General features: G+C 40.2%; 1 protein-coding gene and 2 pseudogenes across 2 annotated transcripts; 1 reads left to right on the top strand and 2 right to left on the bottom strand.

The window, feature by feature from the left end:
- Positions 1–7,699: 7,699 nt before the first annotated feature.
- On the bottom strand, positions 7,700–64,843 carry LOC115832862 (annotated as a pseudogene).
- Positions 64,844–65,062: 219 nt separating this feature from the next.
- LOC100584911 (protein ZNF738) lies at positions 65,063–91,745 on the bottom strand. Of its 2 annotated transcripts, XM_030809427.1 has the most exons (5): positions 91,535–91,745; positions 88,818–88,910; positions 74,679–74,805; positions 74,078–74,173; positions 70,407–72,689 (listed from the first exon to the last, which is right to left on the bottom strand). In XM_030809427.1, exons 1-5 carry the CDS (start codon positions 91,535–91,537, stop codon positions 72,595–72,597), a joined length of 414 nt encoding a protein of 137 aa, XP_030665287.1. In that variant the 5' UTR covers positions 91,538–91,745; the 3' UTR covers positions 70,407–72,594. The 2 variants fall into 2 exon arrangements, with proteins under 2 accessions (XP_030665286.1, XP_030665287.1); XM_030809426.1 differs by lacking the exons at positions 70,407–72,689; positions 88,818–88,910; positions 91,535–91,745 and adding exons at positions 65,063–67,231; positions 74,911–75,575 and having other exon boundaries at positions 74,078–74,176.
- On the top strand, positions 68,056–69,885 carry LOC105740327 (annotated as a pseudogene).
- Positions 91,746–123,834: the final 32,089 nt, after the last annotated feature.

Raw genomic sequence — 123,834 nt, 5'->3', positions numbered from 1 at the left:
AAACCAAACAGAACAGTTCCCGTGACCACCTTTTAGTGCAAAGGTGAAACTTAACTCTGATGAATCTATCTTGAACCCTACAAACTTGATTCTGTCCTTGCCTTAAGAGTCACATGAGGCCGGGCGCGGTGGCTCACACTTGTAATCCCAGCACTTTGGGAGGCCGAGGTGGGCGGATCACGAGGTCAGGAGATCGAGACCACGGTGAAACCCCGTCTCTACTAAAAATACAAAAAATTAGCCGGGCGTGGTGGTGGGCGCCTGTAGTCCCAGCTACTAGGAGAGGCTGAGGCAGGAGAATGGCGTGAACCCGGGAGGCGGAGCTTGCAGTGAGCCGAGACTGTGCCACTGCACTCCAGTCTGGGCGAAGAGCAAGACTCCGTCTCAAAAAAAAAAAAAAAAAAAAAAAGAGTCACATGAGACACAATTAAAACAACATGAATACTTTCACCTAGAACAATACACAGAACCTGTAGAGAGGGCACAAGTAAAGAGATTTCTGCAAATTGGCCATGTAATCCTGACACAATTTTGTCCCTGACATCCTCAAATGTCTTAAAGACACCTAGGTGATTGTGAGAGGGTTCTCAGTGACCCAAGGCTGATGGCTCAATGATAAGCCAGGCTGGAGAAACTCAGGCTGATTCTAAATAGAAAATGGAACTGCTTTGGTGGAGCCCCAGAACCTGGATCACCTATCCTGAGAAGCCTGGGCTGATAGTCACTTAGCTAAGCCTTGCCTCTCAAGCTTTAATGAGCTCAAAAATCACTTAGTAATGTTGGTCCCACTTTATGTAATGTGATTCTGCAGGTTTAGAAAGGGTCCATGAATGGGTGTTCCAAACAAGTCCCCTGTCAAAGCCAATGTTGCTACGTTGCTCCACCGGGGCTCATCATTAGCATTATAAGCAGGCACAGCAAAGAGCCCCTTACATTCAGCACTCTTGTGCAGGTACTATGTGCTCAAGAGTATGATACAGAGCAAGGTGCTGGGAATAACACATTATGTGATTAAATCCTAATAAGAACTTCAAAGTTCATACTAAGTGTTCAAAAATTCTCAGGATTTAGATAAAGGGCCCAGAATTAGTATTTCTTCCTCTGTTTCTCTGTCATTGATTTTCTTAAAAACATATAAACTAAAAGCTAAATATAGACAGATGAAGATATATAAAGAAATACAGACATAGAAAGAGTTTAATGTAGTTTAGAGAATTTTTTTCTGTTTATATTTACTTGCTTGTGACTTGTGTAGCAGCTACTGGATCTGCAGGAATAGAAAACAAGTTGCTAAATGGAATGTTTCTGTAAGCACTGGTTTTACTACAAAATTTAAAAATTAAGATCTTAAAATGTGTAGTTTATTTTTCTTATGTATATCTACTTTTGGGTTGCAGGATATTGTGAGCACCAGCTCTAGAAAGTCAGCAGGATTTACCAGCCAAAACATGCATCTCCATAAATCAGTTTTATAAGGAAAGACTCTGGAGTGGGGCCAGAGCTAAAAAGGCCTCCAAAAAAAGTGAATCTGATCAGAACTGGGGCAGAGAGAAGACCCTAGGTAGAATTTGTTCTCTGTGCCACTGGGGTATTTCCAGTTCTGTTTTTCCTAAGCTTACTTAATAAAAACTTAAATCCCAGAGTTTATGTAACTTTAATCTATTTTTGCCACTGCTCTCTCAATTTTATAACATATACTAATAAGCAATTTAAATGAATCTTTTAAAGTTTTCTAGGATAATTTTATTAGAAATATGTATTCTTAGAAAAGTAAAACAAACACAAATAATAACAACTCTTCAGTCCATAAATATCCCTTCAGGTGATAACATCAGAAGTCACAGCAATATTAAAAAAAAGTGGGCCAATTTTTTTTTTTTTTTTTTTGCAAACATCTATTCATTGTACCAACCATATAACGCTTAATTCAACCACGTATTCAGTTGCTAGTCTAGACTAAAAGTTCCTAGATGGTAGGGACCATGACTGCTTCATCTATTTTTTGAATAACCATATGAAATTGAAGCAATTAGTTTATTTGTCTGAGTCGCCAGACCTCCTCTGTCTTTCACCCAAGTACCAGAAAACTTGATAAGCTTTAATTTGGGCACCAACCAAAGTTATCTCTTGTATGAGGGAGAAAAGAACACAGGATGACTCCTTTCTCTGACACTGAGACACAAGCAGAATTAATCACTCTTGCCAGTCTGACACAATTCTGTCCCTGACATCCTCAAATGTCTTAAAGACACCTAGGTGATTGTGAGAGGGTTCTCAGTGACCCAAGGCTGATGGCCCAATGATAAGCCAGGCTGGAGAAACTCAGGCTGATTCTAAATAGAAAATGGAACTGCTTAGGTGGAGCTCCAGAACCTGGATCACCTATCCTGATTTGCTAGCTTTTGGGTAAGAAGGACAAGAATACTCTACTCCATTATTACAATTTACAGGTAGGTATAGTTGTGGTTATGGCTCTGGATACTTTGTGGCCTTGATCTCTCACTCTGAAGATGCTTGTTTACACTTACAGATTTTATCATCAGATTCTATTTATACCTGGAGCCTCTCATGTAACTGTAGCAGGTCACTAAACAAAATCTGAAAAGCTTAAAAAGCCACACTCTCCAAGGGGGGCTTTAAGATGTCTATGTTTGACATCTCACAATGCAGAAAATGCATTTTGTTGGTTTTCATTACATTCACAATTGAAAGTCTGGCCCTGTCTTGTAAATCCCAGGCAGAGGCCTGACCCTATGTGCAGATTCTAGGTGGGGTTAGCCTGACTCTGCATTCTTGGGTGTTACAGCAAGCAGAGTACTATCGAAGGAGAGATCCCTTCATAGAGGCTCCTCTAGCACATTCTATGTCTACCTAAAAGGAAAAAACTGAGGAAACATGAATATAATTAGAGAGTTCATCGGGGCCAAGCTTGAGGATTGTAACCTTGGAGCAGTGATACATCCTCCAAAGACAGAACAAATATGAAATTGAATCCCTGGATAGACCAATAACAAGCTCCAAAATTGAATCAGTAATAAACAGCTGGCCAGGGCCGGGCTTGGTGGCTCAAGCCTGTAACCCCAGCACTTTGGGAGGCCAAGGTGGGCAGATCATGAGGTCAGGAGATCGAGACCAGCCTGGCTAACACGGTGAAACCCCATCTCTACTAAAAATACAAAAAATTAGCCAGTCGTGATGGCGGGTGCCTGTAGTCCCAGCTACTTGGGAGGCTGAGGCAGGAGAATGGCCCATGAGGCGGAGGTTGCAGTGAGCCGAGATTGTGCCATTGCACTCCAGCCTGGGTGACAGAGTGAGACTCCATCTCAAAATAAATAAATAAATAAAAATAAATAAATAAATAGCTGACCAGGCATGGTGGCTCACTCCTGTAATCCTAGCACTTTGGGAGGCCGAGGCGAGTGGATCACGAGGTCAGAAGTTCAAGAACAGTGAACAGCCTGGCCAACATTGTGAAACCCCATCTCTACTAAAAATACAAAAATTAGCTGGGTGTGGTGGTGCATGCTTGTAATTCAAGCTACTCAGGTGGCTGAAGCACAGAATTGCTTGAACTCAGGAGGTGGAGGTTGCAGTGAGCTGAGATTGTGCCACTGCACTCCAGCCTAGGTGACAGAGTGAGACTCTGTCTCAAAAAATAAAATAAAATAAATAAATAGCCTGCCCACCAAAAATAAAACAAAGAATCAGACAAATTTACAGCTGAATTCTACCAGATGTAAAATAAGAGCTGGTACCACTTCTACTAAGATTATTTGAAAATACTGAGAAAAAGGGACTTCTTTCCAACCCATTATATAAAAATAGCATTATCCTGATATGAAAATTTGGCAAATATAAAACAAAAAAATAGAAAACTTGAGGCCAATATTTTTAATGAACATTGATGAAAGTATCCTCAACAAAATACTGGAAAACCAAATCCAGGAGAACATCAAAAAGCTAATCCACTATGATCAACCTGGCTGTATCTCTGAAATAAAAGGTTGGTTCAACATACAATTAATAAATGTTACTCCACAAGTAAACAGAACTAAAGACAAAAACCATAGGGTTATTTCAGTAGATGTTAAAAAAGCTTGCAATAAAATTTACCATCCTTCATGTTTAAAACTTTCAAAAAACTAGGCATTGGAGGTACATACATCAAAATAATGAGTCATCTAAGTATGACAAACTTACAGCCAACATACAAAATGAACACAAGCTGGAAGCATTCCTTCATGAAAACTGGCACAAGATAAGAATGCTTTTCTTCAAAACTCTTGTTCAACATAGAATTGAAAGTCTTGGACAGAACAATCAGGGAAGAGATAGAAATAAAAGGCATTCAGACAGGAAGAGAGGAAGTCAAACTATTGCTGTGTGCAGATGACAAGATTCTGTGTCTTCAAAACCCTACAGTCTCAGCAGAAAAGCTCTTTAAACTAATAAACAACTTCAGCAAAGTTTCAGGATACTAAATCAGTAGCATCCCTGACGTACAATAACAACTACATGGTCAGTATGACCCTCCCTGTGCCCTTTTCTCTTAACCTTAACTGCATCTGCCTGTAGCTTTCCAGGACTCTCTAGCTTCTGTCAGCAGAAAGGTTTCTTCCATGGCTGGAGTGAGCAGGCTTGAACATCTGCAGGAGAGACTCTCCAGAAAAAAAACTAACTAGGCCTTTAATAAACTCCTTTTGCAGGCTCAATATTAACCTTAGCTCTGAGTTACTGGGCTCAACCTTTAATTTTCATGTTAGAGTTACTCATTTGGTTTTTGAAATTAAGTATTTAAAAAATTCAGCAAAATTACTGAAACACAGTGTTCATACATGGGAAAAAAAATTTTAAGGTGCTTACATTTTTTTTTTTTTTTGAGACGCAGTCTCTCTCTGTCACCAGGCTGGAGTGCAGTGGTATGATCTTGGCTCACTACAACCTCAACCTCTTAGGTTTAAGCCATTCTCCTTCCTCAGCCTCCTGAGTAGCTGGGACTACAGGTGCGTGCCACCATGCCCAGCTAATTTTTCTATTTTTAGTAGAGAGGGGGTTTCACCATGTTGGTCAGGATGGTCTTGATCTCTTGACCTCGGGATCTACCCGCCTCGGACTCCCAAAGTGCTGGGATTACAGGCATGAGCCACCACGCCTGGCCAAGGTGCTTATATTGTATACTTTAATAAGAAAAGCAAAAGTATCTATTTCTTTCAGAAAATCAATGTCTTGTTCTATTAATTCCACTAAAAATCATGCAGTAAACAATGAGTCATATGAAAACACTTCTAGGCAGTACCAAGTTTCATCTCATAAAATTTAGCATGAAACTCACAAATCAAGATAACAGAATTTGAACAGAGATATTCACTGTCACAAATTTACCTTGCAAAAAAAGGAACTGATGTTTTTATGAATCTATGTAACTCACCAATTATCTACCACATTTTCTCATGGAAATGTATTCATTTTCTACAGCAAAAATGAAATAGAGATTTTTTCTCTTCTTTTTCTTGGCAGCATTCTAAAAGCTAAGCCTTGAAATTCTGTTTGAAATCACCCAGCTATAAAAAACACACCTGGGAAAATTCGTAAACTCACTCTGGGAAAGAAAAAGGTATGTGAGAATTTTTAACAAATGACATATATGATTAGATATTAATTTTTTTGAAACCCACATCTTTTATGCCCTTTGTAAATATTTTTCTACTTTTTCAAGCCCTACTAATATAATGCAATTTACAGCTAAAAAATTGAGGTCAAAATAAGTGAACAAATCTCTTCAAGGTGACAAATCCAGGAGTGGCAGTGCTGGTAAAATAACAGATGTGGGCCGGGCGCGGTGGCTCATGCCTGTAATCCCAGCACTTTGGGAGGCTGAGGCGGATGGATCACGAGGTCAGGAGATTGAGACCAGCCTGGCAAACATGGTGAAACCCTGTCTCTACTAAAAATATAAAAAATTAGCCGGGTATGGTGTCGGGCGCCTGTAGTCCCTGCTACTTGGGAGGCTGAGACAGGAGAATGGCATGAACCCAGGAGGCAGAGCTTGCAGTGAGCTGAGATCAGGCCATAGCACTCCAGCCTGGGCGACAGTGCGAGACTACATCTCAAAAAAATAAAAATAAAAAATAAAAAATAAATAACAGATGTGTGTGACTCATGTTTCAAGTCAGGCCATTCAATCACTTGAGAGATTCTTCCATCCACTCCTGCTCACTTGCGTGCTCAAGAACCACCCATTGAGGAGACACCGCACTATTTCTCGGTAACTGTCCCAGTTGCATTTTACTTTGCAAGATCTTACACCATCTCACTGGAGTCAGTTTTGTTTTTGTTCTTGTTGTTTGTCTTTTGGGATACTATTTTTTTGGCCACAAATTTTTCACTTTTTTTTTTTTTTACTCTTTTTCTTTTACTATATTTATTTCACTATTTTTCTGCCCCCTTAGAGAATCCAGGGGGGCAGAAATTATTTCTGTGTTTTCCCCTCATTACCAGCATCTGATTGGCTGATCAGCAATTTGTCTCCAAGAAATGGAAGCCTGGTTGAGTGAAGGCAATTTTAACATTTCAAAGGGTTACCGTTTCAAAATAAGAGTACACCGGAAGATGCCCCTCAGCCCCAGAATATCCACTTGCTCCCTTCAGAGGATACACTCCATACCTCAGGTCATCTTATGGGAGAAAATAAACCAGAAGCTGAGATCCAATGGACACTCTAGCTAACATAACCACGGCAGTTATCTTGGTTTATCCCCAGATAGTACTGAAACCCAAGACCAGGAAAAAACCAAAGGGTGGCTGAGGACACATCACCCCATAAATTTACCAAAGGAGAACTCTGATCCAAAAACATTCTGGTAACATCTCTGTGCCTAGACAAAAGCAAAAGAGACACAGAGATTTACTACAATACAATGTCAGGGTATTATTATTTGCTTTCTTTTCATGGGAAATATTTACAAACAGATAACAAATCTCCTTAAATGCACCATTTAACCATTTAATGCTTTGCCAAAAAAGTTAGTTAAAATATGGTATAAAAAAGTAAACTAAAAGACAAATAAGCGATAATGTGAATTAGGGAGGAAAAGCTGGCATTTGGGAAGGTCAGAAGAAACTGGAATTATCTTACTGCAAGCCAGAGTGAGGCTGGAGAAATGCGGGATGGGTTCCAAGACGCTGCTTGGGACCCAGGTGAAAAATGCAGCAGAAAATCAGTTCCCTGTGGAGTGTGAAAATAATTAAGTGGCAGGCAATTAGACTGAGGTATTTCTAGTCCCTGGATTCTCACTTTAAAAAAAAAAAATCTGACTCAGGTGCATTATTTTTAATTACTACATTCAGAGAAACAAAATTCAGGCTTCAGCAACTATGAACTGCCAATTAAACTCTGATTACATAACCAGGAAATTTTCACCTTTGATGCACAAATTAAGAAACCACGTAACTGTGCCTAACCAATTACTAAATTTGGTTTCTTCTCCATGCATTTTATAAAAGACTTTCCTTCAAGCCTTTCCCACAGACCACAAACTACAAACCATAGCTGGGTGCTCTACATACAATTCTAGAACCACTCTTTGATTACATTCTTTAATATTTTTGCAGTGACTCCCATAAATTTTTAATAGGAGAAAACAGGAACTGGGAACTCCAAGGACCAAAGCTCTTCTCATTCATGAACCCGCATCCCAAGTCAGGATTCTCCCCTGATGACCCTCCGGTGGTCCCTGCACAATCTGAGAGAGACGCTGCGCTGCGGGTGCAGAACTGCCAGAGACGGCTCCAGGCAGGGCACAGTCACAGTGCAGGGAAGAGACAGGACGCCCAGAGCCCCGGCTGTCAGTGCAGCCGCCAACTTACGGCTGAAGGGGACTGAGGCCGAGCTGGGCAAGGAGAACTTAGGGCGCAGATTGTGGAGCTGACTGCGGGGAGGCCTGAGCCCCGCCACAGCCACTTCCCACCTGTTCCAAGCAACCCCTTCCCCTCTGGTGATGTGGGACCCAGCACTCTCACCATTTCTAGGCTTTCAGGGAGCCCTGGCGTCTTAGCTATGGATTTCCCAATATCTTCAGGTCACGAAGCCACATACGCTGAGGACACAGAGCAGTGAAGGGGAGACCTGGAGCTCCAGCAGCAGCGAGAAACAATGGCCCAGCCACATCCCGGAAGCCGTCCTTGCCGCTCCAGCTGTGTCCCTGATTGGACGGTTCCCAGCTCTGCGTCTCTGATTGGATAAGGTTTAAGGGCCCGCCCCTTCAGGGCCTGAGTGACAGAAGATATGACCAAATGCTGGTCGAAGTGAAGAAAGTGACAGCCTAGGCTGCAGCCTTATCAGGCAGGGCTTCTTCCCTGGGCTGAGCCAGGCCCACCTTAGAGGGTATTTTCTCTTAACCTTGTGTATAAGGTCATAAGCACTTATAAATAATACATGGCTATTCACAAATTTAAAAAAAGAATTATTTTAAAATTTCAGCTCTTATGACCTTCCTGGCTCCTAGTCCTTTGAACTAGCAGCCTGAGATTTTTAAAAGGAGCCAGTCTTCTGAAATAAGATGTGAGCCACATGTGAACTTTAAATTTTCCAGTAGCCAGACTTTAAAAATAAAGAAGGACCGGGCACAGTGGCTCACGCTTGTAATCCCAGCACTTTGGGAGGCCGAGGCGGGTGGATCACCTGAGGTCAGGAGTTTGAGACCAGCCTGGCCAACATGATGAAACCCTGTCTCTACTAAAAACACAAAAAATTAGCCAGGCGTGGTGGTGGACGCCTGTTATCCCAGCTACTCGGGAGGCTGAGGCAAGAGAATCGCTTGAACCCGGGAGGTGGAGGGAGGCGGAGGTTGCAGTGAGCCAAGATCGCCCCACTGCACACTCCAGCCTGGTCAACAAGCGTGAAACTCCCATCTCAAGAAAAAAAGAAGAGAGAAAGAGAGAGAGAGAAAGAAAGAGTGAAAGAGAGAGAGAAAGAGAGAAGGAAAGAGGGAAGGAAGGAAAGAAGGAAGGAAGGAAGAAGAAGAAAGAAAAGTGAAGAGAAGAAAGAAAATAAAAGTGAAAGAAAAGAAAGCCGGGTGCAGTGTCTCATGCCTGTTATCTCAGCACTTTGGGAGGCCGAGGCAGGCGGATCACCCAAGGTCAGGAGTGCAAGACCAGCGTAGCCAGCATGGTGAAACCCTGTCTCTACAAAAATACAAAAATTAGCTGGGTATAATGGCAGGTGCCTGTAATCCTAGCTACTAGAGAGGCTGAGGCAGAAGAATCACTTAAACCCAGGAGGCAGAGGTTGAGGTGAGCCAAGATCACGCCATTGCACTCCAGTCTGGGCGACAGAGCAAGACTCCATCTCAAAAATAACAAAATTTAAAAAAGAAGAAGAGGCCAGGCGCGGTGGCTCACGCTAGTAATCCCAGCACTTTGGGAGGCCGAGGCAGGCAGATCACGAGGTCAGGAGATCGAGACCACGGTGAAATTCCGTCTCTACTAAAAATACAAAGATTAGCCGGGCGTGGTGGCGGGCACCTGTAGTCCCAGCTACTCAGAGAGGCTGAGGCAGGAGAATGGCGTGAACCCAGGAGGCGGAGCTTGCAGCGAGCCGAGATCACGCCACTGCACTCCAGCCTGGGTGACCCAGCGAGACTCCTCAAAAAAAAAAAAAAAAAAAAGAAGAAGAAGAAACAGGTGAAATTCGTTGTAACAATTTAATTAACCCAATATATCCAAAATATTATCATTGTAATATATGAGCAATATGTAATGATTAATGAAATATGTATATATTTGGAACTATATCTTTGAAACTGTGTATTTTACCTTTCTAGCAAATTGCAATTTAGTTTCTAGCAAATTGCAGCGACATTCCAGGCACCCAGCAGCCGACCACACATGGCCAATAGCTGTTGTATTGAACGTGTCAGCTCTGACGTCAGGAAGGTGAAGGGTCTGAACATCCATTTTCTGCCAGTGGTGAGGGGACAGCCTCTCTCTACAAATGTCTCTTTGCTTTTCCGAGAGTGGAACAGATAGTGGCCATAGGAAGACCAGAAGGCATCAAGAATAAAATCACCACAGGTAGACCACTGCTGGCCACCTGTTGCCCACCTTTCTTCTAAAGATCGTACAGTGAACAAAGAATGATAGGGCCACCAGGCACGGTGGCTCAAGCCTGTAATCCCAGCACTTTGGGAGGCTGAGGCGGGTGGAACACAAGGTCAGGAGTTCGAGACCAGCCTGGCCAATATGGTGAAACCCTGTCTCTACTAAAAACACAAAAATTAGCCATGAGTGGTGGTGGGTGACTTTAATCCCAAGCTACTCAGGAGGCTGAGGCAGGAGAATCGCCAGAATCTGGGAGGCAGAGGTTGCAGTCAGCCAAGATAATGCTACTACACTCCAGCCTGGGCAACAGAGCAAGACTCTGTCTTAAAACAAAACAAAACAAAACAAAAGAATGATAGGGCTACATTAGAAGAAAACTCCATGTCTTCAAATCTGTCCACAGTCTTGACCTTTAATGTTTAGACACGAAGAAAATAGATTAAAGGCAAACTTTTGTTTTTTGTTTCTTTTTTTTTTTTTTTTTGAGATGGAGTCTCACTCTGTGCCCAGGCTGGAGTTCAGTGGTGTGATCTTGGATCACTGCAAGCTCCACCTCCTGTGTTCATGCCATTCTCCTGCCTCAGCCTCCCAAGTAGCTGGGACTACTGGCACCCGCCACCATGCCTGGCTACTTTTTGTAATTTCTTTTTAGTAGAGGCAGAGTTTCACCATGTTAGCCAGGATGGTCTCAATCTCCTGACCTCGTGGTCCACCTTCCTTGGCCTCCCAAAGTGCTGGGATTACAGGCATGAGCCACCGTGCCTGGCTAAAGACAAACTTACTTTGCTATTTGGTGTTGGCCCTAATTTTCAGGCTGTGGTCATCGGTTTTTTCCTGTGGTGTGGGGGCTGTGTGAGTATAAGGACCAATTACATGCATACATGTCTACATGTATTTCTGCATTACTGAACATTCTGTTGCAAGTCATACTACTTAAAATCTGGGGAAAAAAATCAATACCTTTTGGGTTCCCACTATTAGACTGTAACTAGTAATCAACCTGTCATTGAATACTGGAATCTTATCTGCACTGAGTGCATGTATTAGTTAGCTATTGCAGCATAACAAACTATCCAAAACTTATTAGCTCAAAATTGGAATGGTCAGCAATTTAGGCTGGGCTGTGGGGCCATTCTTCTGGTCTCAGTAGTGTTCCTTCAGACATGTATAATCAGCTACTTGAGGACTAGGCAGCTGTGCTTATGATGGTGAGCTTCTGCTTCTGGGGATGTCAGGATGTCAACAGGAGCGCCTTGCTTCTCCTCCTCATGGTATCTTATCCTCCAGCAGGCTAACATGGGTTTTATTCAGGGAGATGGCAGCATTACAAAATAAAAACAAAAACATTCAAGTGGCTGGGCTGAGACTCAGGATCAATTCTAACTCCAAAGTTCAAGTACCTTCATAGATTAAACTATTGGCTGCCACAGATCATTGAAATCCTGGAGAAAGAATAGAAGCCAGATTTCTTTTAGATTTGTGCCCATAAAACACGTGGGAATAATCCTCTCAAGAAATTGCAGAGGCACACAGTGGCTTACAACTGTAATCCTACCACTTTAAGAGGCCGAGATGAAAAATCACTTGAGTTTAAGAGTTCAAGTGCAGCCTGGGCTGCCGAGACCAGCTCAGTGGTGGAGACTCTAACCCAGCAGTGCTAGAGGAATTAAAGACACACACACACAGAAATACAGAGCATGTGGAGTAGGAAATCAGGGGCCTCACAGCCTTCAGAGCCAAGAGCCTCAAACAGAGATTTACCCACATATTTATTGACAGCAAGCTAGTGATAAGCATTGTTTCTATAGATTATAGATTAACAAAATATTCCTTACAGGAAATAAAGGGATGGGCCAAAATAGAGGGATGAGTTGGGCTAGTTATCTGCAGCAGGAGCGTGTCCTTAAGGCACAAATCGCTCATGCTATTGTTTGTGGTTTAAGAATGCCTTTACACGGTTTTCCACCCTGGGTGGGCCAGGTGTTCCTTGCCCTCATTCTGGTAAACCCACAATCTTGCATCATGGGCATCATGGCCATCATAAACATGTCACAGTGCTGCAGAGATTTTGCTTAGGGCCAGTTTTGTGGCCAGTTTATGGCCAGATTTGGGGGCCTGTTCTGCAACACTGGACAACACAGTATTATCCTGTGACCATGAAAATAAAATTTAAAAATTAGCCAGGCATGGTATTGCATGCCTGTAGTCCCATCTACTCAGGTGGTTGAGGCAGGAGGATTGCTTGAGCCTGGAAGGTTAAGGCAACAGTGAGCAATGATTGGTTACACCACTACATTACAGCTGGCATGACAGAATAAGACACTGTAAAAACAAAACAAAGCAAAAACTTACAGAAGCATTTTGACTGAACATGGAATAATTTAGGAAAATAGCTGAAGGATGAGCTTAGAAAATCAAAGTCCAGGCCAGGTGCGGTAGTTCATGCCTGTAATCCCAGCGTTTTTGGAGGCCAAGGCGGGCAGATCATCTGAGGTTAGGAGTTTGAGACCAGCCTTGTCAACATGGTGAAGCCCCACCTCTACAAAAATACAAAAATTATCCAGGCATGATGGCAGGTGCCTGTAATCCCAGCTACTTGGAGGCTAAGGTGGAAGAATCGCTTGAACCTAGGAGGTGGAGACTGCAGGGAGCCGAGATCATGCCATTGCACTCCAGCCCAGGCAATGGACCGAGACTCCATCTCAAAAAAAAAAAAAAGAAAAAAGAAAAGAAAGAAAATCAAAGCCCCAAAACACATAATTTATTTTTGATCACAGAAAAAATTTGAAAACTTTTAAAAGAAAAAAACTTAAGAGAAATTAAATTTAACAGAGTTTAATTGAGCAAAGTGTAATGTGCAAATTGGGCAGCCTGTGGATCCAGAGTAGGGTCAGAGAGACTCCAGCATAGCCACATAGTGGTAAAAGATTTATGGACAGAAAAAGCAAAACAACATACAGAAAATGGAAGTAAGGTACAGAAACAGCTAGATTGTTATAGCTTGAGATTTGCCTTATTTGAACATGGTTTCAACAGTTGTTATTGGCCAAAACACAGTGGTTAGTATAAGAATAGGTACAGTCTACTAATATGTTCAGTTTGTTTTCAGTTTAGTATTTCAGAAAAATACCTATTGACCAAAATTAAATGTGAAAGGGTGCAGCTTGATGGTATAATTAATTCAACAATTTCTTTCTTTTCATCATCTTCTCAATTTTGAGAGATAGACCAAAATTTTAGACATTGATATCACTCTGTCACCATCAAAAATGTACTTATTTAGTGTCAAATCTTACTGTGAAATAGCAGAACTGTGGGATTTGTAAAGTGGAAACTCAGAATTCAAAACAGATGTATAGACCAATGGAACAGAAGAGAGGCCTCAGAAATAACACCACACATTTACAACCATCTGATCTTTGACAAACCTGATACAAGCAATGGGAAAAGGATTCCCTATGTAATAAATGGTGTTGGAGGCTGGACGCAGTGGCTCATGCTTGTAATCTGAGCACTTTGGCAGGCCAAGGCAGGCAGATCACCTGAGGTCAGGAGTTCGAGACCAGCCTGACCAACATGGAGAAACCCCATGTCTACTAAAAATACAAAATTAGCCAGGTGTGGTGGCACATGCCTGTAATCCCAGCTAGTTGGGAGGCTGAGGCAGGAGAATCACTTGAAACTGGGAGGTGGAGGTTGCAGTGAGCCAAGATCATGCCATTGCACTCCAGCCTGGGCAACAAGAGTGAAACTCCATCTGAGGGCTGGGCGCGGTGGCTCACGCCTGTAATCCCAGCACTTTGGGAGGCCGAGGGGGGTGGATCACAAGGTCAGGAGATCGAGACCATCCTGGCTAACACGGTGAAACCCCATCTCTACTAAAAATACTAAAAATTAGCCGGGCATGGTGGTGGGCACCTGTAGTCCCAGCTACTTGGGAGGCTGAGGCAGGAGAATGGCGTGAACCTGGGAGATGGAGCTTGCAGTGAGCCCAGATCACACCACTGCACTCCAGCCTGAGCAACAGAGCGAGACTCCATCTCAAAAAAAAAAAAAAAAAAAAAGAGTGAAACTCCATCTGAAAAATTAAAAAAAAATAAATAAATAAATAAATAAATAAATAAATAAATAAATAAATAAAATAAATGGTGTTGGAAAAGCTGGCTAGCCATATGCAGAAAACTGAAACTGGTTCTCTTCCTAACACCTTATACAAAAGTTAACTGAAGACCAGGCGCGGTGGCTCACGCTTGTAATCCCAGCACTTTGGGAGGCCGAGGCGGGTGGATCACAAGGTCAGGAGATCGAGACCACGGTGAAACCCCGTCTCTACTAAAAATACAAAAAATTAGCCGGGCGTGGTGGCGGGCGCCTGTGGTCCCAGCTACTCGGAGAGGCTGAGGCAGGAGAATGGTGTGAACCCAGGAGGCGGAGCTTGCAGCGAGCCGAGATCGCGCCACTGCACTCCAGCCTGGGTGACAGAGCGAGACTCCGTCTCAAAAAAAAAAAAAAAAAAAAAAAAAAAAAAAAAAAAGTTAACTGAAGATAGACTAAAGACTTAAAGTAAGACCTAAAACCATAAAAATCCTAGAAGAAAACCTAGGCAATACCATTCAGGACACAGGCATGGGCAAATACTTCATGTCTAAAACACCAAAAGCAGCGGCCACAAAAGTCAAAATTGACAAATGGGATCTAATTAAACTAAAGAATTTCTGCACAGCAAAATAAACTCTCATCAGAGTGAACAGGCAACCTACAGAATGGGAAAAAATTTTTGCATTCTATCCATCTGACAAAGGGCTAATATCTAGAATCTACAAATAATTTAAACAAATTTAGAAGAAAAAAACAAACAACCCCATCAAAAAGTGGGCAAAGGATGTGAATAGACACTTGTCAAAAGAAGACATTTATGCAGCCAACAAACATGAAAAAATGCTCATCATCACTGGTCATTAGAGAAATGCAAATCAAAACCCCCATAAGATACCATGTTACTCCAGTTAGAATGGTGATCATTAAAAAGTTAGGAAACAACAGATGCTGGAGTAGATATGGAGAAATAGGAATACTTTTACACTGTTGGTGGGAGTGTAAATTAGTTCAACCATTGTGGATGACAGTGTGGCAATTCCTCAAAAATCTAGAACTAGTAATACCATTTGACCAAGCAATCCCATTACTGGGTATATACCCGAAGGATTATAAATCATTCTACTACAAATGCACACATATGTTTATTGCAGCACTATCACAATAGCAGACTTGGAACCAACCCAAATGTACATCAGTGATAGACTGGATAAAGAAAATTTGGTACATATATTCATGGAATACTATGCAGCCATAAAAAAGGATGAGTTCCTGTCCTTTGCAGGGACATGGATGAAGTTGAAACCATTATTCTCAGTAAACTAACACAAGAACAGAAAGCCAAACACCGCATGTTCTCACTCATAAGCAGGAGTTGAACAATGAGAACACATGGACACAGGGAGGGAAACATCACACACCTGGGCCTGTTGGGGGGAGGGGGGCAAGGGGAGGGATAGCATTAAGATAAATACCTAATGTGGGTGACGGGTTGACCACCATGGCATGCGTATACCTATATAACAAAACTGCACATTCTGCACATATACCCCAGAACTTAAAGTATAATTTTTAAAAAATCAGAAAAAAACACCACTAATAATCACTCCATAGAAAATGAAATATTTTGGTATAAATTAAACAAAATATATATTGTACCTTTGTGCTGAAAATTACAAAATACTGATGAAACAAAGAAAATAATACTGAAATAATTGAAGATATATGGTTTCTTGATGGATTGAAGGGACTCAACATAGTAAATATGTTAGTTCTCATCGGAGTGATTTATAGGTTTATTGGCATTCCTGTCAAAATCCCAATGAGGTGTTTTAGTCCTAAATAACCTTATTTCAAAATTTGAATAAACAGGCAAAGGAACTAGACATATCTGAAAAAATTTTAAAAGAAAGTATAGTATGAGGACTCTTCATATGGTGTAAGCCAATGTGAAGGCTTATAACAGGTCGTTCCTTACATGAGGCTTTGCTTTCCACAGTTTCAGTTACCTAAGGTTGACTGCAGTTCAAAACTATTAAATAGGAAATTCCAGAAATAAAAAAAACATAAGTTTTAAATGGGATGCTATTCTGAGTAGTATGGTGACATGGCACAGTCCTACGCCATCCCTACAGGGACATGAATCACCCTGTGTCCACCATACCCAGGCTGTATATGCTACCCACCTGCTAGTCACTTAGTAGCTGTCTTGGCTATCAGATCCACTGTCACGGTTTTGCAGTGTTTGTGTTCAAGTACCCTTTGTTTTACTTCATGATGGCCCTAAAGTGCAAGTGTAGTGATGCCGGCATATTGTTATAATTTTGTTATATAATTGTATAAATTTTCTGTTTTCTGATGAGTTATTGCTGTTAATCTGTTACCATGCCTAATTCATAAATTAAACTTTATCATATATATGTATGTGTATATATATATATATACACACACACACACACACACACACATACAGTATTTACAGGGCTCAATATTATCTGAGGTTTCAGGCATCCACTGGGGGTCTTGGAATGCATCTCCTTTGGATAAGGGTGGACTACTGTATAAAATTACAATAAGAGAACAGTGTGGAGGTCTATCCCACAGACCCTGACCCAACAATGGATGAAAAAAGTACAATGACACACAGATATTCTGCTTTGCCAGTCCAGCTGAGTATTTGGGCCACTTGGTAGCAGCCACAGCTTCACTCGGTTAGCGAGACTTGCATTTATTCAGTAAATATTAATTGACAAAAGTCATGAGTAAACACCACTAGGGGGTAATTGATATTGTGGACTTCCCGAGTAGAAAGCAATTAAGCTCGTGCAGTAAAACAAAGGTTAGTCTTAAGACCACATGAGTAAACAAGTTAGATAACTACATTCCTTTGTATTTGTGCCTTAAGCTCTCTGGCTCCTGCAGAGAGACTCTGGCTGCCTTCAGACAGACTTATTACTGGAGCTTATGCAAACTCTCAGGCCTTCCAAGAGGGTCTGTGGCTATTATAACTAAAATTTTTCCCACCAGCCTGACTGAACCCCCACAAAACAGGGTATTAATGAAATACACACATTGATGGAATCCACACATAGAAAAATGAAAAAGAATAGAAAATCTAGAAATTGACTCAGAAATATGCTGTTATAGACTGTATGTTTGTGTCTCCCCCAAATTTACATGTTGGAGCCTGTGTCCTCAATATGGTGGTGTTTGGAGATGGAGCCTTTTGGAGGTAGTTAGGGTTAGATTAGTTCATGAGAGTTGGGCTCTTAAGATAAGTTTAATGCCTTATAGGAAAAGGAAATGAGAGCTTGCTCTTCTCCACATGCATGCACAGAAGAAAGGCCATGTGAACACACAGTGGCCATCTGCAAGACAGAAAGAGGCCCTCACTTGGACCTGGCCATACTGGTATCCTGACACCAGACTCTCAGCCCCTAGACCCATGAGAAAATAACTGTTGTTTAAGCCACACAGTATGTGGTATTTTGTTATGGCAACTGGAAGTAAGACATATGCCAAATGGATTGTAGATAAAAATGCAAAAGATATTTTATGCAGGGCCAGGCCTGGTGGTTCACACCTGTAATCCCAGCATTTGGGGAGGCTGAGGTGGGCAGATAGCTTGAGATCATGGTGAAACCCCATCTCTACTAAAAGATACAAAAAATTAGCTGGGTGTGGTGGTGTGTGCCTATGGTCCCAGCTACTTGGGAGGCTGAGGTGGGAGGATCACTTGAACACAGGAGGTGGAGGTTACAGTGAGCCAAAATCATGCCACTGCCCTTCAGTCTGAGTGACAGAGTGAGACTCCAGCTCAAAAAAATAAAAAGAAAAAAACAGAAGTTAATTGCAGGAATTCAACAAATTATGCTGAAACATTTTGACAATATCTTTTTTTCTATTGTGGTAAAATACACATAACATGAAATTTACTATTTTAACCACTTTTATGTGGGCAATTCAGTGGCATTAATTGCACTCACAATGTTGTGCAACCATCTTCACTTTCTATTTCCAAAATGTTTTTATAACTCCAAACAGAAAGTCTAAAACCATTAAGCAATAACTATTCATTTCCCCCTTTCACCATCCTGTGGTAATCTCTGATTTACTTTTTCTCTATGAATATGACTTTTGTAAGTATTTCATGTCAGTAGCATTATGACAATATTTGTTCTTTTGCATCTGCTTTATTTTACTTAGCATAGTGCTTTCAAGTTTCACCAATATGTAGGAAGTGTCAGAAGTTTTTCTTTCCTGACTAATATTTCATTGTAGTGTGTACTGCATTTTGTTTATTCATTCATCTGTTCATGTATATCTGTTGGCCATCATGAATAATGCTTTGGTGAACATTAGCATATTATTATATGTTCCATTCCCTATTTTCAATTCTTTTGGATATATACATATGAGTTGAATTGTTGCATCAAGGGGTAATATTTTTTAGGTTTTTGGTGTGCCACTGAACTATTTTTAATTTATTTTTTCTTCTGTTGCTCATGCATTTCACATCATATCTGAGAATCCAGCACCAAATCAAAGGTTTACCTTATGTTTTCTTCTGAACAGTTGATTGTTTTAGCTCTTATATTTAGGTTTGTTCAGGGCTCAGTCCTTTGGATGTTAATCCGACTGGTTTGGTGCACCTAAATAATAAATATCCTCCTCAATCCCGTTGGTCTCTCTGATTTCTTATCAATCCTGCAACATTTCAGCCATTTTGAATTAATGTTTGTATGTGGTTTAAGGTAGTCTATAAATTCATTTTTTTAATGTGGAAATTCAGTTGACCCAGCATCATTTGTTGGAGACTTTTCTTTCTCCTAGTGAATGGATTTGACATCTTTGTCAAAAATCAGTTGGCCATAGATAGTTTATTTTAGGGATGTCAGTTGTATTCCATTTGTTTATATGTCTATATGTATGCTATGACCACATTGTTTTGATAACTGTAGCTTTCTGCCGGGCGCTGTGGCTCACGCCTGTAATCCCAGCACTTTGGGAGGCCGAGGTGGGCGGATCATGAGGTCAGGAGATCGAGACCATCCTGGTTAACACAATGAAACTCCGTCTCTACTAAAAATACAAAAAAAAATTAGCCGGGCGTGGGGGCGGGGCCTGGGGGGGGGGGGGGGGGGGGGGGGGGGGCGGATCGCAGGCTCCAGCTGGGACGAGCGGACTCTATCTCAAAAAAAAAAAAAATGTTTTTTTTTTTTTTTTAATTTTTTTTTTTTTTTTTTTTTTTTTGCAGCCAGGGCTCATGCTTGTATCCAGCTTGGGGCGGGGGTGGATCACGGTCAGAATCGAGACACGGTGAACCCGTCTACTAAAAAAAAAAAATTAGCCGGGCGTGGTGGCGGGTGCCTGTAGTCCCAGCTACTCGGAGAGGCTGAGGCAGGAGAATGGTGTGAACTCGGGAGGCAGAGCTTGCAGTGAGCCGAGATTGCGCCACTGCACTCCAGCCTGGGCGACAGAGCGAGACTCCGTCTCAAAAAAAAAAAAAAAATATCTTGGCTACCCAGGGCCCTTATAATTCCATGTGACTTTGAGGACCAGCTTTTTATTTCTGCAAAAATGTTGATGAGTTTTTGTAGGAATTGTGTTGAATCTGTAGGTGATTTTGAATGGTATTGTCATCTTAACAATCTGAAATCTTCCAAACCATGAGCATGAGATGCTATTTCATTTATTTATGCCTTCTTTAGTATCTTTCAGCAATGTTTTGCAGTTTTCAGTATGCAAGTGTTACACCTTCTTGGTTAAATTTATTTCTCGGTATTTTATTGTTTTAGATGCTACCATAAATAGAATTGTTTTCTTAACTTCCTCTTCAGATTGTCTTTGCAAGTGTGAAACACAAATGATTTTTGTGTGTTGAGCTTATACCTGGAAACTTTACTGAATGTTTATTAGCTATAGTATCTTTCTTGTTGATTCTTTATGATATTCTATCTTTAGGACTATATCACCTGTAAGTAGATATAGTTTTACTTCTTCCTTTACAATGGATGTCTTTATTTCTGCTTCTTGTTTAATTGCCTGGGTAGAATGTCCAATACAATGTTAAATAGCACTGGTGATAGTGGGTATCTTTGTCTTCTTCCTGATGTTCAGAGGAAAGCTTTCTTTCATAAGAGACTATAATGTAAGCTGTGGATTCTTCACTAATGCTCTTTTCATGTTGAGGAAACTGTATTCCCTGTTTTCTTCTTTATCATAAATGGAAGTTAGGTTTTTCAAATGCCTTTTCTGAAGCAATTTAGATTATAATGTGTTTTTTCCCTTTACTTTAGTAATGTGGTATATTAATTGATTTTCTTATGTTGACCCACACTAGAATTTCTAAGATAAGTCCCATTTGGTCATGACGTACAATCCTTCTAACATACTCTTAGATACATCTTGCTTGTATTTTTGTTTGCATGTGTGTATCCACATGTGTAGTTTTGTATCTCTATTCTTAGGGGATACTGCTATGTAAATTTTTCTTGTTATGTCTTTATCTGGATAATATAATCAGGATAATAATGCTGGCTTATTAGAATACAATAGAAAATATTTCCTCCTTTTCTATTTTTTGGAAGAATTTGAGAAGTATTTATTTCAATTCTTCTTTAAATTCTAGGTAGAATTCACCTATGAAGGTCTGTCTTCACTGATTTTTTCTGTTGGAAGTTTTTGATGAATGATTCAATCTCTTACTTGTTATACATATTTTGAGATTTTCCAGTTCTTCCTGAGTCACTGTAGACAATTTTTTTATTATTTAAAACTAGTTTTAAATTATTTATTATTATTATTATTATACTTTAAGTTTTAGGGTACATGTGCACAATGTGCAGGTTTGTTACATATGTATCCATGTGCCATGTTGGTGTGCTGCACCCATTAACTCATCATTTAGCATTAGGTATATCTCCTAATGCTGTCCCTGCCCCCTCCCCCCACCCCACAACAGTCCCCAGAGTGTGATGTTCCCCTTCCTGTGTCCATGTGTTCTCATTGTTCAATTCCCACCTATGAGTGAGAACATACGGTGTTTGGTTTTTTGTCCTTGCGATAGTTTACTGAGAATGATGGTTTCCAGTTTCATCCATGTCCTTACAAAGGACATGAACTCATCATTTTTTATGACTGCATAGTATTCCATGGTGTATATGTGCCACATTTTCTTAATCCAGTCTATCGTTGTTGGACATTTGGGTTGGTTTCAAGTCTTTGCTATTGTGAATAGTGCCACAATAAACATACATGTGCATGTGTCTTTATAGCAGCAGGATTTATAGTCCTTTGGGTATACACCCAGTAATGGGATGGCTGGGTCAAATGGTATTTCTAGTTCTAGATCCCCGAGGAATCACCACACTGACTTCCACAATGGTTGAACTAGTTTACAGTCTGACCAACAGTGTAAAAGTGTTCCTATTTCTCCACATCCTCTCCAGCACCTGTTGTTTCCTGACTTTTTAATGATCGCCATTCTAACTGGTGTGAGATGGTATCTCATTGTGGTTTTGATTTGCATTTCTCTGATGGCCAGTGATGATGAGCATTTTTTCATGTGTTTTTTGGCTACATAAATGTCTTCTTTTGAGAAGTGTCTGTTCATGTCCTTTGCCCACTTTTTGATGGGGTTGTTTGTTTTTTTCTTGTAAATTTGTTTGAGTTAATTGTAGATTCTGGATATTAGACCTTTGTCAGATGAGTAGGTTGTGAAAATTTTCTCCCATTTTGTAGGTTGCCTGTTCACTCTGATGGTAGTTTCTTTTTCTGTGCAGATGCTCTTTAGTTTAATTAGATCCTATTTGTCAGTTTTGGCTTTTGTTGCCATTGCTTTTGTTGTTTTAGATATGAAGTCCTTGCCCACGCCTATGTCCTGAATAGTATTGCCTAGGTTTTCTTCTAGGGTTTTTATGGCTTTAGGTCTAACATGTAAGTCTTTAATCCATCTTGAATTGATTTTTGTATAAGGTGTAAGGAAGGGATCCAGTTTCAGCTTTCCACATATGGCTAGCCAGTTTTCCCAGCACCATTTATTAAATAGGGAATCCTTATCCCATTGCTTGTTTTTGTCAGGTTTGTCAAAGATCAGATAGTTGTAGATATGCAGCATTATTTCTGAGGGCTCTGTTCTGTTCCATTGATCTATGTCTCTGTTTTGGTACCAGTACCATGCTGTTTTGGTTACTGTAGCCTTGTAGTATAGTTTGAAGTCAGGTAGCGTGATGCCTCCAGCTTTGTTCTTTTGGCTTAGGATTGACTTGGCGATGCGGGCTCTTTTTTGGTTCCATATGAACTTGAAAGTAGTTTTTTCCAATTCTGTGAAGAAAGTCATTGGTAGCTTGATGGGGATGGCATTGAATCTATAAATTACCTTGGGCAGTATGGCCATTTTCACAATATTGGTTCTTCCAACCCATGGGCATGGAATGTTCTTCCATTTGTTTGTATCCTCTTTTATTTCATTGAGCAGTGGTTTGTAGTTCTCCTGGAAGAGGTCCTTCATGTCCCTTGTAAGTTGGATTTCTAGGTATTTTATTCTTTTTGAAGCAATTGTGAATGGGAGTTCACTCATGATTTGGCTCTCTGTTTGTCTCTTATTGGTGTAGAAGAATGCTTGTGATTTTTGTACATTGATTTTGTATCCTGAGACTTTGCTGAAGTTGCTTATCAGCTTAAGGAGATTTTGGGCTGAGACAATGGGGTTTTCTAAATATACAATCATGTCATCTGCAAACAAGGACAATTTCACTTCCTCTTTTCCTAATTGAATACCCTTTATTTCCTTCTCCTGCCTGATTGCCCTGGCCAGAACTTCCAACACTATGTTCAATAGGAGTGGTGAGAGAGGGCATCCCTGTCTTGTGCCAGTTTTCAAAGGGAATGCTTCCAGTTTTTGCCCATTCAATATGATACTGGCTGTGGGTTTGTCATAGATAGCTCTTATTATTTTGAGATATGTCCCATCAATACCTAATTTATTGAGAATTTTTAGCATGAAGGGTTGTTGAATTTTGTCAAAGGCCTTTTCTGCATCTATTGAGATAATCATGTGGTTTTTGTCTTTGGTTCTGTTTATATGTTGGATTACATTTATTGATTTGCGTCTGTTGAACCAGCCTTGCATCCCGGAGATGAAGCCCACTTGATCATGGTGGATAAGCTTTTTGATGTGCTGCTGGATTCGGTTTGCCAGTATTTTATTGAGGATTTTTGCATCAATGTTCATCAAGGATATTGGTCTGAAATTCTCTTTTTTGGTTGTGTCTCTGCCAGGCTTTGGTATCAGGACGATGCTGACCTCATAAAATGTGTTAGGGAGGATTCCCTCTTTTTCTATTGATTGGAATAGTTTCAGAAGGAATGGTACTAGTTCCTCCTTGTACCTCTGGTAGAATTTGGCTGTGAATCCATTAGGTACTGGAATCTTTTTGGTTGGTAAGCTATTGATTATTGCCATAATTTCAGAGACTGTTATTGGTCTATTCAGAGATTCAACTTCTTCCTGGTTTAGTCTTGGGAGGGTGTATTTGTTGAGAAATTTATCCATTTCTTCTAGATTTTCTAGTTTATTTGTGTAGAGGTGTTTGTAGTATTCTCTGATGGTAGATTGTATTTCTGTGGGATTGGTGGTGATAACCCCTTTTTCATTTTTTATTGCATCTATTTGATTCTTCTCTCTTTTCTTCTTTATTAATCTTGCTAGTGGTCTATCAATTTTGTTGATCATTTCAAAAAACCAGCTCCTGGATTCATTAATTTTTTGAAGGGTTTTTTGTGTCTCTATTTCCTTCAGTTCTGCTCTGATTTTAGTTATTTCTTGCCTTCTGCTAGCTTTTGAATGTGTTTGCTCTTGCTTTTCTAGTTCTTTTAATTGTGATGTTAGGGTGTCAATTTTGGATCTTTCCTGCTTTCTCTTGTGGGCATTTAGTGCTATAAATTTCCCTCTACGCACTGCTTTGAATGTGTCCCAGAGATTCTGGTATGTTGTGTCTTTGTTCTCATTGGTTTCAAAGAACATCTTTATTTCTGCCTTCATTTCATTATGTACCCAATAGTCATTCAGGAGCAGGTTGTTCAGTTTCCATGTAGTTAAGCGGTTTTGAGTGAGTTTCTTAACCCTGAGTTCTAGTTTGATTGCACTGTGGTCTGAGAGACAGTTTGTTATAATTTCTGTCCTTTTACATTTGCTGAGGAGTGCTTTACTTCCAACTATGAGGTCAATTTTGGAATAGGTGTGGTGTCGTGCTGAAAAAAATGTATATTCTGTTGATTTGGGGTGGAGAGTTCTGTAGGTGTCTATTAGGTCCGCTTGGTGCAGAGCTGAGTTCAATTCCTGGGTATCCTTCTTAACTTTCTGTCTCATTGATTTGTCTAATGTTGACAGTGGGGTGTTAAAATCTCCCATTATTATTGTGCGAGAGTCTAAGTCTCTTTGCAGGTCACTCAGGACTTGCTTTATGAATCTGGGTGCTCCTGTATTGGGTGCATATATATTTAGGATAGTTAGCTCTTCTTGTTGAATTGATCCCTTTACCATTATGTAATGGCCTTCTTTGTCTCTTTTGATCTTTGTTGGTTTAAAGACTATTTTATCAGAGACTAGGATTGCAACCGCTGCCTTTTTTTGTTTTCCATTTGCTTGATAGATCTTCCTCCATCCCTTTATTTTGAGTCTATGTGTGTCTCTGCATGTGAGATGGGTTTCCTGAATACAGCACACTGATGGATCTTGACTCCTTATCCAATTTGCCAGTCTGTGTCTTTTAATTGGAGCATTTAGCCCATTTACATTTAGAGTTAATATTGTTATGTGTGAATTTGATCCTGTCATTATGATGTTAGCTGGTTATTTTGCTCGTTAGTTGATGCAGTTTCTTCCTAGCCTCGATGGTCTTTACAATTTGGCATGTTTTTGCAGTGGCTGGTACCGGTTGTTCCTTTCCATGTTTAGTGCTTCCTTCAGGAGCTCTTTTAGGGCAGGCCTGGTGGTGACAAAATCTCTCAGCATTTGCTTGTCTGTAAAGTATTTTACTTCTCCTTCACTTATGAAGCTTAGTTTGGCAGATATGAAATTCTGCGTTGAAAATTCTTTTCTTTAAGAATGTTGAATATTGGCCCCCGCTCTCTTCTGGCTTGTAGAGTTTCTGCCGAGAGATCAGCTGTTAGTCTGATGGGCTTCCCTTTGTGGGTAACCCAACCTTTCTCTCTGGCCGCCCTTAACATTTTTTCCTTCATTTCAACTTTGGTGAATCTGACAGTTATGTGTCTTGGGGTTGCTCTTCTCGAGGAGTATCTTTGTGGCATTCTCTGTATTTCCTGAATCTGAATGTTGGCCTGCCTTGCTAGATTGGGGAAGTTCTCCTGGATAATATCTTGCAGAGTGTTTTCCAACTTGGTTCCGTTCTCCTCGTCACTTTCAGGTACACCAATCAGATGTAAGTTTGTTCTTTTCACATAGTCCCATATTTCTTGGAGGCTTTGTTCATTTCTTTTTATTGTTTTTTCTCTAAACTTCCCTTCTTGCTTCATTTCTTTCATTTCATCTTCCATCACTGATACCCTTTCTTCCAGTTGATCGCATCGGCTACTGAGGCTTCTGTATTCTTCACGTAGTTCTCGAAACTTGGCTTTCAGCTCCATCAGCTCCTTTAAGCATTTCTCTGCATTGGTCATTTTAGTTATACATTCGTCTAATTTTTTTTCCAAGTTTTTAACTTCTTTGCCATTGGTTTGAATTTCCTCCTGTAGCTTGGAGTAGTTTGATCGTCTGAAGCCTTCTTCTCTCAACTCGTCAAAGTCATTCTCTGTCCAGGTTTGTTCCATTGCTGGTGAGGAACTGCGTTCCATTGGAGGAGGAGAGGTGCTCTGCTTTTTAGAGTTTCCAGTTTTTCTGCTCTGTTTTCTCCCCATCTTTGTAGTTTTTTCTACTTTTGGTCTTTGATGATGGTGATGTACAGATGGGTTTTTGGTATGGGTGTCCTTTCTGTTCATTAGTTTTCCTTCTAACAGACAGGACCCTCGGCTGCAGGTCTGTTGGAGTTTTCTAGAGGTCCACTCCAAACCCTGTTTGCCTGGGTGTCAGCAGCGGTGGCTAAGATGGAAATGCAGAAATCACTCATCTTCTGCGTCACTTACGCTGGGAGCTGTAGACCGGAGCTGTTCCAACAATTTTTATGTTTCTGGAAATTTGTTTGTTTCATCAGGTTTATCTAATTTGTTGACTTATAATTGTTAATAGTATTCTCTTTTAATTCTTTTTGTTTCTTAAAGGATTGTAAGTCATATCTGCCCTTTTATTTCTCTTTAGTTATTTCTGTCATCTCATTTTTTGTTTTTGTCAGTGTGGCTAAAGATTTGTCAATTATTCCAATTTTTTTCAATGAGTCAACATTTGGTTTTTTAATTCTCTCTATTGTTTTTCTATTCTCTCCTTTATTTTAGTCTTCATTATTTTATTTCTATCTGTATTTTATTTCTATTCTTATTACATCCTTTCTTCTACTAACTTTTGGTCTAGTTACTCTTTTTCTAATTACTCCAGTTATAAAGTTAGGTTATTGACTGGAGGTCTTTCTTTTTTTTTTTTTTTTTTTACTGTAGGCATTTAAAGGAAGTGTGTTGTTTAGTTTCCACCATATTTGTGAATCTTCAAGTATGGACTAGATTGAAACAGCCCCTTCCCCTATCCCAATCATGTCTATTAATGTACTAATTAATTTATTTAACTAGCTAGTATTTTGATTTATGAGAATATTGGGAGTTTTATGTGTACATAATATGTATAATTATTTGTCAATCAAATGTATTTATTGGGCAGTTACTTTGTGCCTACATGGTACTAGAGCTGTAACTTTGAGTAAAATAAAATACTGTTGTTCATGGAGCAAACATACTAGTTGGAGATTCACTCCCAAGTATTTATTGAGCACATGTAAGTACCTAGAACCAAGCAAGTGATAAAGAAGCACCTCTTTACTTTTATTTGTTGAATGGTAGAGATAAGTGTAGAGGAGGGCACTCAATCCAGGCTGGGGAGGAGGGAGGCTAGGTTGGCAGGATGTGGAGTGGGAAAGGCCTTATAAAGGAAGTGATTAACTGAGTGGGAAAGTTAGTGTATAGGAAAGAAAGAGTTTAGGGCAGGCCTTCAGAGACCTGACACTGAGAAAGACAGCAGAAGGTACATTTCAGAAGCGAGCACGGCACTGAGTATGTAGCAAATACACCACTCCTTTCACCTGGAAAGGTAGAGAGGAGGCAATACATTTCTGGCTGGTGGGGTCTGACAGAGACAGAAAACATGCTTCACCCACTTTTCTGAGTTGCAAGCAACATGGACTATAATTAAGATTTGAGATGCATAAACACAATGTTTTCCAGATGTTCTATAAATGCAAGTTGCTTGGATATTAATAAATCGCACTAAGTTAGCCCCAAGGTCACATTGTTTCAGAAAATGCAAATGTCCATTGTGTTATTGTGAAGAGGATGAGAAGTCACAGTTTTCAGGAGCTTTCAGGGTAGCGTTTCATTTGAGCATCTTGGGAAATTCATGCTCAGAAAACACCTTGAAAACTGCCATGTTGGTGCTCATTTGGCATGAATGCTTCCTGGTTGGTAGAACAGACCTGAGTCTTCCTGAATGTCCTCTGCTCTCCTGAGAACACCCCTTGACTTCCAAATGATTAACAGCCCCAACTCCTTCCTCTGTGTCCACTTCCCAGTAGGTGTGAGTGGGGTGGGCTGAGCTCAGAGTAAGGAAATTTAGCCCTGGACACCTGAGAACAGTGGCAGGGCTGTCCTCCCCCATTTCCTCTATATGAACACCATGGTTGTTTCTTTTCCCTTGCCTAAGAGAAATTTATCTTCCAAAACATAAATCCATTGGAACACAAATATTTAACATTAAAAGCCCTCAATGTCAGAGATGGGAGAATCACTTCTAGAAAATTTAGAAGGGCATCTTTGGAAATAATCTTTAAGAGAGAAAGGGGTGAAGCAACTTGCAAAATGCGACTGTCCAGTGACCATCTTCCCATAGAAACATCAAGTTTTGCAAGGATCCATATGCAAAAGTACGTTTGCAAGCACTAAGAAATCCAGGAATTCATCTAAGAGATGGAAAGATGGTCCCCAGTATGCAAGCCAATAAAAGAGATTCATCATGTAAACAGAATGAAGGATGAAAACATATGATCATCTCGATAGATGCAGAAAAAATAATTGATAAAATTTAACGTATCAACTTTCCTCAACAAACTGGTATAGAAGGAACACATTTCAACATAGTAACAACAAATTAGGCATAGAAAGAGCATATTTCAACACAATAAAGAACATATATAACAAAACCACAGCTAACTAATTAATTAAACACCAAATTAGGTATAGGTAGAACATATCTCAACATAATAAAGAACATATTCACATCCACAAATTCAGAGCATCCAAATTGATTTAAAAAAAAGAGGTCAACATTGTTCTTTTCTGCAGACACCATCATCTTATATAAAGAAACCCCAAGGACTCCACAAAAACTCTATTAGTTCTCCTAGAATACAGGAGTATTTCAATTAATTTATAATTCTCAGCAACAGAATTTGAAGGCTAATTTTTGCTGATCAGTGTGTGTTTCAGAAGAAGGATGGTCCAGTGTTTCCATCTCTGCCATCTTGTAGATATTACTCAGATAGTAAGCAGTTCCAGCACTAGAATATCTCCTCTTGTCCTGTTATAACCAAACCCACTCCCCTGTTGCCTACCACACTTACTTTAGACCTAATATTTTGCCACCACTAATTTCTTCTCTATTTTCATAAATTTACCTTCCCAGGAAAATATAGAAAGTTTTGTGACTGACTTTTTTTTCCACTCAGCATAATTCCTTGAAGATTTTTCCAAGTTTTTTTTGTGTATCAAATACATGTCTCTTTATTGCTGAATAGTATTTATCTAATTCTCCTTTCAGTACTATCACTTTTTCACTTTCCTAATTTTGCTGCTGTGTTGTTGGTGCATAAATATTTTAGATTATGTCTTCTAGATAGATTGATTCTTTTATCATTATATCATATTCGTTTAAGTCTCCGGTAACTTTCTTTGCTTTGAAGTCTACATCGTATGATCTTAGGTTAGCCACTTCTGCTTTCCTTTGATTAATACTTGAATAATATACCTGAGTTTTCTGATGTGAGATCTACAAGAAGGCTTTTCTACATTGACTCTGGGCCAGGGTGTTGTGGGAAGTCAGGGACCCTGAATGGAGGGATCGGCTGAAGCCATGGCAGAAGAACATAAATTGTGAAGATTTCATGGGCATTTATTAGTTCCCCAAATTAATACTTTTATAATTTCTTACACCTGTCTTTCCTGCAGTCTCTGAATATAAATTGTGAAGATTTCATCGACATTTATCACTTCCCCAATCAATTCTCTTATAATTTCCTAAGCCTGTCTTTACTTTAATCTCTTAATCCCATCATCTACATAAGCTGAGGATGTATGTCACCTCAGGACCCTGTGATGATTGTGTTATCTGTACAAATTGTTTGTAAAGCATGTGTGTTTGAACAATGTGAAATCTGGGCATCCTAAAAGAACAGGATAACAATGATTTTCAGGAAACAAGGGAGATAACCATAAGGCCTGACTACCTGCGGGGCCGGGCAGAACAGAGTCATATTTCTTTTCTTGCAAAAGTGAATAGGAGAAATATCACTGAATTCTTTTTCTCAACAGCCCTGGGAAAAGAATGCATTCCCAGGGGGAGGCCTCTAAAATGGCCACTCTGGGAGTGTCTGTCTTATGCAGTTGAAGATAACGGATAAGATACACCCTGGTCTCCTACAGTGCCCCCAGGCTTGCTAAGATTAGGAAATTCCAGCCTGGCAAATTCTAGTCAGACGAGTTCTCTGCTCTTGAACCCTGTTTCCTGTTAAGATATTTATCAATGACAATGCATGCACAGTGGGACATGGAACCTCATTAGTAATTCTAATTTCACCCCAACCTTGTGATCTTGCTCTGCTCCCATTTGCCTTGTGATATTTTATTGCCTTTAAAGCATGTGATCTCTGTGACCCACACCCTATTCGTACACTCTCTCCCCTTTGAAAATTGCTAATAAAAGCTGGCTGGCTTTGCAGCTCAGGTGGGCATCACAGAAACTGCTGACATGTGATGTCACCCCTGGAGACCCAGCTGTAAAATTTATTTCTTTTGTACTCTTTCTCTTTATTTCTCAGACTGGCTGACACTTAGGGAAAATAGAAAAGAACCTACATTGAAATATTGGGGGCCAGTTCCCCTGATACCAGGGGATCTCCTCATTGTGAGAATGTTAATGTCAACTAGGTAATGAGATGTTTTGGAAGTCTTTCTTTCATGTATTTCTCTTAGAGTTATTTATAAAGAGTAAACTCTTTTGTGTTCTAGAAATTCAGTAAAATTGCATGATAAAAAATCAATATGCAGAAATCAAGAGTGTTTCTACACATCAATAGCAAATTTTCTGAAAAAACAAAACATTGTCATTTACAACAGCTCCAAAAAATAAAACACCTAGAAATAAATTTAACCAAAGAAGTGAAACATTTCTATAATCAAAACTGCAAAGTACTGATTAAAGAAATAAACATGCATAAATAGAAAGAAACCTCATGTTCATGGATTAGAAAAACTAATATTGCTAAAATGTTCATACTACTCAAGGCAAACTACAGATTCAAAGTCATCCTTATCAAAATGGCAATGACATTCTCCACAGAAATAGAAAAAAAATTCTAAAATTTGTATAGAACCACAAATGACCACACATAGACAATCATAAAAAAAAAGCTGATGGCATCACACTAACTGACTTCAAAACATACTGCAAAACTTTAAGGCCCAAAACAACATGATAGACACATAGGCCAATGGAACAGAAGAGAAAGCCCACAAATAAATCCACACATCTACAGCAAATTGACTTTTGAACAAAGGTGCCATCTACACATAACAAGAAAAGGACAACTTCTTTAATAATTGGTGCTTGGAAAATTGGATATCCACCTGCAGAAAAATAAAACTATACCCTTGCCTCTCACCATATATGACAATTAACTCAAAATGGATTAAAGTCTTAAATGTTGGATGTGAAGCTATGAAACTACTAGAAGAAAACATAGGAAAAAATCTCCATGGCATTTGTCTAGGCAAGGACTTTTTGAATAAAACTTAAAAAGCATAGGCAACCAAAGCAAATATAGACAAATGCCACTACATGCAACTGAGAAGCTTCTGCATGTCAAGGGAAATAAGTAACAGAGCAAAGACACAACCTACAGAGTGAGAGAGTATATTTGCAAGTGATAATGCTGATACAAGGCTAATACCCAAAATACATAAGGACCTTAAACAACTCACAAACAACAACAAGCCCAAAAACCTTGATTTCCAAATAAGCCAAAGACTTGAACAGACATTTCTCAAAAGAAGACATGCAAATGGCTAACAGATATATGAGAAAATGCTCAATATCACTAATCATCAGGAAAATGCACCTCAAGTCAATAAACATATGAAAAAAGCTCAATATGACTGATTATTAGAGAAATACAAATCAAAACCACAATGAGATACCATCTCACACCAGTCAGAATGGTGATTATTAAAAAGTCAAGAAACAACAGATGCTGGAGAGACTGTGGAGAAATAGGAACATTTTTACACTGTTAGTGGGAATGTAAATTAGTTCAACCTTTGTGGAAGACAGTGTGGCAATTCCTCAAATATCTAGAAACAGAAATACCATTTGACCCAGCAATCCCATTAATAGGTATAAACCCAAAGAAATATAAATCATTCTATTATAAATATACATGTACAAGTATGTTCATTGCAGTGCTATTCACAATAGCAAAGACATGGAATCAACCCAAATGCTCATCAATGATAGACTGGATAAGGAAAATATGGTAGATATACACTGTGGAATACTATGCAGCCATAAAAAGAAATGAGATCTTGTCCTTTGCAGGGACATGGATGGAGCTGGAGGCTATTATACTTAGCAAACTAATGCAGGAACAGAAAACCCAATACTAAGTATTTTCACTTATAAGTGGGAGCTGAATTATGAGAACATGTGAACACATGAAAGGGCAATAACACAAACTTGGGCATGTCAGAGGGTGAGGGGATTGGAGGAGGGAGAGAATCAGGAAGAATAGCTAATGGATGCCGGGCTTAATATGTAGGTGATGGGATAGTCTGTGCAGCAAACCACCAACGCACACATTTACCCATGTAGCAAACCTGCACATCCTGCACATGTGTCCTGGAACTAAAAATACAATTAAAAAAAATCAAAAAACATGCACCAAATTTTAAACAGTGATTTTTTGAGGAACATGTTTATGGGAGTTTTGAATTGTTTAAATTCAATACTCATCTCTAAATTGTTTAAATTTCTTACTATGAGAACGTGTTACTTATAAAATCAGTAAACAATAATAAAAAGATTCCTGCTTAAGGAAAAAACAAACAAAGACAATGCACATCAAAACAACAATGTGGTAATGTGTCACTTCAGTCAGAATGTCTCCCTCATAAAATAAAGACAGCAAGTATTCATGAGCATATGGAGAAAAGGGAGCACTTATAAACAGTTATAGAAAATCGTATAAAAGTTCCTCAAAAAAATTTAAGAACTGTCATATGATCCAGCAATCCCAGCACTGGGTATATTAGCCAAAATAAATAAAATCAATATGTCCAAGAGATATCCACACTCCTATGTATATTATGTCAGGTGAAATAAGCCAAGCAGAAAAAGACAAGTACCATTTGATCCCACTCATATATGCAATTGATAAACTTGTTCTCATGGAAATAGACAGTAGAATAGTGGCTGCGAGAGGATAGGGAGGGGAGGGCACAGGGGAATGGAGACAGTTTTGTTAATAGGTACAAAACTACAGCCTTGAGGTGACAGAACTATGTGAATGTTTGTTTAAGCCTTTAAATACAAGGGAAGAGGTGGACTTAATCATTTGTGATGAGTCTACGTTTCCTGGGCCAAGGTTGAGCCCTAGTTTAGATGAGAACTCAGGATTGCCTTTCTAGAGCCTGGTCAAAGAGAGAATCTTCATCAATATGCACACGTATGTATATGGCATGTGGACATGCATACACACATATGTGGTGGAAGCTGAGCTATGGAGATTCTGCAAAACTCAAGTCCCAGCTTGCAGGAACAGACTTGGGTAGGTCACTCTTGAGACTCTGTGGTATTGTTGATACTGGAAAACCCAAGAAGGGCTCTGGCCAACAACAGGACCATTGGATTTAACCTATGGAATACATTGGTGGCCTTGAATGTCTTCTCTGATGTAGTAACTTAACTCCTTCATGACCCATCACATTTATAGCTGCCCCCATGATGGTTCCTCTGCATCTTATACATTACATTCCTTGGAGCACTTTGTATTTCTACTCTGGTGTCAAAAGTTTTCAGTCTCCTCCCAAACAACTATCATCCAGATGCACTCCTCTGCCATCTCTCTCTGTTGCAGTGAAGGACACCCCATGACGCAGATTCTCACACAGGACACCTTGTCATCCTGACTCCCCTCTTCTCTGCACCTAGAGGCATCAGCAAGTCCCATGGCCTCTGCCTGCAGCACAGGTCCTGAGCCCAACCCCATCTCTCCATCTCCACATCCACTGCTTCCCTGTGTCTAGTCATCACTATCCTCAGCCTCAATCACTGTCACAGTCTCCCACCCAGTCTCCCTACTTTGCCCTATTTCTCACATGGCAGCCTCTGACCTTTTATATTAAAATTAGACTCTATTATAGCAATGGCTCCATGCATCCTCAGACCCATGGTGGCCTTCATCCCTTCCCACATCCTCTAAGGCCATTTTTTCACAGAGTTAGGCCACTCTGACCACTGCCTAATCCTGACACTCACCACTCTCACTGCCCAATAGTGTTGACTTGGTATTCTTAGTATTTTGTAAGCATCTATAAGGCTGGGTGTATCTAAAAAGACTTTGTCTACCCTGACATTCTCTAAAGATGACTTGACCTCTGCGTACTCCTTTTTGGCAGTACTAAACTTGTCACTGAGTTGGCATTCCTCCTATATCTGCAAATCCAGTGTTTCCACAAGCTGCTTTTTATGTCTTCCATAAAGTTGACTCCTAAGGAACAGACCTACCAATAGGCCGATGAGAGATGGACACACCAGTGTCTTTTCCGGAGATGGCAGAAGGTGACGCATGGACTCAGGTCAGGGAACAGCAGCTCCACCATCATTTTGCCCAGCTTCCCAAGGATCAGCCCAGGACCTGGCCCCTCAGAGGATGGCAGCCCCTCCATGGCACTGCAACCACCACAGGGCTCGGCCCAGTAACCATGGATTCTGAAGCCATAACAAACCCCAGAGAATGCCCCAACATTCTGCTTGGAACACAACCAGCAACTGGCATCTTCGGTTGGTCAGTTATATGTTTAGTGACAGGAGGACATTTGTAAGTAAAAGATGCTTATCTCTATTACTGTTTAATGATTCTTTACTTCTTTTTTGTTATTTTATAAAATTAAAATGTAGCAAAATCTGCACATGTGAAGTGCATAGCTTTACAGATTTTTTTTTTTTTTTTTTGAGATGGAGTCTTGCTCTGTCCCCCAGGCTGGAATGCAGTGGCGCGATCTCGGCTCACTGCAAGCTCCACCTCCCAGGTTCACACCATTCTTCTGCCTCAGCCTCCCGAGTAGCTGGGACTACAGGCGCCCGCCACCACGCCAGGCTAATTTTTTTGTATTTTTAGGAGGGACAGGGTGTCACCGTGTTAGCCAGGATGGTCTCGATCTGATCTCGTGATCCACCCGCCTTGGCCTCCCAAAGTGCTGGGATTACAGGCATGAGCCACTGCGCCTGGCGGCTTCACAGATTTTTAAAACCTTATATCGCTTAAAGTAACCAACAAGTCCTATCAATATACAGATCATGTTCATTAACACTTAAAATACTCCCTTGTAACTTTTCAACTAATATTCACCCACTCCACCTCATGTAGCCTGTTTTCATTTTTATTAACATACATCAGTTTGTCCAGCTCTCCAACTTCATAGAAGTTAGATAAATCATGTTTTGAAGCAAAAGGGGCTTGCTGTCTGATACACTAGAAGCCAATACTGTGACACTGGGTTTTTGAGAAAAGAAAAGCTTTATACTGCAAGTTCACTCCCAAGGAGACAGGAGTCAAGCTCAAGTCTGCCTCCTCATGCTGGCTTCAAGACAGTGTTTGTATTAGAAAAGGTACAGAGGGTGTATTCTGAGATGAGTAGGTTATTGGTGGAGGGAAAGGGGAAGTCTGGAAGGTCCTTGGGCATGAACAGTTATCTCTATATGCTGACTCATGGGTTGCATGTGCAAATTAGGGGAAGGTAGTATAAAACATGCCACGGAAATTTAGGCTGTAACATCATTAGTTTTTTTTTTTTTAATTCCTTGGACAATAAATTTAGTCTTCCTTGTCCTAGGTGCATGCTTCCATCATGAGGAATTAGGGAAAATGTCCACTCTACCTTCTTCCTTCTGACTAGGGGTGCAAGTCTTAATGTGAGGAATCAAATTATTTCATATTAAGTTGAAGATATTCTCTAACATCTGGTTCAATATTCACATTTTGCATTACTAGTGCATTGCTTTTGAAAAACAGTTTTGACATAGCATTGGAAGCAGCATTACCAGACTACCAGATATACAACAATGAATATTAACAGTAGATAAGGTTCCAATTTTACTATGCCCTGGAGCATAGATCAAATTCTGTGTGGGGGTCAACAACGAAAATAAATCTGAGAACCAGCTGGTACCTCCTTCTTCTCTAAGAATTGTTGTAACCAATAAGCTTGTCTTATTATTTCTAAATGTCTTTTACCTTCAGAAGATATATTGATGTAAACACAACATGATGTGTTAGCTATAATAACATACAAACTCCTCTCCGCTCCACCAATATGTGGTCTAAGGATATTCTGTTATCCTGGATTACCCTGCATAAAAAGTCTAAAATTTTTGTTGGGTAGCTAAGGCTTCAGTTGCTTCACTCGCTAAGTTATCTAGAGTGATTGACAGATTTCTAACCCTATGTTCCTAAGGGACTACTCCCCACCATGGTGATAGATATCTGCCAAACATAGGCCAAAGTCTGTTTTCTTGGTTTTCAGGTAGGGTTCGTCTAGTCCTGGAAAATAATTCTAAGAAACTAGTTCAGTGCTGAGTAACACTGGAACTATAAATAGAAATGGGAGGAACCAGATAACCTAATAGACAAATATCCCTCATGTGCCAGCTGTCAACACATTCCCAAGTCCATGGGTGGTTGATATATTGACAAACAATATATCAACAGGAGGTGTGCATAAAGTCCCTGACACATTCTGAAAGTTACGTATTTGGTTTACTGGTAGCAGAGACAGGTGTGTTATAGTTTTCTTTCGAAATGTAATTTCTCTGTCTCGGATTCTCCATTTTTACCAAAGACGATCGTAGTATGATACATTTGTGTGCAAAATAAGCTTCACATGAAAATCTCATTTCTTTTACTGCTTCTTCTTTTCTGCTGAATATTGGGTCAGCAATCCTTATGCAGCTTTTTACTGTAGAGTCCTGGAAAGTTTTTTTCTAGTCCAATGGTATAATCTCCGAAGTTATCAGAGTTGTATTTAAGAGTACTTGTCAAAATCCTTTTCATGAAACTTAATTTGAATTACAGATGATTGCAATCGTTTTTAGAGAAGAATCCAAAAGAGTAACTCTGATGACAAAAACTTAGAATAGCCATGCCTAAAATCTGATGAAAGAACTCAATTGGCAAGAAATTTAATTTTTTAATTATATGAAGCATATAGAATTATGACTGACAGCATCACATTAGGACCAGCAGAATTTTGTAAATTGTATGAAATCCTTGGGATACTTGGACTACTAATATATCTATACAAATATAACTTTAGGAAAGATTTAACAGTTAAAAGTATGACCAATATCACATTAGATTTTTATAAATTTTTATAATTTTTGGAAAATTTATATCAATAACATATCCATAAATGTAACCAAAAGATCAATGTTATTTATGATTTGATAATGCTTTCCATACAGTTTTCCAAATGACTTACTGAAGGTGTCGAAAGTTCATAACACTTAATCAAAGCAGAATCACAGGTCATTTTTAAATAATAATTATTCATTTAGCTAGAGTGATGATCAAAAGACATCAAAAGCAATACAGAAAGTTCCACCAATATAAAAACCTTAACACTTTTACTGCTCAGTTTTCCCAAGCAACCAGAAAAACCAATAAAGACAATACAGGATTATCTTGATAAAGTATAAAATCTTTATCTTTAGGCCAGTCATCAACAAGGTAAAGAAAAACCTCCTGTAGTGTGATTGCTTCTTTTTATAGAATGTTCATTTAGATAACTTGGAAGTCAAACCTGATAAAAAGGGTACTTCCTTTTAATTAGACACAGGAAGAATGTGTCCAGGGTCATGTGAGAATGTTGTATTATAGAGAAAGGTGAACGAGAAAGCTAGTACCTTGAGCAGGGAGACACATGACTCCTAATGACAATGTGGGAAGTTCCCTGGCTGCATGAAACAGTTCATATCAAAAAGCCACAAGTACAAAATCATGTTACATTTGAGGAAATTATTGCTTTTAAGATAAACATTATAGTGTTATGCCATAACAGGAGAATTGGAACTAGGGGGAAAATGTTACAGGAGCTGAAGAAAAAGTTGAATGAACTTCAAAGTTGAAGGAAAGAGGTATCATCCCAGCCTAGCGAAAAGATATGTCTTTCCAAAGAAAAAAGGAACAGAAGGCAATGATGTGATCTTCAAATCATACGTGTATCAAGATACAGGAAAAGTTGAAATTCTGAGATATAAATCTGAGAATTTAAAAAAAGCAGATTTCAAAATTAAAAGTTAATATTTCTTGAAATATCATTGAGAGCAAATCAATACTTTAAGAAAAGCTTGATTTAATCAAAATTTTTAGTTTTGTATTAGTGTATTTTTAATATTACAGCTAATTTTAAGAAAATCATATAAACAAATCTATTCAATGTCAAACAGTTTTGACTGCAAGGTAAGATTCTGTAAACATTTATAACGTCTTACAATTTTTTATTTTCTTTTCCAAGTTTGTATATCCATTCAGATTTATCTATTATTTCTATTCCCTCAAGTTAAAATAGTCCTTAAAAACCTCTAGACTAGGCAAAATTACTTTTCCTTAAACAAAACCCATATTCTCACATCTGCTAGTAACTTTTCTTACCAAAAACATATCCTAATTTTCTTATACAGAATTGTCTCTCTTGTATCTAGTTGTTTCTATATATTAAAATTAGAATATTAAGTTTTTTTTGCCCCCCCACAGAGTCTCCCTTTGTGTGATCTCGGCTCAGTGCAACTTCCACCTCCGGGATTCAAGCCATTCTCCTGCCTCAGTCTCTCGAGTAGCTGGGATGACAGCTGTGTGTCACTGCATCCACCTAATTTTTTTGAGGTGTTTATTATTTACTGTTTTAATAACATTGCAGCATATATATGATGAACAGATAATATTCAGGTTATTGTAATGTTTTAAAATATGCTATAAGTGGTATGATACTCTAATATAGTTGTGTAACTTTCCCCCTCAACATGAATTTTTGGGGATTTATCCATGTTGATACATGTAGCCTTAAGTTCATTTAGTAAAAATTTATTACAGTTCATTCATCCATTCTCCTATTGATGGACATTTAGGCTCTTTGTTTTTTTCTGTCATAAACAACACTAAAATGAATAGTTCATGTCTCCTCCTGCACATGGTAAGGGTTCCTGCAGAGAATATATCTAGAAGAGGAGTTGCTGAATTCAAGAGTAGGTGCAACTTTTATTTTACCAGGTATTGTGAAATTGCTTCCTAAAGTTGTATCAAAAAAAACCTTGACATTTTTCTTTAATGTGATAATTCCAGCAAACACCATTTCTATGATTTCAAGTAGCTTATTCAAATTATGTATCTTCAGTGATATATATTCAATATCTTGAATATATTGAATCAAGTACATCAGGGTAAAAAAACCCTACATGGATATTAATTTTTTTAATACTTTAAGTTCTGGGGTACATGTGCAGGAATGTGCAGGTTTGTTACATAGGTATACACGTGCCATGGTGGTTTCTTGCACCCATCAACCTGTGATTTACATTAGATATTTCTCTCAATGCTATCCCTCCCCTAGTCCCCCACCCCCTGACATGCCTTGGTGTGTGATGTTCCCCTCCTTGTGTCCATGTGTTCTTATTGTTCAACTCCCACTTATGAGTGAGAACATACAGTGGTTGGTTTTCTGTTCTTGTGATAGTTTGTTGAGAATGATGGTTTCCAGGGACATCCATGTCCCTGCAAGGACATGAACTCATCCCTTTTTATGGCTGCATAGTATTCCATGGTGTATATGTATCACATTTACTTTATCCAATCTATCATTGCTGGGCATTTGGGTTGGTTCCAAGTCTTTGCTATTGTGAACAGTGCCGCAATAAACATACATGTGCATATGTCTTTATAGTAGAATGATTTATAATCCTTTGGGCACTCTCGATTCACTGCAACCTCCAACTCTGGGATTCAAGCAATTCTCATGCCTCAGCCTCCCGAGCAGCTGGGACAGGCGCTCGCCACCATGCCTGACTAATTTTTTGTATTTTTAGTAGAGACAGGGTTTCACCATGTTGGCCAGGCTGGTCTCAAACTCCTGACCTCAGGTGATCCACCTGTGTCGGCCTCCCAAAGTGCTGGGATTACAGGCATAAGCCACCACACCTGGCCTTAGGTGTCCTTTTTATACTTTATGTTTTTGTTGACATTGTCAAAAATTAGTTGGCTGTAAGTATTTGGGTTCATTTCTGGGTTTGCTCTTCTGTTCCATTGGTCTACATGCCTATTTTATACCAGTACCATGCCGTTTTGTTAACTATCACCTTGTGGTATAGTTTAAGTTGGTAATGCAATGCCTTCAGATTTGTTCTTATTGCTTAGTCTTGCTTTGGCTATGTGGGCTTCTTTTGCTTCCATATGAATTTTATAGTTGTCTCCTTTTTTTATTTCTGTGAAGAATGATGATGTTATTTTTATGGGAATTGTATGGAATTTGTAGATTGTTTTTGGCATTGTGGTCATGTTCACATAGTCACTCTATGCATCCATGAGCATGAAATCTGTTTCCATTTGTTTGTGTCATCTATAATTTATTTCAGCAGTGTTTGTTTACCTTGTACAGATCTTTTATCTCCTTGTTTAAGTATATTTCTTCTTCTTATTATTATTTTTTGCAGCTGTTGTAAGAGGGGTTGTGTTCTTGATTTGATTCCTAGTTTGGGTTGCTGTTTATGTATAGCAGTGCTACTGAATTGTGTATATTGATTTTGTATCCTGAAACTTTACTGAATTCATTTATCAGATCTAGGAGCTTTTTGGATAAGTCTTTAGTGTTTTTTAGGTATACAATCGTATCATCAATGAACAGTCACAGTTTGACTTCCTCTTTTCCAATTTGGATGCCCTTTATTTCTTTCTCTTGTTTGAATGCTCTGGCTAAGACTTCCATCACTATGTCAAACAGAAGTGGTGAAAGTGGACATCCTTGTCTTGTTCTCTATTTCAGGGGTAATGTTTCCAACTTTTTGCCATTCAGTATAATGTGGGCTGTGGGTTTGTCATAGATGGCTTTTATTACCTTAAGCTATGTCCCCTCTATACCGATTTTGCTAAGGGTTTTAATGCTGAAGTGATGGCGGATTTTGTCAGATGCTTTTTCTGAGTCTATTGAGATAAAAATGAAATTTTTTAAACCTGTTTATGTGGTATATCACATTTATTGATTTGCATATGTTAAACCATCCCTGCATTTCTGGTATGAAATAGAGTTGGTCATGGTGTATTATGTTTTTGATAGGCTGTTGTATTTGGTTAGCTAGGATTTTGCTGATAATTTTTTCGTCATCTATGTTCATCACAAATATTTTGTTTTGTTTGTTTTTTTTGTCATGCCTTTTCTTGCTTTTGGTATTTTGATGATATTGGCTTGATGGAATGATTTAGAGAAGATTCTCTGTTTATCTTTTGGAATATTTTCAGTAAGATGGGTACCAATTCTTCTTTGAATGTCTGATGATAAAAATATCTGTAAATACATGTGCTCCTGGACTTTTTTTTTTGGCAATTTTTTTATTACTGTTTCCATCTCGTTACCTCTTATTGGTCTGTTTAGAGTTTCTATTTCTTCCTGGTTTAATCTAAAAGGATTGTGTATTTCCAGGAATTTGTGCATCTTCTCTAGGTTTTCTAGTTTGTGCATGTAATGATATTCATGGTAGCCTTCAATAGTCCTTTGTATTTCTGTGGTATCGCCTGTAATATCTTCTGTTTTATTTCTAATTGAGCTTATTTAGATTTTCTCTCTGCTTTTCTTGGTTAATCTTGCTATTGGCCTATCAATTTTGTTCATCTTTGCAAACAACCAGCTTTTTGTTTCATTTATCTCCTTGTATTTTTTTGTTTCAATTTCAGTTAGTTCTTTTCTGATCTTTTTAATTTTTTCTGTGCTGTTGCGTTTGTATGTGGTTTGTTTTTGCTTCCCTAGTTTTTTGAGGTGTGACCTTACATAGTCTATTTGTGCTAAAATAGCACAAAAAGACTTTTTTTTAAGCACAAGTGCTTTTTGATGTAGGCATTTATTGCTATGAACTTTTCTCTTAGAACCACTTTTGCTGTATCCCAGAGATAGTTGTAAGTTGCGTCACTATTGTCATTCAATTCAAACAGTTTTTAAATTTCCATCTTAATTTCGTTGTTGATTCAAAATTCATTCAGGAGGCTGGGCATTGTAGCTCACTTCTATAATTCCAGCACTTTGGGAGGCTGAGGTGGGTGGATCACTTCAGATCAGGAGTTCAAATCTAGTCTGGCCAAAATAGTGAAATCCTGTCTCTACTAAAAATACAAAAATTAGCCAGGCATGATGGCTTGTGCCTTTAATTCTACCTACTCAGGAGGCTGAATTGCTTGAACCTGGGAGGTAGATGTTGCAGTGAGCCAAGGTCATGCCACTGCACTCCAGCCTAGGCAATAGAGTGAGACTCTGTCTCAAAAAAAAAAAAAAATTCAGGAGCAGGTTATTTGAGTTTATTTCTGGGTTCTCTATTCTGTTCTATTGGTCTATGTGCCTGTTTTTATACCAGTATCATGCTGTTTTGGGGACTATGGCCTTATAACATATAGTACGGTGTGAAATCAGGTAACGCGATGCCTCCAGACTTGTTCCTTTTGCTTAGTCTTGCTTTGGCTACGTGAGCTCTTTTTTGGTTCCATATGGATTTTAGCATTGTTTTTTCTACTTCTGTGAAGAATAACAGTGGTATTTTCATGGAAATTGCACTGAATTTGTAGATTGCCACTGAGTTGTATACATTAATTTTGTATCCTGAAAATTTGCTGAATTCATTTATCAGTTCTAAAAGCTTTTCAGAGGAGTCTTTAAGGTTTTCTAGGTATACCATAATATTATCAGCAAACAGCAACCGTTTGACTTCCTCCTTACCAATTTGGACCCTTCCTTTGTTTCTCTTGTCAGGTTACTTTGGCTATGACCTCCAGTGTGATGTTGAATAGAAGTTGTGAGAGTGAGCATCTGATGGCTTTTAAACATTGAGGTATATCCCTTGTATGCCGATTTTGCTGAGGGTTTTATTAATAAAGGGATGCTGAATTTTGTCAAATGCTTTTTCTGCATTTATTGAGATGATTATGTAATTTTTAAATTCTTTTTTATGTGAAACCTGTAACATTTTATTTGTTAAAAAAGAATAGCTTCAGAATAGATCTAAATGTAACCTTTCCAAAAAACACCAAAAAGTACAGTGTAGATTACCTCCCCATTAAATACAAACTTTCATTTTGTGATGCACTGCATCAGTGTTTTGCATATACCTTGATGCAAAGAAAATTTTAAGTTGCATCCCGTTTTTTAAAAAAAACCAAAACTTTTAAGAACTGAACAAGGATGATTACAAACACATTCCAATAAAGACAATTTTCCTTCAACAAAGCATATTATTTCGTTTATATACAACATGTGAACACTCAAGAGTTTTAACTGAGTTGTACCAAAGGCAAAATATTATGCTTAAAATTAAATGACAGATGCATGAAGAGCAAAAAAAGTTTAATATACCAAAGACAATTTGTTATTTGAGACACTCAATGTCAGTATTTGAGGCAATTTTTAAGGGTTTCCAAAAAATGGCATTAATAGCTCTACACAATAACAGTTAAGAACATGAAAAGGAAAACATCTTTATACCATATTTTCACAAATCATTCTAAAGACAGCAAACTTGTGCCCAGCTGCTTTTCCTTGCTTTAAAATAAGCTAGCAGTAATTCTAAATCAGACCAAAATGTGCTATTTCTAGACCAAATATAGCCATTCATACTTGCAAAAATGTTTTGCAACGAGTTCTTGGCCTATATGAAAAGGATCAAATAGCTAAGGAGAGACTAGAATTTATTTCCAAATTCTATGACTGACTTCTAATAATTCCTTATCAGTAAAGTACCAGAAAAATATCAGATATTAAGGATCAGATTTAATTCTTTGGTATAGGCATGAAACTGTTACTGATAGCTTTCCATGGCTACATAAACCATTAAGTAACCCAAGAAGCATGAGAGACAACAAAGAAGTCTAGTATACAATGCAAGGCAGGCCAAGAACCATAACATTTTGTTTTACAGGAAAAGTCAACACTAACGACAAACTCCTGAGAAACTAACACCTATGTAGATGTTTTTAACATAATAGCGAACTAAAATGTCAAGCTTCAACGTGACCAAACTTGTAACTTCTAGCTGGAATATTTTGCCGCACTTGGCATTATACCATAATTTACAGTATACAACATCTGAGGACTCAGTACTATCTTGGCACAACAAAGTAACTTTTCCCACTCCATCAGAGCTGGCAGGTGGCGGGGTGGTGGTGGGAGGGTCTTTTCTCCCCATAAATGCCTTAACTTTAATTTATACCACATAAGAAATTAGTGAAAGAAAACAACAAGGTTAATGTAACTCTATTATAAATTTTGCATTTTTTTTCTCTCTGTGACATATACAAGTATATTTTTGTTTTTGGAGCTATAAATTATTTAATTTAGCAATCTTCAGAGCTCATAAATGTCAACTTTTCAAAAAAGAAATTTTAACTTCAAGTAAGTTGAGGGTTTTATGGCTATTAATTTTACCATCAAAATATCCAAGGGATTTAATTCATTGTAATAATTATAATTCTTCTAAATATCATTTGAATAATTCTTTGTGGACACTAGACTCAAGCCTACATAAATCCAAACAGTACACCTGTAACCTGGGTTTCGAAGATTTTCATCCAATTACCTGTCATTCAACTTGCTACTTACTTCCTCTCATGCCTTCATTTATTAAACACAAACTGTCATTTTTTTAAACTGGAACTTCTCCTCCAAGGCCCTATCAGATAAATTTGTAAATATGCATTTACAGTCTTTAAACACCAACGTTTTAATTTTAATTCTTTTTATGTGGTGTATCACATTTATTGATTTACATATGTTAAATTAGGCCTGGATTTCCTGTATAAAACCCACTTGATCGTGGTGGATTTTCTGTTTAATATGCTTTTGGATTCAGTTAGCTTGTATTTGGTTTTGAATTTTTGCATCTATGTTCATCAGGGATATTAGTCTGTAGGGTTTTTTTTGTTATGTTTTTTCCTGGTTTTGGTATTAAAATTATACTGGCTTCATAGAATAACTTGTGCAGGATTTCTTCTTTCTCTGTCTTGTAAAATAGTGTCAATATTTCTTGGTGTCAGTACCAATTTTTTTTTTTTTAATTCTGGTTATGATTTCTTTCTTTTTTTTTTTTTTGAGATGGAGTCTCGCCCTGCTGCCCAGGCTGGAGTGCAGTGGTGCAATCTCGGCTCACTGCAAGCTCCGGTCCCGGGTTCACGCCATTTTCCTGCCCCAGCCTCCCGAGTAGCTGGGACTACAGGCACCCGTTGCCATGCCCAGCTAATTTTTTTGGTATTTTTAGTAGAGACGGAGTTTCACCATGTTAGCCAGGATGGTCTCGATCTCCCGACCTCGTGATGTACCCACCTTGGCCTCTGAAAGTGCTGGGATTACAGGCGTGAGCCACCGCGCCCGGCAGTTGTGATTTCAAGGGCTGCCTGCAACCTTATGATGCGGTTGTGCATATAGATGGGGGTACAGTACACCCATGACCTGTCTTGTGCCCACGGAGCTGGCCCATAGTATTTAATGATTCTGTTAGGAGGCCATTTATTATCTTTGCAGTCTCCTATGTCCACATCCTTTTTGACATTTGTGCCTGTTTTTGTAATTATGCTTTTTGTAGTTCTTCTTTTATTTTTATTATAAACTGGATATCCTAAGAGTACCCGTTCCTTTAGAGGAATTAGAAAGAAGGATGGCTTGATTGTTCCTAACACACATGCCCCTGTCCATTTAGCCAGCAGTTCCCGATATGTCTGTACTCCACAGATCCAATATACGCCAGAGGGTTCTTTCCAAGCATTTGGAGCCTCTAGCTAATGCCAAGAGTGGCTTACAGTAGAGAATTGAGAGAAAGGGTTTGGATCTGGTAAGTAGGAGTCATTCTGGGCATTTCCCCATAGAGTTTTGTTTTTAGTCTCATCATAATACTGTTGCCCTAGGCAGGTTGTTTCTCCTACTGCCTCTGTGAAAGCCTTTCCCCATCAGGAGATACAGTACTTTCCAATTACGGAGGTTTTTAACAACCAAACACTGTCTGAGGCTGTTGGTTCACTGGGAGGGTTAGGCAAAGTGATCTTGTGGCATTAATTCTTTTGCCTCCCATGGCCACTGGTCCCCCATATTAGTTCCTCCACATATATAGCATAAGGAAATTTCTAAGCTGCCAGCTATGTTTTTAGCTAGTTGAGCAAATAAGTTTTTGGTTGATGGGAGAAGTTCAGGCACTGGCTGATCAAAATGGTTATAGAATGACTTATGGACCCAGAATTGTAGAGTTGGGCCCATTTGAGTCCTTCTAGTCTTTTTGACAATTAGTAGTGCAACCCCAAGACCTGCTCCTTGTCTATTAACTGGTAATAGTGCTGTCTATCCTGTAGACCAAAAAGGTAGCTTTGGTTTTAAGATAGTAAAATGTAAAGGATTGCTATGTCCTTGCCTTACTTACAATCTGGTTTGGTTGACATACTACTTAGCAGAGCAGTCCTTCCTGAATGTAGGTGTTGGAGCTGTGTTAGCATAAACCACTGAATGTTACAGTCTGGGCATTTGATTTGTGATTCTCCATACATATGTTTAGGACTGCTGTTGCTAAGCCTTTCTTGTGTCAAACCATTGCAGACTGCTTCTGGTTTTTTAAGATTATGAACCTACGTGACATGGCAGGCATCAAAGTATAAGGAAATAGGTCCTTTATAGGAGGCAGGGGCTTCTTTGGTTCAAGCTATAAGCTCTACTTCTTTTTATCCCTCTGATTTAATATGCACCTCAAACCAGAATTCATAAGGTAAGAGCTTAGGGTCATAACATATATATAGCTGATTATTTCCTGGGTCACAGACTGAATAGGTGGTCTGGTTGTATGTGCAGGTTTCTGACTTGGTTCCTGTGTATTTATAGCAAGTATGGTACAGTAGAGTTTTATCTGGATGCACTGGGTCTGTTAGACTTATAGGTATACTTTCCCTTACCCAGCCTTGCACCTCCTGCGTTGCCACTTCTAAAGCCTGCATCTGTTTTCTAAGGGTTAGCTTTCCTAACTTCTTTAAATCCCCTCTAATTTGATTAATGATTGGGGGTGGCCTGCCAAATACTATTTTATAGGGTGAATACCAGTTTGTTTTGTAGGCGGACACCTGATCTGGAGGAGGACCATGGCAAGACCTGATTCCATCATAAGTGAGTTTCCTGGCAAAACATTTTTAGTAGCTGTTTTGAGTGTCCGGTTCATTCGTTCCACATTTCCTGAACTCTGTGGTCAGTAGGCTGTGTGCAGTTTCCATTTGACCTTTAAAAGTTGAGTCAGCTGTTGTACTACTGCCACAAATGCAGGACCATTGTCTGATCCTAGTGTTAAAGGCAATCCAAACCTTTGTATGATGTCTTTTAGTAGCACTTTTGTCATCTCTGGTGCCTTTTCAGTTCTGGTGAGGAAGTCCTCAACCCACCCTGAGAAGGTGAAACAAACACTAGCATATACCAGTAACCTCCTGCTCAAGGCTACTCAGTAAAGTCTACAAGCAGGTTCTCACAAGGCACAGCTCCCATTTCCTGAATTCCTGGGGGTCAAGTAGGTCCTTGTTTTGGATTATTCCGGGCACAGGATAGACATTGTTCACAAACAGCACCGATGATGGCAGAGAGCCATGGCACACAGAAGTGTTCACCTATCAAAGTCTCTAGGGCTGTCCTTCCAATGTGTGTTCCTTGATGGATCTGCTTTACAAACCTTGGGGCTACTGTCTCTGGGACAGCTAGCCTCCCGTCAGAGAACAGCCACCATCTACCTTTAAAATATTTTCCTGTTTCTTGACCAAATCAAGCTTTTTCACTTGAAGAGTAATTGGGTACCTCCAGCAAAAGGGGCTCTATAAGGAGAGGCATTGCTAGAGTTCTTTCTTCAGGTAAAGCCTTGCTCATTGCTGCCCGCCTAGCCTCTCGGTCTGCCTTTCTGTTGCCCTGTGCCTTATAGCTTTTCCCAGTTTGGTGTCTTTTGCAATGAATGACAGCCATCTTTTTTGGAGCCCATATGGCTTTTAATAATTGCAAAATTTCTTTTTCATTTTTTATTTCTTTTCCTTCAGTAGTCAAAATCCTCTTTTTTTGTATATTGCCCCAAGGGTATGCAGAGTTGCAAAAGCATATTTTGAGTCAGTATATATGTTTACTTTCTTCCCCTTGGCCAATAAAACTGCTCTGGTTAATGCTATTAATTCAGCCTTCTGAGCGGAAGTCCCCGAAGGTAAGGCTTGAGCCTTGACCACCGAGTGTTGGGTCACTACCACATACCCTGCATATCACACCCTGTCTGTTATGAAACTGCTACCATCAGTGAAGTATTCAACATCTGGGCTCTCCAAGGGGTTATCTCTGAGATCTTCTTGGCTCGAGAACACTTTGTCCACCGTATTTATTCAACAGCGGGGAAGGTCCTGCCAGCAGTAAGGCAACCCACCATCCTTCTAATTGGGTTCCTCCACAGGCAGCAGGGTAGCTGGTTTCAAGATATTTACAGTCTCTAGTGTTATCTGGGGATTTTTACACAGAAGCCTTTGATACTTAAGCATTCTAGAGTTGGACAGCCAAAGATGTCCTCTTTGCTTCATTAAGGTGACTACAGCATGTGGCACCCTAATTACTAACTTTTGATCTATGGCTAGCTTGTTGGCATGTTCTATAAGGGTTGCTGTAGCTGCCAATGCCCTGAGGCAGTGGGGCCAACCAAAGGCCACCAATTCCAGTCTTTTGGGTAAGCATTCTACTGGCCGATGCCAAGAGCCCAACAACTGAGTTAAGACTCTGACTGCTGGCCAGATGTGATGGCTCATGGGTGTAATCCCAGCACTTTGGGAGGCCAAGGGGGATGGGTCATGAGGTCTGGAGATCGAGACCATCCTGGCCAACATAGTGAAACCCCGTCTCTACTAAAAATACAAAAAATGAGCTGGGCATGGTGGTACACGCCTGTAGTCCCAGCTACTCGGGAGGTTGAGGTAGGAGAATCACTTTAACCTGGGAGGCAGAGGTTGCAGTGAGCCTAGATCTTCTTCCCACCTGCACTGCAGCCTGGTGACAGAGCGAGACCCTGTCTCAAAAAAAAAAAAAAAAAAAAAAAGACTCTGACTGCCATTCCTCTTTGTTCATCCACATACAAAAAGAAGGGCTTTTTTACATCTGGCAACCCTAGTGCTGGGGCCTGGATGAGCGCTTTCTTTATATCCTTGAAGGCCTTTTCTTGTTCCTTTTCCCATAGGAGGGGAGGGGCTCTCTTTTCTCACATTTAGTAGCATCATATAAGGGCCTTCCTATAAGGGAGAAGTTTAGAATCCAGATTCGGCAGAATCCTGCCACACCTAGAAATTCCCTGACCTGCTGCCTTGTAACTGCACATATAGCCTCCTTGCACGCACTTCCAAGCCTGTGCTGGCCTTGGGACACCATGAATCCTAGATATCCAACCTTACCAAAACAGACTTTTGCCTTGTCCTTCAACACTTTATAAGCAGCTTCACACAGCAGGTGAAGAAGCCTCTCTGTTCCTTGGAGGCATTCCTCCCTCGTGGGGGCAGCGAATAACAAGTCATCAATGTATTGTAATAGCACAAAATTGTCACTAGGTGGCGCAAAAGCCTCAAGGTCGGTAGCCAAAGCCTCCTCAAAGACAGTGGGAGGATTCTTAAACCCCTGCGGCAGCCTTGTCCAGGTATATTACGATTGCCCCCACTGGAAGGCAAATATAGGCTGACTTTGGGGAGCAAGCCTCAAGCAAAACAAAGTGTCCTTTAAGTCCAGACACATGAACCACATGGCCTCAGCAGGAATCTGTCCCAACATTGTGTATGGGTTGGGTATTATGGCACAGATAGTGACAGTGGCCTTGTTTACCACATGGAGGTCCTGCACTGGCCTGTATTCACCATTTGGCTTGAGCACGGGCAGCAGAGGAGTATTCCAGGATGATTTGCATTTCACTGTAATGCTGTGTTCATAGAGCCGATTTAGATGTTTTGTTAGTCCATCAATTGCCTCTCTGGGTAGTGGGTATTGACGGACTCATACCAGGGCATCATTAGGGTTAAGCTTTACTACAACCAGGGGTCTGTTTACAGCACGTCCAGGGAGGTTGTCCTCAGCCCATACACCTGGTACCTTGAAAAGCATTCCCCACATATTGTGTAGGTCTGGATCCAGCGGCCTCCTGGTACATAGTTCCTAGAGCCGCCATTCCTCAGCCCTTGGGACAGTTAGGGTCAACACCATTGCCTTTGGCTTCCTTATCTCCAAGGTCATATTCCCTTTAGGTGTAAAGGAAATTTGCGCCTGCAGTTTCTGGAGTAAGTCTTTCCCCAATAAGGGCACTGGACAATTTGGCATATATAGAAACTCATGGTGCACTGCTTGTCCTCCAATAACACATCTCCTGGATTTGCAAAGAGGTCTCTTTTTTGGTCCCAGTATCCCCTATCATAGTAGCACAGTTCTTTGTTGGGGGGCTAATTGGGTGAGTTACCACAGAGAAATCAGCACTGGTATTGACCAAAAAATACATTAACCGGCCACCTACTTCCATGGAGACCATAGGCTCCCTGGGGCCTAAAAAGATGGAGCCTGGTCTGTCTCAGTCATTAAAATTCTTCGCCCCCACTAAGCCAATCAGATCAGGAGCTGCCTTTGAGGTGCCACGACTAGCAACCAAATGCTGCACTCAGGTGTTAGACCATTGACCATCATTTCTATCTTTTTCCTTTTCAGGGCACTCATCTTTCCAGTAGCCCATTTGCCTGTACCTTGCACATTGGTTCCTGTCCAACTGGGACTGGCTTTCCTCTCCCACTCTTGTCTGCCGTCTTCCTCAGCCTCTGCCTTGGCCACACCCTCTAGCAAATCCAGGGTTACTTTCTGATGGTGCAGCAGCTATAAATTGAGCTGTCTCTTTATTTCTATTTGTTTTTTTTTTCTTTCTTTCTCTCTGCCTATTCTTCCCAGTTTATATATATTTTGTTTGCTATTTCCAGGAGTTTACTAATATTTTTCCCTGCAAAGCCTTCCAGCTTCTGAAGCTTTCATCTTATGTCTCCCTGAGCTTGCCTGACAAAGGTCGTATTTATCATATTTTGGTTTTCAGATGCCTCTGGAAGAATTGGAGTGTAGAGCTTATATGCTTCACAAAGCCTTTCACAGGATGCACTTGTACTTTCATCAGGCTTTTGGGGCACTTCTGATATTTTACTTATATTCATTCCCTTCCTTCCTCCTGCTTTTATTCCATTTAGGAGTGCCCTTCTATATAGCTGCAGCCATTCTACATCCCTTGCCTCATTTGGGTCCCAGTTAGGGTTCTCATTTGGGTATCACTCCTCGGTGAGTTGGTGGGGGTTAGGGGTTGTCTCTGGGGCTTCCCCTTCTAACCAGCTGAGAGCTGCCTGATTAACTCTCCTATGCTCCTCTGTATTAAATAAAGATAGTAAACATTACTGATAATTCAGCCAGATCGGGTTATGTGTCATAATAATAAAATTCACCAAATTAATGAGAGCCCAAGCCTTTTCTGTATAGGAAGGGGTGTGGTTTTTTATTTAAGGTATCAGTAGTGGAGAAAGGCTGATAAACATAAAGCCTAGCCCACCTTGTATCTGCCCCTGGTAATTATAAATCATGTTGTGGTCTCTCAAAGTGGCATCTGCAAAGCCCATGGTCAGCCAGAGCAGAGGCGCCCAGCTGCCTCACCCTGTCCATCTTCCTTGTTTTTTTCTAACAGGGGCTTCTCTTCTTCTTGGGGAGGGGGGAGACTGAGCCTCACTTTCTTCTGAGCCCAACTCTCTGGATGCTCCTGACTCTGCCTCCTGCCTTATTCTGGCCAAAGATGGGTAGACTGGCACATATGGGGGTGGACATTCCCTTTCCTCAGGTGGAGCCTGAAGAACTGGTTTTGGCTGAGGCTTTGGGGATTCCTTTTCCTGGGAGATGCTAGGGGCTTCAGGTTCCTCTGCTTCATCTGGTTGGGCTGCCTGAGCCACTAATGTTTTGCAATATCCCTCTAGGAGGGCTGTGGCCACTTGGGGCGAGTTTGTGCCACATTGAGCCAAGAGTCTATATAGGGAAACTGGTCTGGTTATCCTGGTTGTCCTGCAACTCCAGTGACCACCTTAAACACATGGCCAATTAATTCCCTGTCTATTGTACCTCCAGAGGGCCACCCCACATTGAAAGCAGGCCAATCTATCTCACAGTATGTCCTTAACTTTTGAGCATCCAATTTTGTCCCATAATCACCTCTAAATCCTTTTTAAAAATTCTTTACCATGCACTCCAAAGGAGTCAGTTTTGATGCTTTTCCTCCAATTGCCTCCCTTGAGGAGCACTTTCACTTTCACTCTCGGGTCTACCAGACTGGGTCCTGTTATGGGAGTTTTGGATGCTGCTTAGCCAGGAACATGCCTTCCCCTGTCAAGCCTGCTGCAGCTGTGAAGCTGGTTCTATCTGCTGTATGCAGCATCCTAGTTCTGATTTCCCCTGCACTCACCTTGGAACACACAGCCCACCCTAAGGGATCTGTGCCTCCCTATGTCACTCCCTGCATTGGCCTCTTTCAAGACCATCTTTTTCCCACACTTTCACACACCTGCCCTGCTCCAGAGTCTTCATCGGATGAAATGAGCCTCTCTCGTGTCCCAGGTGGCTTCAGACACACCCACACACACTCAGTTGGGGTGGCAAGCCACTCTTACCACACTGCCAGCAAGCTCTACCTTGCTGCATTTGCTGCTCTATTGGCCCATTTTCTCCTTTTTCCAGTTCCTGTCTCCAGATCCAGTGAACCACTTTCACTTTGTTAGTGGAGACACAAGGTTCATCCAAATTAACAAGCCATTCTTGCTGCCTCCAGCCACTCTGGACTGGATTAGTGGTCATTCCCTGGGAGGTGATCAAGCTCCTCTTCGTCTTTATGGATGAGCCTCCCTGCCTTGGGCCCTTGCTCCTTACTGTGGTTGATGAAGTGCTGGTATCATCCTGCAGCCCCATCCCTGGTTCTGTTGTGCTGCTGGGCAGGGCACCGGGACATGGGGAGAGCCGGTTTCCATCTGGGTGAAGCTCCCCTGTGGTGTGCCTTGGATGCCAGGTCTCCCCGGGCCTTGGGGCTCTAGTCCCGCAGGCCAAGGGGACAGTAAATCTGTTGTATCCAATCCCAGATGAGCCCCCAGAAATGTAGAGGGATTTTTAAGGAATCAGAGAGACAGATGAGGTTCAGGAGGATATTTATTAATTATTTAGGTGCACCAGTCCAGTCGGATTAACATCCAAAGAACTGAGCCCCAGACAAAGAGTTAAGTTACTTTTTAAGCATTTCATGGGGTGGGGGTAGATCTATGCAGAGGGAAGCATACTACAGAAGCAAGAAACAAAGACAGTTATTTAATTAAGACATGCATTACATAATTTCTTACTTTTTGAGGAAAAATATGTTTTGTGACTTGAGTTTATCTATCTAGTGGCCTTGCAGCTGCACAGCTAGGGAAACAGGGTCTTCACAATGCCTGGGAAGGGAGGAGAGATAAGGCTCACTAGCCACAGAAAAGCAGGCAGTTAGTTTTTAAAGGACTCTAGCTCTTTCTTTTTCTCAGGGGGAGCTGGGTTTTCTCACATACAACTGAGTTTCTGCTTACAAATTCTTTAATTTATTTTAATTCCAGTTACCATTTTTTTTCTAATTGAGCTTGTTTGAATCTCCACTCTTTTCTTGGTTCATCTTGCTAATGGTCTATCAATTTTATGTATCTTTTGAAAGAGCCAGGATTTGTTTCATTTTTGTATTGTTTGGTTTTTGTTTGTTTGTTTCAATTTTATTTAGTTCTGCTCTGATCTTGGTTCTTTCCTTTCTTCTGCTGGGTTTAAGTTTGATTTTTTTCTGTTTCTCTAGTTCCTTAAAGTGTGACCTTGAATTGTGTATTTGTGCTGTTTCAGACTTTTTGATGTATTTAAAGCTATAATTTTTTCTCTTAACACAACCTTTGCTCTATCTTATGTTTTGATAGGTTTTGTCACTATTGTTTTTCAGTTTGAATAATTTTTTAATTGTTATCTTGATTTTATTTTTGACCCAATGATCATTCAGGATCAGGTTATTTAATTTCCATCTATTTGCATCGTTTTGAAGGTTTCTTTTGGAGGTGATTTCCAGTTTAATTCCACTGTGGTCTGAAAGAGTACTTAATATAATTTTAATTTTCTTAAATCTATTCAGATTTGTTTTGTGACCTATTATATGGTCTTTCTTGGAGAAAGTTCCATGAGCTGATGAATTGAATGTATATTCAGTTTTTAAGTAGTGTTCTGTAAATATCTGATGTCCATTTTTTTCTAGAATAATTTAAATCTATTATTTCTTTGATGACTTCTGTCTTGACGAGCTATCTAGTGCTGTCAGTAGAGTTTAAAGTCCCACATTATTATTATGCTGCTGTGTATCTTATTACTTAGGGATAGGAGTAATTATTTTATAAATTTGGGAGCTGCAGTGTTAGGTGCATATATATTTAGGATTGTGATATTTTTCTTTTGGATGGGGCCTTTTATCATTATATAATGCCTCACTTTGTCTTTTTTAACTGCTGTGGCTTTAAAGTTTGTTTTGTCTGATGTAAGAATAGCTACTCCTGCTCACTTTTGGTGTCTATTTGCATGGAATGTCTTTTTCCACCCCTTTACCTTACGTGAGTCCTTATGTACTGGGTGAGTCTCTTGAAGGCAGCAGATACTTGGCTGGTGAATTCTCATCCATTCTGCAATTCTGCATCTATTAAGTTGAGCATTTAGGCCATTTACTTTCAATGTGAGTATTGAGATGTGAGGTAGTATTTCATTCATCCTGCTTTTTGTTACCTGTATAATTTGTTTTTATTCTATTTTTGTTCTATAGCTCTTGTGTGATTTATGCATCAAAGAGGTTCTCTTTTGATGTGTTTCCAAGATTTGCTTCAAGATTTAGAGGTCCTTTTAGCACTCTTGTAGTGCTCACTTGGTAGTGGTGAATTCTGTCACCATTTGTTTCTCTGAAAAAGACTGTATCTTTTCATCATTTATGAAGCTTAGTTTTGCTGGATACAAAATTATTGGCTGATAATTGTTTTGTATAAGGAGGGTAAAAATAGAGTTCCAATTCCTTTTACCTTGTAGAGTTTCTACTGAGAAATCTGCTGTTAATCTGATCAGTTTTGCTTTACATGTTACCTGGTACTTTTGCTTCACAGCTTTTTTTTTTTGAGATGGGGTCTCACTCTGTCACCAGGCTGGAGTGTAGTGGTGCAATCTCAGCTCACCACAACCTCCAACTCCCTGGTTCAAGCGATTCTCCTGCCTCAGCCTCCCAAGTAGGTGGGATTACAGGCACATGTCACCATGCACAGCTAATTTAGTAGAAATAAAGAGAAATTTTAAAACCAATTTTTTCACCCTTACATAGTATGTAGAACTTGATTTTTGGGCCGGGAGTTGTGGGTCATACCTGTAATCCCAGCACTTTGGGAGGCCAAGGCTGGCAGATCACCTGAGGTCAGGAGTTCAAGATCAGCCTGGCCAACATGATGAAACCCTGTCTCTACTAAAAATACAAAAATTAGCCAGCCATGGTGGTTTGTGCCTGTAATCCCAGCTACTCAGGAGGCTGAGGCAGGAGAATCACTCGAACCTGGGAGGCGGAGGTTGCAGTGAGCCAAGATCACACTACTGTACTCTGGCCTGGGCAATGGAGCAAGACTCCATCTCAAAAAAAATAAATAAAAAATTAAAAAAGGAACTTGATTTTTGGTTTAAAGTACGAATTACTAAGCCTAACACAAATACTTTGGTAAATGGATTCTAACAATTACATGTCTCTCATCACTTAAAGGAGCCACTAACTTTACTTTTGAAATTAAAAGGTAAGATAATCTTATGATTATATGGAATATTTGTGGTTTGCATGTGCTTTATTATCCATTAAGTGGTCCACAGTTTCTGAAAGTTTCAGAAACACTAATATGAGAACACTTTTTCTGATTGAATAATTAAAGGATATCAAGTTATTTTAGTTACTAAATGAAACAGATTGGAATTACTAGTCACTTACTAATGTGGTTTTCAATGTTATTTAATGAACACATTGAAGTTTCTTTTAAACTCATGTTAACCACTTATTTCTATTGCTTTTTCACTTCTATTAGAAAAAATATTAAAATTTACATTACTACAAACTTATGTTATTCAAATCCCACACAGTGCAAATCTTAAAAGATCTGTATGCATAGGATTATGGAAAGCCTATTCTGTGTTTACACTTAGAAGATAAATAACTGCTTTTCAGTAAACCCAATGGGAAACTGTGACTCACAATCACAGCCTATTAAAATATTATCATCTAGAAAGTATTAATTTAATTTTCTAACTTTTGAAATACAGTCATTACTTCTAGTTGACATAACACTAGATGTGAGATGCTGTGGCTGTGGTAACTAGAAATGTCATGATTGACTCTGCTTTACTTTCTGCTTTTCTATTTCTCGCAAACACAGTAGCACAAAAAAGGCCAGAAATCCCACCTTGATCGCAAACACACCAGTGCCCTTCTAGGGAGAATATATGTTTGAATATATTAAGCTGAAATTCATGACAGTTTTTCTTGAAGAACAGACTTCTATATGGCAAATAATAAAGACAAATAGAAAGTATTTGTGAGTATTGAGAAAAGTATTCTAAAAATATCTTCTTACTCATTATTTCTGTCTTCACCAGAATGACCTAATAGTTGCAGCAGTGTGTCTTAAATAACCCTAACTCTATTTTGTTATTCTTCAGCTATGGTCATAAGACATTTATGCTTATTTTAGATAAATTTTTTTCCTAATTCAGAAATTTAGCATGATTTTCACAATCTCACATTTTCATTTTTTGTTTCTTTGTTTTTTAGAGACAGAGTCTCGCACTGTTGCCCAGGCTGGAGTGCAGTGGCGTGATCTCAGCTCACTGCAACCTCTGCCTCCTGGGTTCAAGTGATTCTCCTGCCTCATCCTCCCAAGTAGCTGGGATTACAGGCACCTGCCACCATGCCCAGCTAATTTTTTGTATTTTTTTTAGTAAAGACAGGGTTTCACTATCTTGGCCAGGTTGGTCTCAAACTCCTGGCTTCATGATCTGCCCACCTCGGCCTCCCAAAGTGCTGGGATTATAATATATATAATATATAATGTATTTAATACACTCCCAAAGTGCTGGGATTATATGTGTGAGCCCTTCCTCAAGCTCACATTTTCAAAAATTGTTCATTATAAAAAAGAAAGATGATTAAACCAACTTCCATTTTTTCCCTAAAGAGTAGAGTAACAAATTAAATCTATAGTCTAAAGTATAGCTAAAAAATGAAAAATAAAGATCATAGTCACTTTTTTTAGCTGCATACTTGGGAATAAAACACTTCTTGGGCTATAGGCCAAGAGCTTACAGAGATGTTAGCTTATGGAATGTTGAGAGACCTGGTACAGAAACTTTCACCCCTATTTCCAAAGGGAACATAATACTGAGTCTTTCACCCCTAATTCCAACTATGACCCCAGAACTGGAGAAGTGTAACGTGTCATTATCCACAAAGCATTTTATTATAACAGATTGAGGGTACGTGTGTAGATTTGTAACACAGTATACTGCATGATGTTGAGGTTTGAGCACTTCGTAATTCCACTGTCCAAGTAGTGTACATCATACCTGTTCAGTAGTTTTTCACTGCTTCTCGCCCTTTTTTCTTCTTTTTAGAATTCCCAGTGTTTATTGTTTTTATCTTTGTTTCCATGTGCCCCCAATGTTTAGCTCCCACATATAAATAAGAACATGTAGTATTTACTTTTCTGTTTTCTATTAATTTGCTTAGAATAATGGTCATCTTTTGCAGCCATGTTGCTGCAAAGGACATTACTTCTCTCTCTTCTATGGCTGCATAGTATTGCATGGTGTACAAGTACCTGAGTTTTTTTTTAATCCAGTCTTAGATTCATGTGTACCTAGTTTAATTCTATGTCTTTGCTATTGGGAATAGTGCTGCAATAAACACGTGAGTGCAGGAGTCTTTTGGGTAAAATAAGTTATTCTCCTTTTGGTATATACCCAGTAATGAGGTTGACAGGTCAAATGGCAATTCTATTTTCAGTTCTTTTTATTTTATTATTTTTTTTGAGACAGTTTCATTCTTGTTGCCCAGGCTGGAGTGCAACAGTGCAATCTCAGCTCACCGCAACCTCCACCTCCCAGGTTCAAGTGATTCTCCTGCCTCAGCCTCCCAAGTAGCTGGGACTACAGGCACACACCAGCAGCCCCAGCTAATTTTTTTATTTTTAGTAGAGATGGCATTTCACCACATTGGGCAGGATGGTCTCGATCTCTTGACCTCGTGATCCGCCCGCCTCAGCCTCTGAAAGTGCTGGGATTACAGGTGTGAGGCCACCATGCCCAGCCCTATTTTCAGTTCTTTAAGAGATCTCCAAACTGCTTACCACAAGGGCTGCATTAAATTGCATTTTAACCAAGAGTATATAAACATTCCCTTTGCTCCACAACTTCAACATCTGCAATTTTTTGACTTATTTTTTTTTTATTGAGATGCAGTCTCACTCTTTCACCCAGGCTGGAGTGCAGTGGCATGATCTCGGCTCACTGCAACCTCTGCCTCCCAAGTTCAAGTGATTCTCCTGCCTCAGCCTCCTGAATAGCTGGGATTACAGGTGCCCACCACCGTGCCTGCCTAATTTTTGTATTTTTAGTAGAGACAGGTTTCACTATGTTGGTCAGGCTGGTCTTGAACTCCTGACCTCGTGATCCACCCTCCTTAGCCTCCCAAAGTGCAGGGATTATAGGCATGAGCCACTGTGCCTGGCCAATTTTTTGACTTTTTAATAATAGTTGTTCTAACTGATGTGAAATGGTATCACATTGTCATTTTTATTTACATCTCTCTGATGATTAGGGATGCTGAGCAATTTTTTGCACGTTTATTGGCAGCTCTCATGTCTTTGAGAAATGTCTACTCATATCATTTGTGTATTTTCTTATTAAATTTTTATAGTATTCTAACCTTTAAAATGGTTAATTTATATTATATATAATATATACCATATAAATATATAATATATATATAACATTAATATATATTCTTTCTTGTATGGAGTTTGAAAATAGTTTATTCCATACTCTAGGTTGTCTGTGTACTCTGTCAATAGTTTCTTTTGGTGTGCAGAAGTTTTTTAGTCTAATCAGGTGTTAAGTTTTCATTTTTATTTTTGTTACATTGACTTTTAAGGTGTGAGTCACAAATTCTTTCCAGAGACCAATGACTGGAAGAGTCCTCTTTTGGTGTTCTAGGATTTTGTTGTTGTTGTTGTTGTTTTTTGAGATGGAGTCTCACTGTCTTCAGGCTGAAGTGCAGTGGCCAAATCTCAGCTCACTGTAACCTCTGCCTCCCAGGTTGAAGTAATCCTCCTGTCTCAGCCTCACTAGTAGCTGGGACTACAGGTGCGTGCCAGCACACTCAGCTATTTTTTTTGTATTTTTAGTAGAGACAGTGATTCACCATGTTGGTCAGGGTGGTCTCAATCTTTTGACCTTGTGGTCCCGTTGACTCAGCCTCCCAAAGTGGTGGGATTACAGGTGTGAGCCACTGAGCCTGGCCTCTTCTAGGATTTTTATAGCTTAAAGTTTCATAGTTAAGTTTTTAATCTATTTTGATTTGTATATTTTATATGGTGAGAGGTGCAGGTTCAGTTTTCTCTTTCTACATATGATTAATCAGTTTTCCCAGTACCATTTATTGGATAGAGAGCTTTTTCCTTGTTTACTTCTGTTGATTTTGTCAGAAAAAATTTTGGTGTAGAAGTGTAGGTTATTTCAGGTCTTTCTCTTCTTTTCCATTGGTCTACATGTGTATTTTTGTACCAACCCATGTTATATTGATTACTGTAGCTTATAGTACAGGTTGAAGCCAGGTAATATGAGGCCTCCAAGATTTTTTTTTTTTTTTTTTGGAGACAGAGTCTTGCTCTGTTGCCAAGGCTGGAGTGCAGTGGCTACAAATCTCAGCTCACTGCAACCTCTGCCTCCCGGGTTCAAGCGATTCTCCTGCCTCAGCCTCCTGAGTAGCTAGGATTACAGGCATATGCCACCATGCCTGGTTAATTTTTGTATTTTTAATAGAGACAGGATTTCATCATGTTGGTCAGGCTGGTCTCAAACTCCTGACCTCATGATCTGCCCAACTCAGCCTCCCAAAGTGCTGGGATTACAGGCATGAGCCACCACATCCGGCCCCAAGATTTTTTTTTTTGTTTGTTTAATGTTGCTTGTCTAATTGGGCTGTTCTGTTCTTCCATATGACTTTTAAAATAGTTTTCTTTTTCTAATTCCATAAAAAATCGAATTGATAGTTTGATAGAAATAGCACTTAACCTGTAGGTTGCTTTAGACAGCATGGACATTTTAATTACATTGATTCTTTAAATTCATAAGCATGGAATGCCTTTTTATTTGTGTTGTCTTTGATTTTTTTCAGCAGTGTTTTGTAGTTCTTGTTGTAGAGATATTTTACCTCCTTGATTTAATGTATTCCTAGGTATATTATTTTTTGTTTGTGGCTATTGTAAACAGAACCATGTTCTTGATTTTTTTCTCAGCTTGAATGTTATTGGTGTACAGAAGTGCTACTCATTTGTGTATGTTGATTTTGTATCATGAGACTTTGCTGAAGTCATTTTTTAGGCTTAAGAATGTTTTGGTAAAATCTTTAAAGTTTCCCAGGTAGAGAATTACATCACCAGTAAAGATAATTTGACTTCCTCTTTTCCCATTTGGATGTATTTTATTGCTTTATCTTGTTAAATTGCTGTGGCTAAGACTTTTGGAACTATGTTGAATAGGAGTGTTTAGAGAGGATACTCTTGTCTTTTTATTTTATATTTTATATATATATATATATATATATATATATATATATATATATTTTTTTTTTTTTTTTTTTTTTTTTTTTTTTTTTTTTGAGACGGAGTCTCACTCTTGTTGCCCAGGCTGGATTGCAATGGTGTGATCTCAGCTAACTTCAATCTCTATCTCCCACATTTAAGCGATTCTCCTGCCTCAGCCTCCCAAGTAGCTGAGATTACAGATGCCCACCACCACACCCAGCTAATTTTTTGTATTTTTAGTAGAGACAGGGTTTCACCATGTTGGCAGGCTGGTCTCAAACTCCTGACCTCAGGTGATCCAGCCACCTCAGCCTCCCAAAGAGCTGGGATTACAGGCATGAGCCACCATGCCTGGCCCTCTTATTTTTAATTTTTATGGAGGCTTCATCTAGATTTTGCCTGTTCTGTATGATGTTGGCTGAGGATTTGTCATAGATGGCTCTTATTATTTTGAGGCATATTTCTTCAATGCTTAGTTTCTTGAGAATATTTTTATAAATGAATATTAGATTTTCTTGAATGCCTTTTCTGTATTAATCGTGATAATCATTTTTTAAAAATTATCTTCACATGGTGAATCACACTTGTTTACTTGTATATGATGAAACATCTTTGCATTCATTTTTACATGATTGCGGCAAAATACCTTTTCGCTTTGCTTATGAACTCAGCTTCCTAATACTTCATGAATTTCTGTTTCAATTCTCACCAAGAATATTAGCCTGTAGTTTTTTCTGTTGTGTCTTCACTAGGTTTTGCTATCGAGATGATAATGGTTTCAAATAATAATTTAGAAAGGACTTCCACCTTGATTTTTGGAATACACTCAGTAGGATTAGTACCAGCTTATTTTTGTGTATGTGATAAAATGTGGCTGTGAATTCATCTTATCCAGGGCTTTCTATGGTTAGTAGCTTGTTTGATTACTAATTCAATGTTATTATATACTTCACACATTGTTACTCTGTTCAAGACTTCTGTTTCTTTCTGGTTCAATATTGGGAGGCTAGGTGTATCCAGGAGTTTATCTATTTCCTCTATTTTTTTTTTTTTAGTTTGCATGCATAGAGATGTACATAGTAGTCTCTGAGGATATTTATTATTTATGTGAAATTAGTTGTGATTTCACAACTCTAACATTTAAATAGATGCAGAATAAAAGTTTGACAAAATTCAACATTCCCTCATGACAAATCTTAAAAAAAATAATAAGTATAGGCCAAATGCATCTCAAGCCAATAAATTTCATGTACAGAAAAAAATGCACAGCTAACAACATACTAAACAGGGAAATGTAAGCTTTTATTCTAAGACCTTGAACAAGACAGGAATGCCTCCCTCCTTCCTTCCTTCCTTCCTTCCTCCCTCCCTTCCTTTCCTTCCTTCTTTTTCTTTTTCCTTCCTTCCTTCCTTCCCCTTTTTTTTTTTTTAACAGAGTCTTGGTCTGTCTCCCAGGCTGCAGTGCAATGGCACAATCTTGGCTCACTGAAACCACTGCCTCCCGGGTTCAAGCAATTCTGCCTCAGCCTCCCAAGTAGCCTGGAATACAGGTGCCTGCCACCACATCCAGCTAATTTTTGTATTTTTAGTAGAGACTGAGTTTCACTATGGTGGCCAAGCTGGTCTGGAACTCCTGACCTCAGGTGATCCACCTGCTTTGGCCTCTTAAAGTGCTGGGATTACAGGCATGAGCCACCACACCTGGCTGGATGGCCACTTTCTACAGACTTACTATACATAATACTAAATGACCAAAAAGAGAAATAAGAGAATAAAATCAAAGACATTCAGATTGGAAGAAAAGAAGTAAAATTATTTCTGCTTGCAGATGATAACCTTAAGTACAGAAAAGCCTAAGATTTTACTAAGAACTACTAGAATAAACAAATTTATTAAATTTGCAGAATACAAATCAACATACGAAAGTCAGTAGCATTTCTATTCACTAACAATTAACTCTCAAAATGAATTTTAAAAACAATCCCAGCTACAGTAACTGTAGTAACTATACTTTGAAATAAATTTAAGCAAAAAGGTGAAACACCTTATGTTATAATCTAAAGAACATTAAAGTAAAAAATTAAGTAATACACAAATGGAAAATATTACTCTTTCATGAATTGGTACTATTAATATTGTTAAATACATGTGTTACATGAAGTAATCTACAGATGTAATGTAGCCTCTATCAAAATACCAGGGACTTTGTAAACTTTAAAAAATGTATTTAAAATTTATATGGTACCACTAAAGACCCAGAATACCCAGAGCAATCAAGCAAAAAAGAAAGGCTGGAGGTAACACACAATCTTACTTTGAAATATACTAAAAAGCTATAGGAACCAAAGCAGTACACTTGAATAAAAATGAACACATAGAAACCAGAAATATATCCATGTATTTACAGCTAACTGATTTTAAATATAGGTGACAACTTCTCAGGGAAAGGACAGTACCTTTAAAGCAATGAGACCCTCATTTCACACCATAAATAAAAATCAACTCAAAATAAATTAGAAACTTACATGTAAGGCTTGAAACTCTGAAACTAATACAAAAAAATAGAGTAAAAGCCCCGTAATATTGGTCTAGGCAGTAACTTTTTTGTTTTTGAGATGGAGTCTCGCTCTGTTCCACAGGCTGGAGTGCATTGGTGCGATCTTGGCTTACTGCAACCTCCACCTCCTGGGTTCAAGCAATTTTCCTGCCTCAGCCTCCCAAGTAGCTGGGACTACAGGTTTGTGCCACCATGTCTGGCTAATTTTTGTATTTTTAGTAGAGACACGGTTTCACTATGTTGGCCAGGCTGGTCTCAAACTGGCCTCAGGTGATCCGCTCACCTTGGCCTCCCAAAGTGCTGGGATTGCAGGCATGAATCACCACACCCGGCCAGCAGTGACTTTATGATTTTACCTCAAAACCCCAGGAAAGCAAAGAAAAAATAGATGAGTCAGTTTACTTCAAATTAATAAGCTGCTGCACAGAATCTGATGAAATCAACAGATGTGACAAATAAAAAATGAGAGAAAATATGTGCAAATCATACATGTGACAAGGGGTTAATATGAAAAATATATAAAAACCCAAATGACTATACAACAAAAAACAATAACTATTTAAAATGAGCAAGGCCAGGTGTGGTGGCTCACACCTGTAATCCCAGCACTTTGGGAGGCCGAGGCAGGCCAATCACCTGGGGTCAGGAGTTCGAGACCAGCCTGGCCAGCATGGTGAAACCCCATGTCTACTAAAAATACAAAAATTAGCTTGGTGTGGTGGCGGGCACCTGTAGTCCCAGCTACTCGGGAGGCTGAGGCCTCTCTGGTATGAATTCTGTTTAGTAAGTGTTTAGTAAGTGTTGAGGACCAATTAAAGCCTTTGCCACATTCTTCACATTTGTAGAATTTCTCTACAGAATGAATTATCTTATTTTTAGTAAAGTATGGGAATCAATAAAAACCTTTGCCACATTCTTCACATTTGTAGGGTATCTCTCCAGCATGAATTATCTTATGTGTAGTAAGAGTTGAGTACCAGTTAAAAGCTTTGCCACATTCTTGACATTTGTAGAGTTTCTCTCCAGTATGAATTATCTTATGTGTAGTACGGCATGAGTGCCAGTTAAAAGCTTTCTCACATTCTTCACATTTGTAGGGTTTCCTTCCAGTATGATTTCTCTTATGTGTAGTAAGGTGTGAGGACTGGTTAAGAGCTTTCTCACATTCTTCACATTTGCAGGGTTTCTCTCTAGTATGAACTCTCTCTCTTTTTTTTTTTTGTTAGTCCCTCTCTGTCATCTGGGCTGGAGTGCAGAAGAGCAATCTCAGCTCACTGCAACCTCCACCTCCCAGGTTCAAGCGATTCTCCCACCTCAGCCTCCAGAGTAACTGAGACTACAGGTGTGCACCACTACACCTGGCTAATTTTTTATATTTTTAGTAGAGATGGGGTTTCACCATATTGGCCAGGCTGGTCTCGAACTCTTGACCAGGTGATCTGCCTGCCTTGGCCTCCCAAAGTGCTGGGATTATAGGCATAAGCCACCACACCCAGTCAAACTCTTTTATCTTTAGTAAGGGTAGAGGACCAGTCAAAGCCTTTGCCACATTCTTCACATTTGTAAAATTTCTCTTCCGCATGAATTCTCCTATGTGTAGTAAAGTATGAGCACTGGTTATAAGGTTTGCCCCATTTTTCACATTTGTAGTGTTATTCTCCAATATGAATTATCTTATGAATAGTAAGGGTTGAAGATTCGTTAAAAGCTTTGCCACATTCTTCACATTTGTAGGGTGTCTCTACAGTATGAATTCTCTTATGTTTAGTAAGGTTTGAGGACCAGTTATAAGCTTTGCCACATTCTTCACATTTGTAGGGTTTCTCTCCAGTATGAACTCTCTTATGTCTAGTAAGAGTTGAGGACTGGTTAAAAGCTTTTCCACATTCTTCACATTTGTAGGGTTTCTCTCCAGTATGAATTATCTTATGATTAGTAAGGTTTGAGGATTTTTTAAAAGCTTTGCCACATTCTTCACATTTGTAGGGTTTCTCTCCAGTATGAATTATTTTATGTCTAGTAACTGGTGAGGAACCGTTAAAAGCTTTGCCACATTCTTCATGTTTGTAGGGTCTCTCTCCAGTATGAATCACCTTATGTGTTGTAAGGTATGAGAATTGGTAGAAATCTTTGCCACATTCTAAACATTTGTAGAGTTTCTCTCCATTATGAATTCTCTTATGTTTAGTAAGGGTTGAGAATACGTTAAAGGCTTTGCCACATTCTTCACACTTGTAGGGTCTCTCTCCAGTATGAATTATCTTATGTTTAGTAAGGGTTGAGAATACACTAAAGGCTTTGCCACATTCTTCACATTTGTAGGGTTTCTCACCAGTATGAATTCTCTTATGTGTAGTAAGGCGTGAGTACCAGTTAAAAGCTTTGCCGCATTCCTCACATTTGTAGCGTTTCTCTACAGTATGAATCATCTTATGTGTAGTAAGATAAGATAGTCGGTAGAAAGCTTTGCCACATTCTAAACATTTGTAGGGTTTCTCTCCAGTGTGAATTCTCTTATGTGTAGTAAGGTAAATGAATCGGTAGAAAGCTTTGCCACATTCTTCACATTTGTAGGGTTTCTCTCCAGTATGAATCATCTTATGTGCAGTAAGGTAGGAGTAACAGTTAAAAGCTTTGCCACATTCCTCACATTTGTAGGGTTTCTCTCCAGTATGAATTATCTTATGTGTAGTAAGGTATGAGAATCGGAAGAAAGCTTTGCCACATTCTTCACATTTGTAGGGTTTCTCTCCAGAATGAATTTTCATATGAGTAGTAAGGTTTGAGGACTGTTTAAAAGCTTTGCCACATTCCTCACATTTGTAGGGTTTCTCTGCTGTATGAATTATCTTATGTCTAGTAAGGGTTGCAAATACATTAAAGGCTTTGCCACATTCTTCACATTTGTAGGGTTTCTCTCCAGTATGAATTATCTTATGTCTGGTAAGGTGTGAGTACCAATTAAAAGCTTTGCCACATTCCTCACATTTGTAGGGTTTCTCTCCAGTATGAATCATCTTATGTTTAGTAAGGTGTGAGGACTGTTTAAAATCTTTGCCACATTTTTCACATTTGTAGTGTTTCTCTCTAGCATGAATTACCTTAAGAGTTGAGGACTGGTTAAAACCTTTTCCACATTCTTCATGTTTGTAGGATTTGTCTCCAGTATGAACTCTCCTGTGTCTAGTAAGGGTTGAGAACCATTTAAAGGCTTTGCCACATTCTTCACATTGGTAAGAATTCTCTCTAATATGAATTCTTTTATGTTGACTTAGGTGTAAAAGCATGCAAAATGATTTGCCACATTTTTTACATTTGAAAGGTTTCTTTCCAGTATGTGTCTTATGTGTATTTGAATTTAAAAATTTATGAAAGACTCTCACATATTTATCACATTGAAATATTTTGCTCTGGGTAGTTGTCAAACACTGGTTTAGTTCATTATAACCTTCTTTTTGCACATTACACTCATTCACACTTTTACAGCCATTTCTTAACTGTAAATCCTTATGTCCATATTTTCCATATTCTCTCAGTATCACTTTTTGGAAAGAATCTTTTATGCCCGGCTGTGGCCAAAGGTCCTGCGCAAAATGAGAATATTTAACTGAAAGAAATAAAAATATCAAATTACTCCACCTACTAGACTCATATAGATTACAAATCTAAACTATATCATTATACAAACTACATATACGAGATGATATAGCAAAATACCAAAGGCCCTAATTTTTTATAGACATATATATGTAACAAAAGATACTAACCAAACTACATCTTAGAAAAAATTATACATGAGCTAAATGTTTAAAGCACCCCAAGTGAGCAGAATTCAAAAAGTCATACAGAAGAAAAAAAGTTTGTTACATTTACCCAACACAGCTGTTCCTGCTCCCCAGTATAACATAATGCCTTTAGAAGTAAATTGCCCTGGATGTGGTGGCTCACACTTGTAATCCCAGCACTTTGGGAGGCTGAAGCGTGTGGATCATGAGGTCAGGAGATTGAGACCACCCTGGCCAACACTGTGAAACCCCGTCTCTACTGCAAATACAAAAATTAGCTGGGCATGGTATGTGCCTGTCGTCGGAGATACTCAGAAGGCTGAGGCAGGAGAATTGTTTGAACCCAGGAGACAGAGGTTGCAGTGAGCCAAAATCACACCATTGCACTCCAGCCTGGGTGACAGTGCAAGACTCCATCTCAACAAAACAAAACAAAAACAAAAAGAAGTAAATTGCCAGCTGGGCATGGTGGCTCAACCTGTAATCCCAGCTATTCAGGAGACTGAGGCAGGAGAATCACTTGAACCCAGGAGGCAGAGGTAGCAGTGAGTTGAAATCACACCATTGCACTCCAGCCTGGGAAACAGCAAGACTACGTCTCAAAAAAAAAAAAAGAAAAAAAGAAGTAAATTGCCAACATTTTATATATATATTTTAAAAAACACAAGTAGAATGCACCTGCCATGTCCATGGAGAGAGGCTGAGGCAGCTGAGCTCTGGCCTGAGGCACTGGGGCGTCAGGATGGTGAAGATGTCAGCTTCCTTAGTCCGGGCAACTGTCCGAGCTGTGAGCAAGAGGAAGCTGCAGCCCACCCGGGCTGCTCTCACCTTGACACCTTCAGCAGTAAACAAGATAAAACAACTTCTTAAAGATAAGCCTGGCCAGGCGCAGTGGCTCACACCTGTAATCCCGAGGCCGAGGTGGGAAGATCACGAGGTCAGGAGATCGAGATCATCCTGGCTAACACAGTGAAACCCTGTCTCTACTAAAAACACAAAAAATCAGCCAGGCATGGTGGCAGGCGCCTGTAGTCCCAGCTACTTGGAATGCTGAGGCAGAATGGTGTGAACCTGGAAGGCGGAGCTTGCAGTGAGCTGAGATCATGCTACTGCACTGCAGCTTGGGCGACAGAGCAAGACATCATCTAAAAAAAAAAAAAAAAAAAAAAAAAAAGAGGTGAGCCTGAGCATGTAGGTGTAAAAGTTGGTGTCCAAACCAGGGGCTGTAATGGCCTTTCTTAAAACTCTTGAATACACAAAGACAAAAGTAGATTCTGATGAAGAAGTTATTCAAGATGGAGTCAGAATATTCATCAAAAAGAAAGCAAAGCTAACACTTTTAGGAACAGAAATGGACTATGTTGAAGACAAACTATCCAGTGAGTTTGTGTTCAATAACCCAAACATCAAAGGGACTTGTAGCTGTGGAGAAGGCTTTAATATTTGAAATCTCAGGACTCTTCTGGCTGTAGATTCCAAGAAAACTGGAATCCTTGGTGCTCACTGCAGAAATCACGTGACTATCACGTGCTTAATGTGCTGCTGCCTTGTAAGGAAAATAAAGTGATGCATCTTGAAAATGAAGCTAGTGTGTTAGATCCCAGAAGAAATATTTGTATTCTCATTAGAGGACAGAAAATGAGAAGCCATCACTTTCTTTGGATCATTTAGGTCTCTTGCATCCTTTGTTTTAGAACAAGTTTCATTAAAGTTGTCTTCCTGGGCACCTGTTTATCCATTTCCTGAACAGTGTGCACGCCTTAGCTCTCTGCTGAATGGCTTGAACATGCATCCCCGTCAGCATTTTCCCAACCAGATAGGCAACTCCTAAAATCCGAGACAGGACGTTCTGATTGCTGGTAGTAACATGGTAGTACATTGTTTTTCCACCCAAACAATATAGCCTTTTTATATATTTTTATGAAAAATTTCATTGTCAGATGCCTCACTGCATACCCTTTAATAGTACCGGGCAAAGATTTTCTTCAACTATAGTACAGATTAATTCTCAGTGATGGTTTTAAAAGGTGAGAAAGACATCATACATCTGTTTTTTAATCCATTCCTTTTGCCACCTTATGTGCCTGCTCAGAGATAGGATCTCCAACTGACTTTGATTCTTTTAGTTGTGGGGTCTCTTAAAGCTATCTAGCCCGCCTCCCTCAATTCCCTATGTGAGGAAGCAAAACCCCAGGGAAGCCAAAGGGCTCCTGTCCACCCCCACTCCACAGGCTGGGGGAGAGTGGGGACTCTACCCCTACCTCCCCTTCCTTGTAGGTGGCACATGCTCTGCTCTCTGAGGCAGTCAGTGAAGGCAAATGGTCTGACTTCTTTATTTGGTCACCATTTTGATAGAACTTCTTTATAATTTGATGGAGATCATATTATTTTTTATTTTGAGTGGGAAGAATTTTAAAACCCTTTTATGTGAATTACCATCTTGTTTCTTTCATCTTTGAAACTATGGTTTGTAGCAGAGAAGACACCATAACGACCCAGAATTATGTTTCTGGAATGTGGTCTTCATTGTGCTGGAGAACGTGGGGATCTTTTCTTAAAATTCCCAGTGTGCATATACTTTCCAGTTCCTCAGTCCAGTTGCTAAAGTTCTTAATATTTTAGCCTAACATTTTTATCACCAACTTTTCTTTGTAAGTGTTCCTTTTGTTACTTAGTTACTGATTTTCCTGGGTTTGACATATTAAGTATTCTATGAGATGACACATATGCTTTTATTGAAAGCTGATTCTCATGAATTCAAGTAGTTGAGTTCCTTTATGTTTCTTTTATTCACTAAAGTAGCTGGCACAAAACCCACCAAAACCTAGAGCGGTAGTTTTATGTAAATGCTCATGAGTTTCTATCAATCATATAATTGTTGATCCACTTATAATTCGTGCAATACTGTATGTATGTAGAGACTGAGTTGTCAATTAAAAGAATGTGGCCCCAAAAAAATAAAATAAAAAAATAAAAAAAATAAACACAAGTAAAATCCTGGCTCATATATCTTTATTACTTGCTTGTAGGGGCCTTAGAAGATGCTGGTTTCTGTCACCCATGACATATAGTGCTGAAAGAAACGGTGGCATACTTTGGAATGACAGTTTGAGTCTGCTGAGATCAAAGGTAAATGTTACAGCAGTGAAGAGACTGCAGTGCCACAGAAAGAAAACAGGTGCAGCAAGTGATTACTGAGTATTAACAAAGAAGATGAACAATTTCCTTTAACTAAAAAATAAACACAAAATTTCAGACAAGATACATTCTAAGAATATGTTTGAGAGACTCTCAGAATCTCTAACCCAGACAATTGTTCAAAGTATGCCAGAATAAAGCCACATTATAAAGACTGGGACAGGTAACTTTTTTTAATGTGCAAATTGTAACAAAAGATTAGAATATATATAAAACAGGGCAAGGTAGTCTCAACAAAAATATTATAAAATTTTCAGAAAGAAATAAAAAATGATGTATACACTAATTTTAAAAATTTAAAGTAAATTGAATAATACTCAATGAGTAAAATATGAACACAGAGAACTATAGAAAATCAGAAAACTGGAAATAAGAACAGAAATATTTAAAATATTAGAAAAACAGAAATTATGAAGGTAAAAAATATAAAAAATAACAGAAAAATCTTTTAAAAATGATGTAAAAATGAAGAAGCTCAAAAAACAAACTAGGATACAAAGATATTTATATCAAACACATATGTAAGCACAATTTTAAAAGTCACAGAAAAGAGAATCTTGGGAGCTGCAGGATAAAAGTGATGTGTTGGCTGGGCATGGTGGCTCACGCCTGTAATCCCAACACTTTGGGAAGCTGAGGTGGGTGAATCACCTGAGGTTGGGAGTTCAAGACCAGCCTAATCAACATGGAGAAACCATGTCTCTACTAAAAATACAAACTTAGCTGGTGTGGTGGCATATGCCTGTAATCCCAGCTACTTCGGAGGCTGAGGTAGGAGAACTGCTTGAACCCAGGACACAGTGAGGTGAAATCATGCCATTTCACTCTAGCCTGGGGAACAAGAGTGAAACTCCATCTCAAAAAAAAAAAAAAAAAAAAAAAAAGTGATATTATTTGCAAGAATACTCTCATGAGACAGCCAGTGGATTCTCAACAAAAATTTTTCAGGACAGAAGGAAACTGTGTGATATAGTCAAAGTTCTGAAGAAAATAGTTATCAAGCGAGTATAATACCATCACCAAATCTGTCCTGCTAAATAAAAAGAAAAAAACTTCAAAAATAACCAATTTTAAAAAGTGTATTGGCACTTCCTTACATTAAAAGGTGCTGAAAGCAGTTGCTTCCAATGAAAATAAGATGATTCAACAAAGCAACACAAAACCGTATTAAAACACATTACTTTCTGGGAAAGATATGCACATACACAAAAATAAATTTCTTAGCATTATCATAATGGCACAGAAGAAATTTTTAATTATTCTCCAAAATTTGAAAGATAAAAGCATAGAAATCATTATAAACATGTTAATAAATATACAAAATAAAAATATAATTAGCAACACCAATGACAAATCTGAGAACATATGTAATGAGAAAAAATGTTTGCATGCAACTAAAGTTCATTTTTAACCATATTGAAATACATCGTATCTTTTAGAGGTTTTATGTAATCCCCCACATACCACAAAGAATACGCCTGTACAGATACAGAAAACAAAATCAGAAAGAAGTAAAAGCATATCAAAGTAAAAATAAAACTGCCACAAAGAGGAACAGAAAGAAAGAAAATGTGGGACAAAGATGCAAGAATCAAATAGAACAACAAAAAAAATTAGTAAGTCTCTTTGTTTCAGAAAACTTTCCAATCAAGAGACATACTTTCAATAAAGAAGTTTATTTAAAATTATTAAAAGCCAAGATCCAATTTGCCTTTCTACAAGGGTCAGCTGACATCTAATGATAAAAAAATACTGAAGGTGGCAAGATAGATTTAGACATTGCATGCGAATACTAACCAAATGAGAGCAGAAGAGGTCAAAATAGTATTACAAAAGCTACATCTTAAGTCAAAAACTGTCATAACTTACATAAAGTACTTTAAGTCAAAACTGCAAAAAGACAAAGAAGGACATTAAACAATAATAGATTAACTGGGAACCTATGACAAATTTGTGTGTGTGTGTCTGTGTCTATGTATATGTCACACTAAGGTTCCAAATATATAAAGCAAATATTGACAGACTGGAAGAAACACCTAGACAGCAATATAAGTATAGTAGGAAATTTCAATACCCCACTTTCTGTAATAAAAATAAAACAAGACGGAATATTAGTAAGTGAAGAGAGGAACTGAAGGCAGTATAATACAATTTTTTTTTTTTTTTTGAGATGGAGTTTTGCTCTTGTTGCCCAGGCTGGAGTGCAATGGCACAACCTCGGCTCACCACAACCTCCACCTCCTGGGTTCAAGCAATTCTCCTGCCTCAGCCTCCTGAGTAGCTAGGACTACAGGAATGCGTCGTCATGCCTGGCTCGTTTTGAATTTTTAGTAGAGACGGGGTTTCTCCATGTTGGTCAGGCTGGTCTCGAACTCCCAAACTCAGATGATCTGCTCGCCTCGGCCTCCCAAAGTGTTGGGATTACAGGCGTGAGCCACCACGCCCAGCCCATACAATTATTTTTAACAGAGAAATAGAGAAGACTCCTCAAGAATATGAGGAAACACATCGTTCTCAATAGCTTATGCAACATTCTCTTTGATCGATCACCTGTTAGGCCAAAAACGGAGTCCTAAAAATTTGTTAAATTTGACATTTTATGAATTACATTCTATGACCAAAATGGAATGAAAGTATAAAATAGAAAAAAAGGCTGGGTGTAGTGGTTCATGCCTGTAATCCCAACACTTTGGGGGGCCGAGGCAGGTCTACTAATAATACAAAATTAGCCAGGCATGGTGGTGCATGCCTGTAGTCTCAGCTACTCGGGAGGCCGAGGCAGAAGAATCGCTGGAGGCAGAGGTTATGATGAGCCAAGATTGCACCACTGCACTCCAGCCTGGCAACAAGAGTGAAACTCTGTCTCAAAACAAAAAGCAAAACAAAAAAACTACAATAAACTTTGAATAGCCAAAGCAATCTTGAGGAAAAAGAACAAAGCAGAGGGACATCATATTTTATAATTTCAGACTATATTTCAAGAATATACTAATAAGAAAAGGATGGAATGTGCAGAAAATTAACATAAAAACCAATAGAACAGTGACCACTACTCTCATACATTTTAGACGTGACACATAAGAGAACTAATAAAAATAGTTTAACATAAAGTTTCTCAAAATCATGCAGACATTTGTGTCTTCCCCCAAAACAATGGAAAAGCAGTCAGATTGTGTAGTCTCTTATATGCCGGGAAGAGGACTCTGGCTCTAACTGTAAACTGGAAGGAAAATCAATGAAGGGAAAGTAGAATCCTCAGAGAATTTAAAAGCCTAAGATAGAAGATGGCCCTATGTGAGAGCAACAACAACAAAACAAACAAACAAAAAAAACACACCTCAGGCTTCCCAGAATCTATTTGCTTTGGAACGCAGCTTCCCAAATCACATTATAGGGACTTGCTTTTTTTATTTTTTTTCTAATCTTCCAACCTTCCATCTATGTCAACTGTTTCATTCACTCTCACCTACCTGGGGGTGTGGCTACCATACTGTGTCTCTTCATATTCCAGGGATCTCTTCCTTGCTCCAGACAGGTGACCAGATCTGGCTTAGAGACAGCAATACCTGCTTTATTAAAAATAAATAACATGAATCTTTCTTATATTCTCTAATTACCTACCTATTACTGGGCTTAGTAAAGAGGATGTAATAGAATATTCTAGAAAATTCATCCCAAAACACTATTTAATGACAGAAAGTTCTTAACATTTAGAAAATATTTTAAATTTGTAGGTCCTTAATTTCACTACTCAGTGCTCATGAATCAAAAATTAGTAGTGGCAAATAGATTTTAACATATGGGCAACAATATTTTATACTACTAAATTTCTGAAATTACCACTACTCTAGAATGAAGGGTACAGACCAGCTCAGGAATGCAAAAAGTTCAGGCTAAGATAAAACATCTTGAGGAAATTTTTTTCTACGTGGATAATTCCTTAAGATTTTTTGAAAACAGGAATCAGAAACTCATTTATGCAAAGCATAAACTACCAAAAATTATTCTACAAAAATGGAGAAATGAAACCTTTAGTGTATATAAGGAACTGTGTATTAAAGTTATTCTCACCCAAGAACACCAGGTTTCTGAAGTTTTCTAACATCACTTTCCTATACAAATCTTGCTGAGCAGTATCCAGGCATTGCCACTCCTCCTGAGAGAATTCTATGACCACATCCCTAAATGTCAACGGCCCCTGAAAAACACACACACACACACATATTTACAAGTGTCCATGGGCAGAATTTATCATTTGAATTAAGGTTAAATGAGAGAGTAAAGAAAGTTGGTTCTGACTTACAGGAATGACTGAAATAATCCAACAGTTTTCAACACAGAAATATTCTCTAATGTATTCTCTAACTCTGAGAGAAGAAAATGGTATAAGACCCACAATACCACTGTATATATGATAATTTATGAACAATAAAGTATAAAAACTAAAGGCATAAACACAAACATGTACATTTTTTAGTGTTATATTTGCATCACAAAGAATGAGTAGTGCATATTTTTCAGGCAAAAATGACATGTTGAGTTAGATGGCACCTCTCAAGTTTTAATGTGTACAATAAACTGGAGATCTTGTGCAGATTTTTTTTTTCAGAAGATGTGAAATAAAGTCTGAGATTCTGAATTTCTAACAAGCTCACTAGTAATGCCAATGTGTTTGGCCCAAAAAGAATATTTTTTCAAACATCCAGTAAGTGGAAGAGCCTGTGTTTCACCCAATTTTTCTGGCCTGTAAACAAAGATAAGAGTCTTCATTTTCCAAAGATAGACATATGCAAAGAAAACCTAAGAAAGAAAGGCAGCTGCCAGATTAAATGTGATGATTTATGCACAGCTCTTCTTTAGCTACATAAAGATACTTAATAATGAAGAGAAAAATAATTAACTCTATAGTGAAATAAATATTTCAGAAAGCTCTTGAAGTAAATTTTAAAATCAACTGCACAAGGACAAATTTTTATGATGTGCTGGCGCACACCGAAGAACACAGCATCATTACTGAGATACCCCCCAAAAAGTATAGTCTGAATTTAACCACACAGAAAAATCAGTTTTATGCAGAGTTCAAGATGCAGATATCTCCTATGTTCTGTAATTTTTAATAACAATTTAAAGTAGTCTTTCTTTAGCACCCTAGAGAGCAGGTATCTCTCAATAATTTTTTTTCTTTCAGAACTTTCAGGGTAATAAATGCCATCCTGCTCAAATAAGCATTTTCTTAATCGTGTTCTGAATAGACCTAATGAAGAACACATATGAAACCTCAACGTTACATGTTCTCCATCTTTACTAAGGACGTTCCCCCAATAGGAATCTTAAGTATCCACATCTTCCCACATTCAACAGCAACAAGGGAAACATTTTTAATATTGCAGATCAAAAATTCATGGTAAGAATTCTGCATGGCATATAAGAAGTCATGATTTAGAGAGTGTAGAGAAGGCTCTGGGATACAGGAGAGAAATATTTTGCAGAGACCCTTGACTATCACAAGAATTTTTTAAAGTAGTTAAGCTCATTGGGGGAAAGAAACACAAGTAGAGAAGTAAAGGTTTGCAACGACTAAATGCATGGCACTCCAGGAGGCAGAGTGGACACAGCTCTTCATCTGAGACATGTTTAGCTGAAAAAAAAAAAAAAAAAAAAAAAAGCCATTTTTCCTCTTTCGTCTTCTTTGGAAATGCTTTTCAGATGACATTCCCTGGAGAAGTTACACCTGCATCTTGAAAAAATTCCTTAAAAGGTGTCAGCACCACCTGTTTACCTGCTAGCCTCACACCCACAGAAAAAAGAACTAAGACCTGCAGAAAAAGCCCACCCATTTCTGTCCTTTATAACAGCAGAGATTCAGGAACAATGAACTGCTCAACGAATATAAAAATATATTTCTCTATTTCTGTCTTCAGGTGCCTGCTTTTGCCACAAACACCAGCAATTTCTGCTAAAGTAATGGAAATATGGGTGACACTGACCTCTCCCTGTCAAAACCAAACAGAACGGTCCCTGTGACTACCTTTTAGTGCAAAGGTGGAACTTAACTCTCATGAATGTATCTTGAACCCCACACACTTGATTCTGGCCTCACCTTAGAGTCACATGAGAAACAATTAAAACAGCATGAATACTTTCACCTAGAACAATAAACAGAACCTGTGGAAAGGGTACAAGTAAAGATATTTCTGCAAATTGGCCATGTAATGCTAATGAGAAGTCTAGGCTGATAACCACTTAGCTAAGCATTGCCTCTCAAGCTTTAATGAGCTCAAAAATCACTTGGTAATGTTGGTCCCACTTTATGTAATGTGATTCTGTAGGTTTGGAAAGGGTCCATGGATGGGTGTTTCAAACAAGTCCCCTGTCAATGCTGATGTTGCTCCCCCTGGGCTCATTATCAGCATTAGTTAGAGAAAGCAGGCACTGCACAGAGTCCCTTACATGCCTCACTCTTGTCACAATACAATACTTCTGATACCCAAATAAAGACAAAAAATGTAAAGTTTCATATTCTTTGCTGGCTCTCTAAAGTTTACAGAGGACACAGAAGGCAGCAATGTCTGAATAAGTCTGCATTTAAAAAACAACATGTACATGTACTAATGCAATGTTTATTAAGCAGGTACTATGTGCTCAATAGTACGTTACAGAGCACTGTGCTGGGAATAACACATTATGTGTTATTATTTGTTATTATGTCCTACTAACACCTTTAAAGTTCATACTAAGTGTTCAATAATTCTCAGGATTTAGAATGTAGTTTAGAGACTTTTTTTTCTGTTTATATTTACTCGTTTATGACTTGTAGAGCAGCTACTGGATCTGCAGGAATAGAAAATTTGCTAAATGGAATGTTTCTGTAAGCACTGGTTTTACCACAAAATTTAAAAATTAAGATCTTAAAATGTACAGTTTATTTTTCTTATGTATCTGCTTTTGGGTTTCAGGATATTGTGAGCAGCAGCTCTAGAAGGTCAGCAGGATTTACCCCCCAAAACTTGAATCTTTATAAATCAGTTTTGTAAGGAAAGACTCCAGAGTGGGGCCAGACCTAAATAAGGCCTCCAAAAATAGTGAATCTGATCAGAACTGGGGCAGGGAAAAGAACCTAGGTAGAATTTGTTTTCTATGTCACTGGAGTATTTCCAGTTCTGTTTTTCCTAAGCTTACCTAAGGAAAAACTTAAATCCCAGCCTGGCATAGTGGCTCATGCCTGTAATCCCAGCATTTTGGGAGGTCGAGGTGGGTGGATCACCTGAGGTCGGGAGTTCAAGACCAGCCTGACCAACATGGAGAAACCCCGTCTCTATTAAAAATACAAAATTAGCTGGGGTGGTGGTGCATGCCTGTAATCCCAGCTACTCGGGAGGCTGAGACAGGAGAATCACTTGAACCCGGGAGGCTGAGGTTGAGGTGAGCTGAGATCACGCCATTGCACTCCAGCCTGGGCAACAAGAGCGAAACTCCATGTAAAAATGAAAAAAAGAAAAAAAAAGTTAAATTCCAGAGTTTATGTAACACTAATCTATTTTTGCAACTGCTGTCAATTTTATAACATATACTAATAAGCAATTTAAATGGATCTTTTAAAATTTTCGAGGATAATTTTTTTTTTTGAGACGGAGTCTTGCTCTGTCGCCCAGGCTGGAGTGCAGTGGCATGATGTCGACTCACTGCAAGCTCCGCCTCCCGGGTTCATGCCATTCTCCTGCCTCAGCCTCCCGAATAGCTGGGACTACAGGCGCCTGCCACCGCAACCGGCTAATTTTTTTTGTATTTTTAGTAGAGACAGGGTTTCACTATGTTAGCCAGGATGGTCTCGATATCCTCACCTCGTGATCCACCCACCTCGGCCTCCCAATGTACTGGGATTACAGGCTTGAGCCACCGTGCCCGGCCACTCAAGGATAATTTTATTAGAAGATAAATATATATTCTTAGAAAAGTAAAAGAAACACAAATAATAATAACTCTTCAGTCCATAAATATACCTTCAGGTGATAACTTCAGAAGTCACAACAATATTAAAAAGAAGTGGACCAAGTTTTTTTTGCACACTTCTATTCACTGTACCAACCACATAATGCTTCATTCAACCATGTATCCAGTTGCTAGTCTAGACTAAAATTTCCTGGATGGTAGGGACCTTGACTGCTTCATCTATTTTTTGAATGACCATACGAAATGGAAGCAATTAGTTTGTTTGAGTCACCAGACCTCCTCTTTGTCTTTCACCCTAGTACCAGAAAACCAGAGAAACTCTCATCTGGGTAACAACCAAATTTCTCTCTTGTATGAGGGAGAAAAAAACACAGGATGTCTCCTTTCTCTTACAACGAGACAGAATTAATCATTCTTGTTAGCCTGACATAATTCTACCCTTGACATCCTCAAATGTCTTAAGGACACCCAGGTGACTAGGAGAGGGTTCCCAGTGACCCAGGGCTGATGGCCCAGTGATAAGCCAGGCTGGAGAAACTCAGGCTGATTCTAAATAGAAAATGGAACTGCCTTGGTGGAGCCCCAGAACCTGGATCACCTATCCTGATTTTTGCTAGCTTTTGGGTATGAAGAAGGACGAGAATACTTTACTCCAATTTCACAATTACCAGTAGATATAGTTGTGGTTATGGCTCTGGATACTTTGTGGCCTTGATCTCTCATTCTTAAGATGCTTCTTTACACTTACAGATTCTATCATCCGATTCTATTTACACTGGGAGCCTCTCATATACTGTAGCAGGTCACTGAACAAGATTGAAAAGCTTAAAGAGCCACACTCTCAAATGGCGGATTTAAGATTTCTACACTGACATCCCACAATACAGAAAATGCCTTCTGTTGGTTTTCAGTACATTCTCAATCCAAAGTCTGGCTGTGTCTTGTAAATCCCAGGCAGAGGCTAGAACTTATGTGCAGATTCTAGGTGGGATCAACCTGACTCTGCATCCTTGGGTGTTACAGCAAGCAGAATACAATCAAAGGAGAGATCCCTTCATAGAGGCTGCTCTAGCACATTCTAAGTAATATGTCTACCTAAAAGAAAAAAACTGAGGCAACATGTATATAAGTAGAGAGTTAAGCTAGGCCAAGCTTGAGGATTGTAACCTTGGAGCAAAGATACATCCTCCAAAGACTGAACAAATAAGAAATTGAATCCCTGAATAGACGAATAACAAGCTCCAAAATTGAATTAGTAATAAATAGCCTACCTACCAAAAGCAACAAAGAATCAGAAAAATTTACAGCTGAATTCCACCAATGTAAAAATAAGAGTTGGTACTACTTCTACTAATATTACTTCAAAAGACTGAGAAAAGGGGACTTCTTTCCAACTTATTCTATAAAAATAGCATTATTCTGATACCAAAATCTGGCAAATATAAAACAAAAAATAGAAAACTTGAGGCCAATATTTTTAATGAACATTGATGAAAATATCCTCAACAAAATACTGGCAAAACGAATCCAGGAGAACATCAAAAAGCTAATGCACTATGATCAACTTGGCTGTATCTCTGAAATAAAAGGTTGGTTCAACATACAATTAATAAATGTTGCTCATCATATAAACACAACTAAAGATAAAAACCACAAAGTTATTTCAACAGATGTTTAAAAAGCTTTCAATAGTCCAGGGATGGTGGCTTATGCCTATAATCCCAGCACTTTGGGAGGCCGAGGCAGGCGGATCATGAGGTCAGGAGTTCAAGACCAGTGTGACCAACATGGTAAAACCCAATCTCTACTAAAAATATAAAAATTAGCCAGGCATGGTGGCATGCGCTTGTAATCCCAGCTACTAAGGAGGGCGAGGCAGGAGAATCGCTTGAATCCAGGAGGTGGAGGTTGCAGTAAGCTGAGATTACGCCACAGCACTCCAGCCTGGGAGACAGTGAGAGACTATGTCTCAAAAAAAAAAAAAAAGAATGAAGCTGGAAGCATTACACTGCCCCTCTTCAAACTACATTACGGTAACCAAAGCAGCATTATACTGGCACAAAAACAGACTCATAGAACAATACAACAGAATAGAGAGCCCAGAAATAATGCCACACACCTCCAAACCATCTGATCTTTGACAAACCTGACAAGAATGTGAAAAGAATTCCGTATTTAATAAATGGTGCTGGAATAACTAGCTAGCACTACGTAGAAGATTGAAACTGGTCCCCTTCCTTACACTATATATAAAAATCAACTCAATCTGAATTGAAGACTTAAATGCAAAACTTAAAACATGCATGTTCATTTCACCACTGTCCACAATAACAAAGACATGGAATAAACCTAACTGTCTATTGATGGTAGACTAGATTGAAAAAATATAATATGATAGCATGAGGTGGCTCACACTTGTAATGCCAGCACTTTAGAAGATTAAGGCAGGTGGAATGCCTTAGCTCAAGAGTTAAGGACCAGCCTGGGCAACATGGCAAAGCCGTATCTCTACAAAAAATAAAAAAAGAAAAATTAGGCATGATGGTGTGAGCCTATAGTTCCAGTTACTTAAGGGGCTGAGGCAGGAGGATTCCTTAAGCCTTGAGCCTTGGAGGTTGAGGCTGAAGTGAGCCAAGATCGCACCACTGCACTCCATCCTATGTGACAGAGTGAGACACTGTCTCCAAAAAATAAAATAAAGATTTAATCAAAATAAAATATGGTACAGAAAAATCATGGAAGACTATGTGGCCATATAAAAACACAAAGCTGGGCGCTGTGGCTCATACCTGTAATCCCAGCACTTTGGGAGGCTGACACAGGTGGATTACTTGAGATCAGGAGTTCGAGACCAGCCTGACCAATATACTAAAACCCCGTGTCTACTAAAAATACAAAAAATTAGCTGGGCATTGTGGCAAGTGTCTGTAATCCCAGCTACTCGGGAGGCTGAGGCAGGAAAATCACTTGAACTTGGGAGGCAGAGGTTGCAGTGAGCAGAGATCACACCACTGCATTCCAGCCTGAGCAACAGAGTAAGAATTGGTCTGGCTGGGCGCGTTGGCTTATGTCTGTAATCCCAGCACTTTGGGAGGCCGATGTGGGCAGATCACAAGGTCAGGAAATCGAGACCATCCTGAGCAACATGGTGAAACCCCATCTCTACTAAAAATACGAAAATTAGCAGGGCTTGGTGGCATGCACCTGTAGTCCCAGCTACTCGGGAGGCTGAGGCAGAATTGCTTGAACCTGGGAGGCTGAGGTTGCAGTGAGCCAAGATCGCACCATTGCACTCCAGCCTGGACAAGAGCAAAACTACGTCTCAAAAAAAAAAAAAAAAAAAAGAATTCGCCTCAAAAAACAAACAAGCAAACAAACAAAAAATACCAAGATTAAGTCCTTTGCAGCAATATGGATGGAGCTGGAGACCATTATTCTTAGAAAATTAATGCAAAACCGAAAACCAAATGCATGTCACCATTTATAAGGAAGAGCTAAATAATAAGAACACGTGGACATAAAGAAGGAACAGTCATGGAGGCCTAGTTGAGGATGAAGGTAAAAGGACAAAGAGGATCAGAAAAAAATACCTCTTTGGTGCTATGTTTAGGAATTCACTGACAAAATAATCTACAACAAACCCCCATGAAACAAACCTGCACATGTATGCCTGAACCAAAAAGAAAAGTTAAGAAAAGAAAAACCCATGTGTGCAGAAGAGTGCAATATAACTGGAAAGAACTGTTTGTTCTACAGATAGTAGTCCCGATGGGGCAGTACTCTGATTTATTTCTGTGTCCACGCAGGCAGATGAGATTATGAACAGGTGCTCCATAATCCTAGGCAGATGGAGAAAACAGGTTACTGCTGCAGATTCAGTGTCTGGGGTTGGGGATATGCCAGGAGACTTGTAGACACTTTTGTGTCTTTTTGGCAAGAAACCCTAGGATCAAATATGCTGTGGTAAAGTTCCTGATGGTGGTGCCTAGTCCTGGGAGGAGTGTGGACACATCAATGTCTAGAGTGTTTGTGAGTGGGTGGGAATCCTGTGGTGGCAGCTGTGAGACAGAAGGTCTGTCATTAGATCTCCTTTCCTCTGAGTTTTCATTCTCTCACCCTAAGAGGAGACCTGGAATCACAGGACAACAGGCAGTATGACAGTCTGTGTACAGGAGAGCAGAGTCTTCCATTTTCAGACACCTGGAGTTCCACTGCAGGCCAGGCCTCTGTGATATCTTTCTTCTGGCACCAAATCTGTAGCATTTGCTGAACACCAAGCAATTCTCTAACACCAACTCAATGTCTAACATTTGAATTCTGACACCACCCAGTCAGCACGGACCCTGATTCAGGTCTGTCTCACAACATTGTCCTCACGGCAGATGCCAGTCACAAACCCCATCTATGTGTCTGAGCTACTGTTTAAAAATTGGGAACTCCCGAGCCCTTTCTCAAGTTCAATGATCTGATCGAGCTACTCACAGAACTCAGAAAAGCACTGTAGTTATGTTTACTAGTTTATTATAAAACATACAACTGAGGAAAAGTCAAATAGAAGAAATGTATAGGACAAAAAAGATGTAGAAAGATGAAACACACACATAACCCTAGTAAATAGCTGGGATTAATAAAATTCTTCATCCTTTGTGTTCTCCAGGAACAGTTTATAGAAAGAAATACCCTTCCCATTATGACTTAGATGGTGCTCTCCTTTCTTATTTATTACAGAGCCAGACACAGACTCTGCCAGAGGTACACAGCCTCCATTTTGAACAGGGGCTGAGTAAAATAAGGCTGAGACCTACCGGGCTGCATTTCCAGATGGTTAGGCATTCTAAGTCACAAGATGAGTTGGGAGGTCAGCACAAGATACAGGTCACAAAGATCTAGCTGATAAAATAGCTTGCAGTAAAGAAGCGGGATAAAAGCCACCAAAACCAAGATGGTGATGAGAGTGACCTCTGGTCATTCTCCCTGCTATACCCTCCCACCAGCGCCATGAGAGGTTACAAATGCCATGGCAACATCAGGATGTTACATTGTAAAGGTCTAAAAAGGAGATATATAAATAATCCACCTTTTATTTAGCATATAATTAAAAAATAACCATAAAAATGCACAACCGGCCTATGGAGAAAGCCATTTCTTTTATTTCTTTACTTTCTTAATAAATTTGCTTTCACTTTATGACTTGCCCTGAATTCTTTCTTGAGCAAGATACAAGAACCCTCTCTTGGGGTCTGGATCAAGACTTCTTTCTGGTAACATTTTCCTGGCAACCACAAAAGGACCATACTGAAGAGACCTCTGTCCCTCCCTGCAAAAAGTTATCTGTGAATACCAACTGGCTGACTTTGAGTCCATATACCTGAGTAAAGGATGAGATTAGGTTGGAGGCACAACTTAGGTAAGTCGGAGTCTCTCCTAAGACAGCGTGGGTTAAAGGAGCCTCTTAAATAAGGCAAGGATGCTTGACTGTACTTGGGTTCAAGGCCCAACTTAGGAAGATCTAGTCCTTCCTAAGATTTAGAAGGTTAGAGACCACTCTCAGTAAAGTCCCTCTCAACTGAGAACTGGTTTCACACTACTGGATGTTGGATGTTAATTGCTATTCTTTTTGGATTAATCTGTCTTGCACTCTTTGCTGGTGCCTATGGGTGACAGAATTAGGCATCTATAGGACCATGGGACATGGGGAGCTTTTTCCCCTCCAAAAGGGGAAACTTGAGAGCTGATGAGACTTCTGGAAATGATCCTTTTGCTACCAAGAAACAGCTGCCTGAACTTGTAAAATATATTTGTGTAGAAATGCAGGATAAACTTTCTGGATGTTTTCTATTCTTTATTTTTTTTTTTTTTGAGATGGAGTCTCCCTCCGTCACCCAGACTAGAGTGCAGTGGCGCGATCTTGGCTCACTGCAACCTCTGCCTCCTGGGTTCAAGCGGTTCTCCTGCCTCAGCCTCCTGAGTACCTGGGATTATAGGCACGCCCTACCATGCCTGGCTAATTTTTTGTATTTTTGGTAGAGACAGGGGTTTGTCATGTTGGTCAGGCTGGTCTTGAACTGCTGACCTCAAGCGATCCACCCGCCTTGGCCTCTCAAAGTGCCGGGATTACAGGCATGAGCTACCACACCCAGCCTAGATGTTTTCTTAAATTAAACACTTATTAATCTTTGCGATAACCCCTTTTTTGAAACTCAAGAGTTATGAATGGCCCTCACCATACTGATGAGTTTTGACTGAGCTCCTCTCTACCCCAAATACAAAAGACTCTAATAGTTAAGCAAGAATATCATCGCCCCTATACAGCATGAAGTAGTTACAAAAGATAAATTTTCATTCCTCTATAACCCTTATGATTAAGGGGTTTTTCTGTACAAAAGAGGGAGGAAATGTCAGGCATATTGAACCAGGGCAAATCCATTTTGAATAAGGGGTGGGTAAAATAGGGCTGAAACCTACTGGGCTGAATTCCCAGATGGTTAGGCATTTTAAGTCACAGGATAAGATAGGAAGTCAGCAAAGGATACAGGTCCACAGGTCGTAAAGACCTGGCTGGCAAAACAGCTTGCAGTAAAGAGCAGGATAAAACCCAACAAAACCAAGATGGTAGTGAGTGTGACCTCTGGTCATCCTCACTGCTACACTCCCACCAGTGCCATGACAGTTTACAAATGCCATGAAAACATCAGGAAGTTACCCTATATAGTCTAAAATGGGGATAAATAATCCACCCCTTGTTTAGCATATAATCAAGAAATAACTGGCCAGGTGCAGTGGTTCACGCCTGTAATCCCAGCACTTCAGGAGGCCGAGGCAGGCGGATCATGAGGTCAAGAGATGGAGATCATCGTGGCCATCACAGTGAAACCCTGTCTCTACTAAAAAAAAAAAAAAAAAAAAAAAAAATTAGCTGGGTGTGGTGGTGGATGCCTGTAGTCCCAGTCACTCAGGAGGCTGAGGCAGGAGAATTGCTTGAACCTGGAAGGCAGAAGTTGCCATGAGTCGAGATCATGCCACTGCACTCCAGCCTCACAACAGAGCAAGACTCCCTCTCAAAAAAAAAAAAAAAAAAAAAAGAAAGAACCATAAAATGGGCAACCAGTAGGCCTCCGGACTGCTCTGCTTATGGAGTAAGCAATTCTTTTATATCTTTACTTTCTTAATAAACTTGCTTTCATTTTATTCCATGAACTTACCCAGAATTCTTTTCTAGAGTGAAATCCAAGGACCCTCTCTTGGGGTTTGGATTGGGACCTTTTTTTGGTAAAAACTTGGCACCTTTTCTTCTTTTTCTCATTAAAAGAGTCAGCTGTATTTGTCTTCAGTGGTCTAAATAAAATTTTTCACAGGCTACTGAACTTTGAGCTACCCTCAATCTCAGCCATTATACAATTTCATTCTATATCCCTCCTAAGAACATGCTGACTTCAGGATAAAACATTCTCTGAACTGAAATCCGATTTTTTTAACCCCCCATTTGCCATTCCCCTCCATTCTTTCTAATCTTGTAGGCTCCACTCTATGAAAAAAAAGCCCTTGTCTACCTAAAATTGCATTCCTTAAAGTTTTATAATTGGTATTCCTCCTGTTGCAATCCTCTTTTGGAATTCTTTTTTTTTTTTTTTTTTGAGACAGATTCTCACTCTATTGCCCAAGCTAGAGTGCAGTGGCATGATCTCAGCTCACTGCAATCTCCCATCTCCTGGGTTCAAGCATTTCTCCTGTCTCAGGCTCCTAAGTCACTAGGACTACAGGTGCATGTCTCCACGCCTGGATAATTTTTGTATTTTTAGTAGAGACAGGGTTTCACCATATTGGTCAGGCTGGTCTCAAACTCCTGACATCAGGTGGTATGCCCACCTCAGCCTCACAAAGTGCTGGGATTACAGACATGAGCCACCATGCCCGGCTGTAGAATTCAATGTTTTTTTTTTTTTTTTGAAATGGAGTATCACTCGGTCACCTGGTCTGGAGTGTATTGGCACCGCATCAGCTCACTGCAACCTCCGACTCCTGGGTTCAACCATTTCTCCTGTCTCAGCCTCCAGAATAGCTGGGATTACAGGTACCCACCACCACGCCCAGTTAATTTTTGTATTTTTAGTAGAGATGGGGTTTCACCATATTGATCAGGCTGGTCTCAAACTCCTGACCTCAGGTGATCCACCCACCTTGGCCCCCCAAAGTGCAGGGATTACAGGCATGAGCCACCGCGCCTGGGTCTGGAATTCAAATTTTTTAACAGAAATCTAACTTTGTAACATATTACAAAGTCTAGAAACTGCCTTAAAACAACTACATGGTCAGTAAGACCCTCCCAGTCCCCTTTTGTCTTAACCTTAACTCATCTGCCTGTAGCTTTCCAGGACTCTGTAGCTTCTCTCAGCAGAAAGGCTTCTTCCATGACTGGAGTGAGCAGGCTAGAACACCTGCAGGAGAGGCTCTCCAGAAAAAACTAACTGGACCTTTAAAAACCTACTTGTACAGTCTCAATATAAGCCTTAGCTTTGAGTCACTGGGCTCAAGCTTTAATTTCCATGTTAGAGTTGCTCACTTGGTTTTTGAAACTAAGTGTTTGAAAAATCCAAAAAAATTACTAAAACAGTGTTCATATAAGGGAAGAAAATTTTAAGGTGCTTATATTTTATACCTTAATAAGAAAAGCAAAAGTATTTCTATCAGAAAATAAATGTATTATTTTATTAATTCCATTAAAAATCATGCAGCAAACATTTAGTCATATGGAAACACTTCCACGTAGTACCAAGTTTCATCTCATAAAATTTAGCATAAAACTCAGAAATCAAGACAACAGAATTTGAACACAGATATTCGCTGTCAAAAATTTACCCTGCGAAAAAAAGGAACTGATGTTTTCGTGAATCTGTGTAACTCACCAATTATCTACCACATTTTCTTGTGGAAACGTATTCATTTTCTACAGCAAAAATGGAATACAGATTTTTCCTCTTCTTTTTCTAGGTAGCATTCTAAAAGATAAGCTTGAAATTCTGTTTGAAATCACCCAGCCATTAAAAACTACACCTGGCTGGGCGCAGTGGCTCATGCCTGTAATCCCAGGCGGGTGGATCACGAGGTCAGGAGATCGAGACCATCCCGGCTAACACGGTGAAACCTCGTCTCAAATGAAAATAGAAAAGGTTAGCCGGGCATGGTGGCGGGCGCTTGTGGTCCCAGATACTCTGGAGGCTGAGGCAGGAGAATGGCGTGAACCCGGGAGGCGGAGCTTGCAATGAGCCAAGATGGCGCCACTGCACTCCAGCGAGACTCCATCTCAAAAAAATAAATAAATAAATAAAAATAAAATAAAAACTACACCTGAGAAAATTTGTAAACTCACTCTGGGAAAGAAAAAGGTAAGTGAAAATTTTTAACAAATGAAATACATGATTAATTTTTTTGAATCCCATGTCTTTTATGCCCTTTGTAAATATTTTTCTACCTTTCAAGCCCTACTAATATAATGTAACTTACGGCTAAAAAACAGGTGAAAATAAGTGAACAAATCTCTTCAAGGTGACAAATCCAGGAATGGCAGTGCTGGTTAAATAACAGATGTGTCTGACTCATGTTTCAAGTCAGGCCATTCAATCACTTGAGAGATCCTGCACCCACTCCTGCTCACTTATGTGCTCAAGAACCACCCATTCAGGAGACACTGCACTATTTTTCGGTGACTGCCCCAGGTGCATTTTACTTTGCAAGCTCTTACACCATCTCACTGGAGTCAGTTTGTTGTTGTTTTTTTTGTTTGTCTTTCGGGATACTATTTTTTGGTCACATATTTTTCACTGTTTTTTACTCTTTTTCTTTTACTATATTTATTTCACTATCTTCTGCTCCCTTACAGAATCCAGGGGGCAGAAGTCATTTCTTTGTTTGCTCCTCATTACCAGCATCTGGTTGGCTGACAAGCAATTTGTCTCCATGAAATGGAAACTGCATTGGTACAAGACAATTTATTCATTATTATTACTATTATTATTATTATTATTATTAGACGGAGTTTTGCTCTTGTTGCCCAGGCTAGAGTGCAACGGCAGGATCTTGGCTCACCACAACCTCTGCCTCCCGGGTTCAAGTGATTGTCCTGCCTCAGCAACCCCGAGTAGCTGGAAATTCAGGCATGCACCACCACGCTTGGCTAAGTTTTTTGTATTTTTAGTAGAGACGGGGTTTCTCTGTGTTTGTCAAGCTGGTCCCAAAGACAATTTTAACATATCAAGGGGTTACCTTTTCAAAATAAGAGTACTCCAGAAGATTCCTCTCAGCCCCAGGGTATCCACTTGCCTCCTTAACAGGATACACTCCATACCTCAGGTCGTCCTATGGGAGAAAATAAACCACAAGCGGATATCCACTAGACAGTCTAGCTGACATAACCATGGCAGATATCTCGGTTTATCCCCAGATAATACTGAAACCCAGGACCAGGAAAAAACTAAACGGTGGCTGAGGACACATTACCCCATAAATTTTCCAAAGCAGAACTCTGACCCAAAAAAATTCTGATAACATCTCTGTGCCTAGAAAGATAAAAGGAAAAGACACACAGAGATTTTTTGCAATACAGTGTCAGGGGATTATTATTTGCTTTCTTTTCATGGAAAATATTTACAAACAGATTACAAACCTTCTTAAAAGCACCATTTGTCTGGGTGTGGTGGCTCACGCCTGTAATTCCCACACTTTGGGAGGCCGAGGCAGGCGGATCACCTGAGGTCGGGAGTTTGAGACCAGCCTGACCAACATAGAGAAACCCTGTCTCTACTAAAAATAAAAAATTAGCCGGGCGTGGTGGCTGGCACATGCCTGTAATCCCAGCTACTCGGAGGCTGAGGCAGGAGAATCGCCTGAACCCGGGAGGCAGAGGTTGCGGTGAGCCGAGACCATACCACTGCACTCCAGCCTGGGCAACAAGAGCGAAACTCCGTCTCAAAACAAAAAACAAACAAAAAAACCCCCAAAACACCATTTACGCAGGGTGCAGTGGCTCACACCTGTAATCCCAGCACTTTGGGAGGCCGAGGCGGGCGGATCACCTGAGGTCGGGAGTTCGTGACCAGCCTGACCAACATGGAGAAATCCTATCTCTTCTAAAAATACAAAATGCGTGGTGGTGCATGCCTGTAATCCCAGCTACTCGGGAGGCTGAGGCAGGAGAACCTCTTGAACCCGGAGGCAGAGGTTGTGGTGAGCTGAGAATGTGCCTTTGCAACAAGAGCGAAACTCCGTCTCAAAAAAAGAAAAGAAAAGAAAAGAAAAAAGCACTATTTAATGCTTTGCCAAAAAATAATTAATTAAAATATGGTATAAAAAAGTACACTACAAACTAAGTGGCCAGGCCCGGTGGCTCACGCCTGAAATCCCAGCACTTTGGGAAGCTGATGCAGGCGGATCACCTGAGGTCAGGAGTTCGAGACCAGCCTGGCCAGCATGGTGAAACCCCGTCTTTACAAAAACACAAAAATTAGCCAGGTATGGTGGCGCGCATCTGTAATCCCAGCTACTAGGGAGGCTGAGGCAGGAGAATTGTTTAAATCCGGGAGGTGGAGGTTGCGGTGAGCCGAGATCATGCCATTGCACTCCAGGCTGGGAGACAGAGCAAGACTCCATCTCAAAAACAAAACAAAACAAAACAAACAAAAAAATACAAATACGTGATAATGTGAATTAGGGAGGAAAAGCTGGCATTTGGGAACCCCAGAAGAAATTGGAAATTTAGTATCTTACTGCAAGCAAGAATGAGGCTGGAGTAATGAGAGATGGGGGTTAGACTTAAGACCCTGCTTGGGACCCAGGTGAAAAATGCAGCAGAAAATCAGTTCCCTGTGGAGTGTGAAAATAATTAAGTGGCAGGCAATTAAACTGAGGTGTCTCTAGTCCCTGGGTTCCGACTTTAATTAAAAAAATCTTACTGAGGCGCATTATTTTTAATTATTACATTCAGAGAAACAAAATGCAGGCTTCACCAACTATAAACTGCCAACTGAGCTCCGATTACATAACCAGGAAATTTTCACCTTTAATGTACAAATTAAGAAACCATGTAACTGTACCTAACCAATTACTAAATTTGGTTTTCTTCATCATGCATTTTACAAAAGACTTTCTTTCAAGCCTCTCCCATAGACCACAAACTACAAACCATAGCTTGGTGCTCTACAATTCTAGAACCACTTTTTGATTAAATTATTTAATCAGTTAATTTTTTTTTGAGACAAGAGTCTCGCTCCGTCGCCCAGGCTGGAGTGCAGTGGCAGGATCTCGGCTCACTGCAAGCTCTGTCTCCTGGGTTCACGCCATTCTCCTGCCTCAGCCTCCTGAGTAGCTGGGACTACAGGTGCCCGCCATCACGCCCGGCTCATTTTTTGTATTTTTAGTAGAGACAGGGTTTCACCTTGTTAGCCAGGATGGTCTTGATCTCCTGACCTCGTGATCCGCCCGCCTCGGCCTTCCAAAGTGCTGGGATTACAGGCGTGAGCCACCGCGCCCGGCCTAGAACCACTCTTTGATTAAATTCTTTTAATATTTTTGCAGTGACTCCCATTAACTTTTAATAGGAGATAATAGGAACCGGGAACCCCACGGAACAAACCTCTTCCCATTCATGAACCCGCACCCCAAGTCAGGATTCTCCCCTGACGACCCTCCCACGGTCCCTGCACAATCCGGTAGAGAAGCGGCGCTGCGGGTGCAGAGATCCCCAGAGAGAGGTCCAGGCAAGGGCACAGTCACTATGCAGGGAAGAGACACGACGCCCGCGGCCCGGCTGTCGGCGCAACCGCCATCTTATGGCTGAAGGCGACTGAGGACGAGCTGGGCAAAGAGAACTCGGGGCGCAGTTTGTGGAGCTGACTGCGGGGGGGCCTGAGTCCTGCCACAGCCACTTCCCACCGGTTCCAACCAGCCCTTCCCCTCACTCCGAACGTCGGACTCCGCACTCTCACCATTTCTAGGCTTACAGGGGGTCCCGGCGTCTTAGCTGTTTATTCCCAATACCGGCAGGTCACAGGACCACAGAGGCTGGGCCTCTAGGAGCAGAGGACACAGAGCAGTGGAGACCTGGAGCTCCAGCTACAGCGAGAGACAAAGACCCGGACAAATCCCGCCGCATCCCGGAAGCCGTCCTCGCCGCTTAAGCTGCGTGCCTGATTGGACAGTTCCCAGCCCAGCGTCGCTGATTGGATAACGTTTAAAACCCCACCCTCTCAGGTCCTGACTGACAGAAGATGTAATTAGATGGTGCGCTGAATGAAGAGTGACCGCGTAGGCTGCAGCCTTTTCAGGCGGGGCTTCCTCCCTGAGCTGAGATAGGCCCACCCCAAAGGGTATTTGCATTCAACCTTGTGTATAAGGTCATATTCATTTGTAAATAATATATCATATGGCTATACATAAATGAAAAGGATATAATAACAAATGTTTTAAAATTTCAGGTTTTTTACCTTCCTGGCATTTATGGTCCCTTTGAGCAGGCGGCCTGAGATTTTAAAAAGGAGGTAATCCTCTGAAATAAAATGTGAACCATATGTGAATTTTGAATTTTCTAGTAGCCAAACAAGAAAATTAAAAAGAAACAAGAGGCCAGCACGGTGGCTCATGCCTGTAATCCTAGCACTTTGGGAGTACAAGGCAGGCAGATCAAGAGGTCAGGAGTTTGAGACCAGCCTGGCTAACATGGTGAAACCGCGTCTCTACTGAAAATACAAAAATTAGCCGGGCGCGGTGGCGGGCATCTGTAATCCCAGCTACTCAGGTGGCTGAGGCAGGAGAATTGCTTGAACCCGGGAGGCGGAGGAGGTTGCAGTGAGCAGAGATCGCGCCACGGCACTCCAGCCTGGACGGACAGAGCAAGGCTCTGTGTCGGCGGGTGAAAAATATAAAGAAAATAAACAAAAGGACAGGCGCGGTGGCTCACGCCTGTAATCCCAGCACTTTGAGAGGCCGAGGCTGGTGGATCATGAGTTCAAGAGATTAAGACCCTCCTGGCCAACATGGCTAAACCCTGTCTCTACTTAAAAAAAATACAAAAATTAGCCGGGCGTGGTGGCGCATGCCTGTAATCCCAGCTACTGGGGAGGCTGAGGCAGGAGAATCGCTTGAACCCGGGAGACAGAGGTTGCAGTGAGCCAAGATCGCGCCACTGCCCTCCAGCCTACATGACTGCCCTACATGACTGCCTACATGACTGCCCTACATGTCACTGCCCTACATGACTCTGTCTCAAAAAACAACAGCAACAATGACAACAACAACAAAACAACAAGGAACAAGTTGAATTGATTGTAACAATGTAATTAACCTAATATATACAAAATATTTTAATGTGTGAGGAATATGTAATTATTAATGAAGTATATAAATATTTGCAACTAAATTTTTGAAAATAACTCTGTGTTTTACCTTTCCAGCATATTGCTGTTCAGACCAGGCACATTCCAGGCACCCAGGAGCCACACATGGTAGCTCTGATGTCGGTGATGTGAAGGGCCAGAGGCGAAGGAAGGGCCTCTCCCTACTAACATCTGTCTTCAGTTCGGAGGTTGGAACAGAGTGGCCATAGAAAGAGCTGAGGGCAGCAGAAATAAAATAACCACAGGTAAACCACTGCTTACCACCTGTTGCCCACCTTTCTTTTAGAGATTAGGCTGTGAACATAGGATGATGGAGCTTAGGAGAAAAAAACCTCTGTGTCTTCAGTTCTGCCCACACTCTTGAACTCCAATGTTTAGATATGGAGAAAATAGATTAAAGGAAAACTTATTTTGCTATTTGGCCTTGACCCTAATTGCGAGGCTGTGGTTGTCTGTTTTCTCCTGTGGTGTGGGGACTGTGCGAATATAAACACCAATCACATGCATACATGTCTCCCTGTATTTCTGCATTACCCAACATTCCCTTTCAAGACATCCAACTTTAAATTAGGGGAAGAAATCAATACCTAGAGGGTGCCCACTGTTAGAAGGCAAGAAGTAATCAACCTGTCACTGAATCCTGGCATCCTATCTGCACTGGTACATGTATTAGTTAGCTTTTGCAGCGTAACAAACCATCCAAAACTTACTAGTTTATAATTAACATGATCAGCCATTTAGGCTGGGCTGAGTGGGGCCGTTCTTCTGGTATCAGCTGAGCTCTTTCAGACTTGTATCATCAGCTGCTTGTTGACTAGCCAGCTGTACTTCCGGGGGTGATCTTCTGCTTCTGGGGCTGTCAACAGGAGCACCTTGCTTCTCCTCCCCATGGTATCTTATTTTTAAGCTTGTTAACGTGGGCTTTATTCATGGAGATTGCAGCATTCTGAACGAAAAACAGAAGCATTCAAGACCATTTGAGCCTGGGCCCCAAACCAGCCCACTGTCATGCTCCCAAGTTTCTACTGCCCTGAGCAAATAAGGGCAGCCAGATCTAGGGTTTGGAAGACAGATTCTGGATCTTGATGGAAACAGCTGTAAAAGCACCTGACAATGGGCATAGATACAAGAGAGAAGAAAAATTGCTGCCATTTTGCAATCAGTATCGGTCTACCTTTTTTGCATATGTGATATAGTACTTCTCCACATCAACAAACATGTCCAAAGACCCACAAGTACTAAGTGACTGGGCTAAGACTCAGGATCAACTTTACCTGACGCCAAAGCCCATACACCTCCATAGATCATACTACTAAAGTAGCTGCCCTGCCCTAGACCCTTGAAATCCTGGAGAGTGACACTTCTACAGAATAAGTCAGATTCCTTTTAGGTCTGTGTTCATATACTACTGTTTATCACTGGAAATAATCCTCTTAAGAAATTGCAGAAGAGTCCAGGTGCAGTGGCTCATGCCTGTAATCCCTACACTTTGGGAGGCTGAGGTGGGTGGATCATAAGGTCAGGAGTTCGAGAGCAGCCTGACCAACATGGTGAAACCCTGTCTCTACTAAAAATACAAACATTAGCCAGACGTAGTAGCATGCACCTGCAATCCCAGCTACTCAGGAGGCTGAGGCAGGAAAATTACTTGAACCGGGGAGGCAGAGGTTGCAGTGAGCTGAGATCATGCCACTGCATTCCAGCCTGGGCAACAGAGCCAGACTCTGTATAAAAAAAAAAAAAAAAAAAAAAAAAAAAAAATTGCAGAAGAACACAGTGGCTCACACCTACATTTTTAGCACTTTAGGAGGCTGAGATGGGAGAATTATGTGAGCTCAGGAGTTCCAGTGCAACCTGAGTAACATAATAAGATTTTGTTTCCATGACAAAAATGAAGAAATTAGCCAGCCATGGTGGTGCATGCCTGTAGTTGCAGCTAGTTAGGTGGCAGAGGCAGGAGGATTGCTTGAGCCTGGAAGGTCCATGCTGCAGTGAGCCATGATTGGTTACACCACTGTAACCGAAACTGGATGACAGAGTGAGACCCTGTTTCAAGAAAAAAAAAAAAAATTTGGAGAAGCATTTTGAAAAGACATGGAATAATTTTGGGAGAAAGATGAAGGATGAGCTTAGAAAATCAAAGCTGAGACCGGGCACGGTGGCTCACGCCTGTAATCACAGCACTTTGGGAGGCTGAGGCGGGCGGATCACGAGGTCAAGAGATCGAGATCATCCTGGCCAACCTGGTGAAACCCCGTCTCTACTAAAAATACAAAAATTAGCTGGGCATGGTGGCGGGCGCCTGTTATCCCAGCTACTCAGGAGCCTGAGGCAGGAGAATCGCTTGAACCCAGGTGGCAGAGGTTGCAGTGAGCCGAGATCGTGCCACTGCACTCCAGCCTGGCAACAGAGCAAGACTCTCTCTCACAAAACAAAAAAGAAAAAAGAAAAAAAAAATCAAAGCTGAACAGTACATTATTTATTTTTCATCATAGAAAATACTTGAAAACTTTTAAAGAAAAGAAACTTTAGGCCGGGAGCGGTGGCTCATGCCTGTAATCCCAGCACTTTGGGATGCCAAGGCGGGTGGATGATCTGATGTTAGGAGTTGGAGACCAGCCTGGCCAACATGGTGAAACCCCGTCTCCACTAAAAATACTAAAATTAGTTGGCTGGGTGTGGTGGCTCACGCCTGTAATCCAAACATTTTGGGAGGCCGAGGCAGGTGGATCACTTGAGATTAGGAGTTCAAGACCAGCCTGGCCAACATGGTGAAACCCCGTCTCTACTAAAAATACAAAAAATTAGCCAGGTGTGGTGGGTGCCTGTAATCCCAGCTGCTCAGGAGGCTGAGGCAGGAGAATCGCTTGAACCCAGGAGGCGGAGGTTGCAGTGGGCCAAGATCATGTCATTGCACTCCAGCCTGGGCAACAAGAGTGAGACTCTATCTCAAAAAAAGAAAGAAAGAAAAAAAATGCAATGAGATAGACAGCAACATATTTATAGTAGTGGACTTCAATACTCCACTGACAGCAGTAGACAGATAATCAAGACAGAAAGTCAACAAAGAAACAATAAACTTAAACTATACCCTAGAACAAATGGACTTAACACATATTTACAGAACATTCTACCCAACAACTACAGAATGTGTATTTTTTATCAGCACATGAAACATTCTCCAAGATAGACCATGTGAAGGGCCACAAAACAAGTCTCAATAAATTTAGGAAAATTGAAATTATATCAAGTAATCTCTCAGATCACGGTGGAATAAAACTGGAAATCAACTATGAAAGAAGCCCTCAAAACTATGCAAATACATGGAAATTAAATAATCTTTTCCTGAATAATCATTTGCTCAACAATGAAATCAAGATGGAAATATAAAAGCTCTTTGAGCTAAATGATAACAATGACAAAACTTATCAAAACTTCTGGAATACAGTAAAAGCAGTGCTAAGAAGAATGTTCATAACAATGCCTACATCAAAAAGTCTGAAAGAGGCCAGGCGCGGTGGCTCACGCCTGTAATCCCAGCACTTTGGGAGGCCAAGGCGGGCAGATCACGAGGTCAGGAGATCGAGACCATCCTGGCTAACACGGTGAAACCCCGTCTCTACTAAAAATACAAAAAATTAGCCAGGCGAGGTAGCAGGCGCCTGTAGTCCCAGCTACAAGGGAGGCTGAGGCAGGAGAATGGTGTAAACCCCGGGGGGCGGAGCCTGCAGTGAGCCGAGATCGCGCCACTGCACTCCAGCCTGGGTGAAAGAGCAAGACTCCGTTTCAAAAAAAAAAAAAAAAAAAAAGTCTGAAAGAGCTCAAATTTAAAAATCTAAGCTCATACCTCTAGAATCTAGAGAAACAAAAACAAACCAAACCCTAACCCAGCAGAAAAATAAATAACAAAGATCAGTGCAGAACTAAATGAAATTGAAACAAAAATTTCAAAAGGTAAATGAAAAAAGTTCGTTCTTTGATAATATAAATGAAATTGATAGGCCATTAGCGAGATTAACCAAGAAAAGGAGAGAAGATTCAAATAAACTCAATTTGAAACAAAACAGGATCTATTACAAGCAATCCCACAGAAACACAAAAGATTATTTAAGGCTACTATGAACATTATGAAATGCACAAACTAGAAAACCTAGAAGAGGTGAATAAATTTCTGGAAATATATAATTCTAGAGTAAACCAGGAAGAAATAGAAACTCTAAGCAGATCAATAACAAGTAGCAAGATTGAAACAGTAATAAATAATTGCCAACAAAAAATACTCTGGGACCAAATGGATTCACAGCTGAATTTTACCTGCCATTTAAACAAGAATTGGTACCAATTCTACTTAAACTATTCAAAAAAATAGAGTAGGAAAGAGTTATTTCTAAATCATTCCATGAAGCCAATATCACCCTAATACCAAAACCAGGAAAAAACATAACAAGAAAGGAAAACTACACACCAATATTCGTGATGATCATAGATGCAAAAATTCTTAACAAAATACTAGCCAACAAAATACAATAGCATATTAAAAAGATAATACACAATGATAAAGTGCACCTCCTACCAGAGATATATGAATGGTTTAATGTACATAAGTCAATAAATGTGATACACCACATAAACTGAATTAAAAACAAAAATTATATGACCATTTCAATAGATACAGAAAAAGCTTTTGACAAAATTCAGCATCTCTTTATGATTAAAACCTTCAGCAAAATCAGCATAGAAGAGACATACCTTAAGGTAATAAAAGTCATCTATGACAAACCCACAGCCAGTAATATACTGAACAAGGAAAAGCTGAAAGCATTCCCCCTGAGAACTGAAACAAGAAAAGGGTGGCCACTTTCACCACTTCTATCCAACATAGTACAGGAAGTCCTAGCCAGAACATTCAGACAAGAGAAAGAAATAAAGGACATCCAAATTGGTAAAGAGGAAGTGAAGCTATTACTGTTCACTGATGATAAGATCATATACGTAGAAAACCCTAAAGACTCACCTGAAAAGCTTTGAGATGTGACAAATAAATTCAGTAAAGTGAAACCCCGTCTCTACTAAAAATACAAAAAAATTAGCCGGGCGTGGTGGCGGGCGCCTGTAGTCCCAGCTACTCAGAGAGGCTGAGGCAGGAGAATGGCACGAACCCGGGAGGCGGAGCTTGCAGTGAGCCGAGATTGCGCCATTGCACTCCAGCCTGGGCCATAGAGCGAGACTCCGTCTCAAAAAAAAAAAAAAAAAAAAAATTCAGTAAAGTTTCAGGATACAAAATCAATGTACACAAATCAGTAGCACTGCTATACACCAACAGCCACCAAGCTGAGAATCAAATCAAGAACACAAACTCTTTAACAACAGCTGCAAAAAATAAAATAAAATAATCAGAAATATACCTAACCATGGCCGGGCACAGTGGCTCACACCTGTAATCCCAGCACTTTGGGAGGCCTAGGCGGGTGGATCACCTGAGGTTGGGAGTTCAAGACCAGCCTGGCCAAGATGGAGAAACCCCATCTCTATTAAAAATACAAAATTAGCTGGGCATGGTGACACATGCCCTGTAATCTCAGCTACTTGGGAGGCTGAGGCAGGAGAGTTGCTTCAACCCAGGAGGCGGAGGTCGGGGTGACCCAAGATCATGCCATTGCACTCCAGCCTGGGCACTGAGAGTGAAACTCCATCTCAAAAAATAATAATAATAATAAATAAATAAATATACCTAACCGAGGAAGTGAAAAATCTCTAAAAGAAAATCTACAAAACACTACTGAAAGAAATCACAGATGACACAAACAAATGGAAAAACATCTGATGTTCATGGATGGGTAGAGTAAATGTTGTAAAAATGACCAACCTACCAAAAGCAATCTACACATTCAAGGCAATTCCCATCAGAATAACATCATTCTTCACAGAACTTGAAAAAAACAATTATAAAATTCTTATGGAACCAAAGAAAACCACGCATAGCCAAAGTAAAACTAAGCAAAAAAAACAAATCTAGAAGCATCACAATACCCAACTTAAAACTGTACTACAAGGCTATAGCTATCAAAACAGCATGGTACTGTTATAAAAATAGGCACATAAAGCAATGGAACAGAATAACAAACGGAGAAATAAAGCCAAATACTAACAGCCAACTGATCTTTGACAAAGTAAACAAAAGCACAAAGTGGAGAATGAATGCCCTATTCAACAAATAATGCTGGGATAATTGGCCAGGTACATGTAGAAGAATAAAACTGTATCTTCATTTCTCATAGAAAAATCAACTCAAGATGAATTAAAGACTTAAATCTAAGACTTGAAACTAACAATTCTAGAAGATAACATCAGAAAAACTTTTGTAGACATTGGCTTAGGGAACAACTCCATGACCAAGAACCCAAAAGCAAATGCAACTAAGATAAATAAATGGGACTTTGATTTGTAATGAAAATCAAAAGCATGATGCAATACCACCTTACTCCTGTAAGAGTGACCAGATTATGCCATTGCACTCCAGGGCAACAAGAGTGAAACTTCATCCTAAAAAAAAGAATGGCCATAATTTTTTTATTTTTTGAGATGGAGTCTCACTCTGTCGCCCAGGCTGGAGTGCAGTGGCGTGATCTCGGTTCACTACAAGCTCCGTCTCCCGGGTTCATGCTATTCTCCTGCCTCAGCCTCCCGAGTAGCTGGAACTACAGGCGCCCACCACAATGCCCGGCTAATTTTTTTTTTTTTTGTATTTTTAGTAGAGACAGGGTTTCACTGTTTTAGCCAGGATGGTCTTGATCTCCTGACCTCGTGATCTGCCCACCTCAGCCTTCCAAAGTGCTGCAATTACAGGGGTGAACCACTGCACCCAACCTTTTTTTTTTTTTCAGACTTGAGTCTTGCTCTATTGCTCAGGCTGGAGTGCAGTACGATCTTGGCTCACTGCAATCTCCGCCTCCCAGGTTCAAGCAATTCTCATGCCTCAGCCTCCCGAATAGCTGGGATTACAGGCACCCACCACCATGCCTGGCTAATTTTCATATTTTTTTAGAGATGGAGTTTCACCATGTTGGCCAGGCTGGTCTTGAACTCCTGACCTCAATTGATCCACCTACCTCAGGCTCCCAAAGTGCTGGGATTACAAGCATGAGCCATTGTGCCCTGCCAAGAATGGCCATAATTAAAACAAAACAAAATAAAATAGACATTGGCATGGATGAGGCTAAAAAAAAAAACAAAAAAACACTTTTACACTTTTGGTGTGAATATAAACCAGTGCAACCACTATAAAAAAACAGTATGGAGATTCTTAAAAGAACTAAACATAGAACTAATATTATATTCAGCAGTCCCACTACTGAGTATCTATACACAGAAAAAGAAGTCATATAAAAATGAAACTTGTGGGCCAGGCGTGGTGGCTCACGCCTGTAACCACAGCACCTGGGGAGGCCTAGGCAGGTGGATCACCTGAGGTTGGGAGTTAGAGACCAGCCTGACCAACATGGAGAAACCTTGTCTCTATTAAAAATAAAAAATTAGCCAGGCATGGTGGCACATGCCTGTAATCCTAGCTACTCGGGAGGCTGAGGCAGGAGAATTGCTTGAGCTGGTGAGGCAGAGGTTGCAGTGAGCCAAGATCACGCCATTGCACTCCAGCCTGAGCAACAAGAGCAAAACTGTATCTCAAAAAAACAAACAAACAAAAAACAAATAAAAAAAGAAACTTACAACACACATATTTATAGCAGCACAATTGGCAATTGCAAAGATATGGAACCAGCCTAAATGCCCAACAACCAATGAGTAAATGATGAAAATATGGTATATATAATACTACTCAGCCATAGAAAAATACAACATGACATTTGCAGCAACATGGACGGAGTTGGAGACCATTATTCCAAGTGAAGTAACTCAGGAATGGAAAACCAAACATTGTATGTTCTCACTTATAAGTGAGAGCTAAGCTATGAGGCTGTAAAGACATACAAATTATATAATGGACTCTAGAGACTTGAGGAGAAGGATGGGAGAGGGTGAGGAATGAAAGACTACACATTGAATACAGTGTACACTGCTCAGGTGATGGGTGCACCAAAATTTCAGAAATCACCAGCAAATACCACCTGTACCCCAATAACTATTAAAATAATAAGAGCAAAGAAACCCATAAGTTTAAGTTTATATATGTTAGCATTTTTTTTTGTTTAAGAAAGTGTCTCATTCTGTGACTTCAGATGGAGTGCAGTGGCTCCATCATGGTTCGCTGTAGCCTCAACCTCCTAGGCTCAGGCAATCCTCCTACCTTAGCCTCCTGAATAGCTTGTATTCCAGGTGGAGGGCACTATGCCTAACTAATTTTTGTATCTTTTGTAGATGTGGGTTTCACTATGTTGCCCAGGTTGGTCTCAAATTTCTGGGCTTAAACAATCTTCATGTCTTGATCTCCCACAGTGCGGGGATTACAAGTGTGAGCCACCATGATTTACTAGAATCTTATTTTTATATGATGTTTAAAAAACTAAATAGATTTAGATCTGTTAGTTCATAGAAAATTTGAGAAAAACATCTTTTTTAAAAAATATAAAATTGTTTTTGTCACAAATACTGATATGAAACTTTTCAAAATTATTTCCTTGAGATTTCACTAAAAATTTGCTTGTTCAGAGTTAATGTAATTAATGCATGTAATTAAAACTACTAGATGTAAGAAAAACAACTCTGCATAGTATGTATAGACAGGTAAATAATACTTTTTGATAAAAAAAATTGGAAACACTTCCTCTAGTTTGTGTTGCGGGAAGTCAGGGACCCCGAACAGAGGGACCGGCTGGAACCGAGGCAGAAGAACATAAATTGTGAAGATTTCATGGACATTTATCAGTTCCCCAAATTAATATTTTTATAATTTCTTATGCCTGTCTTTACTGCAATCTCTGAACATAAATTGTGAAGATTTCATGGACATTTATCACTTCCCTAATAATACTCTTATAATTTCTTATGCCTGTCTTTACTTTAATCTCTTAATCCTGTTATCTTTGTAAGTTGAGAATGTACATCACCTCAGGACCACTATTGTACAAATTGATTGTAAAATATGTGTGTTTGAACAATATGAAATCAATGCACCCTGAAAAAGAACAGAATAACAGTGATTTTCAGGGAACAAGGGAAGATAAACATAAGGTCTGACTGCCTGCAGTCAGTCGGGCAGAATACAGTCATATTTTTCTTCTTGCAGGGAGCCTATAGACAGACATGTGAGTAGGAGAAGTATCACTGAATTCTTTTCCCAACAAGGAATATTAATAATTGATAACCCTGGGGAAGGAATGCCTTCCTGGGGGGTAGGTCTATAGATGGTCACTCTGGGAGTGTCTGTATTATGTTGTTGAGATAAGGACTGAAATATGCCCTGTTCTCCTGCAGTACCCTCAGGCTTACTAGGATTGGGAAATTCCAGCCTGGTAAATTCTAGTCAGACTGGTTCTCTGCTCTTGAACCCTGTTTCCTGTTAAGATGTTTATCAAGACAATGTGTACACAGTGGGACATAGACCTTCATCAGTAATTCTAATTTGCCTTGCCTTGTGATCTTTATTGCCCTTTGGAGCATGTGATCCTTGTGACATACTCCCTGTTTGTACACCCCCTCCCCTTTTAAAATCCCTAATAAAAACTTGCTGGTTTTGTGGCTCGAGGTCACCATCACAGTCCTAATAATATGTGATGACACCCCCAGAGGCCCAGCTGTAAAATTTCTCTCCTTGTACTCTTTCTCTTTATTTCTCAGAGTGGCTGACGCTTAAGGAAAATAGAAAAGAACACGGAAATATTGGGGGCTGGTTCCCCTGCTAAGTTTGAAATTAGAGATTGTTGAAAAATGAAAAAATAAAAAGAATAGAGACAAAATAGAATATGAAAAGTTAAAGAATTAACTATAAAAGATTGTAAAACATGTATGGAAATCTAGAGTGGTCAAAAGTGAAAAATTTGGTGGATTTATTTATAAAGTTTTATTAAAATGAGTTTTAGTATAGATAATACACTAATACAAAACTAGAAATTGATTTTCTCTGGAACAAAAGTTTTATGTATTAATGATATGACAAAGTAAAATATTTTTGTTCACTTTTTGAACAAATTTGAAAACAGGGTAGAGATAGAATTTTTTTCATGCTGTCTTTCTCAGGTGTTTTAATTGGAAAACTCAATCTCATATCAAGTGGTAATGGTTTTGTTTTTTAAAATCCTTTTATTATCACTTTTTTTAAGTGAATGACTATTATTTTATGGTGACACGTGATCTTATTTTGGTAAAGCATTTTAACCCTTTGACATTTTTTTTTTTTTTTTTTGAGACTGAGTCTTGCTCTGTCGCCCAGGCTGGAGTGCAGTGACACGATCTCAGGTCACTGCAATCTCTGCCTCCTGGATTCAAGCAATTCTCCTGTCTCAGCCTTCTGAGTAGCTGGGATTACAGGTGCCTGCCACCACACCTGGCTAAGTTTTGTATTTTTAGTAGAGATGGGGTTTCACCATCTTGGCCAGGCTGGTCTTGAACTCCTGACATCATGATCCACCTGCCTCAGCCTCCCAAACTGCTGGGATTACAGACATGAGTCACCATGCCTGGCAACCCTTTGACATATTTGACAAGCTTCACAAAATCACATTTCAGCTAAAAAATTGTCTATTTTTTATCCCAAAGTTTTGGATGTTACAGAGGGCCAATGCAGCATCCCAAAGAGTGAAGAACAGAATTATCTGATATGGTAAATTACATGGAAAACATTGTTAAATTAAAAATGTTTGATCAAACTTTTATTTTAATAAATGTTATTAATATTTAGTCCAAAGGCCGGGTGTGGTGGCTCAAGCCTGTAATCCAGTACTTTGGGAGACTGAGGCAGATGGATCATGAGGTCAGGAGATCGAGACCATCTTGGCCAACATGGTGAATCCCCTTCTCTACTAAAATACAAAAAATTAGCTGAGCATGGTGACACATGCCTGTAGTCCCTGCTACTCGGGAGGCTGAGGCAGAAGAATCACTGGAACCCAGGAGGTGGAGATTGCAGTGAGCCACTGCACTCCAGCCTGGTGACAGAGCGAAACCATCTCAAAAAAAAAAAAAAAAAAAAAAAAAGGCCAGGCGTGGTGGCTCACACCTGTAATCCCAGCACTTTGGGAGGCCAAGGCGGGTGGATCATGAAGTCAGGAGATTGAGAACATCCTGGCTAACATGGTGAAAACCCATCTCTACTAAAAATACAAAATATTAGCTGGGTGTGGTGGTGGGCACCTGTAGTCCCAGCTACTAGGGAGGCTGAGGCAGGAGAATGGCGTGAACCTGGGAGGCAGAGCTTGCAGTGAGCCGAAATTGCACAACTGCACTCTACCCTGGGTGACAGAGCCAAACTCTGTCTCAAAAAACAAAACAAAACAAACAAACAAAAAAAGTATTCCAAAATTGTATACATCCTTCCTCCCTCCCTCCCCCCTCTACCCTCTTTCTCTCTTTCTTTCTTCCTTTTTTTGTCTTGCTCTGTCACCCAGGCTGGAGTGAAATGGTGCAATCTTGGCTCACTGTAACCTCTGCCTCCTGGGTTCAGGCGATTCCTCTGCCTCAGCCTCCCAAGTAGCTGAGACTACAAGTGTGTGCCACCACGCCTACCTTTTTTTTTGTATTTTTGGTAGAGATGGAGTTTCACCATGTTGGCCAGGATGGTCTTGATCTCCTGACCTCATAATCCACCCACCTTGACCTCTCAAAGTGCTGGGATTACAGGCATGAGCCACCACACCTGGTCTACATTTCTAAAAATCTAATATATCTGAGTATATGCTATTAGTCATAATTATGGCTGTTATGATAAGTTATTGTAGGCCGCAGATATTATGAACTTCTTTTCATTTGTTCCCTTATAACCATTTCAAGTCATTTCTACAGTTAACAGGTTAATTCTGATGTAGTTTCTAAAAGCTTCAAAAGCATGCAAAATTCTAGAATATCGTGTCTTTAAGGAGGTTTATGAAAAGATAAAAATTGCCCAGACAAATTGAGTACAGGTTTCTGATAATTTGAGGATCATATTGTTTGGACTGGGTAAGGATTACATGAGTTCTAATGAAGAGATTGACTCATAAAATTTATAACCCAGGCAAAATAAATATTAATTAAATATTTTGAAAATACTCTGTCTCATATTTATGGTAAATCAGCTAGTACTGAATTTTTCAGATATGTCATTTGAATAAACTCCGTGGTTTAAGTCAATTACCTATGACAGTTATCAGTGCAATGAACCCAAATTGGAGAAACAAAGCCTAGTATTTAAGAGGAAATAAATTTTACGTTAAGTGTGGACTCATGGAAAACCTAGAAAGCCAACAGCCCCTTATTTATTCCTGAGTTCTTATAGCTTCCATTATTGAAAGTGCTGTATTCCATTAAATATCACAGATGAGATAAAATAATCTAAATTAAATATAAATTAGGCTGGGCATGTGGCTCACGCCTGTAATCCCAGCACGTTGCAAGGCCAAGGTGGGCAGATCACCTGAGGTTAGGAGTTTGAGACCAGCCTGGCAAACATGGTGAAACCCCATCTCCACTAAAAATACAAAAGTTAGCCAGGCATGGTGGTGGGCACCTATAATCCTAGCTATTTGGGAGGCTGAGGCAGGAGAATTGCTTGAACCTGGGAGGTGGAAGTTGCAGTGAGCTGAGATCACACCATTGCACTCCAGCCTGGGTGACAAGAGTGAAACTCCATCTCAAAAAGAAAACATAAATAAATAAATATAGGGCCAGGTGCACTGGCTCATGCCTGTAATCTCAGCACTTTGGGAGGCCAAGGCATGTCGGGAGCAGGCCCCCCAAAATCTGGCCATATACTGGCCCCAAAACTGGTCATAAAATCTCTGCAGTGAAGTAACATGTTCATAATGGCCCTAATGCCCACGCCGGAAGGTTGTGAGATTGCAGGAATGAGGGCAAGGAACACCTGGCCCACCCAGGGTGGAAAACTCTTTAAAGGCATTCTTAAGCCACAAACAATAGCATGAGTGATCTGTGCCTTAAGGACATGCTCCTGTTGCAGTTAACTAGCCCAACCTGTTCCTTTAATTTGTCCCATCCCTTTGTTTCCCATAAGGGATACTTTTAGTTAATTTAATATCTATAGAAACAATGCTAATGACTGGTTTGCTGTTATTAAATATGTGGGTAAATCTCTGTTTGGGGCTATCAGCTCTGAAGGCTGTGAGACCCCTGATTTCCCACTTCACACCTCTATATTTCTGTGTGTGTGTGTCTTTAATTCCTCTAGCACCGCTGGGTTAGGGTCTCCCCAACCGAGCTGGTCTTGGCAAAGGCAGGTGGATCACCTGAGGTCAGGAGTTCGAGACCAGCATGGCCAACATGATGAAACCCCATCTCTACTAAAATTACAAAACATTAGCTGGATGTGGTGGCAGGAGCCTGTAACCCAGCTACTTGGGTGACTGAGGCAGGAGAATCGCTTGAACCTGGGTGGTGGAGGTTGCAGTGAGCCGAGATCATGCCACTGCACTTCAGCCTGGGCAAGGAGCAACACTCTGTCTAAAAATAAATAAATAAACAAGCATAAATAAAAAAAAAATGAAGTGTGTGTGTTTGCATGTGTTGGGGGGGTGACTATTCTAAATTATTAAAATAGGTTATGACATCTTTCTTTTGTCAAACATATAAACATGAGAAAACAATCAAAACTGCATGTTTTCTGCTATCCCATGGGCCATTTAAACATTTACACAGAAATTTTATTCAATTGTCCCTTATACTGCATGTTTTCTTGCAGTAGAAAAGCTTTCTGATGCAAGAAATCTGCTGTTATACCAGTAGCTAAAAGGATATAAGGAAATGTTTCTCTCATGGGACATTTCTGAAAAAGTCTCCAATGATAAAGATACTTATTTCACTAGACAAATTTTTAAAATGGTAAATAAGGTATAATGGATACAATACTATGAGAAAAGCTAACTAAATTGACTGGATTGCTTTTATAATTGCAGATTGATGACAATCATATACACTTAGAGTGAAAAAAAATGTGTTGACCCTCATAAAATAGTCACTGGAAGGCCTATGCACCTAAAAATAGATCCTCATATATCTTCTGTTACTGAAGTCTAGTATGACTAAATGCAGCAAGACTTTAATGCATTATGATGAAGCATATTTTCACCAGGTAAAGAAAGCCTTTTAACAGTCTACTGACAGAGGACAGGAAGTCTTTATAATCTACAACCCAGAGATTAAATCTGCTTGCCATCTACACTGCAGTAAGACTTCAGGACCTTGAACCTTGGGTTCATAATCTCACAACTCAGAAGCAGACCTCCAAACTCTTACAATTTTATACCCATTGGAGATCTTAAGGAATGTTTCTCCTCAAAAGGAGATGTCATCCTTGATGTAGATCGCTATTTTCACAAAATCAAAAATCAAGACATTTCTGCTATCATGACACTCTTAGTTCACTGTTTTTTGTTTGTTTGTCTGTTTTTGGGGTTTTTTTTTTTTTTTGCCTCTGCAAACAAAAGAAATAAAAGGCTGGCATGGTGGCTCATGCCTGTAATCCCAGCACTTTGGGAGGCTGAGGCAGGTGGATCACCTTAGGTCAGAAGTTCAAGACCAGCCTGACCAACATGGAGAAACACCATCTCTATTAAAAATACAAAATCAGCTGGGTGTGGTGGCATGTGCCTGTAGTCCCAGCTACTCAGGAGGCCGAGGCAGGAGAATTACTTGAACCCAGGAGGCAGAGGTTGCAGTGAGCTGAGATCGTGCCATTGCACTCCAGCCTGGGCAACAACAGTGAAACTATGTCTCAAAAAAAAAAAAAAAGGAAAAGAAAAAGAAAAAAGGGATCTCTTGTGTGCACTCATGGGTTTTATTTTTATATGTAGAGGATTTTGCAGTCAACCTTATCTATGAACAAACTTATGCCTTGATAGATTAAAGATGAAGGGCCAATGTGGGTGAGACATTTTAATGGGACATTTGTTGCCTCAAAACATCAGAAACAGAATATTGGTCCATTGCTCCTAACTTACTTCATAAGTTAAAGAGAACTTATTCAGAATAGGATAAAGAGCATTGCCAGGAGGCCATTACTCTTCTGAATGAGCACATTTGGTAGGTTATTTTTTTCCATGGTTTAGAGTAAATGAGACAGTGGTTAGAAATTTATCCCCCATAATAGGGCTCTATAGCAGATTCTAGTCTAAGAATTATGGATACACTATTGTAGAAAGTAAAAAGTTTCCTCTTCAAAATTTCCCTTCTTGTTAAAGAATAATTTGTAAGTCTTAAAAGTAATAGTTTCTTTTAAAGACTAACTTCCTTCAAGCCTCCTTGCTTTGTGCTAATAACTCTTTGTTAAGCCCTATCCAATGTAGCTGCTAGACATGCTCACAGGCACATAGTACATTCTGTGTCGTTGTACCTTAACAAAGATATTTGTGCCGGACATGTTCACAGGCACGTTCCAGCTCACAGCCTATGCTCCTTCCCTATTTGGCATAAACAACTTCCTCCTTTCCTTTATTCTCCTTTGCCTTTACCTATTTAGGAAAGTTTTAAATTATTAGCCAGTTAGGTTAGCTTAGATCGTGTGGTCCAGCTCCATCTAATGGAGACAGGATGCAGTAGCAGGGACAAGCTGCATAAGGGATAAAAATTGTTTCCCTCCTTTGTTCAGGTGTGTTCTTGCCATTGTTCCATCTGGGGAGCACCCTTTCTGCAGAAAGTAAAATTGCCTTGCTGAGACAATTTTTTGTCTGAATGTTAATTTTTCGTTGCAGTACCAAGGAACAAGCATTCTGTTTCTAAATAAACATTTTACTTATAACAAATATAGACCTTAAATTTCCCTCCTAAGTTTGTTTTAAATAATAGAATTTCTCTAGATTACTTACTGGATAAACAGAGAATTATCTGTGCAGTTGCTAATACTTGTAGTTGCACGTGGAGAAATACATTGAGTATTACAGAGATTCAGTTGTAGGGGATTAATGAACAGTCTGCCTGGTTGAAATGAGCAGGCCATTTGTCTAGTTAACTATTTGATCTATTTAATTTCAGTTGGTTGTTCATGGGAACCCTGGCCAAAAAGCATACTTAAAAGTTGTGATATTATTCTTCTGATAAAAATTGCTTCCCTCCTTTGTTCAGGTGTGCTCTTGCCAGTCAAACCACCGTGGAGAAACCCCATCTTTACTAAAAATACAAAATTAGCTGGGTGTGGTGCTGTGATAGTCAAAATAGTGTCTCCATTTTGCAGTGTATTCTCACAAAAGTTATAAATGTTTGCATGTAGTCATCTCTAGAATGTCAAATGGCCTCTCTCTCTCTTTTTTTTTTTTTTTGAGACAGAGTCTTGTTCCGCCACCCAGACTGGAGTGCAGTGGCTTGATCTTGAACTCTTGACCTTGTGATTCACCCACCTCAGCCTCCCAAAGTGCTGGGATTACAGGCTTGAGCCACCACACCCAGTCCAAATGGTCTGTAACTGGCATTAAAAAAAACCTCAAAGACATATGTGACCATGGGGACACCATAAACTATGAATGACATTATAAGGACAAAAACCCAAAATAATAGAAACTGAGAGTGGCAATAAGACCCCTGGGTTTTGGTCACACTTTGACCTATGTGAGAACTTAACCTAAAGGAGAAAATGTTTTAAACAAAATTATTGAAGGCCATCATTCTGGACCGAGCTTGTGCACTAGGCCCAAACAGACCAAACCAAACCAAATGGAGTCACTCATGGTAAATGGGACATAATCAAACTGAAAATTAAAGGAAATAGGAAGATCTTTAGGATCTACAGGTCAGGTTTTGTTTTTCTTTTGTAAACAGCAGATTTGAACACAAGGAGGTCCCCTCTACTGTAATCCTTTAAAAAACTAATAACCTGAAGTCTTTGTTTCCACTTTTCAAAATCCACAGTTCTGCTATTTTAAAGTGGAATTTGAGACTAATTAAGTACTTTTTGTTGTTGTTGTTGTTTTTGACATGGAGTTTCACTCTTATCACCCAGGCTGGAGTGCAATGACATGATCTCAGCTCACTGCAACCTCTGCCTCCTGGGTTCAAGGGATTCTTCTGCCTCAGCCTCCTGAGTAGCTGGGATTAGAGGCGCCCACAACCATGCCCAGCTAATTTTTGTATTTTCAGTAGAGATGGGGTTTCACCATGTTGGCCAGGCTGGTCTCAAACTCCTGACCTCAGGTGATCTTCCTGTCTCAGCCTCCCAAAGTGCTGGGATTACAGGCGTGAGCTACCACGCCCAGCCTAAATAAGTACATTTTTTTATGGTGACAGAGTGAGATCATTATCTAAAGTTCTGGTCTATTTCTCAACATTAAGGAGATGTCCAAAAGGGAAAAATTATTAAATTATAGCCTAAAGCTCTTTCCTATTGTGTTTAATTTTGGTTAATTGGTTTTTTTTTACATATAGTAAATGGAAACCTAACTGGATATGTAAATAGACTGTAACCCATTTTTGTACCAACTGCTGTGTTGTTGCCAATAAGAGGACATCAACTGTTCAAACCATGTTCAAATAAGGCAAATTCCTGGCTTTAATCAATCTTACTGTTTCTGTACCTCACTTTCATTAATTATCTGAATGTCACTTTGCTTTTTCTGTCCATAAATATTTTTCCACCATGTGGCTGTGCTGGAATCTCATTGAGCCTACTGTGGATCCACAGTCTGCCTGATTTGCAAATTATTCATTGCTCAATCAAACTCTGTTAAATTTAATTTTAGTTCTCTAAAGTTTTTTTTCTTTTAAAAGTTTTCCAATTTTTTCTATGATGAAAAATATATAATGTGTTGTTCGGCATTTTTTTTTTTTTTTAGACGGAGTTTCACTCTTGTTGCCCAAGCTGGAGTGCAATGGTAGGATCTTGGTTCACTGCAACCTCAGCCTCCCGGGTTCAAGTAATTCTCCTGCCTCAGCCTCCTGAGTAGCTGGGTTACAGGCACTTGCCACCAAGCCTGGGAGATTTTTTGTATTTTTAGTAGAAACAAGGTTTCACCATGTTAGCCAGGCTGGTCTCAAACTCCTGACCTCAGACGATCCACCCACCTCAGCCACCCAAAGTGCTGGGATTACAGGTGTGAGCCACTGTGCCTGGCCCAAATTTTTTCTATGATGAAAAATATATAATGTGTTGCTGGGCTTTGATTTTTTTTTTTTTTTGGAGATGGAGCTTTGCTCTTGCCACCCATGTTAGACTTCAATGGCAGGATCTCCACTCACTGCAACCTCTGCCTCCTGGGTTCAAATGATTCTCCTTCCTCAGCCTCCCAAGTAGCTGGGTATACAGGTGAGCACCACCATGTCCAGATAATTTTGTATTTCTAGTAGAGATGGGGTTTCGCCATGATTGGCTAGGATGGTCTCGAACTCCTCACCTCAGGTGATCCACCCACCTTGGCCTCTCCAAGTGCTGGGATTACAGGCATAAGCCACAATGCCCTGACAGCTTTGATTTCATAAACTCAGTCCTTAGCTATTTTTCCAAATTATTTTATGGCCTTTCAAATTGCTTCTGCAATTTATTGTATTTATTTATTTATTTTGAGACAGGGTCTCACTCTATTACCCAGGCTGAAGTGTAATGGTGTAACAAATCATGGCTCACTGCAGCCTCGACCTTCCAGGCTCCAGCAATCTTCCTGCCCCAGTCAACTGAGTAGCTGGGACTACAGACATGCACCATTATGCCTGGCTAATGTAAAATTTTTTTTTCATGGAGACAAGATTTTACCATGTTGCCAAAGCTGCACTTGAACTCCTGGGCTCATGTGATTCTCCCATTTCAGCCTCCTAAAGTACTACGATTACAGGTTTAAGCCACCATCTGCTTCTGGAATTTCTTGAGAGAATTATTCTCAATAATAAACAGTACCATATGGGCATGAATCTAAAGAACATCTGTCCTCTATTGTAGAAGTTCCACTCTCCAGGATTTCAAAGGATTAGGGCAGATTCTGTAATACTGTTATCTATGGTGGTGCATGGGCTTTGAAGTCAGACAGAATTTATTCTGAATCTCACCTCAGCCACTTAGTAGCCGTTAGTCTTTGGACAAGTTTCTTTCTGTGGAAGAGTTCTATAAACCACATACATTAAAAAGGGCAGAATAATAATGATTACCAAAATGGTAGCAATTTTTCATCCTCCTGTATTCTTGCCCATTGCCAGGTGCTTTTACAGTTGTTCCATTGAGATCCAGAATCTGTTTTCTGAACACTAGATCTGGCGGGTCATACTTGCTCAGGGCAGTAGAAGCCTGTGGACATGACAGTGGGCTAGTTTGGGGCCCAGGCTCAAATGGTCTTGAATGCTTCTGTTTTTATTTCAGAATGCTGCCACCTCCATGGGAAAAACCCATGTTGGCCAGTCAGAGAATAAGATACCACGGAAAGGAGAAAAAAGTTGCCCCTGTTGACAGCTCCAGAAGCAGAAGCTCAATCCCAGAAACACAGCTGCTTAGTCAACAAGCAGCTGATGATACATGTCTGAAAATGCTCAGCTGAGACTAGAGAAATGGCCCCACTGAGCCCAGCCCAAATGGCTGACCATTTCAATTATGAGCTAATAAGTTTTGGATGGTTTGTTATGCTGCAATAGCTAACTAATACATGCACCAGTGCAGACAGGATGCCAGGATTTAATAACAGATTCAGTACTACTTACCTTCTCACAGTGGACACCCTAAAGGTACTATTTTTTCCTCTGATTTAGAGTTGGATGTCTTGTAAGGTAATACTGATTAATGCGGAAATCCATGTAGACATTGTATGCATGTGATTAGTGCCTATACCCACACAGTCCCTCATACCACAGGAGAAAATAGACAACCACAGCCTGACCATAAGGGCCAAGGCCAAATAGCAAGATAAGCTTGCCTTTAATCTAATTTTTTCATATCTAAAAATTGGAGGTCAAGAGTGTGGACAGGCCTGAAGACATACGGTTCTCTTCTCCTGTGGCCCCATCATCCTTTGTTCACTCTCTGATCTCTAGAAGGAAGGAGGGCAACAGGTGGTCAGCAGTGGTTTACCTGTGGTTATTTTATTCCTGTTGCCCTCTGTTCTTTTTTTTTTTCGTTGAGACGGAGTCTTGCTCTGCCACCCAGGCTGGAGTGCAGTCACCCAATCTCGGCTCACTGCAACCTCTGCCTCCCAGGTTCAAGAGATTCTTCTGCCTCCTGAGTAGCTGGGATTACAGGCATGTGCCACCACACCCAGCTAATTTTTGTATTTTTATCAGAGACGGGGTTTCACCATGTTAGTCAGGCTGGTCTCGAACTCCTGACCTCGCGAGCCTCCCGCCTCCGCCTCCCAAAGTGCTGGGATTACAGGAGTGAGCCACTCCGCCGGGCCTGCCCTCTGCTCTGTCTATGGCCACTATCTGTTCTACTCCCAGAACCGAAGAGAGATGTTGGTAGGGAGAGGCTCTCTCCTCACCTCTGGCAGAAAAGGGATGTTCAGGTCGTTCACCCTCCTGATGTCAGAGCTGCACTTCAATGTAGCAGCTATTGGCCCTGTGTTGCTACTGGGTGCCTGGAATGTGCCTGGTCTGAACTGCGATGTGCTAGAAAGGTAAAATACGAGTTAGTTTCAAAGGTTTAGTTCCATATATATAGAAACACTTCATTAATAACTACATATTTCTCACGTATTAAAATGACAATATTTTGGATACATTGGGTTAAATTGTTACATCAATTTCACCTGTTCTTTGTTTCTTTTTAAAAACAGAGCTAAACTCTTTTGAAAGTTTGGCTACAAATTAGCTGGGCGTGGTGGCCAGCGCTTTTTATCTCAGCTACTTGGGAGGCTGAGGCAGGAGAATCGCTTGAACCTGGGAGGCAGAGTTTGCAGTGAGCGGAGATCGCGCCACTGCACTCCAGCCCAGGCAACAGTGTGAGACTCCGTCTAAAAAAAATAAAAATAAAAAATAAAGTTTGGCTACTAGAAAATTTAAAATTTACATGTGGCTCACATTTTATTATTTTATTTTATTTATTTTTTATTTTTTTGAGACAGAGTTTCACTCTTGTTGCCCAGACTGGAGTGCAGTGGCGTGATCTCGTCTCAGTGCAACCTCCACCTCCCAGGATCAAGCGATTCTCCTGCCCCAGCCTCCCAAGCAGCTGGGATTACAGGTGCCTGCCACCATGCCCAGCTAATTTTTTTGTATTGTTTTAGAGACGGGGTTTCACCATATTGGCCAGACTGGTCTTGAACTCCGGACCTCAAATGATCCACCCTCCTCGGCCTCCCAAGGTACTGGGATTACAGGCGTGAGGCACAGCGCCCAATTTGTGGCTCACATTTTATTTCAGAGAATTGCCTCCTTTTTAAAATCTCAGGCTGGCTGCTCAAAGGACCAGAAGCCAGGAAGGTCACAAAATATAAAATTTTAGAACGATTGGGCCGGGCGCAGTGGCTCACGCCTGTAATCCCACCACTTTGGGAGGCCAAGGCGGGCGGATCACCTGAGGTCTGGAGTTTGAGACCAGCCTGACCAACATGGAGAAACCCCGTCTCTACTAAAAGTACAAAAAAAATTAGCCGGGCATGGTGGCGCATGCGTGTAATCTCAGCTACTCGGGAGGTTGAGGCAGGAGAATCGCTTGAACCGGCGAGGTGGAGGTTGCGATGAGCCAAGATCGCGCCATTGCACTACAGCTTGGGCAACAAGAGTGAAACTCAATCTCAAAAAAAAAATTTTTTTTAGAACAATTGTTATTATACTCTTTTCATTTGTGAATAGCCATATAGCGTATTATTTATAAGGGCATATGACCTTATACACAAGATTAAAGGCAAAACCCTCTCGGGTGGGCCTAGCTCAGCTCAGGGAGGAAGACTTGCCTGAAAAGGCTGCAGCATAGGCTGTCACACTTCATTCAGCCCAGCATCTGATCACATCTTCCGTCACTCAGGGCCTGAAGGGGCGGGTCTTAAACATTATCCAATCAGGGACTCTGAGCTGGGGACAGTTCACTCAGACACGCAGCTGGACCGGACAGGGCGGCTTCCGGGTTTGGCGCGGCCTTTGTCTCTTGCTGCAGCGGGAGCTCCGTGTCTCGTCTTCACTGCTGTTTGCCCTCTGCTCCTAGAGGCCCAGACTCTGTGGCTCTGTGACCTGCAGGTATTGGGAGATCCACAGCTAAGACGCCAGGACCCTCTAGAAGCCTAGAAATGGTGAGAGTGCCGTCCGACATCCCGAGAGAGGGGAAGGGCTGGCTGAAACCTGTGAGAAGTGGCTGTGGCGGGATTCAGGCCTCCCCTCAGTCATCTCCACAATCTGGGCTCCGAGTTCTCCTTGCCCAGCTGGGCCTCAGTCCCCTGCAGCCATAAGATGGCGTCTGCGCCGACAGCCGGGCCCCCAGGCGTCCTGTCTCTTCCCTGCGCAGTGACTGTGCCCAGGCCTGCAGCCCTCTCTGGGCAGCTCTGCACGGGCGGCGCCACGCCTCTCCCAGATTGTGCACGGACCATGGGAAGGTCGTCAGGGGAGAATCCTGACTTGGGGTCGGGTTCATGAATGGGAAGAGCTTTGGTCCGTGGGGTTCCCAGTTCCTGTTTTCTCCTGCTAAAAATCTGTGAGAGTCATCGCAAAAAATATTAAAGAATTTAATCAAAGAGTGATTCAATAATTGTAGAGCACAAAAGTATGTTTTGTAGTTTGTGGTTCATGGGAGGAGCTTAAATGAAAGACTTTTATAAGGTGCATGATGAAGAAAACTATATTTAATAATTGGTTAGGTACCTTTACGTAGCAGTTGCTGTTAAGTAGAAACCCGAGGACCAGACCCTCCTCAGTGTAATTGCCTGCCACTTAATTATTCTCACACTCCACAGGAGACTGATTTTCCCCTGCATTTTTCACATGCGTTCCAAGCAGGGTCTCAAGTGTACCTCCCAGCCCCATTCCTCCAGCCTAACTCTGGCCTGCAGTTAGATTTAAATAGCAAATAAACTAAAATACTAAATTGCCAGTTCCTTCTGACATTTCCAAATGCCAACTTCCCTTTCCTAATTCACATTCTCAACTGTTTTTCCTTTAGTGTACATTTTTTATACTGTATTTCAGTTCATCATTTTTTGACAAAGCATTGGATGGCACTTAAAATGGTTTTCTGTTTGAAAATATTTCTCATGAGAAGAAAGCAAAAAATAATTCCGTGACACTGTATTTTATGAAATTTCTATGCTTCTTTTTTTTTTTTTCTTTTTAATCTTCCTTAGGCACAAAAATCTTATCAGAATGTTTGTTTTCGGGTGAAGGTTTTTCTTTGGAAACTTTATGGAGTGATGTGTCTTCAGCCACCCTTCAGTTTTTTCCTGGTCCTGGGTTTCAGTACTGTCTCGAGTAAACCAAGATACACATCATGACTTTTTCTGCTAGAGTGTCTAGTGAATATCAGCTCCTGGGTCATTTTCTCCCTGAGGACAACCTGAGGTATGGAGTGTAGCTTCTCAAGGCAGCAGGTGGATGCCCTGGGGCTGAGAGGCATCTCCTGGCATACTCTTCCTTTGAAAAGCTAACCCCTTGAGACATTAAGATTGTCTTCACCCAACCCAGCTTCCATTTCTTGGAGACACAATGCTCGTCAGCCAATCAGATGCTGGTATTGAGGGGAAAACACAGAAATAATTTCTGCCCCCTGAATTCTCTAAATTTTGTGGAAAACAAAAAGTATCCCAAAAGACAAAGAAAAACCTGACCCAAGTGAGATGGTGCAAGAACTTACAAAGTAAAATGCACCTGGGGCATAGTGTAATGTCTCCTGAGAGGGTGGTTATTGAGCAACTAAGGTGAGCAGAATGGGGTGGGTGAATATCAGTCAGACACATCTGTTTTCTTTCTTTTCTCTTTTTTTTATTTTGAGTTGGAGTTTCACTCTTGTTGCCCAGGCTGGAGTGCAATGGCGCGATCTCAGGTCACCACAACCTCCACCTCCTGGGTTCAAGCGATTCTCCTGCCTCAGTAACCCGAGTAGCTGGGATTACAGGTATGCACCACCATACCCAGCTAATTTTTTTGTATTTTTAGTAGAGATGGGATTTCTCCCTGTTGGTCAGGCTGGTCTCGAACTCCAGACCTCAGGTGACCTGCCCACCTTGGCCTCCCAAAGTGCTGGGATTACAGGTGTGAGCCACCGCACCCGTTCTAGACACATCTGTTTTCTAATTAGCACTACCACTCCCTGGGTTTGTCACCTTAAAAAGATTTGTTTACTTACGTTGACTTCCATTATTTAACTGTAAGTTGCATTTTATTAGTAGGGCTTGGAAGGTAAGAAAATATTAACAAAGGGCATAAAAGAAGTGGATTTCAGAAAAAATTAATATTAGTCATGTATTTTATTTGTGAGAAATTCTCATTTAACTTTTCCTTAGAGTAAGTTTAGAAATTTTCTCAGGTGTATTTTTTGTGAATATATATATAATCAAATTATATATATATATATTCATATTTATATTTAATATGGACTCTTGCTCTTGTTGCGCAGGCTGGAGTGCAATGGCACAATCTCGGCTATGCAACCTCTGCCTCCCGGGTTCAAGCGATTCTTCTGCCTCAGCCCCCTAAGTAGCTGGAATTACAGGTGGGCGTGCCACCATGCCCAACTAATTTTTGTATTTTTAGTAGAGAACGGGGTTTCTCCATGTTGGCCAGGCTGGTCTTGAATTCCTGATCTCAAGTGATCCACCCGCCTTGGCCTCCCAAAGTGTTGGGATTATAGGCATGAGCCACCGCGCCCAGCCTATAATGTATATATATATATATATATATAAATATGAGATTTTGGTGCCCCCATCACCGGAGCATTATACACTGCACCATATTTGTAGTCTTTTATCCCTGGTCCCCCTTCCACTCTTCCCCTCAAGTCCCCAAAGTCCATTGTATCATTCTTATGCCTTTGCATCCTCATAGCTTAGCTCCCACATATCAGGACATACAATATTTGGTTTTCAACTCCTGAGATACTTCACTTAGAATAATGGTCCGTAGTCTCATCCAGGTTACTGCAAATGCTGTTAATTCATTCTTTTTTTTTTTTTTCTGAGGCAGAGTCTCACTCTGTTGCCTAGGCTGGAGTGCAGTGGCGCGATCTCGGCTCACTGCAAGCTCCGCCTCCCGGGTTCATGCCATTCTCCTGTCTCAGCCTCCCGAGTAGCTGGGACTATAGGCGCCTGCCACCACGCCCGGCTAATTTTTTGTATTTTTAGTAGAGACGGGGTTTCACCGTGTTAGCCAGGATGGTCTTGATCTTCTGACCTCGTGATCCGCCCACCTCGGCCTCCCAAAGTGCTGGGTTACAGGCGTGAGCCACCGTGCCCGGCTGTTAATTCATTTTTTTATGGCTATGTAGTATTCCATCGTATATATATACCACAGTTTCTTTATCCACTCGTTGATTGATGGGCATTTGGGTTGGTTCCACGATTTTGCTATTGTGAAATGTGCCACTATAAACATGCGTGTGCAAGTATCTTTTTCAAATAATGACTTCTTTTCCTCTGGGTAGATACTCAATTGTGGGCTTGCTGGATCAAATGGTAATTCTACTTTTAGTTCTTTGAGGAATCTCCACGTTGTTTTCCATAGTGGCTTTTCTAGTTTAGATTCCCGCCAGCAATGTAGAAGTGTTCCCTGTTCACCACATCCATGCCAACATCTACTGTTTTTTGATTTTTTGATCATGGCCATTCTTGCAGGAGTAAGGTGGTATCGTATTGTGGTTTTGATTTGCATTTCCGTGATCATTAGTGATGTTAAGGATTTTTTCATATGTTTGTATACCTTCCTTTGAGAATTGTTTATTCATATCCTTAGTCCACTTTTTGATGGGATTGTTTGTTTTGTACTGATTTGTTTGGGTTTATTGTAGACTCTAGATATTAGTCCTTTGTCAGATATATAGATTGTGAAGATTTTTTCTCACTCTGTGGGTTGTCTGTTTACTCTGCTGACTGTTCCTTTTGCCATGTAAAAACTATTTAATTTAATTAGGTCCCTGATATTTATCTTTGTTTTTATTGCATTTGCTTTTGGGTTTTTGGTCATGAAATCCTTGCCTAAGCCAATGTCTAGAAGGGTTTTTCCAATGTTATCTTTTATAATTTTTATAGTTTCTGATCTTACGTTTAAGTCCTTAATCCATCTTGAGTTGATTTTTGTGTAAGATGAGAGAGGAGGATCCAGTTTCATTCTCCTACATACGGCTAGCCAATTATCTCAGTATCATTTGTTGAAAAGGGTGTCCTTTCCCCACTTTATGTTTTTGTTTGCTTTGCTGAAGATCAGTTGGCTGTAAGTATTTGGGTTTATTTCTGGGTTCTCTATTCTGTCCCATTGGTCTATGTGCCTATTTTTAAACCAGTACCATGCTGTTTTGGTGACTATGGCCTTATAGTATAGTTTGAAATCAGGTAATGTTATGCCTCCAGCTTTGTTCTTTTTGCTTAGCCTTGTTTTGGCTATGCAGGCTCTTTTTTGTTCCATATGAATTTTAGAATTTTTTTAATTCTGTGAAGAATTATGGTGGTATTTTGATAAGGATTGCACTGAATTTGTAGATTGCTTTTGGCAGTATGGTCATTTTCACAATATTGATTCTACTTATCCATGAGCATGGGATTTGTTTCCATTTGTTTGTGCCATCTATGATTTCTTTTAGCAGTGTCAGGTGTATTTTTTATGGCTTGATAATTTGCAATAAAATTTCAAGGCTGTTTAAGAATGCTACCAAGAAAAAGAATAGGGGAAATGTCTTTCCCATTTTGGCTGTAGAAAATGAATACATTTTCACAAGAAAATGTGGTAGATAATTGCTGAGTTACATAGATTCATGAAAGCATCAGTTCTTCTTTTTGCAGGGTAAATTTGTGACAGTGAATATCTCTGTTCAAATCCTGTTATCTTGATTTCCGAGTTTTATGCTAAATTTTATTTGAAACTTGGTACCTCCTAGACATGTTTCCATATGACTAATTGTTTACTATATGACTTTTAATGGAAATAATAAAATAATGCATTTATTGTTTGAAAGGAAAAGACACTTTTGCTTTTCTTATTGAGATATGAAATATAAGCACCCTAAAATTTTCTTCTTTTATGTCAACACTATGTTTGAGAAACTGCTGGATTTATTTTTTTATTTTTTTATCTTTTGAGATGGAATTTCTCTCTTATTGCCCAGGCTGGAGTGCAATGGCTTACTGCAGCCTCTGCCTCCCAGATTCAAACTATTCTCCTGCCTCAGTCTCCTGAGTAGCTGGGATTACAGCCATGCACCACCACACCTGGTTAATTTTGTATTTTTAGTAGAGAGGGGGTTTCTGCATGTTGGTCAGGCTGGTCTCAAACTCCTGACCTCAGGTGATCCGCCTGCCTCGGCCTCCCAAAGTGCTGGGATTACAGGCGTGAGTCACTGCGCCCAGTCAAGAAACTGCTGGATTTTTTAAACACTTAAGTGTCTTTTTTTTTTTTTTTTTTTCTTGAGACAGAGTCTTGCACTATCGCCAGGCTGGAGTGCAGTAGCGCGATCTCGGCTCACTGCAAGCCCCGCCTCCCGGGTTCATGCCATTCTCCTGCCTTAGCCTCCCCAGTAGCTGGGACTACAAGCGCCAGCCACCACGCCCAACTAATTTTTTTTTGTATGTTTAGTAGAGGCAGGGTTTCACCGTGTTAGCCAGGATGGTCTCGATCTCCTGACCTTGTAATCCGCCCGCCTCGGCCTCCCAAAGTGCTGGGATTACAGGCGTGAGCCACTGCGCCCGGCTAAACACTTAAATTTCAAAGACCAAGTGAATAACTCTTGACATGGAAATTAAAGCTTTAGCCCACTGACTCAGAGCTAAGGCTAATATTGAGCCTGCAAAAAATTTTTATTAAAGGCCCAGTTAGTTTTTTCTAGGGAGTCTCCTCTGTAGATATCCTACCCTGCTCACCCCAGCCATAGAAGTCTTTATCCTGAGAGAAGCTACAGAGCCCTGGAAAACTGGGCACCTACAGGCGGATGCAGTTAATGTTAAAATGAAATGGGATTGGGGCCGGGCGCGGTGGCTCACGCCTGTAATCCCTGCACTTTGGGAGGCCGAGGCGGGCGGATCAAGAGGTCAGGCGATCGAGACCATCCTGGCTAACGCGGTGAAACCCCTTCTCTACTAAAAATATAAAAAATTAGCCGGGCGTGGTGGCGGGCGCCTGTAGTCCCAGCTACTCGGGAGGCTGAGGCAGGAGAATGGCGTAAACCCGGGAGGCGGAGCTTGCAGTCAGCCGAGTTTGCGCCACTGCACTCCAGCCTGGGGGTCACAGCGGGACTCCGTCTCAAAAAAAAAGAAAGGGGACTGGGGGAGGGTCTTACTGAAGATGAAGTTGTTCTTGTTTTGAGGCAGTTTATAGACTTTGAAAATAAAACAAAGTTAAATTTACATAAAAATTTTGACTTCCGAAGAAATATTGCAACAGAAGTACCAACTACAAGGTCTTTAAGAATTGCAAAGTTTAGGCAGACAAAGGCTTCCTTTCCTAGGGAGGAACAAACAAGATTAGAAAGGAGGTGGAAGGCAAATGCAGGGTGAAAAAATCAGATTTTAGATCAGAGAATGTTTTACACCGAAGTCAGCCTGTTCTTTAGAGTTACATAAAATGGGATTGTAAAGTTCAGAAGCCTTGGGGTAAAAGACAAACTTAAGTAAAGTTTCCCTAAGAAGTATTTTATTTTCACCACTGAAGTCAAATTCAACTGATTTTTCAATAAGAAAAGGAAAAAAATGTGCAGAGTCTGTGTCTGGCTATGTGATAGATAAGAAAAGAGAGCACCATCTAAGTCATAATGGGAAGGGTGTTTCCATAAACTGTTCCTGAGGAACAAAAACGATGAAGAATTTTATTAATAACAGCTATTTATCTGGATTGTCTATGTATGTCATCTTTCCCCACCTTTCTTTGTTCTATACATGTCTGCCATTTGACTTTTCATGGGTTGTATCTTTTATAATAAACTGGTAAATATAACTACAGTATTTACTGAATTCTATGAGTAGCTTTATCAAATTATTGAACTTGAAAAAGGTTATGGGAGTCCCCAATTTTTAAACAGTAGCTCAGAAATGTAAATGGGCCCATGGAGTTTGTGCCTGGCATCTGCAGTAAGGACAGTGTTGTGGGACTGAGTCAGGGCCTGTGCTGACACACTGGGCGGTGTCAGAAATAAAATGTTAGACAATGAGTTAGTGTTAGAGAATTGCTTGGCTTTCAGCAAACTGCAGATTTGGTACCATAAAAAAGATATCATGGGGGCCTGGCCTGGAATAAAACTTTGGATGTCTGGGCATGGGAGGCTCTGCTCTTCTGTACACAGGCTGTTACATTGCCCATTGTCCTGTGATTTCAGTTCTCCCAGGGTGAGAGAGGACTGAAAAATTAGAGAATAGGAGCTCTGGCCGGGTGCGGTGGCTCACGCCTGTAATCCTAGCACTTTGGGAGGCTGAGGCGGGTGGATTGCCTGAGCTCAGGAGTTCAAGACCAGCCTGGGCAACGTGGTGAAACCCCGTCCCTACTACAGATAGAAAAAATAAGCTGGGCATGGTGGTGTGTTCTTGTAATCTCAGCTATTCGGGAGGCTGAGGAAGGAGAATCACTTGAACCCGGGAGGCAGAGGTTGCAATGAGCCAAGATTGTGTCACTGCACTCCAGCCTGGGTGACAGAACTAGACTCTGTCTCAAAAGAAAAAAAAAAAGAAAAAAAAAGAATATGAGCTCTGATGACAGACCCCCTTTTCCCACAGCTGCCACCACAGGATTCTCAGCCACTCACAAACATACCCATTAGACATTGACGTGTCCACGCTTATTTCCAGGACTAGGCACTACCCTCAGGAATTTTACCACAGCATTTTTGATCCTAGTGTTTCTTGCTACAAACTCACAAACGTGTCTACAAGTCTCCTGGCATATCCTCACCCCCAGACACTGAATCTGCACCAGCAACCTGTTTTCTCCACCAATCTAGGGTTCTGGACCACCTGTTCATAATCTCACCTGCCTGTATGAACAGAGAAATAAATTAGAGTACAGCCCCACCCAGGCACAAACCAGTCCTTCCATCTACATTGCACTCTCCCTTACCCACGGAGTTTTTTCCTTTTAACTTCTATTTTTGATTCACTGGTACATGTGCAGGTTTGTAATATAGGTAAAATCGTGTCATGAGTGTTTGGTGTGTAAATTATTTTTTCACTGAAGTACTAAGCATAGCACCAAATAGGTATTTTTTCTAATTGTCTCTCTCTTTTCTCTTTCTTTCTTTCTCTTTCTTTCTTTCTTTCTTTTCTTTCTTTTTCTTTCTTTCTCTCTCTCCTTCCTTCCTTCCTTCCTTTCTTTTTTCTTTTCTCTCTCTCTCACCTCCCTCCCTCCTTCCCCCTCCCCTCCCCTCCCCGTCCTCTCCCTTCCCTTGCCTTCCCTTTTTTTCTTTCGAGCCTTGCTCTGTCACCCTGGCTGGAGTGCAGTGGCGTGATCTTGGCTCACTGCAACTTCTGCCTCCCAGGTTCAATCAAGTCTCCTGCCTCCCGAATGGCTGGGATTACAGCTGTGCGTCACGACGCCAGGCTAATTTCTGTATTTTTAGTTGAGATGGGGTTTCACCATGTTGGCCAGACTGGTCTCGAACTCCTGACCTCTAGTGATTCACCTGCCTTGGTCTCCCAATGTGGTGTTATACCGGCGTGAGCCACAATGCCCACACCCTCTTTGTTTTTCCATCTTCCACCCTCAAGTAGGCCTCAGTTACTGTT

The sequence above is a fragment of the Nomascus leucogenys genome, chromosome 3, assembly GCF_006542625.1.
Source record: "Nomascus leucogenys isolate Asia chromosome 3, Asia_NLE_v1, whole genome shotgun sequence".
NCBI lineage: Eukaryota > Metazoa > Chordata > Mammalia > Primates > Hylobatidae > Nomascus > Nomascus leucogenys.
Note: the sequence above shows the minus strand (reverse complement) of the source record. Positions and strands in the feature narration are given on the sequence as shown.

Excerpts from the sequence above, each read along its gene's own strand:
- LOC100584911 (XM_030809426.1), bottom strand. The coding sequence starts at position 75,141 with ATGTCATTTTTGCCTGAAAAATATGCACTACTCATTCTTTGTGATGCA. Across the intron at positions 74,806-74,910 it reads GGATTATTTCAGTCATTCCT|GGGCCGTTGACATTTAGGGA; the intron begins GTAAGTCAGAAC and ends TGTGTTTTTCAG. Across the intron at positions 74,177-74,678 it reads CAGAAACCTGGTGTTCTTGG|CAGGTATTGCTGTCTCTAAG; the intron begins GTGAGAATAACT and ends TTTTTAATAAAG.